We start from the raw sequence: 144,179 nt of genomic DNA on the forward strand, positions 1-144,179 counted from the left end.
GTTTAAGAGTGTGGCCTGCATGTGACTATCGCCAACACTATAAATTGAAACTGTGTGGGTCCAAATAAATTAACTAATATTTAAACTTCATATACTCTTTTCTACTTTAAAATGCCATATCTAAACTATTATCCAAAGCCAAAAAACGAGGGAGTCTAATGAACTGAGAGGAGTTATTTACATTTAACTATATACATATATAATTCCATATGTGAAAAAGCTATTTCTGAAAATGTATAGCCATCTTTATCATTGTTTTCATTCTGTGGCTACTCGTAACTAGTTGAGACATTCAAGAGGATTTCACTTTGGTAATTATATTTCTGAGGAAATATATTCATCAGGAAAAATGTTGTGTTGTTAAAAAATAATTATTCATAGAGTAGGTAGGAAGCCAATAAGTTGTCAGGTACTGAACAAATTTCCCCACTCAAACTTGACACTCTCCAACTCTCTGAACTTGGGGAAAGAAGAAAGGGATTATAAACTTAGAGTAGATACTAAGATCAAGCACACAGGAGTATGTATTATATAATCGAATCCTATATGCTGGACAGTCCTGTCTCCTCTTGGAAACCTCTCATGCAGAACAGTATATTCTATTGTGTCTCTCCTCCTACATCGTTGCAGTCTCAAATATTTGCCTCATTTACCAGCATGAAACTGGGATTCAGTCACGTAATTTATCTTGTCATCTTTTTTGTTTAGTCTTGGTTCTGCATTAGCTCTGGCTACCACTGGTTTACTTCACAGATGAACATGGTGTAATCATCAGCATAAGTGATTGCCTTACATAGCCAGGAGATGAAGAGATTTTATACTGATTATTGATTATTGGCAATGGTCATTTAGCCAGGCTAGCTCATTGGGCTATGGGTTTTCAATTGCCCTCTTTTAATGTGCATGTGCCAGTGTATGTATACATAGAAACACATACTAGAACTGACATAATCTATGATAAATATATCTTTGCAGTTTTCAACAAATATTTTTGGGAAGGGAGCATTGATAAAAAAGGATGACTTAATCATACTCATTATTTCCTGGTGCATGATTGTCCTTAGTCTCTGCAAGCCCCACATCTAGTTTGATTGATTTCCTTTTTTTCTATTTCCCTACTCACATCTTCCTCCTCTTCTATTGACAATGATTCTAAAATTTTGGTATATATCATTTTTAATGTATATTTGTTAAAATTGTTTGTGTGAATATATTTTAAATTTACATGAACAATATTGTACCGTAGAGCTTACTTTTTTTTTTTTTTTTTTGTGGTACGCGGGCCTCTCACTGTGTGGCCTCTCCCGTTGCAGAGCACAGGCTCCGGATGTGCAGGCTCAGCGGCCATGGCTCACAGGCCCAGCCGCTCCGCGGCATGTGGGATGCTCCTGGACCGGGGCACAAACCCGTGTCCCCTGCATCGGCAGGCAGACTCTCAACCACTGCGCCACCAGGGAAGACCCAGAGCTTACTTTTTAAAAGAAAATTTTTTCTGGTTACTGTGGTTTTAAGATCTATCCACATTGCTTTGTCAATCTCCAGTATACTTCTCCCAGCAACATTTTTGTTTAAGAATAGCTGCTCAAGTGGTTGTTAACGCTGTTGCACATAAAATCTCTTATGGGAATGTTTACTTGTTTTTTCGTTTTGTTTTGTTTTAAGATGTATATGCCAGATACCCAACTCTGGAAAAATTCTCATTTGGAGTTCTGGAGTACCAGCAACTTTTAAACCTTTGTAATATTTTGGTTCAGTCAAGATTGAGAACCAATTGTAGCCTACAATTATACAGAAGACCTTATATCTCAAAATATACCTTTTTTGATTAATTAATTAATTTTTTGGCTGCGTTTGGTCTTCTTTGTTGCACACGGGCTTTCTCTGGTTGCAGCGAGTGGGGGCTACTCTTCGTGCGCGGGCTTCTCTTGTTGCGGAGCATGGGCTCTAGGCGTGCGGGCTTCAGTAGTTGTGGCTCACGGGCTCTAGAGCACAGTCTCAGTAGTTGTGGCACGTGGGCTTAGTTGCTCTGCGGCATGTGGGATCTTCTCGGACCAGGGGTCGAACCCGTGTCCCTGCATTGGCAGGTGGATTCTTAACCAGCGCACTACTAGGGAAGTCCCTATACCTTTTATGTTACAATCCATCAACAATTCAATTTAACTTGCTTTCTTTAATATTATTAGTATCCAACCAGTGCTAATTATTTTCTAAACATTAGACTTACTCGTACTCTCTGCAGGATCTGACAATTAGTTACTGCTTCTTCTCAACTCAAAACTTTACACAGAGAGATCAGCTCCGTGCTTTGTGACCACCTAGAGGGGTGGGGTAGGGAGGGTGGGAGGGAGACGCAAGAGGGGGGAGATATGGGGATATATGTATAGGTATAGCTGATTCACTTTGTCATAAAGCAGAAACTAACACACCATTGTAAAGCAATTATACTCCAATAAAGATGTTAAAATAAAAACACAAAACTTTACCTTATTTGCTTCTTTCCTTCCCCTACCCCACAGTGACTAAGATATAGACTTGGATGCAAGGAAGTTTTTTTTAATGTTATCTCAGGAAGAAGAATGAGGGAATAGAGAGACTGATCAGTGAAAGGAAAAAAGCCATTAAAGGGTGCATCCTTGAACAATTTCTCATCATAAAAACTGGGACTCCATCCTGTTATTGACCCTCTATGAAACCATGTAGAATGTCCCACAAAAATGTTTTCAGATGATCAGAATATGAGGCAATTATCCAATATCTCCTGTAGCTTATTGGTTATGGGTTACCTCTGGAGGTATTAGGTAAGCTCCCCTCCCTACACACTGTCAGGCTGTGCCTGTGTCATTAGATAAGCAGTTACTTGACACTGGAGAAAATATAAAAGCCTCCAGGGAGTCCCTTGAGATGAGATACTGGGAGTTTGTAAAATGTTTTCCCCCACAGCTGTGCTAAAGCTAGATAAGCCAAGGAATGTGTTGTGAACCTCAAGAGTATGTGCTTCCAACAATTTTCTCCTCTTTCTATCCTGTTCTTCTTTGCTTTTTATTTTCTTCCTGCCTGAACATAAAAATATGCTGGTGTATGTATAGATCAAATAATGGGCAAGATCCAATTATTTGCCACTAATGAGCTCATGATTTAATAGGAAAGGCAGACTAGACCATTTCAGTCTAAACTGCTAATGGGGAGATATGCAAATGGGACAACTGAGAATGTTGCCCCTGTATCATCTTGGGAGAATCATAGCTCCTTGCAAGGACTTACCTCTGAGATGCATCTTCAGAAGTGCTTACAAGAAAATCTATGAGAAAAAACAAGTTTTTTCGTCATCGTGCATGCACTCTTTTCTTTTCATATGCCTGAAAAAAAAATTCCATTCTTGACCTTATTGCTTTACATGCTTCTTCATTGTCATTCTGTACAATTTACCTTTTTTTATTTGAGTGATTATTTGATTAATGTTTGGCTCCCATAATAGACTAGAGACCACTAGAAAAGAGATCATATCTGTTTTCACTAATCATCCTTGAATTTCAAGCCCTAACACGGTGCCTGACACACAGATGCATAAATGAAGAAACCGAAGATGAAAGAGCCAAGAGTTCTGGGCTTCAGTTTTCCCTTCACTGTAAACTTGCTGTATGGCCTTGGGGAGGTCACTTGATGTTATGGGTCCCAGTTTTGGTCACTAGACTTAGTCATCTAAAAGGGATCTTCTAATTCAGTCTTCTATGACTCTAAATAATGTGAAGGCATTTTTACATTTCAGTAAGCTAATGATAACCCTTTTTTACTGAGGCATTTGCCTTAGAAAAGTAGTGACCATCTTATCTTTACATGACAGTAATGTTTACTTCCTGTGGCCATAGCTCACCTCTACATAGTTTCAAACGCTTTCTCTCCTACCCTCCACTTACACTATACTTCTATATATATAATCTTACTCTAGAAAGAGAAGCATTTCTAATTTGAAGATCAAGCAGCATAAATATGAGCACACTTCCATTTAGAAAAATCTTCTCAGTTTTAGGGTCCCAAACATCCACCAAGTATATACCTAATCAGAGTATATGTAGAGCCAGTATATCTTTTGTTCTTTATAAAAGACCACATTAAAAGGAAAAGATAAAGCATGTGAGATTGCTATGTTAATATCAGATAATGCCAGAGTTGAGATGCACTGTCTGGTCAAGTCCCCATTATTTTGCAGAGCCATGGAGCCCCACATCCATGTCAACATCCTCTAGAGAAGTTAGAGAAAAAACAGACCTTCTGATAAATTCATTACAAAACATGGTAACCACAGACTATCAATGGGATGTTTTTAAAAGCTGAGTCCTCAGCAGTAGAAAGTGACAAGGTAATGGTCTAAAGAGTCTTCATGAATCCAGGCCTCTAGCTTCTCCACTATATATCCATTCACATAGTCAGAAGAGAGGCTGCACATCCATACTGAAAGTGTGTTAGCATATATAGAAGGGAGCAAACATCTGTACTGGGTGGGCATTCATAGCTACAGAAGAGAGAATACACTCTGACAAAAAAACATCTATTGAGCTAAACACTTCAAACTTTCTGAGTTGTCAGCAGAACACACTGTCTGGTACTGAAAATTATGTCAGCCTTTCCCCCCAGAAATCACTCCGTAAAAGTTTAACTCTGTACCATTTCAAATTCATCTAAGGAAAAGAAAGATAAAGTACCCCTTAAATCAAAGAGATTTATGTATTCCAATAAAACTGCAAGATTTTGTTTTGATAGCAATAATGCAAAAGCCAACAAATTAAATGCTCTTGAGGAATGATTATGGCTACAGGAGTTATTTTGTTTTTATCAGGCTTGAATAGTTGTGTAGCTTGTCTCTTAAAGTTGTACAGATTGCTGTGGTATTGATAAGTGGCTTATGAGGAATGGTGTTGAATTGGGAGGAAAGTATAATTTACTTTTAATTTGATTTCATTTAGTAAACTTGACTTTACATCTTGAGTTGTAGTTATTTATTATTTACCAGCCATGATACAAAGTAACCTGCCACCAGGGACATCAATTATGCCCCTTGTGAAGATCACTGTCATTGGAAGGAATAGCATACATTCCACCCGGGTGTCAGTGATGAGTTACTTTGAAAATTGCCTCTGACCTCTCAGGGAGTTTCTGCTTTTACACACTTCTGCTTCCACAGGGTCCTTCTCTGCACTTGGCATTCACTACAACACCACAGAGGCAGAATGGACTGATCAAGTGATCTGGAGGCCAGTCAAGATAAATTAGATGCTTAATTTATACACCAGGCATTGCAGACAGACTAATTACACAAAGACAGTTTGATAAAGTAATGTAGGACTCTGTACATGTTAGGCAGAGCCTGCTTCCATGAAATTATTGCTGATATATTTGCTCTGCGCTTTGAGATTTTGCATGCACAATTGTGCAGTGAGCACTATGAAACACATTCTATAAAGATATTAAAACTGTGTGCTATCTGCCAAACTTTTCTAATTTTATGCTGCCCACAAAGAGGATTTTCCTTTGCTTTGTGCCTTTTTTTTAGCACCCACTGAGATGGATGTGAAATAAACAAGAAATCCAAAGATATAGTAGCTGAGAGAGATGCTGAAAATAAGGGGAAAAAAAACAATGTTTATAGAATCAATCACTAAAAAATGGGGGGAATGGGCCTTTTGAAAAATATTGCTGGACCTGAAGCTGTGTCTTACCTCTTAAAAATTCAGGGACTATACTAGTGTTTAGAGAAACAGCACAAAATGAGAGCTAGAAACACAGTGATAGAGAAAGAAGCTTTATATGACTACTGATGTTAATACTGTGAAAACACAGGAATAAAGAAGGATGAATGTTGTATTCTAGAACTTTGTGTTTGTGTACAGCGGCTAATAGGGGCAGCCAATAGTTCATATTCTTGGAAAACGTTAAGCACTGTAATTGAAATGTAAGCTTAATTCAGTTGCCTACGGGGAGATGAGGAATTGAGGTCAGTTAAATACTGACTGAAAGGAAAGGACATTTTAAAATCAAAGGTGTGAGACATGAAATAACTGGGGGAGAGAAGAGCATCACATTATTAAAGGAGAAGTTTGAAGATCTAAATAGAGCCAGAACAGAAACAGTTTTCATAATTACAGGTGGTTACATAATGTTTTTGAAAGTTTCCTGATATGGGGCGTTACTGTCAGAATCACACTGGTGTTAGTGTTAACACGATACATGAAAGAAATCTCTTGAATTACCTCTAGAGAAGAATATTTAAAATGAACCAACAAAAAGTGTCCAAAAGGTCATTGTAGTCGATGTACTAGGAACAGAATTTCTCAATGAGATAAGCACTGCCTATAGCCAATAGCAAAGTAAACCTAAATAAATTTCCTCAGATTGTTCTATATGTTTTATTTCCAGTATTGTGGCTACTTCCAGGTGAATGGTATCTGGCATCTGCTATCTAAGTCATTGTATACATTTGCTCCTTTTCTTAGGTTTCAAGAGACACTTCCATGCCTACCTGAGCCTCTTATACTCTTATAGTTAGAACCTTGTTCTTTTTTAACTTTGAGTAGAAGACTACCTTGGGGCTTCATAGAAGTCTTGACATTAAAAGCTCTCAAAGCAGTTTTCTTTAGAATTTCAGAAGAAAGTTCAAATTAGCAATTTCCAGTTTCTCAGGGTGGAAGATGCATTAAGTTCCTGAACATTTAAATTAAGCTCTGAGAACTTCCTGTTCACCCCATGTTTTAGCCTTTCTAAAATGCTGGAGTATTTGGTGTCTCCTCCTTGCTATGTAGACTGATCAAGAAAATAATTACGGCCACAGGCAAGTGATTTTATGTCCCTGGACTCTGTGACACTTGGTGTACCTATGGAGTTTCCTTGGCAACATGCCTTAGTTACGTGTTCAACTCTCTCCTTCCTCTATTACTTGTCCTATATCAGCATGAACCTGCTTTAAAAACAACAGCAACAAAATCCTATATTTAAATTTCTTTCTGGGTCATAGACCACTGATTACAAGTACAAGCTGAGAGACATGTAGCTTCTTCAATAAAAATAAAAGGTCTGTAGTTTTCGGAGTCAGACTTTATTGGTTCAAACCCCAGTACTGTATTTTGAACAATATAATCTTAGGCATATTATTTTCAAAATGTCAGATTTTCATTTTGTTAAATTATTTCCTTATTTAGTAAAATGGCAATAATCATTCTTACATCATTGGACTATAAGGGGAATTAAATGGCATAATGTGTGTAAAATATTTAAGAATATGCTTGATGCATAATTAGAATTCAACAAGTTCACAGCTGCTCTATACTTCTCACTAAACCCAGTATTTTTCTCAGGAACATATATAGTTTATATTTAAAGTAAAATAGAGAGTGGATTCTCTACAATCTCAAATGCACAGTGTTCTTAGTTACACAAAACTCTTCCATTTCTGTTTACCAGTATGACATATGGGTACAGCATTTCTGAGATATTTTACCATGCAGTTGACACAGTCCTAAACTCAGTAATATCATCTTTTGTCTTTGTGTCCAAGACATTCTCTCTATCCATGTAAAACTCAGGTAGGACACCTAAACTTCCCTGTCCTTGCTTTTGTTATCTGTGAGGAAAAGGTGGTAGTAAAGTTTGTCCTCCAATACTACTATTCTATGACTTTCAGTTACCAGACTTATAAATGCCTTCGTTTTTTATTAACTTTAATGTCATGCTTTATCTACTAAAGTATCTTTATCCTGAATGTATTTCCAAGTTGAATTTCTAGCCTAATGACATAGAAATGACTAATTCCTCTAGCATAAGAAAGCAGTCAGTAGATAGATTAAATATTCTTCTGCCTGTATTCCAAACCCAGAATTACTTGTTGGAAGTAAGAATTGAATGGATGTGGATGGTTTGATTACAATCTTTAGTACATTTATTCATTCATTCAAAACTTATATGAGTGCCTATTATGTGCCAGATACTATGGTAACTGCTAATATATATGCATGTGTGTATATATATGTATATAATTATATGTGTAGATAGGTATACATACATTTGTTTATAGTTTATAAAGTGCTTTTGTTTGAGATTATATCATTTAACATTTACAATAATCCAGTGAGGAAGGGGGATGATCCCCCGTTTTAAGATAAAGAAGCTGATTATAGGAGAGGCCAAGTAATTTTCATAGCATTCTGTAATTAAGTAATGGACACAAATTAGATGTAATCTGTTAACATTTTATGTTGTTTCTAATTAAGCTACACTCACTTTAGGGTTTTTATTTGTTTGTCAAATAAATCACATAGTCAGAAAAAACCTAGTTTAGTACATGTCTTTTTCCAAAATTAAACCTTAAGATAATCTGCCATTTTCTGTGTCAGCCTTAGATACACTGTACTTCTGAATGATGAGCTAAATGCATAGAAAATCCATGCATTAAGCAGAGTTGAAGGTCCTGGGAAAGTCATTTGGTTTCTTTTTAGCTAATGTATAGTGATTTTAGGTTGTCTGACTAATGAAGCATAGAATGCAGTGTTTCTCTCTAAATGATGCTATTTCAGCACTCAGCCTGGAACTTTATCAGAAATGCAGATTTACACAAACAGAGCTGTCTATGCATCTGCTCAGTTGAATGGCCTCTGTGAATGTTTTTGCATTCTTTCTTTTGGCAAACCTGAGGAATTGAGTAGCAGAGAAAATGGTCAAGATTACATATTAATAAATGATGGGACTGGGGCTCAAATTCATTTCTTCCTGGTTTCTTAACCGTCACTCCTCTCCTATATAATGAGTCTCATTGATTATCATCTCAGTATAGAGAAGGGGGAACTTTCTTCATCTCTGAAGCCTCAGTGCCAAGTGCATGGTCAGTGCCTAATAAATAGGTATTGACTTGTCTGTATGGATGGACGTTTCTTTCTAGCACTATATACTGGTAACTGCTGCATTTCATGGGGCTGGAGGTTTTGAACTGGTTTGATGGTTGCCTTGTCATGCTACACTGGACTGACTTTAAAAGCCTGTTTATAGCAGCTTAATCCAGTGAGTGATCTTTCCATGCTAAAACCGTCTGACTGAACTCACAGCATCTGATGTAGCCTATTCCATTTTCTGGTGTGCATGCACCCACACGCACACACACACATTGCTAAAGCATGTTGTTTTTAATATTATGAGTTGAAATCTGTCCCTTAAAATGTCTCTTCTCTTTCCTAAATCTTGTGTTGGAAGAAACATATAGTTTAATCATTACAATATATATCTCTCCTATATTGTGATGATTTCAAGTTATAATTATTTAAATACAAGGCCATAGAGGTACTTCTTTTTCTAAAAATATCTTCCTTTCACCCCCATGAGCACAACTAACACCAAAACCAAGGACATCTACTGTACAATATCTCCCATGAAATTTAAATTTAAATGGAAAAAAAAGATAGGAAGAAAAGATGATTACCTAAAGGCATGATGAATATTGAAATAATGCATTCTTTGGTATGTTTGTATAATTGCTAATAAAAATTGGTGAATATGTAAAGGTCCAATTACCTAGGATTTTTCCCAGCTAAAAGAATATTACAATGGATTTTCTCTAGTTAAAAAATTTATTGCAATTAAATATTATTCAGTGTAAGATTTACCTATTAAGGGACTTCCCTGGTGGTCCAGTGGTTAAGACTCTACGCTCCCAATGCAGGAGGCCTGGGTTTGATCCCTGGTCAGGGAACTAGATTCTGCATGCTGCAACTAAGAGCCCACATGCCACAACTGAAAGATCCCGCACACGGCAACCAAGATCCCGCAGGCCACAACTAAGACCTGGCGCGGCCAAATAAATAAATAAAATATTAAAAAAAAAAGAAATTACCTATTAAAATCCAATTTAATAGGTAATTAAATTACCAAATTACCTATTAAAAAAAGAAATTACCTATTAAAATCCAAAAGATTTTTCTCCATAAATATATTCTATTATATATTATAATGTTCAAGTATTTATTTAATCTATTATATAGCTATATAAAACAGTTTATATTTATATTTTATATAGATATATAATAGACATATAAATATCTTTTATATAAATATAAATATTTATAAAATTCTCCCTTCCCCCCAAAAAATATTTATTACTAGAAAATAAATTCCGTGAATTCTGATATTTTTCCCTTTTGTTTGCTGTTACATCTTCAGTGCCTCAAACAATACCTGGCATATAGGTGATCAACATACATTTGTTGAAGCAATTATTGTGGGAACTAACCTTAAGGATTTCTAATGGCAATAATAGATTTATTCTAGACATTAGTTTGGCACTGGCAAGTCAAAGACAAATTTGACCTCTTCTGAGTTCTTAAGGACCTAACAGTGTGTTGATCTTTGTAAAATTGCACAGGGTAGACATAGCTTTCAATTATTCCTTTGTCCTAAATGTGAGATCCAAAGCTACGTGAGATTGAGAGATTTCCTCAAGTTCACACATCTAATCAGTAGCAGAGCAGAGCTGGAACCCAGGATTTCTACCAGAAATTTCTTCCAAAAATTATTCTACATACCAAGCATTAAACTGCACATGTTTTGAGCCAGGAACTTAAGTGAGTAAACCTGAAGTATCTCCTTAGTGGTCTCAGCCTCTGGCGTGATTCTCAGTAAAAGACCAAGCAGATTCTTGGGAGGGTCCCAAAGAAGTTGAGCCTACCATTTGATTTATGAATGTTAGAAGAGTTCTAGGGAAAGGACTTATCCCAGAGCCCACAGAATTCCTGAAGTTACGGGTGGGGGTCCTGAGGGAACCACTGAGCCAGGGTTGAAGTCTCTAATCTGGAAGTGCAAAAGAGGGTCATGTGGTTTTGATTGATCTCTAAAGATAAACAGAAATTACTGTTATGAGCATTGCACATTGAGTGTACTTGTGATACTTGGTAGTTACAACGGTATGGATATATGTCCCAAATAAAAAATATACTGATAAAATACCAAAGATTAGAACAACTGATACTTAACCATACTCTGTAAGTATGTATATGTACATATATATATATGCCTTATAAATGTACATGTCTTTAAATCATATATTTCTACATCTAGAAGCATATTTTATTTATTTACTTTTATTTTTAATTTTTTAAAAATTTCACCATCATTTATTTATTTATTTATTTTTATAAACTTCTGCTTGGGTCTTCATTGCTGCATGCAGGCTTTCTCTAGTTGTGGCGAGTGAGGGCTACTCTTGTTGCGGTGCGTGGGCTTCTCATTGCAGTGACGTCTCTTGTTATGGAGCACGGGCTCTAGGCACGTGGGCTTCAGTAGTTGTGGCATGCGGGCTCAGTAGTTGTGGCTCGTGGCCTCTAGAGCGCAGGCTCAGTAGTTGTGGTGCACCGGCTTAGTTGCTCCGTGGCATGTGGGATCTTCCCAGACCAGGGATCGAACCTGTGTCCCCAGCATTGGCAGGCAGATTCTTAACCACTGCGCCAGCAGGGAAGTCCTAGAAGCATATTTTAAAGATACAATCTCAAATAAGGACAGAAGTTTTGATAAAATGGTGTAATTTTATGTATTATTTTAAAATAATGAAAACAAGAAAATATACAATATAGAATGGCCTTAACGTTCTGTGATAAGTGTGTATGTGTGTGTGTGTGTGTGTGTGAATATTCATTTCATGACTGTCTAACAACTACCTAAAAGAGTTAGTCACTATAAATCATTTCTTGCTTACTGATAATTCTCAGTTGAAAATAATTTCATTGAATGAGATTTCGCTTTTTCAAGGCATTGTTTCTCAAATAGTAGGTTCCTAGAATCCAAAGGAAAAATTTTTAGTGATTTGGGAAATTGTTTTTTCCCCTGTGGAAGAGACTGCACATTACTCAAATTTGAGAAACACTGTTTATTATAAAGTGTAAAGTCAACTATATATGTGTGTGCTAACACAGAAAACAATCCTAAAAGGAAATAAACAAAAACTTTGACTGCTGTTGTCTTTTTTTTTCAGAATTTTCTTTATTTTAAAGACTATATGTTTCCTTTACCATCCAAAACAAACACACACACAAACAGTAAAGGTTATATTAAAGCCATGGTTAGCAGACGTTTGGTCCTGTCCAAAATATCCATGGAGACATTTGGTCCACACCAAATGATCCTTGATGGTTCATCCTGTCCATAATCACTTGGCATGGCCCAAATATGCTCATGGAGTTTTTGGATAGGACCAAATTTCAAGTACCTTTTGGTGTGGACCAAATTTTTTATTGATCAAATATCTTATTTGATCAATAAAATATTTTTTTTTGCCTTATAGATATTTTGGACAGGACCAAATGTCCTGCAAAGCAAAGCCATATCAAATTTATTGGGTCATCCCCTGAATGATGCAGGCCAGGTACATCTTATTTAGTTTTACTATTTTTTTACTTAGGGTCATTTTTAACTGAAAATTTCGTATATCAGCTCTTACAGCTATCTGATTATATTCCAATTTACTAGTTGGTATGGATCTGCTAAGAACATTTTAACACTTTTGAGATCTTTGAGCATATGCTCTGTAAAATTGTAATAATATTACCTCTCTGATTAATTCTATGTTATTTTCACACAGCATATTTCCTATAGTCTAAATGAAAGTATACTATGAAACATAAATTATTAACTTTATTACTATTAGGATTAGTAATAATTTTTATTATAGCTTGAGGAATGAGTGAGCCTGATTCTCTACTGGGAAAACAAGGATTAAAAAAAAAGAGTTTTTATAAATTACTTAATTTTTTAGGACATTCATTTGTGAGATTGGTACTATTTTTTCTGTTTTCAAATAGGAAAGTGAACACAGAGAGGTTACCAAGTTTGATCAAGGCTACACAGGTTGTATATAAATGACACTATCAAAATTTGAATTTGGACTTTCTGTCTTCAAATCCATCCTTTCAATCATTACTGTGTAATTCTGCTTCTCAAGTTCCTTCGAAAATGAGGCCAAGAGTCTTATATTGCACCGTGCAGATTCATCATCTCTAGTATGGGCTCTGCACTTCATATTTCTTTCTTCTTCCATAGCCTGCTCCCAACCAAACCAGCTTCCCCATGCTCCATCTGGAGACTCAAAACTCACTCGACATTTTTCTTTCCTCTCTTTCACTCAATTAAAAATATTATTCATGTATTTTCTGGGCCAGGTTTATCACCATGGCCCACATATATTAGATATTGAGAAACATACAATTAGGATACAGGTATTCTTCAGAGATATTTGTATTATCTGTTATTCTTCAAATTATCTATTTAAATAAACTCTGAAGATGTTTTTAATTATGACCTGAAACCTGTGAGAGCAGTTCCTCAGTTCTGAATGACTAATAGAAAAAAAGCACCCTATTTCTCTCTCTCTGTTTCTTTATTTCTATCTCTGCATGCCTGTATATCTATATTTTGCCATCAAACTCATAGAATTCAAAAGCAACACTGGCTTCCAGTGAATGTTCCCATAGCGATATTAGCAAAGTTTCATTGCTGCTGGCACAATGCTTATTTGAATGGGCCAGCAGGACCATTTCCTCCTGTGTTATGGGCTTCAGTGCACAGCAGAGAGCAACTAAGGCTGCACTGGTACACTTCTGAGTGCCTTTCTGCAGAGGTTACCTAAGGAAACAAGAAATTGGGAACCAGATGTGTGTCCCTTTTATATCTTCAAAGGAAAACCTTTCAATATCTGCTTACTGGAAGAAGTTTTTTTTTTTTTTTCTTTTGTTGCCAAGGACAAGAATCTGGCACAAATTTAAAAAGAAAATTAACTCTAAATGCCATCACCACATCAGAGCTTTCTAAAGTGGAAGCATTTATTGTCAATGCCAGTTCTGTGCCAGGGGGAGAATTACCAGAACACATGCACTAAATTTGCCCTGGAGAACCATAGAGGTTGTGGGTATGGGCTTGGCAGACAGGCAGACCTGGATTTGTATCTGAGTTTTGCTTCTCAAATTCCTTTGAAAATGAGACCAAGAGTCTTATATTGCATCGTGCAGATTCATCATCTCTAGTATGGGCTCTGCACTTCATATTTCTTTCTTCTTCCATAGCCTGCTCCCAACCAAACCAGCTTCCCCATGCTCCATCTGGAGACTGTGCTGTTTAGTGCTGTTTTAGATTAAGGTCTACTGGAAACAGACACTGAGACAGGAGTTGAGAAAAGGAGATTCTGGGAATGTACCAGTAGGGGAGGGAGTGGGCAAGAAAGACTGGGAAGCACAAGAACAAAGGATGCCTTATTCAACAGGTTAGAGTGTGTGCCACTAAGACTCAGTTCCATGGGGAAACCAAGAGACAGTAAGGAACATGCCTCAGTGTTCTTCCACCAGAAGAGCAAAGAAGCTAGATTTATGCTTTCGACTTTCATGTGTTATGGTCTGAGTCATATTCCTGAGACCATTAACTCCCTGGCACTTCTGGTCTAAGCAATGAACAGATGAGAAAAAACCCTCAGGTGGGGAGTTGCAGTAGGACCCTATCAGCATATACTGGAACCATAAGTGTCACATAGATATGGGTGGAGCTCCTACAGTACCTGCTCTACTAGGTTGGTGACTTACCTTCTCTCACTTTCATCTGTAAAAAGGGCACAATAGTCAGTATTTCACATTATTTTCAAAGGTTAGTTGGCATTGCATGAGTAAAACGCTTAACATAGTGTCTGAGGTCAAAGGGCACAAACAGAAAAAATATAGCTATGTTTCACTTTTAAAAGATAGTTGACAAAAGATATCTTTAAATCTATTTAAGGTACTCTAAAAAATATTTTAAGGCAGTCAGTTCCCTGAGCCACATGGTGAAAGTTCTTGCAAAATATTTGAAGTGCTTTTATCTAGAGAGAGAAGTGCTTTATTTGCAGGTGGGGTTAGGTATAGGGGTGAATTATTAGTCCACTTAGTAAGTAGTAAATGTGTACTAACTCCTGGGAGAGAAAAGGTCAAGTAGAAGGAGGGAGGAAGTGAGTTAATTACAAAGCATCTTGCTAAACAATTCTAAGAACTTAAAAAAAAGGTTAAAGGAATTATTATGGTGCCAGACGCCGAATGTGGCTATGTCTGTGTTGAGCAAGTAGGTCAATTTACTTAACCAAGAGAAGAAATAAAGGATACAAAAAAGAGGAGAGAGCCAGAAACAATGAAATCTTTAGTTGCCCTCTTGGGGTGTGTGTGTGTGTGTGTGTGTGTGTACACACACATTTATCTAGCAGAATTACTTGTGCATCGTACAGAAGCTCTCTGTAAATGCGTATGTGTGCAGCGCTTACATTTAAGTTATCGATATGTGAAAAAAGAACTCTTCCTTGGATTCCATGGCTGTGTACCTTTCCATGTACAGCAAAACAACAAAATACACAGTACAAAACAAACCCCAATGCAAAATAAAGTAAGAACCTTAGTTTATTTGATATAACTAGCTAATTAAGTGCTCTTCTAGGACTATTTCAGATTCAAAGTTTAAGGTAAGTCTCATCTGAGGTTTGAAATTTGATAGCATAGAGTTCCATGTGAAACATACAAAAGGAGGCAGAGACCTGAGTTTAAATTATGGCTGTGCCCTTTAATACACATTAGACAGTAACATAACCTCTGTAAGCCTCAGTTTCCAGGGTCACATGGTGAGAGTCATAAGTTTTACTGTGGATGAAAGATGCCTTTGCCATTCTACTTGAGCATAATCCAGCTCTTCCTGGTGCATATAGAATCATAACTCAGAGATAATTCATTTGATCATTACACCTATAGGATTTTTCATAGTCCAACACATGACATATGGGATAGTTTCCACACATGGGCTGTGCTGAACAAATCACTATGTGATGGGCTTCCCTGGTGGCGCAGTGGTTGAGAGTCCGCCTGCCGATGCAGGGGATGCGGGTTCTTGCCCCGGTCCGGGAAGATCCCACATGCCGCGGAGCGGCTGGGCCCGTGAGTCATGGCCGCTGAGCCTGCGCGTCCGGAGCCTGTGCTCCGCAACGGGAAAGGCCACAACAGAGAGAGGCCCACGTACGGCAAAAAAAAAAAAAAAAAATCACTATGTGATGTAAATTTATAGATTTATAAATTGTAGACTGCCAGCAGCATCATGTATATAGTCATTAATTCACAATATTTATCAATAAACTATCATATATAGGACTCTGTTCAGGAATCACAGAAAAAATATGGTTAGGATATAGCCATAGTCCAGAAGTTGATTGTTTTAATAAGAAATATGTGTATAAAATCAACTATATAATTATAACAGAAAGAGTGTTAAGAATTAATGGCTGTAATATCTACAGGTGACACTGTTGGTGGCAGGAGGGCATATGGAGGTAAAAACCAGAATCTGGAGCCAAAGTCTTTGGATTTGAACTCTAATTCTGCCACTTACTCTCAATATGACTTTGGGCAAGCCACTTAACTTCTATATGCTTTAGTTTCTTCATCTTTAAAAAGAGATTCTTGTGGGGAGTACATTTTTCTTTAACACAGGGCAAGCAGTTAGTACAGTGTATGGAATGTGGCAAAGGCTAATTAAGTATTAACCCTTATTATTATGTACTAAATTTTGGATGAAGGGATTTATGAACACCACTTAATCCTGTCAGTACTATGAATTAAGGCTATTGTCATCCTCACTTTATGGATGAGTATACTTGGTCTCAAGACATTACTTTAACTTGCCTAATATTACATAGATAATATACAGCCGAGACAAGTTTTCTTCTACATGATCCCAATTCAAGCTCCTAACCATATTGTATTTGAAAAAGTAAAGCAAGGAGTAAAGCCAGGATAATGTTTTTGCTGGAAATTCAAACTTGGACAAATAAAAGCTGTGGGGGTGAAACAAAAAGGAGTGTTAATAATCTTATAACTGTGTCTGGGCGGGGCTTGTAATCCATTTAGAAGGTCCTTTTATATTTTGTTGATTGATAATGTAATCAAAGTTACAGTTAAGTTTTATCCAATATTGAAGAGAGTTATAAAAAATAACCCCTCTTTTTAACATGAGTTATTGCCTTCCCCTATGTAAGACTGAAATACGTACTTAAAAGAACATAACACAAATATCCTTTTTTTTTCTTTTTTTGCCAACTCAAGAATCTGAATTAGCTTAGGCTTCTGAGATCAAGGGAGAACTCAGGAGATGGGATCTGACAAGCTGACATCTGAATTGTAAGCAATCTCCTGTGAAAGTTCAGAAAAGCAAATTGGCTAATTCCAGTTAGGTGAAGCCAGAAAGATGATGATGGAAGCTCAGCTTTACCTTGAGGCTGTGAAAAGATCTGTAAACTACCATTTTTCTATAATGAGTTCTTCATTGATAGTAGATTTAAAACCCCTTTGCCCAGTACCTTTTATTTTACTTCCTTCATAACTGATTAATCTCTAGGTGACCATCCACTCAGTTACCTGTTCCAGAAACAAGTCATTAAACATATCCAGCAGTAAGCAGTAGATATATTCAAACTGGCCCATCTTACAGGAAGTACATAATCAGTGATTAAAGATGGGGTAATGGGATCTCTTGAATCTTGAATGGGAATTTGCCTTAGTATAGCAATTAACATGTTTGAAAACTAAATTTAATAATCATAATAAGTTCAACTTCAATTACCATTACAAATGTTTGTATTTATTTTTGCAGAACAGTTGACATCTAATTAGCATGTTAAGAGCTGCTTGTGTTTAGATATTAATCAGATATCTTTTAAAAATCTTAGAGGTATTTATTTAGGTAAGCTAGGCATAAGCATAATTATAATTAACTTACAATACTACATGACTCACCTCTCATATAACTGCTGGAACCATAACCATAAAAACCACTTGCTTATTCATTTATTCATTCTCTCAATAACATGGTGTATCAGAAATCAATTATTTCTTAAAATATAGGAAAATTATTCCAGCCCCTCTGGAAGGATGTCTGCCCCTCTATATTACTTCAGAACCCCAAAAGAGAAAGGTTTGGGGGGATATGTCTTAGCAAACAAAACTGGCCTTGCCTATGAAGCTTCTTTCAACTTTTAATATCCCTATAATACTTGGATCATAGTTTATTAGTTTTTATTGTATTGTAATGTTTTTTTATAAGTGGACACTTTCAAGTAGACTGTGAACTTCCAAACAATTATATTGAACTCTTTATTCCAGTTTGTATCCCCATTTCATAACATGGTTTCTGGGAAATAATAGGCATCCATAAAGTTGATTAAAAAGAGTGAATTACCTACTGGTATGATCTGTTAAGAATGTGTACTTTAAATAGAGTTAACTCTTGGAAAATTCAGACTTTGGCATTAGACCTGGGATGAGAAACATGGCTCAGCTCAGCTCAGCTCTAGCAAACAGGGGCAAATTATATCTGACCTTCATCCATAGAACAGGAATTAGAATGGTAGTGAGTATAGAATGGTAGTATTACATGAGACAAATATAAAGTCTTTTAGCACAGTTTATGGCATGAAGTGAAGTGAGCACTTGGGAGGTGGAATTTTCCCTTTTTTTTTTAAGGTAGATAAACTTTGGAAATGAGATTGCATTTGAGAAAATCCACAGAAGTCACAAGAATTGCCTCGAAGGTATAGCACTTGGCCAAAATTTGCTAGAAGGAAATATTAAGGTGGAGCCATTCTTAGGTTCACTTAGAATCTTCCAGTTACATGGCTTTGGAGAGCAATTTTGCTGACTTTGCAGAAGCTTCTTGGCCCTGTTTGCATGTGGCTTAGAGAAGTTATTTGAATTTCAGTATCTCTGTCCTACTCTTGTGTCTCAGGGATATAGTTGTGTTTTCCCTGACTCAGAACCAGTGCTTGGAAGAAGGTAAAAATAATCTGGAAGGCAGTTTTTCTATCAAATGGAAGAAACTGGGGCTAAACTAGTGGGGCTAAACTAAGTCAGAAAACAAGCAAGTGCAATATTTCTCTTGTTGCCCTGGATGGGGGAAATGGCCTCTTTTCTGGCTAAGAAGAGTAACAGAACAATCTAATATTCATATGAGACTTTATTCATATGCAGCACATCAAGAGAGAGGTCAGTCTACCTGGTTACATTACCAACAGTGACTGGGACCTCATTATCTCATTTTCCAATGCTTTCTATCTTCAGTTTGGTTGTTTGTTTATTTGTCTGTTTGTTTTTGTTTCTGTGTTCAGCAGCAGTTTCTAAGATGTCCCCAATAATACCAACCTCCTGATATTCATGCCCTTGTGTAATCCTCTCCCCAAGTCTAGGCTGGATCTCATGACTTGCTCCTAAAGAAGAGAACAGAGCAAAAACACTGGGATATGACTTCTGAGATTAGGTTATAAAAAGAGTCTGGCTTCTGTCTTGCTCAGCCTCTGTTGCTTTCTTACTTGCTCATTCTAATGGGAGCCAGTTGCCATATTGTGAGCTGTTCTGTGGAGAAGCCCACATGGCAAGGAAATGGGAGATGCATCCAGCCAACAGCCAGAGAGAAACTGAAGCCCTCAGTCCAGCAACCCAAAAGGAACTAATATGTTCAACAAAAAAAATTTTAAACTAAACGAAAATGAAAATATAACAAGTCAAAATTTGTGAGATGCGCGAGAACAGTGCTTAGAGGAAAATTCAGAGCATTTACTTTTATTATAGGAAAAAAGAAAGATCTCTAATCAATAATACAGGTTTCCAAAATTAAAAAAAAAAAAAAACACAGGAAAAAAAAGTGAACCCAAAGCAAATAGAAGAAAAGAGTTAATAAATATAAAATCAAAAATCAATGAAATAAAAATGAATGAAAGCAAAAGCTGGTTCTTTAAAAAGATAATTTTATAAATATCTAGCCAGACTGATATGAGAGAATAAATTATAAATATTAGGCATGAAAGTATAAATATCTTTTTGAAATCCTGATCCTAAAAATTTTTGGATATATACCCAGGAGTGAGATTGCTAGATTATATGGTTGTTCTAGTTTTGATTTTTTAGGAACCTCCATAGTGGCTGCACCATTTTGCATTCCCATTAACAGTGTACAGGGTTTTCAGTTTTTCTACAGCCTCCCCAACCTTTGCTATTTTAGTTTTAAGTAATAGGCATCCTAACTGAGGATGAGGTCATACCTCATGGTTTTGATTTGCATTTCCCTCATGATTAGTGATTTTGAGCACCTTTTTATGTACTTGCTGGCCATTTGTATGTCTTCTTTGGAGAAATATCTATTTAACACCTTTGCCAGTTTTAAAAAATTGAGTTATTTGCATATGCATGCACGTGTGTGTGTGTGTGTGTGTGTGTGTGTGTGTATGTGTGTGTGTTTTCTTTTGAGTTGTGAAAGTCCCTTAAATATTTTGGAAATTAACCCATTGTCAGATATACGGTTTGCAAATATTTTTTTTTCCCATTCTGTATGTTGCTTTCTCACTCTGTTGTTCATTTTCTTTGCTGTTCAGAAGCTTTTTAGATTGATGTAGTCCCACTTGTTTGGTTTTGGTTTTGTTTCTTGTGATTTTGGTGTCATATTAATGAAATCACTATCAAGAACAATGCCATGAATCTTTATGTGTGTAGATTGTCTGCGGTATTCCTTTAAAATTCTACAATGCCGCTGGGATCCATAGTGATATCCTTTCTTTCATTCTTAATATTTTTACAGTTTTCCTGATGTATAATTGATATACAGGAAATTACATGTATATAATGTATACATTTTGATGCATTTGGATGTATGCATACATTCGTAATTCCGTCCCCACAACCAAGGTAATAAATATATCCAGTACTTGCAAAAGATTTCTTGTGTCCATTTGGGTTTTTGTTTTGTTTTGTTTTGTTTATTGTGGTAAGAACACTCAAAGTGAAATCCACCCTCTTAAGTTTTTAAGTGCACAGCACTGTATTAACTATTGGCACAATGTGGTACAGCAGACCTCTAGAACTGATTCACCTTGCATAACTGAAGTTTTATGTGCAATGAATGACAACTTCCCATTTCCTTCATCCTCCATTCCCTGGTAACCACCGTCCTATTTTCTGCTTATGTAAGTTTGACTACTTTAAATAACTCATGTAATTGAAATCAGGCAATACTTGTCCTTCTATGACTAACTTATTTCACTAATGTCTTTCAGATCCATCTATGTAGTTACAAATAGTAGGATTTCCTTTTTTAAGGCTGAGTAATATTCCCTTGTATGTATATACCACATTTTCTTTTTTAACATCTTTATTGGAGTATAATTGCTTTACAATGGTGTGTTAGTTTCTGCTTTATAACAAAGTGAATCAGTTATACATATACATATATCCCCATATCTCTGCCCTCTTGCATCTCCCTCCCTCCCACCCTCCCACCCTCCCTATCCCACCCCTCTAGGTGGTCACAAAGCACCGAGCTGATCTCCATGTGCTATGTGGCTGCTTCCCACTAGCTATCTATTTTACGTTTGGTAGTGTATGTATGTCCATGCCACTCTCTCACTTTATCCCAGCTTACCCTTCCCCCTCCCTATATCCTCAAGTCCATTCTCTAGTAGGTCTGCATCTTTATTCCTATCTTGCCCCTAGGTTCTTCATGACCGTTTTTTTTTTTGTTTGTTTTTTAGATGCCATATATATGTGTTAGCATACGGTATTTGTTTTTCTTTTTCTGACTTCACTCTGTATGACAGACTCTAGGTCCATCCACCTCACTACAAATGACTCAATTTTGTTTCTTTTTATGGCTGAGTAATATTTCATTGTATATTTGTGCCACATCTTCTTTATCCATTCATCTGTTGATGGACACTTAGGTTGCTTCCATGTCCTGGCTATTGTAAATAGAGCTGCAATGAACATTGTATACCACATTTTCTTTATCCATTCATCTGTCAATAGACATATAGGTTGTTTCCATATCTTGTCTATTGTGAATAATGCTGCAATAAACATGGTGTTGCAGATAGCTCTTCAAGATCCTGATTTAAATTCCCATCAAAAAAATCCCAATAGCACTTTTTACAGAAATATTAATAGAAAAAAATTCTAAAATTGATCACCCATGAGCTGTTCTTGCATGGTCCTGATCTTAAAAGCATTCATTAGACTTTAAGAACTGGCCGACAGGATAGATCACCAGCTAGTTTCCAGTCTGACCACTGGGTAATGCACACGGGGGACAGTTCCAAATGCATATGTAAATACTTTGAAAACAACTGACTTTTTTTTTTTTTTTTTTCGGTACGTGGGCCTCTCACTGTTGTGGCCTCTCCCGTTGCGGAGCACAGCCTCCGGACACGCAGGCTCAGCAGCCATGGCTCACGGACCCAGCCGCTCCACGGCATGTGGGATCTTCCTGGACCGGGGCACGAATCCGTGTCCCCGGCATCGGCAGGCGGAATCTCAACCACTGCGCCACCAGGGAAGCCCCAAAACTGACATTTTAAATACTAATTTAATTTTTAAAATAATTACAGAACTAGTCAAGTTATCATTCAATTTTAATGATTTTAATACAAATCCAGAATATGTACTAGTATGACACAACTTAAAAGTAGTATAAATATTCTCACAATATGAAAGTGCATCATATTGTCCAATAAATACCACAATAGGTTTTGCTTGCCTATTTCCTTATAGGAAATGTAGAAGTAAAAATGGGAAAAAAATGTGTCACTAAACCTTTGATGAATGTTTGTTATTTTGAGATTTATGATAGAGGATTCTTGACTCAGAAGAGGTCTGGCTCACCCACTGAACTGCAGTAACTGTCTGTATTGTGGCACCAAGCTCTAACTCAACAGTAATATTCACCAGATGCTTGGGGTATAAAAAAGAAAAGTAATCAAAATCAATATGAGCCTCTTTTTATAGAAAACTGTACTTCATAAACAGCACTCCATCTTACGAGTTCAGAACACAGAAGTTTCTTCATTCTAGAGTTTGTCAAAACTTCTCTTTCTCTCCTACATTTTTTTCTCCCCCTTCCACAAATTTAAAATTCAATTTGTTAAAGGTTTATGAAGATCAATACAATTATTTAAGGATAGTGGACCAAAAGTCATGCTGTAGAAGCCCAATGCATCAGGAGATAAGATATATTTTTATATCCTTTGATCATACAAGAACCATTGCAGTATAAAATGTATTCAAATAATACTTACTGAATGTGTTTAGCCTGTACCAGACCCTGACTTGTAGCCTTAATCTCTAAAATAAATAAATGTTTTTCATCCAAGATAAGGATTGAAATCAAAAGGTGTTTAACTTTATATGGCAAAGTCAGATAACTTGCTTTGCTTAACCTGGTTTGGTTTGGATATTCTGTCATTTGCAGTTATTGAGTTCTGAGTTGTACAGAAGTGTTCAAAGAGGAAGTAATGTCCGACATGGATGTTGTAGGAGGTATCTGGGTTGGGGACATTTCCTGCAGTGGAAACGCTATATGCAAAGAAAATGAAGTGTATATATGCACATACACACACACACACACACACACACACACACACACACAGTGTGTCAAAATAGTAGTAATGATCAATAGTAGTGAAAATGTAGGTAGAAAGAGAACTAATCGTGAAGGACCCTTTTTAGACTTCTCACTACGAGACACTAGGATTAATTTTATCATTTTAAGTGTGTGTGTGTGACATGAGATATGTTTACATTCCTATTTTAGAAAGTGGAAAGCATTGATTTGATGGGGAGGTGCAAGAGATACCTTGATCAGTTAGTAGCTATTATGACAATAGTCCAGAAAACGGAAATCATACGAAATGACTAAGGTCATCAGTAAAATTTAAAACTTCATGTTATTTAAATTAACTCTTCAGGTTTTCTGTAATATAATTTTATTTTTTGTTTTTATATTTTGTTTTATATTTTATTTATACATATTTTTAAATGCAAGATAAAACTTTAGATTATGGGTTATAGAAACTGAAGTTTTTCCTACTCTTATATTCACTTTGGGAGGTTTTTAAAAGCAGCTTTTTGTATAAAAATAGCAGAAAAGCTATACTGGAGCAAGTGACTTTAACCCACTAAGTTTCTGTTACTGTGTTTCTCCAGTAAGGATAATAATATCCATCCATCTGGACCCTGGGAATGATGTCAGGGTTGTTTAGTTGGGATTAGAAGTTATATTTTTCTGGAATTTGCTTATCAGAGCAGAAAATGGTAAAAAGAAAATCATTTAAATATGAGTCTTAAAGACTTTAATGACTGATCCATGGAAATCAAGATGGGGACAATGTCCAAAGGGCAGAAGTGAGAACAGTAAATGACACCAGTTGCTAGTGGTTCAGTTAAATGGAGCAGAAACAAGGGCAACAACAAAATAGTCATTGCCCTGGAAATTGTTCTTGTTTTTCTTTGTTCCTAGAATGGCAAGATTCAAGGCTTGCTCATGATTTTTACCAGCAGGGCCTTAGGGACATGTATATATTAGATTAGTTTAGATATTTGGGAATATATTCATTCTTCATCATGTCATCATGAAGAAAAATGGTTATGAATTTGATTCAGCAAGGGCAAGTTAATGTTGGCTATTGATATAATCATTGTTATTTTGATTAAATTAAGGCAAAAGAAACTGTTTTGTTTTGTTTTTTTCTTTTCTTTTCTTATATCCCCTCCCTCTTGCACCTCCCTCACATTCTCCCCTATCCTGCCCATGTAGGTCATCACAGAGCACCGAGATGAGCTCCCTGTGCTATACCGCAGGTTCCCAGTAGCTATCTATTTTACACATAGTAGTGTATTTATGCCAAACCTAACCTCCCAATTCATCCCACCCTCCCTTCCCCCCATGTGTCTGCACATCTGTTCTCTACATCTACATTTCTATTCCTGCCCTGGAAGTTGGTTCATCTGTACTATTTTTCTAGATTCCACATATATGCATTAATATATGATATTTGTTTTTCTCTTTCTGACTTACTTCACTCTGTATGACAGGTTCTAGGTCCATTCACCTCACCACAGATAACTCAAATTTTGTTTCTTTTTATGGCTGAGTAATATCCCATTGTATATATGTACCACATCTTCTTTATCCATTCATCTGTTCATGGACATTTAGGTTGTGTCCATGACCTAACTATTGTAAATAGTGCTGCAATAAACATTGGGGTACATGTATCTTTTTGAATTATGGTTTTCTCATGGTATAAGCCTAGTAGTAGGATTGCTGGGTCATATGGTTGTTCTATTTTTAGGTTTTTAAGGAACTTCCATACTGTTCTCCACAGTAGCTGTATCAATTTATATTCCCACCAACAGCGTAAAAGGGTTCCCTTTTCTCCACACCTTCTCCAGCATTTATTGTTTGTAGATTTTTTGATGATGGCCATTCTGACCGGTGTGAGGTGATACCTCATTGTAGTTTTGATTTGCATTTCTCTAATGATTAGTGATGTTGAGCATCTTTTCATGTGCCTCTTGGCCATCTGTATGTCTTCTTTGGCAAAATGTCTTTTTAGGTCTTGCACCCATTTTTTGATTGGGTTGTTTGTTTTTTTGATATTGAACTGCATGAGCTGCTTGTATATTTTGGAGATGAATCCTTTTTCAGTTGCTTTGACTGCAAATATTTTCTCCCCTTCTGAGGGTTGTCTTTTCATCTTGTTTATGGTTTCCTTTGCTGTGCAAAAGCTTTTAAGTTTCATTAGGTCCCATTTGTTTATTTTTGTTTTTATTTTCATTACTCTAAGAGGTGGTTCAAAAAAGATCTTGCTGTGATTTATGTCAAAGAGTGTTCTTCCTATGTTTTCCTCTAAGAGTTTTATAGTGTCCGGTCTTACATTTAGGTCTTTAATCCATTTTGAGTTTATTTTTGTGTATGGTATTAGGTACTGTTCTAGTTTCATTCTTTTATATGTAGCTGTCCAGTTTTCCCAGCACCACTTATTGAAGAGGCTGTATTTTCTCCATTGTATATTCTTGCCTCCTTTGTCACGGATTAGGTGACCATAGATTAGGTGCATGGGTTTATCTCTGGGGTTTCTATCCTGGGCTGTTTGCTTTTTTTTTTAATTTGTAGGTTCTGTATGTTATAGCTAATCTTTTTTTTCTGTCCTTTTTTTAAAATTACTTATCTATTTTATACATTATAGTGTATATAGGTCGATCCCAATCTCCCAATTCATCTCACCACACCCACCCCATGCTTTCCCCACTTGGTGTCCATACGTTTGTTCTCTACATCTGTGTCTCTATTTCTGCCTTACAAACAGGGTCATCTTTACCATTTTTCTAGATTCCACATATATGTGTTAATGTACAATATTTGTTTTTCACTTTGTGACTTATTTCACTCTGTATGACAGTCTGTTTTTTTCTTTTAATTTATTTTTTTGGCTGTGTCTAGTCTTAGTTGCGGCACGTGGGATCTTCATTGAGTCATGCGGGATCTTTTGTTGCAGAGCACTGGCTTCTCTGTAGTTGTGGTATGTGGGTTTTCTCTTCTCTAGTTTTGGCGCACAGGCTCCAGGGCACGTGGGCTCTGTAGTTGTGGCGCACTGGCTCCAGAGCACATGGGCTCTGTGATTTGCGGCACATGGTCTCTCTAGTTGAGACGCACAAGCTCAGTAGTTGTGGCACACAGGCTTAGTTGCCCTGCAGCATGTGGAATCTTAGTTCCCTGACCAGGGATTGAATCCGCATCCCCTGCATTGTAAGGCAGTTTCTTTACCAGTGGACCACCAGGGAAGTCCTGAAGAAACTGTTTTTGTAACTATGAAAGCCGTTAAACAACCAAAGTGTTATTAGAATAAACAAGTCAAATATATGCATTTAACTTTATTCATACCAGCCTCTGGGATGTTTACCAGAGATTTTGTGGGTATTCGACTGACCATTTGTATAAGAACTTTTTGTATCTTTTAAATCATGTATGGGTTCTTTGGCAAGACCTACAAGATTTTATTAGATTCATTAGCTTTTCTGAAGAGTGTGGCTGGGGAAAACTGGCTGCAACAGCTATATTGTGGATTTTGGTTCTCATTTTAGTGTGCTCTGAAATCTTTTTTAAGACCTCAGGTGTCAAACTTGCAGAAAGGAGGCCCACAATTAATATAAAAGTATGGTTTTGCTTTCTCTCTATCTGGTAGGGCCCAGAAATACAAGTGAAAAGAGACTTTAAAACTGTTGTGATGAATCTGCCCCATCCATTTAGCTTAGTAACTATAATTTGACAGATAACCTCTTCTACTTAAAAAGTGCTCTATAGTTTGACCTTTATAATTTTAATGCAGAGTTGTTATGATTTTGATTCCAAAGTTAATTAGTAGCAAAGAATATGTTTGAACACAGGTTTTCTGGCTTTAATTTGTTGCCTCCCCCACCCTCTTGCCAACTAATTTATTTCAATGGTGAAAATACTTAGTCACTGATCAGTAAAAACTAACCCTATGCAGTCATTTCTGGGCAAGCAGTTGCCATCTCTTTGTACTTCTGCTGCTCTGACCTCAGAAGCCAAAAAACCTGACACTCTCTCCAATGTTTTGGTAGCTAGACCATGGCCACATGACCTTACCTCTTTATAGCAAGTCAGTGTTTTTGTCCAGGACTTGGGACCATGAGTTAGGAGTACAAAGCATGGAGACAGTTCAGAAATCATTTTGAAGTGAGGGCAGCAGCCTCCATTTCTTGAGGTAAGAAGCAGGTACAGAAGCAGTGGTGGACTCTACAGTGCTGTAGACCAACCTCTTTTGGTTCTCTTGCTTCCCTATGAACAAGCTAATATCCTTCTATTTCCTCTGAGTTAGCTGGTTATCTTTTGTTGTCCACAAACAAAAACTTGATACAAATATTTAATTGATACAAATTGATTTAATTGATACAAATATTTAAGATGGGGCAAAATAGCAGTATATGCTGCCAAAACCTTCTACCCAGGAGGATACATATTTTTAGCGCTTTGGTGGCACAGATATGATTACGATACCATCCTTATCATTGACTTCCAGATTATTGTTTTGATCCAAAAGTTTTGAGTTTTACACACACATACTCTAGCTGAGATTAATATACCCATTATTAATTGATTTTAACACAGTATTGGCCAAACTTTTAATATACATGATGCAATAGGACATGACATAAAAGAAGCAGATGCCAAATGATCAGTGTTTATTTAAAAGCTTAAAGAAGAATATCTGTCTCTTTCATAAAAAAGTATTATGTGATAAAAATTTATTCTCAGTTACTCAGAATATCCAATAACATTATTATTTGATGGCAGACACTAGTGATTTGAATTATATCACTATTTTAAAGAAATGATTAACCTCATCAACAGAATTGTAAACATAAAACTTTTCTGTAGTTTTCTTCTTCCATAACAAAAATATGTGGAACTTTCTAGGCCAATGTTGTTAAAATCATTAACTAATGGGTATTTTAATCTCAGTCAGTGTATGTATAAGTGTACACAAAACTCAAAGCTTTTGGATCAAATAAAAACATTGTGTATTTGAACAAAAATCACTTAATGTAGATAATCCTTTAGGATCTAACTATAATCCGGTTTAGCATTTATTAGGACATTCTTTGTTATGCAAGCCGTAAATGGGCCATGGGAAAAAACTTACCATTGTATCTGGCAAGTGGGTGCTTCTGCCCAGGGTTGAAATCTTGACTGAGGGATATAAAGACCCAGAAAATTCAGAATCCAGGGTAAAGGTTAAAAGCACGTGTTATGACATGACATAAAACAGATTCTTGTCTGAGGCCCAGGTCCACCCCCTTGTGTATATTGCACACATGTGTATTATATTGCTGTTAACAGCTTGAGTAAGTTATCACCTAACCTCCCAGATCTCAGTTTCCTCAATATCAACGTGGAAATAAAATTGCTATTTCTAATTTATACGCTTTTTTGAGGATTAAATTAGGTATTGAATATAGAATGTTTAACCAAATGCTTAACACATAGTAGATGCTGTGCAGCTGTTGGCTGTTATCAGTATTGGTGTTATTCTTTTGTTTCATCTGTCACTAATCTTTATTTTTCTTCCTATTAATTTATTATTACAAGACAGTGACCACAATTTAAGAAGGTAAAATATAGTGAATATCTAAATAAAAAGATGGACCTTAATTGTATTTAAATAAAAGCGATTATACCTATTTGGAGCAATGAAAAGTGTCAAATTCAATGGTAATTATTCAGTGCTCCAGTGTACACAAGTGGGTTCACATGAGATAAGTTTCTGGAACTGTCAAGATTTAACACAATCAGGAATAATGAATATATTAATAATGAGTGTTTCTACCAGAGGACATTAATGCTGGCTGAAAACTATATGAATAGTAGTAACCGAGAATAAAAATTTTGGATCAGATATTATAGTGCTCTTGCAAATATTTTCTCTCAGGTAGCACAGCCACCAGGAATGAATTAAAATGCAGTATTTTTAAAGAGAAAGAACTGCTGACAAGCTAAATGGTATTAAGGAACATAGAATCAGGGAGAATTTCAATCTTCTCATTTAGTAAAATGAAATGAAAAAGGGAAAACCCAGAAAGAGGCTGGCCTCTTTAATAAATGTTGGGCTTCAACATTTATTATTAAAAATACCTCAAGTGATCAGGTGAAATTGGCTACTTCCTGAAATATTTCTGGAAGGACCTTAAATAAACAGAAAATTATGGTCCCACCTAGGGGGTAAAAGGCACTTTTGATAGGTAATTGACTCTGAAAGGCAAATATAATAAAGCTCTATTAGGCAAAGGGATGGCAGACTCATCACTATTTTTTTTTTTTTTTTTAATTTTTGGCTGCGTTGGGTCTTTGGCTGCCTTGGGGAACCCGTGTCCCCTGCATTGGTAGGTGGACTCTTAACCACTGCACCACCAGGGAAGCTGTGTTGCTGGGCCTGGGCTTTCTTTAGTTGTGGCAAGCGGGGGCTGCTCTTTGTTGCAGTGTGTGGGTTTCTCATTGCGGTGGCTTCTATTGTTGTGGAGCATGGGCTCTAGGTTCGCAGGTTTCAGTAGTTGCAGCACGCAGGCTCAGTAGTTGTGACATGTGGGCTCAGTAGTTGTGGCTCGCGGGCTCTAGAGTGCAGGCTCAGTAGTTGTGTCACACAGGCTTAGTTGCTCCACAGCATGTGGGATCTTCCCAGACCAGGGATCGAACCTGCGTCCCCTGCATTGGCAAGTAGATTCTTAAACTCTGCGCAACCAGCGAAGTCACTTTTTTTTTTATGACTGCTTTTCTTTTAGTCCATCCAAAACATTCTTCCATCCTCTTCCTTGTTCTTTCTCACTGAATAGAACTTTGTTGAAGCCCAAGCCTACTTGTTAATCAGCAGAACTAAATACAAGGAGAGGAACTCACTATGTCCTATAGAATGCATTACACTCTCCCTATTCTAGATACTAGGGGCAAGGCTGGGTCCTCTCTAGTCCTGGCCAGGTACAGGGATACCTACTGAAGCACCAGGATCTCCTACATCAATCTCCACCAAATCCAGGAAGTCTCCTAAAAGACAAGATCCACATCTCTTGGCTCAGGTTTTCCATCCACAGCAATATCAGCAAGCAGGACTCATGAGTCTGAAGACATCCACAAATACTTGGAATATTTTTACTGGCTGCAACAAGTCCTGCAGAGAAACAAGAGGCAAGGAGATTATCTAATGCCCATTTTCCACTTAAGATTTAACTTTCTTCCCCTGCTGACTCCTCGAAAACTTCAATATGGTACTCCTCTTTTGTGTTAGCAATAATGCCAAAACTAGCTCTTTTCTATTTCCCAATTTATCATGTTTCAGTCTGAAAAGATTTTGTTTGTTTGTATAGTACCTGTAAAATAGAATATATTCCATGCATAGCTATACAACAAAACTCTTAGAATCTACATTTCCCAGAAACCAAATAATTTATCCCTTGTATAATAAAGTAAATTTATGTATGGAACAGTGCCACCAATTATGCCCTGTTTATAAGTTTTCCACCTTCTTACTAAAAAAAAATCTTTCTCTGTATCCTTCTCTCTTGATCAGCATATCATTATCCTTCATCAAGTATAAGGGTTTTATAGACATCAGTTCTTTGAATTCTTACATCAAACCTATGTACATGATGTTACAAATCCTTACAGAATAGTTACACACACACAAACACACATGCACTCACCCCTAGGGACATAAGCAGAGAAAAGAGTGGGCTAAGAAGTGATTGATAGCTGTAAAGGTGAAAAGTTCTCTGTAAGTCTAAAAGTCTTTTTCTGATTTTTATAAGTGAGGAAATTGAGAATAAGGGAAGTTAAGTAAATAAGTCTTCCAAGATCTGGCTGTAACTAAAAGACAATGCTGGGATTTGAACTTATATTATTCTGATTCTAACATCAATACTCTTTCCACTGCATCCTCATCAATATTTACAGATGTGCATCTGCTTGAATGTTCTCCAAGGAAAGAATGTAACATTAAGTCAGTCAATAGAATCTCAGGAAATAATGTCTCCTTAATTATAATGGAGGAATTTATCTTTTTATATTTTAAGCTACTTGTAGGTAGTTTCTTAGCAGATGTTTTCCCCCTGTGCATTAAGAATCCAGGCTGATTTCAAATTCAGCGACCTGTAATCTAATGTATAACCGGGAAAAATGAATTGCTAGTGAATTTCAAATTAGTTCTTCAATACTAGTTAAATGAATCCCCTCATTTTTCAAGACAGACTAATAATCAGAATTACAGATGGTCTGTATTCTGTTATTAATGTGAGGGACCTAATCACACACTAAAAATATAGTAGATCAATGAATCTCCTTGGAAAATCAGAAAGAAGTTGAGCATGTCCATTGCTGTCAGCCTGACCTTCAATATATGACAAGATGCCAAATTACTTAAGATTTCCAGAAATGGAGAGAAGTAAGGAAAGCATTTCAAAAAACAAAACAAAACAAAAAAACCCTCATTCCATAATTCAGAACCTGGCTTGTATAATGCTTAAAGTCTAGGAGTTATTTTGCATACCTACAGTGGTGGTTGAGAACCATATATCTATTCAAAAATCTCCAACCATAATTGGAGAGGAGGGATCCAGTCTACTTGAGACACACAGTGAGTTCTGAGGAACAGAGTTCGGGAAGGAGTGAAAAGACTCCAAGAATAGATAGGCTTCATAAAAGAGGATAGACTTCAGACAAATATGTCTTCATGCTGTATCATTTATGTTCTCTGAATATTCCTCACATAGGTTTTTACATATACACTGTTTTTTAAAATTTTACCAAATTTTTCTGATGGCAAAGATAACTATGTTGTCTTTCTTCATATGGTCAGGTTCTGTCTTCTTCCAAAAGCCACTATCTAAGCCGTAAGGCAAATAAATTACTACTGGAGCATCTGGAGTTTTCCTAAGATACCTTATTCTGAGGAAGTCCTAAGAATTGATTTATTCTAATGAAGTATGAATCAAGTGTTAAAATGTACCTCAGTTATACCCCCTCTTTTTTTTATTTCTCCCATGGAGTTATACAAGCCTATAAAAGGGTTTATTATTATTATTGATACTATTGTTTGTGGAAATACTAGCCTATTAGACCAACAAATTATTTCAGATTTCTTATTTCCCTCCTCCTGTTTTTTTCTTTATTTTTACTCATGCATGATCCTGAGGTTAACTTTCACTTGTGATGAACCCTTTCTCTTATTTGACCAAGATTCACCAATATGAAAATAAGATTTGGATTTTATTTTCTTAAATTATTATATAGATACAGAAATAGGAAGGTATATAGATAGATAGATAGATCGATCCTTTGGACTCAGATCTTATCTCTGTTCCATGGCTGTAGGCATCTCAGTACCTCCATCTGTAAAATAAGAATAGACATCCTTATCTGATTGGGTTATCAGGAAGATTATACAAAATAATATGCATAAATCACTTAGGCAAGGGGCAAGCACATCACTTGCCCCTTGTTTGAGCAACCATTCATCCATTCTCCTTGATTAATTCTTGAAATCAATATTGTCATCGAGTCTGTATGGGAATACATTTTTAAAGTAAGTTAAAGTAAGTTAAATAGGTATTTAGAAATATGTTCTATCCCAGTAATTCATGATATTTCTTAACCGCATCTGATATCTTGAATCATACCTTGCCTTTGGTTTAACTTCCGCTGAGCTTCCAGAATTTTCAGATCTCAAATTACAGGTCCTATAATTCTCAGGTTCTGAGATCCTCCCAAATTTAGATTCACTTAAAGCCCCTGGTAGAAAGAATCCAGTATGTGCATGATCTTGTTAGAGACCATCATGTTTGTTTTCCAGGCTCTTAGGATTAAGATATCCTATTGATTAATACTAATAATAGAGTCACTGGAGAATCCTCATATTTTTAGGAAGTGAAAGATGCATTCATATACGCAGCAGTGTCATGTGATTTACACTCCAGAAGTCTAGGAGGCTGCTGGTATCAGCATCATTTTATAAATGAAGAAACCAAGACTATGAAAGACCACAAAGCTATTTAGTGACAAAGTCGAAGTCAAATCCAGGCTTTCAGACTCCAGATCCTTTGGAAAATCTTTTGATTCCATACAAGATTGACTTCCATAAACTTTTAGAACTGTCAAGACCCGTTAGAGATTCACAAGCTACACCTCCTTTTTTTTTGTTTGTTTGCTTGTTTTGGTTTTTGGCCAGTAAGAAAATTGAAGCCCAAAGAGCAAAAGTTCTTGTTTAGATTATATAACACTAATAAAACATTGAAGGTATTTCTTCCTGATCATTTTTACATTTTCCATAAGAAGTTGATCTCAAATCTTTCATGAGAAACATTTAGATAATTAGTCTGCACAAACTTCTGTTTTAATGACATAGTCTTTGAATTTCCCTGTCTGAAAGAGTATAACATTGGTTTATCTTTTTTTTTTGGTTTATCTTTTAAAAAGTCTTAGTTTCATAGGGAAAAGTAGGTCATGATGATAAAATATAGCATGTGAATACCCTCATTTAATTTGTCCTTCTGTAACTGCCTTCTTTCACTTAGCATAATTTCTTCAAGGTTTGCCTATGTTAGAACATATGACAAGATTTCATGATTTTTTAAGGCTGAATAAAATTCCACTGTATGTATATACCATGCTTTTTTGTTCATGAATCCATTGATGGACATTTGGATTGTTTCCATCTGTTGTGTGTAATAATGTAATAGTGCTGCCGTGAACATGAGAATTACAAATATCTCTCCGAGATCCTGATCTCAATTCTTTTGGGTACTGCATGATTCTATTTATATAAGGTATCTAAAGTAAGCAAATTCTTAGAAGGAGAAAGTAGAATGGTGGTTGCTGGGTTCTGGGGGGGAGGGAGAAATGGGGAATTGCTCTTCAAAGGGTATAGAGTTTCAGCCATGCAAGATGAAAATGTTCTAGAGATCGGCTTTACAACAACGTGCATATGGTTAACAATACTGTACTGTACACTTAAAAATTTGTTTAAAAAGGTAAAGAAAAATCTCCTGACCATCAGTCCACTTAAGTTGTTGTGAAAGCTATCTATAAGGCTAAAATTCTATTTTATTTAAGTAATATGTTTTAAAGAAGATATAAGAGATTGCTTATGTATCATGTAATTGATGCATTTTAAAAGGTTAAATCATATCTTTAATACTAGTCATGAGTAAACATTTATATCTACCTCAACCTCTGTGTATGTTTATAGCCAATTTTGACCTTCCCATCAGTCACTGTAGAGGTCACAGGCAATGGGCCATAAGTGTCCATCATCCAATGGGAACTGTCAATCCAATCATTTTGAAGTAAGCTTAGGAATACACTTAATAAGTGGAATAATCATTTTTCTGTCCTCTTCTTCAGCTTGTCTTTCTAGACATATGTTAAATAAGTTTTCAATCATTGCCAGAAGTCCTAAGGAAGTGAAATTCATTTGTTATGTTATCTTACGGGTTGTTGAAGGAGTTTTAATGTCATCTGCTGGAACAACAGCTGAATTCAGGGATGTTACATAACAGTCCCAGCATGATATGTATTGGGTAACAAAGTCAGATGTAGGCTGAGTATGATAAAAATAAGTGAACTCATGTTGTAACCTGACACTGAATTCAATCTTTGGTTTGGATGTAACAGAATCTATTTTATTTTCATTTGAGTAGTCATCATCCTTTACCTGCGTTTATGGTTTTGTGTTACTAGATATATGCCAGATTTACACTGAAGCTATTTATTATAAACACTATCTATGTACTGTAAATATTTAAAAGTGTACACACAGAAGTTATAAATGTAAGTCCAAACTGTTCTACGTAAGTAGCCAAGGAGTCAGGTGTCTAATACTAACTTTCTGTGTTAGTAAATTCTTGTTCCTAGGTTTTGATTTCTTGTTTGTAAATGGAAGAAACATGAGCAGACTGTTTTTAAGGCCTGTACTAGAGCTAAGCTGTTCCAATAAGACATTACATTTTATTGAGCCCCATGTGCTGAGCCCTGGACTGGATATTCCACACACATCTTAATACCACAATAGCCTTGTGAGAAAGGTAGCGTTACAGTGTCCTATATCAGAACAGTAATGGGGATTCTCCAAAAATCAACAACTGATACATAACAAAGTGAGAATGTACAGTCAGGCCTGCCTACAAAATCCAATTCTTTCTAAGTCAAATTTCTACTCACTACATGCACCGAGAGTTGGAAAATTCCATGATTTTGTTCCCATCCTATCCTCTTATGGAATAGAAAGTGTTTCAGATATTAAAACAGATATTAAGAGATTATAAAACATCTATTTTAATCTTGAACTCAAACTTAAAAATTGGAGAGCACAAGTGAAGAGGTTCTTGGGCAAGATCCTTCTGGAAATCTCTCCTAACATTCTTGTAGGCAGTGTGCACTTCTAGTTAATCCTGGCCATCAGCATGATGGCTATTTTCAGTTTCTGTAATTTTTAAAATCCCTTTCCAGCCAGAAATCCAGCTAGAAATGCTCCCAACTATCCATCTGAGTTAGAGCACTCAGCAGAGACCAAACATATTCTCTGGCCCTGTGTTACCTTTCCCTCCCTCACTTTTTCTGCTGCAGTGAAAAATGATTCATATAAAGGGAACTGGAATAGTAAAAACAGAAAGAAACCATGAGAAAGACTGCTTAACAGTTTTCCAGTCATGGCTGGGGATGAAGAAATTGAAAACAAGCCAAGAATGCTTACTTTTCAGCCGTGCCCTAGAAATCATTTTGGTTTCAGAACAAGAAAATCACTTCCATGACGGAGAGCTACAAGGAGACTGTGAGATCACATTTCTTTTCCTTGATCAGGAAGAGAACTGTTGTGAAAGGATCAGGTAGTCCCTGAAGAAGCCCCTGAAAGAAACTGATTATAAGAAACATGAAATACATTGTCTCTCTCCTCACCCACTCCCTTGCTGCCTCCATCATCAGCTCCAGGGTCAGTGCAAAAGGCATTTGAGTTCTATGGGAGATGTATTCAGTAACAAAAGAACAAGACTGAGCCTTGATAATTCAGGAAAATGAAACTTTGAGAAGGTTAAGCTTGCCATTTCTGGAAGCAGGCTTTCCTTCCAGAATATACATGAAAGTCCTGGGGACGTCTCTCTTTGTACTCCTAACAGAGAAAGCACTTTACTTTTGCCAAGTTGGATTCTCATTACTTTTTTCCATTCTCTCCCCTAATCTCAGGGTGAGAGTGGAAAAAAAAAAAAGAAAAGAAAAGAGAAGAAAACACAAAGTGTTCCTTATTTAGCATCATAGGGATTCCTTTTGTGTGTTTGAAACATTATTGTACTGAAAAAATGCCCACTCCAGCACTTAGAGTAAGAAAATGCTGTTGCCGCCTTTCCCACTTATGCCACAACCATCTCCCCCACCCCCAAGTTATCAGTGCAACTGTAAGTGTATACTGATTTGTTAAATTCAGTTCTTGCAATAGCTATTTCAAATATCACTGATTTTGCTTTAAAAACATTTCCCCACGAAGAGCAAACTCTCAGACTCACTGAGTTATTCATGGTTTAGAAATAAATTCTTTATGATAACATCTAAAAGTGTGTTGCCAAAAAAACCCTGGGGTACAAGATTAATGTGTGCAGGAGGAGTTAGAGTGAATTAGGAACATTTACCAAAATCACTTACTGTGAACCTGTACAGTTCCAAAGTCTTGCCAAGAGTCTATAAATATTATGTCCTTACTACTGAGAAAGAGCTATTGCTGGTGCTGCATTGGAGAATGATAGAGGGCCAAGTTGGATGTCTAGTTATTCTTCCCTAGCACAGTAAGGACTTCAGATTAGGTGAAATGGCTTATAGAAAAGAAGTTGACTGGAAGCACTTACACAAAGAATCCTGGGGAGGAGATATTTAATTACGTCATCTATGAGAAGTATAAGCATTAGGTGGTAATGATAGAAAACTTGGGAAGATCAACTAAAAGTCTTAGGCATCTGGCTAAACACACTTTGGTATATCCATGCAAGGGAATACTAATCAGCAATAAAAAGGAACAAACTACAGATAAATTCAACAGGTTGGATGGACTTCAGGAGCATCATACTGAGTGAAAAATTACAGTCTTAAAAGGTTACATGTTTCATGATTCCATTTATGTAATATTCTCAAAATAACAAAATTACAGAAATGGGGAGCAGGTCAATAATTATCAAGGATTAGGTAAGAAGGGGAGAGTGTGACTATAAAGGGGGAGCACAGGGAAGTTTCTTAGTGCTGACAAGACAGTTCTGTATTTCTATTCTGCAAATCATTCAGGTGATAAAATCTCATAGAACTATATACACAGACATACAAAAACAAAAAAAGAAAAATTAGGACATACAAAAACAAATGAAATCCAAGAAAGGTCAGTTAATTGCTCCAATATCAATTTCCTTTTTTGGATAATATGCAATAATTATATAAGGCGTTACCATTAGGAGAAGCTGAGTGATGGGCACAGGGAACCTTTATTTATTGTCTTTGTAATTTCTTATGATTCTATAGTTATTTCCAAATAAAAAGTTAAAGAATAATTCTTAGGCGGTATTTCTCAGAGCCTGTATGGATTGATTCATTCATTAATATAAAAAACATTTTTTCTTTTTTTTTCTTTGCTGACCACCTAATTTTATGTGAAAGTTCTGAATGTACAGAGAGAGGGCATGATAAAATCATAATCTAATCACAAGATACTAGTGGGACCAATGGATACACAAATGAAAATTTAAATTATACAGTATAATACAAGCTTGTACTGTGTAATGTACAAAAAAGATTTTTTGAGCACAGGGGAAGTTGTGAACATTCTCTACCTGAGGGATTAAGGAAAGTTTCATAGAAGTGTGATATTTTTGTTTGACATTTAAGACAGTAGTTTGTCAGGTGGGTGGGGGTTGTAGCATTCCTTTAAACTGGATCTGTGCATTTTATCTCAATGAAGAGACGCTCCACAGTTTACTTAGAAAAGTGATCATATAGCCTTTCAGAGACTCAGCCATTTGCTGTCAAGCTGCCATCCCTGGAGAAATTGCCCCTAATTCCAGAGCAGTTGGAACTATGGAAGTGAAAGTTGTTTCACTATACCACATTTTCTTCTTCCATAACAACCTTTTGACATAATTTTCCTGTTTTAACATCAGTATTAGTACAGTTCTCCAGAGAAACAGAATAAATAGGATATATATAGAGAGAGTTAGAGAGCCAATGGTGTAAATCCAGTCTGAGTCTGAAGGCTTGAGAACCAGGAATGATGGTGGTGTAAGTCCCAGTCGAAGTTTAGGAGAAAACCAATGTCCCATCTCAAACGCTCAGTCAGAAAGCAAACTCAACCTTCCTCCATCTTTTAGTTCTATTCAGGCCTTCAATGGATTGTATGATGCCCACCAACATTAGGGAGGGCCATCTCCTTTACTCAGTCCCCCAACTGAAATGCTAATCTCTTCTCGAAACATTCTTACAAACACACCCAGAAAAAAACGTTTAACTAGATGTCTGGGCATTTTGTGGCCCAGTCAAGTTGACATATAAAATTAACCATAATACCATCTGATCAGATAGGGTATATTTACCTCCTTCTCCTCAAAGAGATAAGCAGTTAGTGAATATTGAATAGTATCAGGTCTATGTGGACCTCGTCAACTTACTACTTCACCACAGGTTCTTCTTAAGAAGATCACAGATAACAAGGACATATAAGGGAAAGGATGATAAAAATGTCTTCCTTGACCTCTATGTATACCTGAAAATTGGGGAGATTGTATATGGACAGAACAATGTCACACTCAGAGACTGGAGGAAAGGACAATCATAACTTTCTCCCCTTTCTTTTCTCCCACCCATGATAAGGAACACCTGGAGAGAGAGAGTCCTATTCAAAATAGAACTAAAAGAAATTGAAAGGGCATTAAAAGAGCTGGAGTGTGATTTTTTTTTTTAACCAGCTTCATTCACTTTATTTTTCTCATATAAAACTATGTGGTGGCTACAGCTGGCACCTGCGTCCTCTGCATGGAAACTCTGGTGGGGGTCTTTACAAGATGGTCAGTGAATTCATGATACGGAGACTTGGTGAACACTGTCTCTTTCCAGAGATCAGGAGTGAGATAACTGTAGGTCTTGGAAATGGCATCAAAAGTGGCCTTGGTGAAATTGCCCAGGGTGGCAGTGCAGCCCCTGGCAGAGATGTAGCAGTTGTCAATTCCAGCCATTATCAGTAGCTTCTTGGGCACAGGGGCTAAGACAATGCCCGTGCCCCTGGGGGCAGGGATGAGGCACACCAGCACAGAGCCACAGCAGCCAGTCACCTTGCAAGGGATGGTATGGGGCTTGCCAATCTTGTTCCCCCAGTAGCCTTGCTGCACTGGGACGATGGAGAGCTTGGCTTGAATGATGGCCCCACGGATGGCAGTGGCTTACCTCCTTAGAGCACTTGACACCCAAACCACATTGTCCGTTGTAATCCCTAGTGGCAACAAATGCCTTGAACTTGGTCCGATGGCCAGCACAGGTCTGCTTTTGCACAGGCATAATCTTCAAAACCTCATCCTTGAGGGATGCCCCCAAGAAAAAGTCAATGATCTCAGACTCCTTGATGGGTAGAGAGAAGAGATAGATCTGCTCCAGGGACTTGATCTTCATGTCCTTGACCAGGCGGCCCAGCTTGGTGACAGGGAGCCTCTCCTCGTCCTCGGCCTTGCCTCTGTGAGCTCCGTGGCCTTGGCCCCGGCCCAGGACCCCTAGGCTGAAGCCTCTGAGGAAGCCACCTCGGCCTCCCATTCCAGGGCCCCCAGGGCCTCCAGGGTCTCCGGGCCCTCCCGCAGCACCAGCATCATCCACCTTTTGGTGTTTTTACGGATAAGAAATTGAATGTGATTCTTGAAAGATTTGGTGCTGCCTGGAGATTTGACTGTAGGTAGGCCAATTCTTACCCCACTCTCCCACACACATACATAAAACAGACATAACATGAGCAATGTATAATAGCACTTAAGAAAATTATAGGACAAGAGAAAAGGAGGAAATTAGAAGTGAGTGGGGAGAAACTGAGATATTTTGCATGCGTATTTTGTGCCAGGCTCTGTGTTTGGCTCTATCTCAAATCCTACCTGCACTATTGTATCAAATGGAACAGGACCCATTTCAAACACACCCTGCTGGTTTCCAACTGTGTTAGCATCTTAGATGAAGAAACATATCTTCTCCTTTCAGTGTTGCCCACCTCACCATGTTTTCACACAGCAGAGTAACCTTTCTCAAAAGCAACCTGAAGATAACACTGCACCCCCTACTTGAAACCACTCAATAACCTTCAAAGCCCTTGATAAAGTTTAAGATATTAGGCTAAGTTTACAAGGCTCTTTGCGATTTGGTACTGCTTATTCTCAGATTTTATCGCTTTTTTCTCCTATCTCTCAGAGTTTATTTTCTCTTTGTTCTCAGATTTTATCTCCTTCTTCCTATCATTCCAAGTAAACATAGACACTCCACATTCATGAAAGTATATCTTCTCTCAGATCTTCTCATGTACCATGTGCCATTCACACATGAAGATCCATCAGTCTGTAAAAGCTTCCCCAAATAGTCCACTGTCTACTCCTATGCCCACCGTCTCTGAATGCAGAGTTTATATTCATCCTTCAGGTCTCACATCCAAATACAAGTCCAAAGCCCTTCTTAGTGCTCTCTAGTTCCTTGTACGTATTTGTCCTAAACTTATCTCTGAGTTTCTGCACATGTAGAGAAATTGTTTTTGCCTATTTTATTCCTAGCACCTGGCATAGTAACTGACCTATGATAGCCTCCCCCAAATTGTATTTCAAATCAAAGATTATCAGTGGCTCAAGAAGGTACATTTATTCTGAAGTCATACCAAAACATAAAGTGCCCTAAGTATTGAGTGATTCTGAGTGACAACACTGGGGAAGTGACTGTCACTGTGCACATACACAAACACACACATATATGATAATAAGCGATTTCAGTGATTAAGCGCTTGGGAGTCACCAACAACTTCCTGAGGTCACATGTCCACAAGTAGAAGTGTTTTTGCACTTGTAAGTTGGAAATGCACCCATTCATTCATTCAGTCATTGATTCATTTATCCACATCTACTTTGTGATCATATTAAGCTTGCCCCAAGGACCAAAAATCAAAGATATATTTCATGATTTCAAAGTGCTCAAAGCTCAGTGGAAAAAGAAAAGTATTATGAAGTCAAAAAGGTACAAAATAGTAGATGAATCATCAGTCTTCCACCCTCAAGAAGCTATGTCCTCAGTGGTGATGTACAGCATGTAACTTTTATCTGTGTCCAGAAATAAAAAGCTGATATCAGCATTGCAGAAGATGTGTTCTGCTCAGTTATAGTAGGTATATTTGAAAATGCTTTCGTTTTACTTTTGTGTCCCTGGAACTATGGGTTCTCCGTTTTCTGCAGTCATTCAAGATCTCACCCCAGGTTATTCCGTGAGGAAAGGGATGGGGTAATGAATGTGTCAGAACATACAAGTGCAGTTCTGGAAGTGCTGATAGCTGACTCTGTGACCTTAGGCAAGTTGCTTCTCTTCTCTTGGTCTTGGCTATTTTCTTTATATAAATCTAGACATAGATCAGGATGATTAAATGTGAGGTTGTAAATAAATGTAAGCTTTATTGCCTAAAGAAAGTGTTCAATAAAATTGGAAGACTTATTTTCCACTTGGAATAAAATTTAAAACATCTATGGACCTTTGTTGATATTTGTAATTTTTAAAAAAATCTTGGGACAAAATCCTCTTTCTTTGCTCTTTTCTGATATGAATTTTTTGCCATCAGTGCCTTCAGAATCCTTTGTCCCTTGTCCACAGAATTGCATGCATTTCCCAGTAATTCTCCATTTCTACTCCATGGCCACTTGTTGTCCAGATATTTCTCTCTGATGTTCCTATAATGGGAAATATAACACAATAATCAACACATTTGTCCTCAGTACAGAGAACTTTTGAATGCTGCTTTATTTCAAGCATAAACTTTAAAAAGTTTGGGAGACTCTGGAACACAGTGGAAAAAATCTAGAGTGGACTAAGAGAAGACAAGCAAGCAATATATTATGTGAACACATCTAATTCAAAATTCTCAGGCTCTTTTTTCCAGAAAGAACATTGGCATGATTTTTTAAAAAAGAAAGAAAAAGAGCTATTTCTGGCTTTATTATTCACAGACTCTGTAAAGTTGGTTGTTTCTTTGGGCCTTAGTTTCCACAACAACAACAAAAAATGAATATTGGAATAAAAGAAAGCCTGTTTTTGTAAGCTTGAATTTTTATGCCAAAATTACTTGCATATATATGAAATATAAATCTAAAAATATATATACTTATGCATGCTTATATGTATATTATTATGTATAAAACAAAACAGACAAGTTTGACTAAACCAGGGTTCTGGTGCCAAAGCCAAAATCACTGGGCACCTTTTTCCAATGTTGAGCCCATCCAAAAATACCTATATGAGTATGTGTGCACACATGCACTCTTTTGCACACACATACACATATACACGAAATCAGGTTGTAGAGTCAAATTTTATATAAATATTTGAATTGATTATGATAAAAAGACTTACAAAGGTGTAAAAGCAATCACTTAAAATTATAGTTTCCATAAATGTCATTAATCTTACTAGATGTTGACAAACTGCTTTAAAATGCATTGATTCATATGTCTACTACGAAGTGTAAGTGTGAATCTTAGCCAGTGATTAGAATTATAGCGTTTTTATTAATTTATTCCAGTCTTACAGACATATATCCATATGTCACTATTTTCATTGACTTAACTACTAGAAAGGTAGATAAACTCTTCATATACCTGTTGAACTCTTCTGTTTTTTTCTTTTGTGAATTGTCTTCAATACTCTTGTTGCATTTTTCTATTTAGTGTATAGTATAGATATAGTGAATCTTAGGTACTGCAAATACTTCTTTCCCAATCTATTGTTTTGTCTGTTTCCTTTTTTATGGCATGTAAATCAGTAAGATTTATAATTTCTATCTTGTCAAATAGGGTTTGATTTCTAGTTTTTCAGATGTAATGGTTATACATGAAGTTCTTAAAAGGGCCTACAGTGCTCTATGTGACCTGATTCAATTCTCTCTCTCAACCCCCCTCCCCCACCCCACTCAGTTTCTTGTAGCCACATACCTACCTTGCTTTTCCTTAAAGACCCAAGGCACACTCCCACATTAGAACCTTTATATCAACTCTTGCCTTTGCTCAGGGTTCTCTGGTCCAAGGAATCTGCCTGAATAATTAGTTCACCTTCCTCAAGTCTTCGCTCAAGTGCCACATTTTCAGTCCTATCTTTTGGCATTAATTAGTATTGTTATCTGACCTACTCTCTACCCACCCACTCTGGCTTCAGCATTCACAGCCTCTCTTTCACTGCTTTATGCTCTTTATTCCTTTTTTTCTATAGCATTTGTTATTTCCTGACAAAATCAATCATATAATTGTTTATTTTGCTTGTTATTTATTAAACATGGAGCTCTGTGTTTTGTTCATTTATGTGCCTCAAACATGGAGCATAAACAAGGTGCAGTAAATATGTAGGAATGAAGGATGCATTATCTTTCTAGTTTTACATGTGAGATTTTTTTACATCATTTTGTTATTATCATTATTTTTACATTTAGGTTTGGTCTCTATCCTAAATGGGCTTTATTTTTTCTGCATAGTATAGCAGAGTGGTCCACTTTTATTAACTTCTAGATGGATAGTGGTTGTTCCAGCTTTATTTTATAAATAGCACACTTCGCTTTCCTCTAAATTAAAATAACATCTCTATTATACCTTAAATTATGGTACATATTTAAAGCCAAGTCTGGATCTTCTTTTCTTTTTCCATGACCTTTTTTTCCCCATCCAGTGTTATACTGATTTGATTAAGGTAGCTTGAGAGTATGATCTCTCCATTTAAAACTGTACCCCCTTTGCATGGGCAATTTCCCCCTACCTTGCTTAATTTTCCACTTCTAACATACTTTTCAAGTTATAGCCTACCATACAATTTTACTTATTGTGTTAATGGATTATATTTCATTTATCCTCTCTAGAATATGTGTTTAATGAGGTCAAGGGTTTTGTTTCTTTTGTTCTTATTTATCCCTATGTGTCAAGAAGGACAAATATATGGGCATTCATGCCCAATAATACCTTTAAAAATGAAAAAGTCGATTTTGATTTCTAGAAGTGCATTGTTACAACAGAAAAAGACTATTGTTAAATGTATTTCTTCATCACCTTACCAAATATATAATTAATTCTAGTATAATATTTTAAGATTCTCTAGGTAAGCAGTCACCTCACCATCAAAACAAGAGATTATTTTAATATCTTCCAAGTGTTTTATCTTTTTAAAAAAATTTTCCTTCTTATTTGTTGGAACCTCAATATATTGTTGAATAATACTGGGTATAGTGAATATTCCTGCACAATGTCTGCGTCAGTGTGTGTTACCTGGTTAACACTCCATAAATCTCTGTTGAATGAAATTTGCTGAAGGAAACCATTTATTATATAATGCTAAATTAAAAGTAAAGCATAAAATGCCGTGTGGAAGAAACCAGTCAAGAAAGAGTACAACCTGTCTAATTCAAATTTTATGAAGTTCAAGAACAGGCAAAATTAATATATTGGTGATAGACATCAGAAGAGTGGTTTCTCTGGAGAGGGTGTTGACTGGGATGAGCAGGGGTTCTGGGATGTTGTGCTGCAAATGTGCCTAGAATAGTTCCTGACATACAGTAGTATGTTCATTATATATTTGTTGAATGAGTGAATATACTTGAAGTGCACTAAAATTCTCACAATGGGCTTAAGTATCACTTGGAAGCAGATTTCGAGTGTCTTCTACCTCTGATGGAATTGTGTTTGCATCTGCCAAGATAGGGTGTGAATGAGCAATGGGGCATTCTCTGAAAGAAAAGTCCTCTTTCTTAGCTCAAATGGCAAGTCGTGTAGCACAGCAGAAAAAAATGGATGATATTTAATGTCTGGAAGATTCACTTGGAATCCTGATTTCACCACATTCTCTTTTTGTGAAGTTTGCCTGGCTGCCCATATATTCAGAGACCAATTTTCTTCATCTGCAAAACAGAAATGTTTCTGAAATTGAGTGAGATGATAGTACTCAGCCTCTACTAAGCATTCACTACATGCCACCCTCTATGCTAAGAACATTGCATATGTTACCACATTTCTTGTGTGTGAAATATGTGAATTACTTAGCATAGAACTCAATAAATATACATTTCTCCTCTATGGTGTTGAATTTTTAAGACCCCTCCAGTTAGCTTTCTATATGTTTTATATTACCTAATTTCTTTTCTTTACATTTTGTAAATTATTCTAGACGGTACTTTGCTGCCCTTTCCCTAAAGACTTTAAATTCCGTTGCCTTCTTGAGTTGCATAAATTCATTGGATTGCCAAATTTTAGTGTGGTGATGGCATGTAATCTTTTCCAAAATAAATATGGTATTATCACTGGTCAAGGGTCATCTGAAAGCTTTAGGATACTTTGGGTGAAGTAGAATTGTTTTCTTTCCATTTTTTGACAACCCTCTGCCTTTCAGTCATAGATTTTTGTTTTGTTCTCTGAAACAGCATAGTTCTCTGACAAGCTTGAGATAGGTGAATATCAAAATCCCCATGAATATATCACACATAAAACAAGTAAGGTGACAATAGCACTATTTTATAAATGTAAACTTTGGAAGGAGTGGCATATTCGATTTAAGATTTCTTGAATCAGCAAAGGGAGTGGAATTTGGAATAGATTCTCATGGAGAATAGGAACGGTTGAGTAAAGAAGGGTAGATGGATTTCTGGGCTTCCAGGGACTTATGCCAACCTAGGAGCTGCCTTGGTTAGGAGTGTGGAGAAGCAATGTTTGCAGAAGAGATTCCATAAAAGAGGGAGAGAAATATTGACGGAGGCTTCTTCCTGAAATGTGGGTTTAAGAAGGCCACTGGTTGAATGGGCGGGTGCAAGGACTTAACTTGAATCATATTAACAGTGTCAGAACAAGAAGGAGTTGATGCCCCTTTAGTTTCACCTGAATTTATCCATAGCGATATTTGTGGAGTGTCCACTATATGCCAAGCTCTATGCTAGGTCTTTCCAGGAGTTATTGCATTTACTATTCAGAGCAGCCTCTGAGTTAGGGATTACAAACCCAGATGAAGAAATTGAGGCTAAGGGAGGTGAAGTGGAAGAAATGAGAAAAAACATGTATAAAAACTTTTTCCTCATCTGGAACACAAATGAGAATGAGGCATGCATTTTTAAAAAGTACTAAGATTTCTCTCTCCACCACCCCACCCCACCAGCTTTTTTTAATGTCCCCGAAAGGCTGGTATTAGGAATCCTCCCACAGCTCATCTCTCTTGAGAGCTTTCCTAACACTGCTTCTGATTAAACTAACTGATTAGACCCAATGGCATAAGGCACAGCTTCTGTCCTTTGAGAAAGAACAAATAAGAATGAAGTGTTAGATTGCAAAGTAATTATGTATTCTGTTCAAGTGTCAACCATCTGTTGCAGTTGTTTAAAAAGCAGACATAAGTCAACTGTTGAGGTGAGATGTTTACCATTGCAAACACACAGTAAGTTTATGACACTAATAGAGATCCGTTGTTCTACCATGTGCCTGGAAGCTGCAGTGGGATTCTGCTGATGTCTTGGGAAGCCCACCTTCCGGTGAGGGTACAGGTCATAGCTCCAGGTAGCTGATGATTAAGTACTAGTCTTAAGTATTTCAGAATTGGAAAGCCTTCTTAAAGGATCAACATTCTGTTTACAGATGGAAAAACTGAGATAAGTGAGGGCAGGGAACTGCTTATTTTATACTTAAAATTTCAGTGCTTACAGTTTTCTGTGGAAATTTTATGTTTGCACATAGGGTTCTCCCTCAGGTGTATTAAGTCCCTAAAGGAAGGGACACAGTTGTCCCTATGTTAGCTGCATAGACTAGTACCCAAACATCACAGTGTCTAGGATATGTTGTAAAAGATAGTTGTAAGATGGGTGGAGGTTTTTCTAACAAGGCCACAAAGCACAGAGAATTTGCACACCCCCTTAGCTCCAGAGTCTTGCCTTTCTTTGCCTTATCAATTTCTTCATTGAATAAGCTGAACGTTCTGCCAAACTGTGGCTTCTGATAATTCTCTTCAATGAAAACAACTGGAATTAGACTGCAAGTTAGTCTCAGTTTACATTACAGGAGTCAATTTAAACCCAACTATAAAGAATACTGCCCAAACAAGGAAAACCACTTTTCTTTTGACATAGCTCACTCTGTTTCTGAGTGAATGAATAAATCCTTTTGATAGAAGTGAGTTTTGACCTTTTGTATTATTGGGTAAATCTAGTCTCGAGGACAGTCAGTGGAGAACGTTATAGACATCATGGACAGGGCTGTCCCCAGCCCAGTTTCATTGGCATCTGCAATTAGGCTGTGGAAGTGGAAGTCATTCTTTGACATTGCTGACTTGGGATCATCTACCAGGGATGGGGACTTTACAATCAGCCTATCACATTGCACAGAGTTAGTTCTCTTTCATTGATTTTAAGTGTGCCTTTTTGTAATTCTGTAATTTGTTTCTAGCTTTGCCATCACTAGTAACACATCCCTGGACAACTTCCTTCTCTCTCTGTTGATCTTCCAATGTTGATAAGAGATTTAATCTTCTCTTTGTGATTCAGAATTGCAAAATCCCTTCACTTATTCCTCACCAGACTTACTATCCAGATCATGGGACCTATTCCTGTGGACACATTCCAGTTGTCAGTGACTCTATTAAAACGAAATGTTCAGATTCAGCCAATGGAATTTGTGAGGAATATTTAATTGTGCTAATAGCACCCCTTATCTAAGTTCCTAACTAATTGCATATTCAGGGAGCCAGGTAATGACAAGTAATGATTTCAGATTAATTACTGTACCAGGCAACTGTAAACAATTTTAACTCAGGATTTCAGTTGGATACTGACTTTTGCAGCCTTCTCCATGACTTTTGAAAGATCAGTGTGAAATAGAGAGTGAAATGGACCCACATTTCAATCTAAGGTCTGGCTGATGAAGCCCAGTAAAAGTTTTATTCCCATCGGCCTCTGAAATTAGATTGATGATATATTTTTTTTCCTACCAAGAGCAGAGGCCACCCGAGTTCATGGAGGGGCAACTCTAAGGTATTTTGGTAATACTGCCCCTTTTGGGGGACTGGGGTGCAAGATTCCTCAGAGGGACTTAAAAAACTAAAATAGGTACCTTCTTACAGCCAAGAGGGGGGAAAAAATGAAAACAAGTTATTGCAAGAAAAGTCATTGATTTTCTTCACATTATGCTTAATTTTAACATCAGAGCTGCTGTGTAAAAAATATAGTCACAAATACCTTAACCTCCCGACTATTTTTATTCTGTGTCCTTACTGTTCCTATGATATGAGCACCACATCCACCCCAGGATATTTCCGCATACAAATACTCCTCAAATGACCACCTGACCCTCTGACCCAGGAGGATGCTGCCATAAGTCAGTATTCCTTTAATATTTAGAAGAATAAAACTGTCAACATGTCTTACTTGTTATGCATTTATTTGTTCATTGCCTCACTTCCCCTCAAAGATTTAAGTGTACTACAACAAAAAGGCATACAATAATAAAAACAAAACAAAATGAGAGTGAGAAAGTAGGACTGGGGGAAATATTAAGAGTAGAAATTCAAAACCATGGTGAAAAATGAAACCAAGTGCTCTGGTCATAAGGGTTTATATGATAGCCACTTTCTCACATCCTTTACCTCCTCTTAGGCACTGTTTTGGTTTTTTTTGGAAGCCAATTGTTTTTTGTCATAGAAAAGAATAATACCATTATTTTCTCTTGGACATTTTCATCCAGATGTTTATTGTAGTTTATTTTCAGTGTTTTAGTTTTATTTTGGGCTTGCTTTACTAAAGTTAAGGTGTAGTGCTACAGCTGATGTTAAGAAGAATAGTTTGTACTCTAGGAAAAATACATGAAATGACAAATACAAGATACAGAAAATTACTGGGGATGGTAGAATGCATGTAGCTCAAATTTTTCCAGTTCTGTCAGCAGGAGTTTTTGTTGCCAGAAATATATTGCACCGCAAAAGAGAGGACTTGAAATATCATTATCACATAGTCCAGACCCCTCCAAATGGATCCCACTCAGTCCAGATGAGTATGACACTCTAATTGCCCTATCTAGGGTGATGTGTCTCTCACATACAGGATTAATTCTGTTGCAAACAAGAAATTCAAGGAGCTCCAAGTGAGGAGGTAAGGAGTATCTGCACTGAGGAATAGATTCAGAGGGGATCCAGGAGGGTATTGAGATGATTGACATGAAAGGAAGCAGAAACATCAAGTTTTAAACCAGTGCTTTCAAGAGGTTGGCAGTAAACAAAGCAAAGAGTTGAAGCAGAAGCTAATAGGATTCAGGGTTAAAAGAAAATATTTGTTTTTGTGGGTTTTGCTGTTTTAAAATAGAAGAAGCAAATAAGTTATAAATTCAGATAAAGAAAAAATGAAGAAAGAGTGGATGAATATATAATAGGAAAATAGGACAACTGACACACAAGATGATGAAGCAAATGGGAAGTTAACTGCTGGTTAGATGGATTCACTTTGGATCTGGGTCACATCTCTTTTTCTGGGAAAGATGGAATGTTGTTGAGGATAGAAAATTCTCCCTCTCTCCTATTCCCAGGCTTACATGATTACTGAACCAACTGTGTCATGAAATAATCTGCAACGTTAGTTAAATGGTGAAATTCCATGATTCTAAGTATCAACCTGTTTGGAGGAGGGCCTGAATCATGGCAGGAAACATCCATTTCTGTAATGGGAATTTTTTATAGATAGGCAAAATGCTTGAAGCCACAAACATTTAGTTAGAGGGAGTTCAGGATAGATCTCTACTATAAAGAAGAATTGGCACCTTAGTCATAGAGACTTAAATAGAATCCCAGTCCTGGGGTATGGGCCAGACATGTCAGAGATGAGGCTCCACACCATAAACATGTTCCCCATTTAGCTGTTTAACTGTTGGAGGGAGACTGCCAAAGACATTTTCCTGATGGGTGCCTAACCCCAGGGCAAGGCACAGAGCTGACCAGAAGAAATTGGAATTAGGAATAAAATGTAACACCAAGACTTCAAGTCAAACTTGTAACAAAAGACATCTTGGATCATACTCTATGAACTCCAAACATCCCATAACTGAACAAGGAATTCATTATTTTAAACAGAAGGAGTGTTTACCCTTTAATATATAATATTCATGAGCCAGATGATTTTGGATTTTATCTTTGAAATATAAAGCTACTTATTGGTTTGAAATATTTTAGCTTGTATTTTTTTAAACAGAAGCACTATATTAAAATAGTTCATACTTTGGGTATTCAACAGAGAAAACTTAGAATTCTATCTCTGCTATTGGCTGATTCTTTGACCATGGGCAAATTTCAGAAGATTTCTGAGTGTCACTTTTATCATTTGTAAAACAGGGATACTAGTGATAGCAATTTCACAAGGATGTTTTTGAGTTTAAATGATATAAAGTGAATGAAAAGGGCTTAGGCATATATCTGCAGAAAATAGAGTAGATTTTTGATCAGGTGCAGTGGGGTGAATCCCATGATTCCAGAATTCTCTTGGGAAGATGACTAAGGTATTGATTGGAAGAGAGAAAAAAGAGAAAGAACTGCCAAAAAAATCCTAGCTTCTTTAAGGAGAGCTCAAGGGGAAAACACTTATATATAGTCAGAATCATCTTTTAAAATAACAAAATTCTAATGACTGATTTTTAAAAAAATCACCCAGAGCTGAAATTTCTCACTGTTAGAACTTGACTGGGTTGACATCTTAATACTTCAGACAATTAAGTAGTAGAGACCTCGAAACCAAACCATTGCTCAGTTATCCCAGGGGGAGGTGACAGGTGCAAGGCCAAGAAGGTCAGGGGTCAGTATCACAGCTATTAAGTGGCTGAATTGACCTGACTGGCATTGTATCAGGGAGCCTCATGGCAAAGGTCATGGCAAATGATGAGCTGCAGGAACTGGGGTTCACGGTAAAGAATGTGGTGCTTAAAAAGTATGGCAGGGCTTCCCTGGTGGCGCAGTGGTTGGGAGTCTGCCTGCCGATGCAGGGGACACGGGTTCGTGCCCCAGTCTGGGAAGATCCCACATGCCGCGGAGCGGCTGGGTCCGTGAGCCATGGCTGCTGAGCCTGTGCGTCCGGAGCCTGTGCTCCGCGACGGGAGAGGCTGTTAACAGTGAGAGGCCCGCGTACCGCTAAAAAAAAAAAAGAATGGCAAAAGCAAAGTGGTTACTGGGCATTGTTCTAAGGCAGATACCCATTTATTGCCCAGAGAACAAGAAAAAGCCAGATCCCAGTTACCCAAACTGAACAGGGTCTGGTAACATAGAGGAAGATGCTCTCACCCTTCAGCTTGAAAGCAAAGAAGGCAGTTAACAGAACCCAGGGAGAGCAATCCTGAGAGAGCTGTGTTACAGGGGCTGTGGCCTTCAGTAGACAGGCACTATCAACCTTTGGCAACCCAACAGGAAGGGAGCCCTCTCTTGGTGTTTTACAGAGTTCCTGATGGTAGCCATCAGTGGCCAAATCCAAGTGATACCAGAGGACAGGGAAGGTAACTGATGAGGTCCAGACATATCAACCTCCCTGGCACAGAGCAAGTAAAGGATGGGGTGTAGATCAGGAGGGATAAACAGAAGATGCCTGTCACACATGCCGAAGATGACAAGCAAGAAGAGGTGAAGGCCTGTTTTAAATGCAGGCAATATGACTCTGGAGTCCTACTCTCAACCATTATGCCATGCAACCTCTACATAAGAGTAGGTCGGGGTCAGAGAATTACCCTCTAAGTCAGGCTAAGCAGCTGAGAATGTATTGTACAAGTGATATGGACCCTAAAAGAGTTTTAAGTAGTGCAGTTATGCAATCTTGTTATTGGTTGTTTGATTTCTGTTTTGGATTGAGAAAAACACTCTAATTGGGGTGAAGAATGGAGAACAGTAGGACTGGGCAATATTTTTGAGGAGGAAGGTGTTTAAAGCTTTTGTGCTAACCCGGCTGAGATAAGAACTCAGGCTTCAGGAATGGAGATGGCAAAAGAGTCTAATTTATTAAAATCTGTGGGATTTATTTGTTAAAATCTATAAGTGACTAAGTTGTAGGCAGAAGAAGGAGTATAAGAAGCTTCCCAGATTTCTGTCACAGATGGCAGGTAAATGAACAGGGATTCTTATTATTATTTGTTTGTTGTTGGTTACTTGATTGATTTATATATATATATGTTATAAGCAATATGAGCTGTTTAGTAGGTTGTTATATATAAAAGTTTATAATTTAAAAGATAAATGGAACTGAAGATACAGATTGAGGGTTACACAGAATAGATGCTAGTAAAAATAACCTGGGATATATGTATAAAATGAAAAGCAAAATCTAATTTCAAGTGAAATACCATGAGAGGAAGTAGAACCTTAGAAAAAAAACAGAGAAAGAATAATAATAATGATAATAGCAACAGTGGCAATAAAATATCATTAACAATAGGTAACATATAACACATATTTAGTACAGACTATCCTAAACTTTTTCTAAATATTAAATCATTTAAATTTTACAAAAAAATACTTATGGGGTAGGCACTAATATTAAAATCATTTAATAGGTGAAAAACAACAATGATTTAAGATCAGGGGGTATAAGGAAATTGTTTAAGATTACACAGTTAGTAACTGCTAAATTGAAATTCAAGCCCAGATCTCTTTACTGAATCTCTGAAGCCTTCTGTTTATTGTCAGAAATGAAGAAGAAGAAAAATTAAAAAAAACATATCATGGAAACCACAATTGGTAAAATTTTCAACCAGAAGGACGTTTCAGGAAGGCTTAAGAGTATCAGTGCTTCTGGCAACTGCCTTTTCTTTTAGACATCAGGGTGATGCATCTTCCCCTGTGTTACCAGCCACATAGCACTGCACCATCCATGGCTGCTTCCCTAGATCTGTGGTTCTCAAACTTCAGCATGAATTGGCATCACCTATAGGGCTTGTTAGACTAGAGATTATGTGGCCTCACCCCTAGAGTTTTGGATTCAGTATCTCTGGAATAGAACCTGAGAATTTGTGTTTCTGACAGATTCTCAACTGATGCAGATAATGCCAGTCTAGGGACAATACTTTGAGATCCATTGGTTTAAACCATGTCTACAGCTTTGTAAATAGTCCCAATATTAAACGCTCCAGAATTACCCAGTTTGACTGTTCTATGAGAGCACTGAGTTAACATACCACTTAAACTCTGAAACTCAGCTTTCTAATCTGTAAAATAAGAAAAGTAAGAAAATTGTTTCAGTCCAACAATTTGTTGGAAGGATTAAATAAGAGAATAGGTGTACAGTAGTTGCCATGTACTAAGGGCTCAATAGGTACCAGCAATTGTTATCAAGTTGCGAAGTCTCATTCTCTCCTGCTTTCCATGCATACCCTGTATTTCAGCCAAACCAAAGTAATTAAAATTTCTCAACAACAATCGTTCTCACATTTCTATGGACACGTACCAATGTAGGTGCTTTGGTCTGCAGTACTCTTTGGCAGCTTTTTTTCTCTTATATTGATAATTAAATGCTCAAGATTCCAGTGCATTCTTGAAACAAATGCTTTCACTTTCTCTTCCTGATGCCATCATACTTTTAACTCTATAGTAGACCTTCTCACACTACAATGTTTGCCTCCCTGTCTCCCTGACTAGACTATTGTAGAAACAGTGTCTCATGCATCTCAGTAACCACAGGTTCTTGTCTACTACCTGGCACTGAATAAATACTCAGTAAATTTGAGTTAAATGAATGAGTGAATTATTTCTAAGCTTTGTTTCCTAAGAAGTGACCATGTTACTCAGTTTTGTCTAGGACACTCAGAAAAAGAGAAACCCAAAATGTCGGAAACCATTAGAATTATAGTGGAACTGTACATCTCTACTGTCACGGTTTCTCACTATCTAAGACATAGCACAAGGAAGCAGGTGGTTTGGAAAGGCATAAAATAAACATGAGTAACACAAAACCTGCCATTCAATAATGCTAATCACACCACAGATTTTGGACAGTGACATCTCCACTTGCTAATAAAACTATTCTGAAACATATGTTCTGGGAAAAGTGAAAATAGATAAAGGAAAGGTAGCAGAATTTCAGCCCTGCCACTTGCTTCAAAGTACTTACTTTTCTATGAAATCATTGAGTGTACATGAAAACTTTTCATTTCAGAAGGCTCTCTGCATATCTGCAACCCTTCTATCACTTACTTTAAAAAACAACCCATGCTTTCTCTGAAACCCTATCATTTAATTTGCAAATTATTTCATATTCTAAAGCTGAGATTACTTGCATGGGTCCAGGGTTATTTTGTATAGCAGTGACAGTTTTTCAAAAGAAATATTTTTAAGTCAATATATATGCAAACATTGCTTTATGGCTTTTCTAAAGGATCATTTTGACTTGTAAAAGTTTTATAGTTTTGCGTGTTTAGAACTTAAGTCTTCAAACAGATACATCAAATGAATCAGTGAAATTTTTGATCCTATGCAGAAAGTCCTATAATATAATGTATTTGAAATAAAAGCACCATGACCTATTTTTGTACCAGAGAACAAGGTACCAGGTCAGATTCACTAATCCATTGAAAAGTATCACTATGTAATTTTACCCTTAATAAATTTCCACCTTTGTCAAGTCTCTACTTTTGACCCCAGTCAAAACACTGGATTTTGAATATCATTTCATTTTAATGGTTTATAAAAGTAAAAGATAGCAGTATGTCTAAAATTAATTGATATATTGGAATTTTAACTCATAAATATTTAAATCTCAGAAAAACATATTTGATAATAATCCAAACACAATAATTTCTTAGTATCCTTATCAAACTCTTCTGAATTCATCCCATAAATAATTAGTACTACAAAAGTCTCTAGGTAAGATGCCGGAACTGACTCATTCATCAAACATTTATTTGGTTTGTAATCCAGGCATTCTGCTTGACCCTGCTAATACAACGAAGAATGTCAGACTAATCTCTTTGGCTCACCAAAAGTCATTGTTGAGTGAAGGAGACAGGCCCTTAGAGAAATGATTATGGCCCAAGAGATAGGGGCTGCGTAAAGATATGAAGTGAACATCATAGAGAACGACACAGAGGATGAAGAGATGAATTAGAAGAGCATCATAGTGACCACTCAATTAATGTGGGATGCACCACTGGGAGAGTACTCAGTGCATCTGATAACAGGAACCTACACACAAAGGAAATCATGCTAAACAGCATGCAAAACAGAGAGAGATGAATATCTGTCTACTTGAGACAATACCAGATTTTAAACTCCAAGAGAGAGTTTAAACTAGTTGTGTCTAGTTTATGTGTCATTGTTAGCCTGGTGCCTAGAGCACAGTGTCTAGAATATTATTTATTGTGCATGACACTAAATGAAAGAGTAAATGAATTAGTGAACTACAGCTCTTGTCTTATGACAGTAAAGATGGTAGTGAGTGTTGGCACTGAAGATTTCATTGGGTCAAGAGTCTGTGGGAATATGTGTCCTAAGGAATTAGGTTTAATCTTGCAGTCTGTAGGGAATCATTAAGGCTAAATATTTAAATCAAACTAAACTAACTTTCTTTCTTTCTTTCTTTCAAGAGATATTTATTGAGCATCTACTATGTTCAGTGTTAATACAGTAAAGTACAAGTGCACTATGATTCCTGTCCTCATGAAGCTTTTATTATAATGGGCATACTGATAATAAACAAGCATAAAACAAAATAAATGTTCCAACTAAAGCTTGTAATCAGCACTATGAAGCAAAGGTCAGGAGATTACACTTAGCAGCTGAATCCTGCTAGTGTCCTGTTTTATTTACTATCTGGTTTTACACAGAAAAAAATTTACCAACCCCTTCTATAAACGAAACAAGCAGAGATTCAACAGAATGGAGAGTAGACCATCTCAGAGTGAATTCCAAGGATGACATTTTAAAGTAGGTGAAATTTAGAAGAGGTATAAAGGATGGGAAGAAGTAACCCACAAAGAGATGAGGGGAAAGGGGTATCCCAAAACGGGCAATAGTTGGAGTGAAAGCCAAAGGCTAGAAAAATCTAGGATGTTTGAAGACTGCAGAGATGACAGTGTAATTGGAGGGAATGATCAAGGGGTGAGAAGGAGTTGTTATGAGATGATGTTGGAGATAAAAACAGATAGATTTATCAATCTATCCACCCATCTATCTATCGAGATAAACCTCTGGTGGATGAAAAAACCTTTGTTTAAAGACAGCCCACCTAAGCCTTAGCCTATCAGTAAATACCTTTCAGATTTTGACTATGAATGTTGTTAACAGAAAACCAGTATAGTGATGAAAAAGATAGGCTCTTCTCCAACCATTGCAATAAAGCTGGCATGAAGAAGGTTATTTGTGAGGCAAAGCCAATTAAATCTGCATTTATGCTGATTTTGCAGCAATTCCAGAGTGCTTTTTTTTTTCTTTCGAATGGCAGAGCTGGCAAAATGCTAAGAAATTCAATGTACCATGCACCACATGAAGCCCAGAGAGTATTTCTAGAAAATGATGATGTTTTTCTAAACTAGTCGAAAAGGGGAGGGTTATTTTAGCCTTAATGCACTCCACTATATCAAGTTGTTTGCTTGAATTATTTATGTGTATTGCAATTTTTAAACTGGGAGCATCAGAGACATTTATGCCAGTGAGAAGTTAAGGACCTTGTAGGTTGTTCAAGGAGAATATTAACTAGGGCAAGCAGCAGTGGCTGGAGAAATATGCCCAAGTCACAGGGGCTTTGCTGTCAGACACACCTGGGTATAAAGATGTATTTGGCTACTTTTTAACTGCGTAATGAGGCAATTACAACCCCCACCTTGAGCTTCAGCTTCCAAATCTCTAACCTGGAGATCTACATTCTGATTTAGTACATAAGATTTAGTAATATGCCTAAAGAATGGAATATATAGTAAGTGTGTAATGAATCATAGCTATTGTTATGGTTATTATTCTTTTACTCCAGAAAATCCCAATGAGCATAAGAATTCACTAACTGAGCACTGGAGTTACTACTGTGCACAAAGTATGCTGGCTCTTCTAGTGGTAAAGACACAAATTGCATGCACTTAAAATCCATAGCGAATAGACCAGTATTTCATGAATATCCTTGAATGCTTGTTAAAATATTGTTTCCCAGGCACCCACCCAAAACCCAGTGGATCAGAATCTCCAAGAGAATGGCTAAAAACTATATGTGTCTAACAGACAACCAAACGATGATACCAATCATGTGGAAAGTTAAAGTGATCAGCCATACAGACAAACACAACACAAAATAGGATGGATCCTTGTCTTGAGAGAGGTATACATAAAATGCGTTAGGAAAGTCAAGATAGGAGAAAGTTTCCTAAATAAAATTTTCACTTTGTGACTTTGAGAACATGTTTGTGAAAAAGAACAGTTGTTACATACAATTAAAAATAAAATGAATGAGGTTAAATGATTAAAAATAAATCTGAACCAAGATATGAGTATTGAATCTGGGTAAGAAAGTATTTATGTTCAGGCAAGCTTCTAGGATTTGCAGTTGGAAAACTAAGTTTCTCCATCAGCTGAAATATCATGAAATGTGAGTCATGTGTATTCTGTAAGAAAATAGAGTTTGCTTTGTTCAAATCCAAATAGTGAAATATTGTGAGCAACTAAGGAACTGCCTATAGTAAGTATGCACAGCAGGCTGCCCCGCTTTCCATGAAGGAGCACACCATAAGAAGGTGGGTGTCAGCAAGTCATCGTCCCCAGAATGGAGTGTACTGAGGTCAACATAGCCACTGAGAAGAACGCCCAGCCCAGATCTTTTAAAAAACCATTTGAAATACCCCAATTTCAGATTTAAAGACAAATACACAGGGAATTCCCTGGCGGTCAGTGGTTAGAACTCCACGATTTCACTGCTGAAGGCCCGGGTTCAATCCCTGGTCAGGGAACTAGAATCCCATGAGCCACTTGACGGGCCAAAAAAAAAAAAAAAAAGGAAAGAAACAGACAAATACACAGAAGAGAGGTAGATCTGGAAACTTATTCTATGGAGAAAAATCAGGAAAAATAGGAGTGGGACTAGTGGTTGTAGCAAACCCAGTAGTAGAATGTACAACATTGATGCAATGATAGTGTTGCATTTACTGTATTCCAATACTAAAACGTCGTGTGCAACCTCACCACCAATCATCTGCCCTCTTACGGGTGGGTCCTAATGCTGCCCCTGTTTTACAAAGGAACAAAATCAGCTTTGAAGCAATTAAGCACCTTTCATTAGGTCACAGGCTTATGAGTGGTTAAGCCAAGATTTGAACCCATGCTACCTGACCTCTGAGACTGGATTCTTTTTATCCCAATTTTAAATTGTGTCCCTTGAAGTAAGAATGTTATGAAGAATCGGACTTCATTTTTTTTTTTTTTTTTGCGGTACGCGGGCCTCTCACTGTTGTGGCCTCTCCCGTTGCGGAGCACAGGCTCCGGACGCGCAGGCTCAGCGGCCATGGCTCACGGGCCCAGCCGCTCCGCGGCACGTGGGATCTTCCCGGACCGGGGCACGAACTCGTGTCCCCCGCCTCGGCAGGCGGACTCTCAACCGTTGCGCCACCAGGGAAGCCCCGGACTTCATTTTTTGATGTTTGACTGCTGACAGTTTTTAGACTCTTCCCTCCCTTTTGCCCTTATGCTGTGCTCCTAGACAAATTGATAAAAAAGGCTGGGTGCTTCCCCTTTGGTGTGCAAAATTCAAACCATGCAAGCACCTGCCCTCTGGGAACTCTCATTAGCATCACCCCCTAACAACAGTAAAAGCCAAAACCAGTCTCCTTTTCTTGCCATCTTAGGTCATTTTTGACCTGTTTGAGAGTCCTGCCCTACTTTCCCCAGAGATCTCAATTGTGTAAGTAATAAAACTTTCCATACCCTATTGGGGTGTGTGTTTGTGTGTGCGATATGCCCTCAATCTTGATCTACAAACTAAATTTTGAGTTGGGGGGGCGGGGGCGTCCACTGCCTCTGCAGGAGGCCAGAACAAATATATGTCATTTAACACGTTTTCGGCTCTTGTTTTTCCTCCTGTGCATTATTTTTACATCCCAACCAGTCATTCATCCCCTCTCCCTATTGTACTCAGGAAAATTCTTTCAATAACAGCAAACATTGAACACAACAGGTCGTCTTCTTGGAAATCATCTCTAACTAAACACAGTCCCATTTCCCCCTGAGATCTGTGGCCACTTTGATATTCTTCTCATCATTATTATTTTTTCCCCAGACAGCCACAGTTGGTTAATTTTGAGAAGAAAGGTGAAATCTTTTTACCACTCTAGACTTACAGACTTACCACTCTAGACTTTTTACCACTATAGACTTACAGACTTTGTTTTAGGCTAGGCAGGGAGCTGGAGACATTCCTCAACCACATCTGGGTATATAAGATGTCCAAAATACAGTGGTTGTTGGAAATACTAAGGAAAAAGGAGGGAAGGCTGTATCACAAAAGCCAGTAAAAGAGGCAGGAAAAATTAATAACATCAGGAATATACCTGAGGTAAAATGGTGACCTCAGGGGGCTTTAGTTTATAAAGTTGAGTCCTGTGCCTCTCCAGTAAATATTTTCTCATGGTCTGATAAAAAAAAAAAAAAAAAGGCAATCAATGAAGTGACAACAAAACTTATTTTCCCTAACAATAACTGAGTAGTGCCCATTAGAGGGACCCCTGTAGGTACCCTCAAATTCTTGAGAAAATATCATGACATTAATCTCAAAGTATGACACAGCTGGCAGAATATCCCTTGAAGATATTTTGCTTTCAGCTGAAAAAGTTCTTCTAACAAAGTGGATGTTAGAAGAAGCTCCCAGGCACCCCTGGTTATGTCTATAGCTCATTATCTCCTCATTACAGGAAAGCTGAAGGGGATGAGGAAAATGCATTCGGAAAGACACATTCATGTTTCATTGATTGCCAACAGAGCTCAAGCCTCTGAATTCTCACAATTTGGGATATTTTGTTAGGAAAAATAAGCACAATAGGCCCTTGTTTACATGCCCTCTTCCTTCTGGTGCATTGATTCCAGCACAGCACAAAATTGAGCATCTTTCCCAATTAGATTCCCATGAGCGACCTCCACACATGAGCTAAAGTGAGGCTTTCAGTAAGCATATAACTTTTTGTCTCAGAGGATTTGAAACATATCCCACTAATTGAATCCCCTCTTTTGATGAATGAGGACACTGAGGCCCAGAGAAGTAAATTGGCTTGTCCACGGTCACACAGCCAGTGAGTGACAGAGCTTAGGTTGGAACTCAGGGTTCCTGGTGTCTCTTCACAACTTTTTAATTATTCTAACAAGTCTGTATATAGTCCCCATTTCTGGAGAAAAAAGTGGTAATTTTAAACCTTCCTGTATTGTTAACAAAACACATAGCCCAGAGCCCTTCTAGGTATACTTAATAATTATGCTTGTGGAGAGCTCAGATTATATTAAGTTGACAAACTGGGGAGGCAGTTGTTCTGAGGCTGGTGAGATCATAAATCAGTTAAGGAATTTAGGATATTTCATTGTGACATAAAGACACAACTTAGTGGAAGCATGTGAATCCTCTAGAGGAGGAAAGAATTGATTAAATCATAAGGACAGAGGCATGCAGAAACAATGAGAAAATGGTTATGAGCGTGAACTTTAAAGTCAGATAGAATGACTGGTGTAAACTTGAGCAAAATAATTCATTTTTTGAGTTTCAGTGTGCATGCTTAGAAAATGGAAATAATAATCACTACCTTATAGGGTTGTGAAAATTCTATCAGACCATATAAATAGTGACCTTTTATTGTAGAGTTATTATATATCAGGCAATGTTCTAAGCATTTCACATGTGTTAATTTATATTTGTTCTCACACAACCCTATGAAGCAAGTGCTATTATCTCGATTTGACCAATGGAAAAACAGGCATAAAAATAGACATTCTAACAAAGTATCAAAGTTGTTGACTAGGGCAGATGGGCTTCAGAACCTATGATGTTTACTACTATGCTAAATAGATGTGGCATATTTTAAGGGCTTTTTAACTGAGCATAGTAAGTGCTCAAAAAAGGTAGCTTCTGTAAGCATTATTCTTCTTCCTATAAAATTGATGATGATAATGATAGTAAAGAGGAAGAAGACATGGAAGGAGGAGGAGGTGGAGGAGGAGGAGGAGACAAAACAACAACAAAGGAGTAGGTAATAATAGTTAAGGGTATTGCCCAAGGTTACATAAATGGTGTTTCAGCAGGGAAAGGCTAGATTTTGTTGAGTAACAACAATCCTCAAAGTTCCAATAGATTAATACTAAAAAGAGTGTTTATTGCTTGTGTTATATGCCCACTATGAGTCAGCAGAGAAATGTGGTGAAAGTCTACTTACCATAGTCACTCAAGGACCCAGGATAATGGAAGCACAATCTCAACACATCCTTGTGTGATCAGCACAAGAGGGAAGGTATGTAGCAAGTCAAGCATTACCCAGTATTGATACATATCACTTCTACTCACATTGAAGTGTCCAAGATAAGCCACAAATCACACCTAATTTCAAAGTGTGTTGGGAAATGCCATCATAACTTGTGCTCATATGAAGAAGAAACTAAACATTATAAACAGCCTTAGTGACTTCTACAATGAGTAAGCAGGAGAGTCAGAATCAAAACTGGGAAGTCTGGGTGGATATTAGTTTTTAAGGACCAACCTTCTAACCATCTGTATTAGTTATTTATGGCTACATCACAAATTACCAGAAACATTGTAGATGAAAGCAACACACATATAGTATCTCACATTTCTTAAGTCAGAAGTCCAGGTGATCTCAGCTGAGTTCTCTGATGCATGTCTCACAAGGCTACAGTCAAGAGGTCTGCCAAGCTGGGCTATTAGGCTTGGGGAAAGAATCTAGTTTGTTGTGACTCTAGGTAGAAAGTTAATGTTTCCTTGCTGCATCTTAAGTCAGGGCCTCTCACTGCTACTAGAAACCACCCCCATCTCTTTTCATCTCGAACCAAGAACAGTGTGTCACATCCATCTCAAATTTCAAATTTATCTGGTTTCTCCTGCTATCATCCACATAAAACTCTCTGCTTTTAAGGATCTATAAGGCCCAGGCAGGTAATCTCCCTAACTGAAAACCATTGTGCCATATACTATAACACAATCATAGAATGATAGCTCATGAGATTCCCAAGTTCGGGGGTCAAATTGAAACATATCTGGCAAGCCATATTAGGAAATCTGCCTGCCACATCAGCACTGACCAATGGATTGCCTTCCAAAGCAAGAATTATCTTCATTACAAAAACTACATCCCAGACTTAGAAGATCATCTTTCAATTACATTGCAGAGAGGATATTTTGGCTGCTGGAGCCTACATTAAATACGTTTCTGTTGACTTTTTTTTTCATATAGCAGAAATAAATGGAAGCCAACAGTATTAGTTTTCTACTGCTGCTGTAAGAAATTACCACTAGCATAGTGGCTTAATCCAGATTTACTTTCTTACAGTTCCGGATGTAAGAAACCTGACACAGGTCTCACTGGGTTAATGATTCTTTCTATAGGCTTTAGGAGAATCTGTTATTTAACTTTTACAGATTGTAAAAGCTGCCTACAGTTCTTGGCTCATGGCCCCCTTCCTCCATTCCAAAGCCCACAATGGCTGGTGAAGTCCTAACATTTCATTTCTCTGCTCCTTCATTTTTAATTGAAACTTCCTTTAACCAAATGTTCTTCAGGTTTCTAAAAGGTTCTTTCTTTTTAATGACTCACATAATTAGATATTACCAGCCCAGATAAAGCAGGATAATCTCCCCATCTCAAGATCCATACCCTTAATCACATCTACAAAATTCCATTTGCAGTGTAAGGTAACATAGTCATAGATTTCAGGGACTGCAGCATAGAAAACTTTGGGAGTAATTTCTCTGCCCACCATACTGACTTAACCAAAAAAAGTGGAAATCTATTCTGAGGATTCATGCATTTCTCAGGTAAACTAAGGATTTCCAGAAGGGCTTGGAATTATAAACCAGAAGGACAGTTGCAATCTCTCCCCATATGTTTCCTCTGCTCCTCCTGAAAACCTGCTTCACTTTTCTTTCACAGCAGAACCACCTTTTCTTTTCATCCAGTCCACATAACAGAATGACCTTTCAGCGTCTCCTAATTTTATGATACAGATCTAGCCACCATCAGAGGTTGTCTTGACTATTTCTCAGATCATATTTCCAAAAGAACTAATAGGAAGGGTCCAACCCTTGGTCTAACAAGTCACACAAAGTTGTGTAGGATGTCCTTTAACCAGTAAATGGATAAACAAAACACGGTACTCTATATAATGGAATATTATTTAATAGGGAAAAGGCATAAAATACTGATTCACGCTGCAATCTTGGAAATATTATGCTAAGTGAAAGAAGACATACACACACAGAAATTCCCACATGTTCAATTACTCCATTTATATCAAATGCCTAGGTTAAGCAATTACCTACAAACAGAAAGTAGATTAGTGGTTGCCTAGTGAGGGAGGATTGAGGGTAAATGTGGAGTGATTAATAATGGGGATGGGAGTCTCTTTTTGAGGTGATAAAATGTCTTAAAAGTGACTGTGGTGATGGTGTGTGTGATGGTTGGTGATGATTGCACAACTCTGTGATTATACTAAAAACCATTGAATTGTATACGTTAATTTTTTAAACATTTTTATTAGAGTATAATTGCTTTACAATGGTGTGTTAGTTTCTGCTTTATAACAAAATGAATCAGCTATACATATACATATATCCCAATATCCCCTCCCTTTTGCGTCTCCCTCCTACCCTCCCTATCCCACCCCTCTAGGCGGTCACAAAGCACTGAGCTGATCTCCCAGTGCTATGCAGCTGCTTCTGACTAGCTATTTGTTTTACATTTGGTAGAGTATATATGTCCATGCCATTCTCTCACTTCGTCCCAGCCTAACCTACCCGCCCCCTGTGTCCACAAGTCCATTCTCTACATCCGGTCTTTATTCCTCTCCTGGCCCTAGGTTCTTCAGAAACTTTTTTTTTTTTTTTTTTTTCCTGGTTCCATGTATATGTGTTGGCATACGGTATTTGTTTTTCTCTTTCTGACTTCCTTCACTCTGTATGAGAGACTCTGGGTCCATCCACCTCACTACAAATAACTCAATTTTGTTTCTTTTTATGGCTGAGTTATATCCCATTGCATATATGGGCCACATCTTCTTTATCCATTCATCTGTCGATGGAAACTTAGGTTGCTTCCATGTCCTTGTTATTGTAAATAGTGCTGCATTGAACATTGTGATACATGACTCTTTGAATTATGGTTTTTTCAGGGCATATGCCCATTAGTGGGGCTGCTGGGTCATATGGTAGTTCTATTTTTAGTTTTCTAAGGAGCCTCCATACCATTCTCCATAGTAGCTGTATCAATTACATTCCCACCAACAGTGCAAGAGGGTCCCTTTTCCCCACACCCTCTCCAGCATTTCTTGTTTGTAGATTTTTTGATGATGGCCATTCTGACTGGTGTGAGGTGATACCTCATTGTACTTTTGATTTGCATTTCTCTAATGATTAGTGATGTTGAGCATCCTTTCATGTGTTTCTGGGAAATCTGTATGTCTTCTTTGGAGAAATGGCTATTTAGGTCTTCTGCCCATTTTTGGATTGGGTTGTTTGGTTTTTCTTGATATAGAGCTGCATGAGCTGCTTGTATATTTTCGAGATTAATCATTTGTCAGTTGCTTCCTTTGCAAATATTTTCTCCCATTCTGTGGGTTGTCTTTTCATCAAGTTTATAGTTTCCTTTGCTGTGGAAAAGCTTTTAAGTTTCATTAGGTTACGTTTGTTTATTTTTGTTTTTATTTCCATTTCTCTAGGAGGTGAGTCAAAAAGGATCTTGCTGTGATTTATGTCATAGTGTTCTGCCTGTTTTCCTCTAAGAGTTTTATAGTGTCTGGCCTTATATTTAGGTCTTTAATCCATTTTGAGTTTATTTTTCTGTGTGGTGTTAGAGAGTGTTCTAATTTCATTCTTTTACATGTAGCTGTCCAGTTTTCCCACCTCCACTTACTGAAGAGGCTGTCTTTTCTCCATTGTATATTCTTGCCTTATTTATCAAAAATAAGGTGACCAGATGTGCGTGGGTTTAGCTCTGGGCTTTCTATGTTCCATTGATCTATATTTCTGTTTTTGTGCCAGTACCATACTGTCTTGAATACTGTAGCTTTGAAGTATAGTTTGAAGACTGAGAGCCTGATTCCTCCAGCTCCGTTTTTCTTTCTTAAGATTGCTTTGGCTAGTCAGGGTCTTTTGAGTTTCCATAAAATTGTGAAATTTTTTGTTCTAGTTCTGTGAAAAATGCCATTGGTAGTTTGATAGGGATTGCACTGAATCTGTAGATTGCTCTGGGTAGTATAGTCATTTTCACAATGTTGATTCTTCCAATCCAAGAACGTGATATATCTCTCCATCTGTTTGTATCATCTTTAATTTCTTTCATCAGTGTCTTATACTTTTCTGAGTACAGGTCTTTTGTCTCCTTCGGTAGGTTTATTCCTAGGTATTTTATTCCTTTTGTTGCAGTAGTAAATGGGAGTATTTCCTTAATTTCTCTTTCAGATTTTTCATCATTAGTATGTAGGAATGCAATATTTCTGTGAATTAATTTTGTATCCTGCTACTTTAGCAAATTCATTGATTAGCTCTAGTACTTTTCTGGTAGCATCTTCAGGATTCTCTATGTATAGTGTCCTGTCATCTGCAAACAGTGACAGTTTTACTTATTCTTTTCCAATTTGGATTCCTTTATCTCTTTTTCTTCTCTGAATGCTGTGGCTAAAACTTCCAAACCTATGTTGAATAACAGTGGTGGGAGTAGGCAATCTTGTCTTCTTCCTGATCTTAGTGGAGATGGTTTCAGTTTTTTCACCTTTGAGAACGGTGTTGGCAGTGGGTTTGTCATATATGGCCTTTATTGTGTTGAAGTAAGTTCCCTCCAAGCCAACTTTCGGGATGGTTTTTATCAGAAATGGTGCTGAATTTTGTCAAAAGCTTTTTCTGCATCTGTTGAGATGATCATATGGTTTTTATCCTTCAATTTGTTAATATGGTGTATCACATTGATTGATTTGCATATATTGAAGAATCCTTGTATTCTTGGGGTAAATCCTACTTGATCATGGTGTATGATCCTTTTAATGTGCTGTTGGATTCTGTTTGCTAGTATTTTGTTGAGGATTTTTGCATGTATGTTCATCAGTGATATTGGCCTGTAGTTTTCTTTTTTTGTGACATCTTTGCCTGGTTTTGGTATCAGGGTGATGATGGCCTCATAGAATGAGTTTGGGAGTTTTCCTCCCTCTGCTATATTTTGGAAGAGTTTGAGAAGGACAGGTGTTAGCTCTTCTCTAAATGTTTGATAGAATTCGCCTGTGAAGCCATCTGGTCCTGGGCTTCTGTTTGTTCTAAGATTTTTAATCACAGTTTCAATTTCAGTGTTGTGATTGGTCTAGAAAAATATTTTCTATTTCTTCCTCATTCAGTCTTGGAAGGTTGTGCTTTTCTAAGAATTTGTCCATTTCTTCCAGGTTGTCCATTTTATTGGCATATAGCTGCTTGTAGTAATCTCTCATGATCCTTTGTAATTTTGCTGTGTCAGTTGTTAGTTCTCCTTTTTCATTTCTAATTCTATTGATTTGAGACTTCTCTCTTTTTTTCTTGATGAGTCTGGCTAATGGCTTATAAATTTTGTTTATCTTCTCAAAGAACGAGCTTTTAGTTTTATTGATCTTTGCATTGTTTCCCTCACTTATTTTTCTGATCTTTATTGTGTTGAAGTAAGTTCCCTCCAAGCCAACTTTCAGGATGGTTTTTATCAGAAATTTTATCTGATCTTTATGATTCCTTTCCTTCTGCTATTTTTTTTTCTTCCTTCTTTCTCTAATTGCATTAGGTGTAAAGTTAGGTTTTTAATTTGAGATGTTTCTTGTTTCTTGAGGTAGGATTTTATTGCTATAAACTTCCGTCTTAGAACTGCTTTTGGTACATCCCATAGGTTTTGGGTCATTGTGTTTTCATTGTCATTTGTTTCTAGGCATTTTTTGATGTCCTCTTTGATTTCTTCAGTGATCTCTTAGTTATTTAGTAGTGTATTGTTTAGTCTCCATGTGTTTGTAGTTTTTACAGATTTTTTTCCTGTAATTGATATCTAGTCTCATAGCATTGTGGTCAGAAAAGATAATTGATACAATTTCAATTTTCTTAAATTTACCAAGGCTTGATTTGTGACCCAAGATATGATCTATACTAGAGAATGTTCTGTGAGCACTTGAGAAGAAACTGTATTCTGTTGTTTTTGGATGGAATGTCCTATAAGTATCATTTAAGTCCATTGTTTAATGTGTCATTTAAAGCTTGTGTTTCCGTATTTATTTTCATTTTGGATGATCTGTCCATTGGTGAAAGTGGGGTGTTAAAGTCCCCTACTATGATTGTGTTACTGTTGTTTTCCCCTTTTATGGCTGTTAGCATTTGCCTTATGTACTGAGGTGCTCCTATGTTATGTTGGGTGCATAAATATTTACAATTGTTATATCTTCTTCTTGGATTGATCCCTTGATCATTATGTAGTGTCATTTTTTGTATCTTGTAATAGTCTTTATTTTAAAGTCTGTTTTGTCTGATGTGAGAATTGCTACTCCATCTTTTTTTTTTTTGATTTCCACTTGCATGGAATATCTTTTTCCATCCCCTCACTTTCAGTCTGTATGTATCCCTAGGTCTGAAGTGAGTCTCTTGTAGACAGCATATTTATGGATACTTGTTTTTGTATCCATTCAGCCAGTCTATATCTTTTGGTTGGAGCATTTATTCCATTTACAGTTAAGGTAATTTTCGATATGTATGTTCCTATTACCTTTTCCTTAATTGTTTGGGGTTTGTTTTTGGAAGTCTTTTCCTTCTCTTGTGTTTCCTGCCTAGAGAAGTTCCTTTAGCATTTGTTGTAAAGCTAGTTTGGTGGTGCTGAATTCTCTTAGCTTTTGCTTGTCTGTAAAGGTTTTAATTTCTTATTCAGATCTGAATGAGATCCTTGCTGGGTAGAGTAATCTTGGTTGTAGGTTTTTCCCTTTTATCACTTTAAATATGCCCTGCCACTCCCTTTTGGCTTGCAGAGTTTCTGTTGAAAGATCAGCTGTTAACCTTATTCAGATTTCCTTGTATGTTATTTGTTGCTTTTCCCTTGCTTTTTTTTTTAAGATGTTGGAAGTAGGAGTTTATTAATTAATTTTATTATTTATTTTTGCTGTGTTGGGTCTTCGTTTCTCTGCGAGGGCTTTCTCTAGTTGTGGCAAGCAGGGGCCACCCTTCATCGCAGTGCGCGGGCCTCTCACTATCGCGGCCTCTCTTGTTGCAGAGCACGGGCTCCAGATGCGCAGGCTCAGTAGTTGTGGCTCACGGGCCTAGTTGCTCCGCGGCATGTGGGATCCTCCCAGACCGGGGCTCGAACCCACGTCCCCTGCATTAGCAGGCAGATTCTCAACCACTGCGCCACCAGGGAAGCCCCCTTGCTGCTTTTAATATTTTTTCTTTGCATTTAATTTTTTGATAGTTTGATTAATATGTGTTTTGGCATGTTTCTCCTTGGATTTATCATGTATGGGACTCTCTGCACTTCCTGGACTTGACTATTTCCTTTCCCATATTAGGGAAGTTTTCAGCTGTAATCTCTTCAAATATTTTCTCAGTTCCTTTCTTTTTCTCTTCTTCTTCTGGGACCCCTATATTTCGAATGTTGGTGCGTTTAATGTTGTCCCAGAGGTTTCTGAGACTGTCCTCAATTCATTTCATTCTTTTTTCTTTATTTTGCTCTGTGGTAGTTATTTCTACTGTTTTATCTTCCAGGTCACTTATCCGTTCTGCCTCAGTTATTCTGCTATTGATTCCTTCCAGAGAATTTTTAGTTTCATTTATTGTGTTGTTCATCATTGTTTTTTTGCTCTTTAGTTCTTCTTGGTCCTTGTTAAACGTTTCTTGTATTTTCTCCATTCTATTTCGAAGATTTTGGATCATCTTTACTATCATTATTCTGAATTATTTTTCAGGTAGACTGCCTATTTCCTCTTCATTTGTTTGGTCTGGTGGGTTTTTACCTTGCTCCTTCATCTTCTGTGTGTTTCTCTGTCTTCTCATTTTGCTTAACTTCCTGTTTTGGGGGTCTCCTTTTCGCAGGCTGCAGGTTAGTAGTTCCCATTGTTTTTCATGTCTACCCCCAGTGGGTAAGTTTGGTTCAGTGCATTGTGTAGGCTTCCTGGTGGAGGGGACTGGTGCCTGTGCTCTGGTGGATGAGGCTGGATCGTGTCTTTCTGGTGGGCAGGACCGCATCTGGTGGTGTGCTTTGGGGTGTTTGTGAACTTACTATGATTTTAGGCAGCCTCTCTGCTAATGGGTGGGGTTGTGTTCCTGTCTTGCTAGTTGTTTCGCATGGGGTGCCCAGCACTGGAGCTTGCTGGTGGTGGAGTGGAGTTGGGTCTTAGCATTGAGACAGAGGTCTCAGGGAGAGCTCTCACTGTTTGATATTACATGGGGCTGGGAGGTCTCTGGTGGTCCAGTGTCTTGAACTTGGCTCTCCCACATGAGAGGCTCTGGCCTGACACCCGGCTGGAGCACCAAGAGCCTGTGAGCCACACGGCTCAGAAAAAAAGGGAGAAAATGAAAGAAAGAAAGAAAGAGAGAGAGAGAGGGAGGGAGGGAGGGAGGGAGAGAGGGAGGAAGGAAGAAAGAAAGAAAGAAAAGAAAGGGAGAGAAAGAGTGGGAGGGAAGGAGGGAGGGAGGAAGGAAGGAAGGAAGGAAGGAAGAGGGAGGGAAGGAGGAAGGGAAATTAAGTTATTAAAATTTTTAAAATATTATTAAAAATTTTTTAAATTAAAGAGTAATTTAAAAAACAAAGAAAGAAAGAAACCTAAGCAAAAAACAATTCCACCAATGATAACAAGCGCTAAAAACTATAGTAACCCCCCCCAAAACGGACAGACAGAAACCTAGAACAAATGGTAAAAGCAAAGCTATACAGCCAAAATTACACAAAGAAGCATACACATACACACTCACTAAAAGAGAAAAAGGAGAAAAAATGTATATTAGAAAAGGAAGAGAGCAACTAAATCAATAAACAAATATACCAATGATAATAGGCTCTAAATACTAAACTAAGATAAACATAAAACCAGAAACAAATTAGATGCAGAAAGCAAACCCCAAGTCTACAGTTGCTCCCAAAGTCCACCTCCTCAATTTTGGGATGATTCGTTGTCCATTCAGGTATTCCACAGATGCAGGGTACATCAAGTTGATTGTGGAGATTTAATCTGCCGATCAGAGGCTGCTGGGAGAGATTTCCCTTTCTCTTCTTTGTTTGCACAGCTCCTGGGGTTCAGCTTTGGATTTGGCCCCACCTCTGCGTGTAGGTCGCCTGAGTGCGACTGTTCCTGCCCAGACAGGATGGGGTTAAAGTAGCAGCTGATTAGGGGGCTGTGGCTCACTCAGGCCTGGGGGAGGGAGAGGTACGGAGTGTGAGGCGAGCCTGTGGCAGCAGAGCACAGCGTGACGTTGCACCAGCCTGAGGTGCTCCGTGTGTTCTCCCAGGGAAGAGTTGTCTCTGGATCATGGGACCCTGGCAGTGGTGGGCTGCACAGGCTCCCGGGAGGGGAGGTGTGGAGAGTGTCCTGTGCTTGCACACAGGCTTCTTGGTGGCTGCAGCTGCAGCCTTAGCATCTCATGCCCGTCTCTGATGTACACGCAGATAGCCGCAGCTCATGCCCGTCTCTGGAGCTCATTTAGGCGGTGCTCTGAATCCCCTCTCCTCGCGCACCCCGAAACAATGGTCTCTTGCTTCTTAGGCAGGTCCAGAATTTTTCTGGACTCCCTCCCAGCTAGCTGTGGCACACTAGCCCCCTTCAGGCTGTGTTCACACAGCCACCCCCAGTCCTCTCCCTGGGATCCGACCGAAGCCCAAGCCTCAGCTCCCCGCCCCCACCTACCCCAGTGGGTGAGTAGTCAAGCCTCTCGGGCTGGTGAGTGCTGGTCGGCACCAATCCTCTCTGCGGGAATCTCTGTGCTTTGCCCTCTGTACCCTGGTTGCTGCTCTCTCCTCCATGGCTCTGAAGCTTCCCCCCCGCCCGCCTCCCATCTCCACCAGTGAAGGGGCTTCCTAATGTGTGGAAACTTTTCCTCATTCACAGTTCCCTCCAAGAGAGGCAGGTTCTTTCCTGTCCCTATTCTTTTGTCTCTGGTTTTTCTTTTTTCTTTTGCCCTACCCAGGTACGTGGGGAGTTTCTTGACGTTTGGGAAGTCTGAGGTCTTCTGCCAGCGTTCAGTAGGTGTTCAGTAGGTGTTCTGTAGGAGTTGTTCCACACATAGATGTATTTTTGATGTATTCGTGGGGAGGAAGGTGATCTCCATGTCTTACTCCTCCGCCGTCTTGAAGGTCCCCCCGAATTATAGTGTGTGAATTCTGTAGTACGTGCTTTATATCTCGTAAAGCTGTTACATTCTTTAAAAAGATATATATGACAACTTTTCATGTAGTCAGTACTCACTTATCAGAAAATTATAGAGATGAAAAAAATAGGTATTTAATACCAGTGCTAAGACATACATAAAGTTTATTAAGTTTACATGTTACATGTACTTTCTAGACCTTATTTTATTTTATTTTATCTCATTCTACACCCAAAGTCAGTTGGCTGGTTTTTCTACCAAAGGAGTATTAGAAACATTTAATTAGAAGATGGATAAAAGACACTCTGACATTAATGAGAAAGCAGTGAAAGTTGTCCAACTAACAGTAAGGATATAATAAAAAAAATAATTCTACCAATTAGCAATGTAATTAGGGGTCATTTATTTATAGACCAAGCAACTGGCCACTCTACAATTGATATCCATAAAATAGGTTGCAGTATTTAAGGGTTTTTTTTTTTAACTTAAATTTACAATTCTATGTGTACTAAGGCAGGGAGGGCATAAATTTTTCAAAGTAATTTACTGCCAAAATGATTGGTTTCAAACAACCTTAAACCTTAATTTTGGATGTTTCAGCTACCTATTGTATACTTTTATATAATAATTAATTCCCCAGTTATTCCAAATGAAGTATAACATTGTTTAATGCTTCCTTATGGCTAATAAAGGTAGACCAAGTAGGAATGTAGGAAAGTAGTATCTATACCATGCATATGACTCCAATGGAGATGCCTTAAACTCTTCATATGTGTGTGTGTGTGTGTGTGTCTCTGTGTTTTTGTGTGTGTGTGATGTGCAACCTTGGTAGTTACAGAAATGTGCTATGAGGGACCAGACTCTTGACCCTAATGATTTTGTAATCCAAATCCAATGTCAACACAGGACATCTAGCTCCTCCAACTGTGATTTTATCACATTTGTATACAGGCGACATTCACAATTTATGATGCTCTTCATTACATTTCTTGATTGTCCAGTTCAACTTTTCTCTAAGCGATCTTTTCCAGTTAGTAACTAGATTGTTCAGAGTATTCCATATACAAAGTGTATTGCTTGTTTCTGAATGTGTCCCATTTATATTTCAGGCAGTAAGAACAAGTTAAAGTCATTTAAGGAAAGGGAAAATAAATAAGGTTCTGGAAATGTCAGTGCTGGGAGACTGACTACGTGATCACATTCTGGCTTAGCGTTTCCAGGTGTTTGTGAACAGAAGGGTCCAGGATTTCTGGGAAAGAAGTTGAGAAATATACTTTGAACTGCTCAGTATTTCAAGTTAAGTTGTATTATTTTCATTTTAGACTGTTATTTGTACAGTCTATTCCTTCTACCTCTCTTTGTTTGTATTATTTCACATGTGGTTTATGACTGAGGTGCACTGATCTGTGAGCATTACTGACCTAGCAACCAGGGAACCTCAAAAATTGTACTAGATAGAGGGTGGGGGGAAGAACTCGGGGACGTGGGTGTGGAAAAAAACCTGTGATGTCCCCAGACGGTCAGCTCTGGGAGAGGAGCTGTGACAGGGGAAGAAGTCCCCTTTGTGTTTTATGTACTTAGAAAAGAAATATGAGAAAGTGCAAACATGAAAAAAAAAATTGTACTAGACATGGACTTGTCAGCATGGTTGTAAATCCATATGAATATTGCCTACCTTAGAGTCAACGTGCAAACTTCTCAGCAATACTAAATATTTCTCTTCTTTTACAATTGTGTGAGTTGTGAACATGTTTTCCCTTCTTTTAACTGTCTTGTATCTCACAATGTAATTATTTGAAGATAATTGCTTTCCTATAATCTCGAATAAAAAGCTCATTTTAGAAAATTAAAACCACTCATAAAAATACATAGAAGGGAGTAAAAATTCATACCTATTATCCCTCCCCCCAAATCAAATTATTACTGTTGTCATTGGGTGAACATCATCCCTCAAAAACAACAACATTTTAGGGTGGAAATATTTGTCAGCTGCATCTAAAAACACTAAAATTTTTAGAAAGTGTTGCTGAGGTTGTTTGAAAGAAGGAATGAGTGCTTTCTTTTCCTATAGGGAAGTTGGATTTTCCTTGAAATAAATATGTAGTGCTTGGACTCAGAATCTGTGCCAAAGTGTACTAAGGCACTGGGAAAATTGAGTGTCTTTAAGAATTTCCCAAATAGTTTACTAAATGTTTTAAGGTTAGCCGAAACTGAGTATATGTATATATGTATGTATATATACATTTATATTTTGAAGTGGTATTTAAAAATTATACTTATGTCACCAAGGAAAATAGAGCCTCCTCCAACCTTTTACAAGGAGAAATAAGTATGTTGAAGAAGCTGATAAATTACTTCCAGGAAATTACATTTCTTAACAAATAGTGAATTTTAAAAAAAGTCCATCTCACATTTTTCTAATAGCTGCTTATATTTCTTCTTTATCTCTGTCACGGGCAAAACTTAAGATGACCCCCAGTTATGCTGCCCTTTTGGTATTCACACCAGAAGGGATTGTATAACCCCTTCCCCTTGAGTGTGAGCAGGGCTTGTGACTTGTTCCAAACCCATAGAATATGGCAAAGGTGATAGAATGTCACTCCCTTGATTATGTCACATTATATGGCAAAGGTTATGAGATATCACCCCTGATTAGATTACATTACATATGACTCAATCTTTTACGTAGACCTACACTAGTTTCTCCCACTCTCTTGATGGTACTGAAGAAGTAAACTGCCATATCGTGAGCTGTCTCTAGAAAACATGTAGCAGGGAACTACAGGAGGCCTTTGAGATCTCTTTGATAACCCCATGTAGGATGGTTTCTCATGAACATTTTGTTGATTGTTAAGCAGTTTAAATGATTTATCCAATCACTCTTAGTATGTAGCAGAGTAAGAAGCTTTGATAATTAATTTTATGTTCCATCTTGACTGAGCCATGGGTTGCCCAGCTATTTGGTCAAGCATCATTCTGGGTGTGTCTTTGAGGGTGTTTCTGATGAGGGTAACATTTAAACCCATAGACTGAGTAAAATGAATTGTGCTCCCCAATGTGGATGGGCCTTATCCAGTCTGTGGAGCACCTGAATAGAATGAAAGGCTGACTCTCCCATGTGAATAATAGGGAACTCCTCCTGCCTGACTTCGTTTGAGCTGGAACAATGATTATTTCATCCCCAGGATGTTTGTCATCTCAGATAGCTTAAGAAAACCATTCCAATTCTATTGACCATATCTATCTGAAATACAAATAATAAAGAAATAATTCATATTTCATACTGACATCAAGACAATTATGTGAAAGCCAACATAAGCAGACAATTATGTGAAAGCCAACATAAGCTTAAGAGAAATTTTTAGTTGTTTTACCATAGACAACTTACTCTGCTTCTCTTGCTTAATTTGTTTATCTGAAAATGGAGATGATGATGGTCATGGTCTCTCATGGAATTTGCTGTAACAATTGAAGTAACATATGCAACTGTATCTGTAATATGGTAAGAGCCAGTTGCATTAGCTGTAAATAGATATGTGAATTCTTTGTAAGGTAAATATTATTTTAATTTTCAAATCTTGAGTTTCATATGTAGAAAATATAGAAAATCAATGGCAGATTGCCTCAATGAAGAACAGCACTTTTTGTAATAATATAACAAAATAGAATTTCAATTTATTTTCAATAAATAAATGCCAAATTACCTCAATCAGACCAAAGTGAAATGTCTTGTGCTTAATAAAATAATTGGTTTTTGCTTGTATATTAAATTACTGTTTGCCCACAAACTGCAGTTTCAAAGCTTATGCTGCCCTGCAGGTGAATGGAGTGCTATGTGGGCTTACAGATAAACCATATGCCCTCTTTCATAAGCCTCCTTGTCCGGTCTGTGGCTCATTACTTTCCAGAACATCATGGAGAACACAGGCTTACAATACAGAAAGCAGGTCCGTCAGAAAGCACTGAGGCAAGAATGCAGGGTTTCCTTGTAGTTTTGGTGATGCCTTATCTCCTTGTGTAGTAGCATGTAGCATGAAGCTGGAAGAAATATCTGTCTGACCTTAGGGGAGTTCTTGACCTCATAATCTGCAGATTCTCATGTTGGGATCTAGAGACTGATAGATCTGGCAGACTCTGTGCTTTCATAAAAAATGCACTAACAAACAAGAATCCCCATAGAGTTTTTAATTAACTCATTAACTATCTTAAACACCTGGGCTGAGCCCCTGCAGAGAGCTGGTGTGTTGTCGGTACTGAGTCATACCTCACATGGTTAGAGAATGTGTCAGTCCCTTACCTAAGTATCCAAGGTCCTTCAAATCTGGCTCCCAAATAAGAGGCATCATGATAAAATGAAAACGAATCTATAAGTCAAGATATCCAGATCTTAATTCTTCTGCCACTTAACTTTTTGAGCCTCTGTTGCTTAAGCTTTTCTGGGCCTTGGTATGCTCACTGTGAAGTTGAATCTATTGCAATCCCTATTAAAACAAATAGGAAAACTGAAGGTCAAAGAATTTAGGTGTTTTGTATAAGGTCACACAACCACTATGCAGTAGAATCAGGTATGTTAGCACCAGAGCTCATGTCCTTAAACCCTGCTATCAAAACTGACTTTTTGGATGATTTAGGGGATTCCTTGCTAGAGAGTTCCCCATATCCAACCTGACAGGTGAGCTGGGCCAATAGACTGTGATTACCAATTAGCAAGGGAACCATTTTAAGATCTAAGTTTTTACATAGTCTGCAGTCCATTAAAGTCTGCTTTATCTGTGTATCCCTTGTCAGTTCTCAACTGCTAAGGTTGTGTTAATTTAAGCTGTTTATTTGGCTTAGGCATTTACTCTGTCAGGAATGATACAGAAAGAAAAGAACATGAGATGAAGCCATTGTGCCTGCCCTCAAAGAAGTCATGGTCCAGCTGTGCACTTTTGGGAGGGAAACAAATGCATGACTCTAGGATAATTGCAGAGTGTGGAGAGAGGCACAGCTCTGCTGAAACACATTGGAACAGTACCTAACTCATCCTCACTCAACATTGTTTGAGGAGGTAAAATTTTGAGCTGAGTCTCATAGGGCTTCTCCTTATGAAAAGAAGAGCACAGCCTGGGCAGAGGCCTAGACAGGAAAGAAAACAAGATTTGTCTGCAGGGTTGCAATAGCATGGCATGACTTGAGTGAGTCAGAGAGGCTGGCTGAGATCATACCATGGGCATTTTTGTGACAGAGTCAAGAGCTTAGCTTTTATCCTGAAGGTTACATAAAATCTCTTCAGGTTTTAAGCAGGAGAGTGATGTAGTGTAGTTTTCACTTTAGGTGGGGAGAGAGGTACTTTTGAGTACTACATTTAAAAGTCACATGGGATGCCAGAGAGAAATAATTAGATTTTTGAGGGAATACCACATTATATTACATAAAGGAGCAGATGAAAGAATGGAGAAAGATTTTAGGCTGGAGGGGGTAATACCAATGCAGGACATTTGGTGCCATGTGGAAGAGGGAGAGAATAATTTATTTGTGATTTCTGGGCACTAACAGAGCTATCAGTTATTAGAAACATATTTCCATTCAACATTAAAAAAATATATATATATATATGCCTCTAGATGTTTGGAGTTGTCCCATGATGGGAAGGTTTGCCAGTTGTTTCTAGTTGAGATTATAAGAGCAAATGCCTGGTAGGTACTTGGGTAGGTATATTTAAGTCTTCTGCAAAGGCTCTGTGCCCTCGTGGGTAGCTTTGGTCGCCATATGCAGCCACTGCATAAGTGTGCTGCAAAGTGTGCTGATGAAACAAACCAGTGAAAGGTCAGTAGTGGGACAAACGTCCTTAAGGGCTGAGATGCAAGTTCAGATAATGAGAATTCTTTGTACTCAATGCAGACACATTCTTTCAATTAGAAGCAAATAATGAAGCAAAGGTCCTTGAAAATCTGTGGCCTTCACCTTGTAACCAAAAAGTACCATGATTCAAAGAGTTCTTGATTGGATACTCTTGGCAAGGGACCTTACATCATTTTTTCTACCAGCTATCATGATTCTCAGGGCACAGAGAATCTTTACAGTTGCATTACTAAACATCTTTCTATTATTTTTCTTTCCAGAAACCTGGAGGCAAAAATATAGTTCCTGAAATGCCACATTTTAATTAAAAGGATCTTTTGTTCCAGTTTTAAGCTGGAACAAAAATAATAATTGTGTTCATGTTTGGGTCTATAGTAATATTTATGTGATATGTATAATTATATATAATATATCTTTAATACATTATCTTATGATGTATAATATTCTAAAGAAAGCAACCTATGAGTAAAAGGATATTTATGGTGATGATTTGGAAAATAAGAGAAGGGATGGTGTTCAAACAGTTAGTTTAGTATCCATTTCAGTGACATACAAGGGACAGTTTGGTGTCCAGATGAACTGAGATATAGGACCATTTTGCTTGACATTTCACTTGACAATTTGCTTTTGCAACCATGGAACCAATATAAAATTACATGTTGTTGATTGAAATTTTTAGAGCACTGTACTTGGGATCTATTAGGTTGAACCATACGAAGTTGCCAATATTTAAACATTTCAACCTGAAAAATGGCAAATTCTGTGGTTCAGCCTAAGAGAAGCCTCAGTTTGAATCTTTGCTGTACCACAAAGAGGCTTGAGTATTAAATCAGTTATTCAACCTCTTAGAACCTAAATTTTTCTCACCTGGTCAAATGTGGACAATAGCAGCAGCCTATTCCAGGTGATGTGTGGATTAAATGAGACACTGGGTGGGGACACACTTTGAAAAAGGTGAAGTGGTTTGAATTGCCTTAGCATCCTCAAAAATAACAAGACTGTTATGTTTCTAAACTTTTGCTCTCTGATGGTTAAGTGATTTCTTGGTTAGAATACACAGAGGTTTACATGTTTTTATTTCTTTCTGGATGTGATATGACTTTTCTTTCATTTAATGTTTATTCTCAAAACTATTTTCCTACTTCCCTGGATTTACTGTACAGATTTCTTCTGAATAGGTAGAATATTTATACATTTCATTAACGGTATGTACTCAGGCTTTCTGCTTTGTTCATCCAGTAAAACACTCAGTAGAAAATGTGTGTGAGGACTGTTCCCTTTACCATTGGGGAACTGAAATTAATTCCCTTACAATTTCTAAGAGCTTCAAGCATTTGTTTTATTTAGGAGTCAAACAGCTGTGCTGGCAAAGCTTTTATTATTGCTAATGTGCTTTGGTCCTTTATATCTGGGTGATACATTTCACCAACATTGTTCTGACAGGACTTTCAGCAGTTTTAGTCTGGACTGTGGTACCAGCCTCCTAAGGATCTTTCAACCTTCAGTTTCTCTCCGCTTGAAATCTGTTGTCCAGCTTACCCGCAGAGTTTAACTTCTAATCAAAAATCAAATCACGATATCCTCTATTTAAGAAAAATCTTGCATGACTCCCCAGTGCTCAAAGGATTAAATTCTCACCTTATGGTTCATTATACAAGGCCTTCTTAAAATACATGTTGGTGACAGATTATCTCCTGCTTCTCCCCTTCCTTCTGAATTCAGCTTAACTGAAGTCTATCATTATTTGAATACTCCATTACAAGATTCTCTTCTCTCTATTTACAACCTAGTTCCCTACATGGAAGGACTTCTCTGTCTTCTTTGACTAGCAAAATCATCCTTATAAGACAGCTCAAACACGGTCTCTCTCTCTGAAATTCTATTCTCCTCCCTGAGGCTATTAATCATTTATTCCTCTCTATTTCCCATAGAATTGTGCTCATACTTTCCACTGTGATTATGCTTTTACTTACCTTTCTCTCTTTCTCCAGTCTGTGACCTCTTATAAAGCAAGGACTCTTACTAACTCATCTTTGCTTCCCCAGAGTCTAGATACTCATTGAACTTTTTTTTTCTTATTTTAAGTATAAAAGAAGGGTAAGTTTCTCCTGCTTTTATGGATACATTTAGTCTTTCCTAAATGATCCACAATTGCAGTTCCTGATTACTCAGTGAATGTTCAAAATGTCTGAAAGTCCCAGAGAAGAAAATTATTGAAGACTTTTCAAGAGCAAAGGGAATTTCAGATATAAGATTTCAGGGCAGGGTATGACGGGGCACGTATGAGGCCCATTTCTCCAAATCTGTACATGAATAGAGAGAGCAGCGAGATTACCTGTTTTGGTATCTGGGAACAGCAGCTGGCATTTGAGGTGATCACTGGCTTAATGAGATGTTTGGTGTTATTCAATTAATAATAGCCCCAGAATATTCAGATTACAGAGAGTAATTGTCTAACTGTATTATCTCCCAGAAAGAATGTATCAGCAATAGTTGGTTCATTCCATAGGATTTGGTTTTATGAAGGACAATGTCAAGCTACCATCGGCCCATAAATGAGATACCAGAGAGATGAGGGGTAGACATGACATCGTTAATGTAATAGTTAAAGAAATTGAAATAATTAGATGAGAGCAAAGAATAAGAGAGTTACCATATATTCACATTCGGCCCCACGTAAGTGATGAGTTGACACATGAAAGAGGGAGGGATGCATGCCCCATTGTTTCAGAAAGAGGGCCATTCATTACAGGGAGAGTATACTGTTACTGTATAAAAGGGAGACAGGCTTCATTAGCAAATGAGCAAGTGAAACTGCAAGATAAAATCGTTCTCTGGTATGAACAATCATGTGTGGGATTTTTAGTGGTAGGGTTAGACTAAACCTATGTTTGGTAAACATTCTTATGTGTAAGAATCACCTCTGATCTTGGTTAAATGCAAATTCTTATTCAGGAGATCTGGAGCGGATCCTAAGAATCTTCACTTATAGCATATTCTCAGGTAATGTTGGTATTGCTGGTCAGTGGTTCATGCTTTGAATAATAATGAACAGGGTAATATGGACAAGTAACAACATTTCATACCTGTTAGGAGCATAGATTTCAGAATCAGAAAACCAAGATATTGAGTTTCAATCTAATATGCCTTTGCGAAACTTGCTTATCCTGTCTGCACCTTACTTTCCTCATCTGTAAAGTGGGAATGCTATTGTTCGTTTCATACTGTCTTGGTCCAGATTAAATGAGAAGATGTATGTGGGACACCTAATGCATTGCAGCAGCTAGCAAGCGTCTATAAAATGTTAGTGATTGTATTTTAGCTTTGACAATATTGTGTATTCCATTTCTAGGATTGTATTATTCTTATTTATTTCTGAACATATCAGAAGAGTAAAAAGACAAAAGCTGCAATGTGAAAATCAATGAAGGTACATCCTAATGTTCTGATAATATAACTCTTTAATAAAACTCCATCTAGCTTCAGCCCAGTGCAAAATTATCCTTCTAATGAATAACTATTAATCCTTCAAGATTCAACTGAGATACCACCTACTGTACACCTTCCCAATCACAATGAGGGGATTATCACTCAACTTTTTGGTCCCTCTGCTATATCTACTGCAGAAATCTCTTAAAGCATCCATCATAAAGTTATGAAAACAACTGCTTAACTACAAACACATCTCCTCCTCTGAACTCGGAATTCCTTGAATTCAGGGACTAAGCTGTTCACAGATTATATCCCCAACATCTATATCTAGCATGTATCATGGTCCTTTCAAGTAACTGATAATTTAAAATATAGATGAATAGTCAAATTGAGAAAAGTCAGTCCTTGGTGCTCACATTTTCCTTTCAAAATCTCCCTGCCCTGTTCTGGAATTCTCTATCTCATTGGAGTGGAGTTTTGTCCCTAGATGTGCTATAATAAGGGTCTCCATTAAGATGTTTTCAACAAAAATATTTAATATTTGTCTTCTTTTTGAGAACTTTATATTTTAACCAAGGTTTATAGGAGAGATACAGAAACATGTGAAGATATTTCTGTGCAAGAACAAACCAAGGACTAACAAGTGGGATAGATATTTGGGGGAAGTTCTGGTCAATTCAAATGCTCTCCAAATGATGAATATTCAAATTAGTTTGTTCACAAGGTTACCTCTGCACCAGTTCAAGATTAAAAATTAGGAAAAAAACCCCAAAAAACTCTGTGCTTTTGCTGTTTGCTGGGAAGACACTCCATTTTTTTGGCACCAACTACTGACATACTTCATCCACTCAACCAAGAGAGCCTTATGCAGAGTATAAGTGAATATCCTATAAGGAAACACAAATGGCTGGGAAGTTAGATCCTCCAGGCTATAAAGAATTTTTGAGGTCATTTTGCCAATCTTTATGTCTCTAGAGGACAACAGCTTTCCTGAAATACAAGGCAGTCCCATATCTGTATCATCCCTGTGGACTGAGACATTTTGGTTTACAATTCTCTCTGTGCAAATACTTTCAAGCAGTACAAAAGAAAATAAGGCGAGGCATGGTACCAAACCTGTGTCCTGTGCCAATGGCAGCTATTAAAATCACAAACAGAATAGAAAGATCAATCTCTGCAACTCCTTGTGAAATAAACTAAAAATAAACTGTCAGGCACTGTGCTAACCTCTTTAAGTGCATTATCATTTTGGTTTGTTCTTACAAAACATGTAAGAAGTAGATGCTATTACCCATTTTAGATAATAGGAAAGCTCTCTTAGAGAGGTTCGGTAATATAGTCAATGTCAGATCTTTGTGCCTGCAAAGTACCGACTGCACAGCAATACTCTATGCTACCCTGCCCACAGAAGCACTGTGATACTCATCTCCAAAATGGCGGCATCCTTTGTGTAAAATCCTTGAGATTCCAGAAAGATACATAGATATAAACTTTCCAGGTAGAATATTTATCTCTTGGAATCTTAAATATTAACAGCAATATAGTGTTGTTTCCTTTCTTTTTTTTCTTTTTCTTCACTTCTTAAGCAAATGCCTTAGATGTAGAATCAACAGATTTCCCTGCATGTCTCTCTAAAGCTGCTCATGGAGTTTTACTCTCAGCACTGGCCACGAAGTTCTTTAAATAGCCCTGCCTGTGTTTTGTGGCTTTCATTACCCTTCTCTTCTTAGGTTCTGTAGGCTAAAGTTATGGGACATAACATGAATGGACATAAGGTTAACCCTAGAATGAGGCAGTCAGGGTCAGGAGAGTCTAGCATTAGGGCCTGCAATGACCATCTTTTATGTGGCCTTGTTTAATACTGCTCTTTAGCTTTTCCCTTGTCCTTGAGTTAAGGGACTTCTAAATTGTGGGTGGTTTTTTTGTTTGTTTGGTTTGGGTTTTTTGTTTTTATTTTTTAATTTTTATATTCAGTACAGCTGAGCCCACTGAGAGGGCCTGGCAGGCCCAATGCCCAAGTTTGTAACTGAAATTGGATGGCCTGACTTCATTTTCAACTGGTACATGTTTTTTACTATTTCTCCTTTAAGAAAAATCAACAAGTGGTTTATGATTCCTTTCAAAGAGATTGAATGAGTGAAAATCAGGTTTAGCCATATTATTATGGCAACTAAATACCCTGGGTTTTCTGGGGCAGATCCAATTTCAAATATCCTATCTTGTCCCCCAGTTGTATATTAGATCAGTATTTCCTGATTTTTGATTAAAGAGATACACTTTGCTCAGCTAGCGTAATAGAGAAAGAAGCCTTTTTGAACATCAAATTTTGGCCAGGCATTTAAAATTGGAGATGTGTGTGTACGTGCATGTACATGTATATATATATTCATGTGTGAATACATATATATGTGTGTATATGTGTACATATTTACCTATCTTTATATAGGTATCTATAGATATAGCTATAGACATAGATACTTGTGTGTGTATATATCTAGATACAGAAACAAATATTCTCCTTATCATATTCACATTATACAAGTGAGAAAATTGAAGCTTACAAATTTCTCAAGGTCTACTGCTTTTGAGTAGCTAAAATGAGATTCCAATTTTGTAGTCTGGCTTTAAAGCCTATAGTCATTATTTCCAACCTTCCTAAATCCTCCAATTTATTTATTTATTTAATTTAATTTAATTTTTTTTGCGGTACGGGGGCCTCTCACTGCTGTGGCCTCTCCCATTGTGGAGTACAGGCTCCGGACGTGGAGACTCAGCGACCATGGCTCACGGGCCCAGCCGCTTCACGGCACGTGGGATCTTCCTAGACCGGGGCACGAACCCGTGTCCCCTGCATCGGCAGGCGGACTCTCAACCACTGTGCCACCAGGGAAACCCTCCAATTTATTTTTGAAATACAAATTTTCTTTCTTCACCTAGCTTATTCCTTCTGAGAACATGCCCCAGGCTCCTGGTCATCTGACTACAGATGCCCTGTGAAGGGGTAACTTGCCTCGCCCACAACCCTCTATCTATTCTGCCCAGCCTCCTGCCCTTCCTCTTTTCCTAACTCCTCAAAGTCTTGCTCCTGCGTGATGTGAAATCAAACATCAAACACCTTAGCTGGTGCCTGCCTGAAGAGCTATGATTGATTGTCACGCACTAATTACTTGGAAGGTTTGAGAGTGGGTGCAAGAATAGAGGTGATCACAGAACAGTTAAAAAGAGATTTGTTTCTCTTTTTGCTGCTCCCCTGTCATTTGCAAATGTCTGTTGGTTTCTTTTCAGCCTGTTTGTGCTTAAGAATCCTGCTGAGATGACACTTGGTGGTTTGAAAAGCCAAGGTTGTGCCTGCATTTCTGCAGGTAATCTAGCAGTGGATACGTGGGAGGATCATCTGCAAGGCTCACCATAACCTTTTTAAAAATCTGTAACAATCTGTAACAATATTACCTTAACAATAAGGTAATATTTTTTCAATCAGAACATAATTGATGAAATAGTATTTGTTTTTCATTAATATGTGCTTCGACTATCCAGTTATATTTACCTTACAGCTTCTTTTAAACACATCCAGGGAAACCATCCTGGAGATATTTAATAGCCAAAAAGGTAAACATAGAGTTTAAATAATTTATTTAGCAGATACACCCATCAGGTGTCATCATTGGCACCTTTATATATGTCACGGAGGAAAGAGTTGAAATTAAATTTTTCTAAGGAAAATAACCTACATAGGTTCACAAGATTCAAAATTGTAAGAGTGACCCCTAGTGACCATGTAACTGCTTAAATCTTTACTAAAACAGTGTACTGTTAAATGTGAGCATCTGAACAAAAAGAGGGCATAGTTTCTTTATCATAAAAAAAAAATTACTCATTTTGAATTCAGTTATATTTCAAATTTATAGTTTGAAAATAATATGATTTTTTGGCAAATTTTTGATTTATTCTGGGTAAAATATATATCACTTGTCTATTCATCCTTCAGTTCAAATCCATGAACATGCATTGTGAACATACTCCGTGCAGACTCTTGAGGAAAGTACTAAGGATGTAGAGATAAAGGTCTCCTCGTTGTTTCTATGGTGCTCACAGACTCACCAGGAAAGAGACAAGCAAACTGGATCATTGCAGGGCAGTGGGGTGCTGTGAGCATTAGTATAAGGTCAAGGCCTCTAAAAACAGAACTGTTGTGCAATGGCTGGGTGGCCATTCCTGGGGATGGTAGGTCGGAGTAAGATTTCACCAATGAGAAGCGAGAGGGAGCAGCTCTACCTGTGCAGAGACACATGAAAGTAACAGGAGTCTGTATAAGAACCACAAGTATTTCAGCAGGGCTGGAGCATATAGAGCTATAAAGAGATGCAAAATGGGCTTGAGACACAGGCACAAGATAGCTCAGGGAAGGCCTTGTACATCATTCTTGGTCATTCTGCTGAAGGCAGTGGGAATAGACTTAAGCAAGGAAGTAATGTCAATAGATTTGCATTTAGGAAGAATTATCTGGCTTCAGAGCAGAGCATAGTTGAGGCTATCAAGACTAGTTACACAAAGACCAAATAGGTGGCTTCTAGCATCTCCACTATGGGAAATGTTATGGTTCTTCTACCTGGACAGGCACTTTATTCTTCATTCAAATTTGTATTACTAGGGCTTCCCTGGTGGCGCAGTGGTTGAGAGTCCGCCTGCCGATGCAGGGGATGCGGGTTCGTGCCCCGGTCCGGGAGGATCCCACATGCCGCGGAGCGGCTGGGCCCGTGAGCCATGGCCGCTGAGCCTGCGCGCCCGGAGCCTGTGCTCCACAACGGGAGAGGCCATAGCAGTGAGAGGCCTGCGTACCGCAAAAAAAAAAAAAAAAAAAAAAAAAAAAAAAAATTTGTATTACTAGTCAACATAGAATGTTTTTAAAATGCACAGTAAATTAATATTAGCATTAATTTTAATCTGGTATAAATGTACAAATCATATCTGTGTGTACATATATGTATATATTTATATATACATATATATCTATAAATTATAAGCATACACTAGCACACACATATACTCATGATATTTAATAATGAAAAGGTATATATTTTGGTTATATAGTCATATAAACATTCATTCAGATATATTAACTATATGAACCACAATACGACATTTAATTTTAGAATCAAATCTTTTAAATCTTCATTACATGGAAATTTTAACTGAATTAGAATGTAGCTGAAGAAACTGTTGTATCCCTAGGTTGTCCAGATACAGGTCAGAAATCCAAATCTGGAACTATAGGCCTTGAGTTGATGATTGAATGTTCACCTTTCTAATACATGAAAATACCTAGCTCACCCTCCTCCTTCCTGTCTTAGTCTTCTTGGGCTTGCATAACAAAATACCTCAGACTGAGTGGCTTAAACAGCAGAAATTTATTTTCTCACCTTTCTAGAGGCTGAAAGATCAAGGTGTTGGCAGGTTTGATTTCTCCTGAGGCCTCTTCTTTTGGTTTGCATGTGGCTACCTTTTTACGGTGTCCTTACATGGCCTGTTTTCTGTGCATGTGCACCCCTGGTGTCTCTTCCTCTTCTTATAAGGACACCAGTCCTATCTGATTAGAGCCCCACCCTCTGCCCTCATTTAATCTCCAAATATAGTTACATTAGGAGTTAGGGCTTTAACATATGAATTTTTGGGAAACACAATTCAGTCCATAACACTGCCATGTTTTCCTGATCAGGAAATGCAATAGCAAGAAAATGCATCTTCCAAACTCATATTTTATGGAAAGGTCTTGAGCACAATCAGAAAAACTGCTTTTGGTAACTGAGAAAGCAATTGTGTCAGATATTATAGCGAGGCTGTGGTGTGCTGCCCATATGCCCGCTTCAGAATTAAGACACTCATTTCTCCAGCTGCTGGGAGTGCTACCTGCTGACAGTTCAAAGCTGAGTTCCTCTCCAGAATTTCCCAAAGCCAAATGCAATTGCCTTTCCCAAAGTCTTATTCCTTGCTTGGTAGTAGTCCCGATCCAATATTGAGGATTAGATTAGTCAAAATAGGCTTCTAAGGCCTAGTCCTAATATAGATGGGACAACTCTGAAGGGACATTCGAGGTCCAGATCTCCCCATGATGATGACTTAATCCCTCAGTGAGACTGCATTGCAGACCATCTTCTACCTCATGTCCAATTCTGCTTTGGACCCTTCTATTCTAAAGCATAGAAGAGACAGCACTCTGTTGCTTCTGAGAACATTGAATACAAATTTGTCTCACTGTTCTCAGGGAATCCAAGTAAATTTATTTCAAACGTAGAATGTCAAATGGAACTGAAATAACCCATCCCATTTTAATGCTACCAAGCCTTCGAAATTGAGTAAATCGTTCATATCCATATTATGTTTTTAATTCCTATTGAGTATTCTCAGTTATTAGCTTGGTATTACATTCCACTGTGCTAATAAGTACCACAAGGACAGGAATTTATTAAACTGGTTCTCTAATGCATCCGTAACAGCAAACAATATACCTGGCATATTGGGCATACTAAAACACTGTAGTGAAATAATGGTTTATTGCATCTTCTCTAGAAAGCAAATAAAAATCTTGATATAGCTTTGAGCAATTATTACATATCTGTCAAAGCCTGGGTCAAAAGCTATTCCTGCATGATGTTTTTATTGATTTATCCTAGGTAAAAGAATCAATTTTCACCAAACATTCTCTGTTGCTCCTTTGCAATAGCTATTACTTCAGACCTTCTATTGTAATTATTTGGCTCCTACCATCTATTGTAGTTCTTTGGCTCCCTTTGCTATATATTATTTTTTACTGGACAGCAAAGTGAGAAGTTGAAAGAGGGGAATTTTGTCCATTCCTCATTATAAGTAAAGAATGTGTGGAGAAGGTAGGCCAGATGTGGATGGAACCTTTTAAAACATGAATATTTGGATGGATCCTGGGGTTTGGAGCTCTCTTTATGTTGATCAGAGAACAGCTTTTATTGTGGTATCCCCTACTGTGCCTAAGAACAGGTTCCCTTCATGGTACAGTTAACTTCTAATAGCTTTAGACTTTTATTCCTTCTTCCTGGCTTATATTTCAAATAGTGAAATTTCAAGCCTCAGAACAGAAGGGTAGAGGTGGGCATGAGCAGCCCACCTCTAATAATGCAGCCATATCCCTCATATTAATCTGTTCTCAGAGCTAGTAAACCCTACTTACCTTTATTCTGACAGTCCTGTAGATCAAGGACAGTGTGTAATTTTACAGCAGCCACTTTTGACTGCCTGATCTCATGCTCTTCAATCTAACAGGCCCATCAATGCATAAAGTAGCAGGAAGGAGACCAATACAAACTTTACATCAGGAAGTGCCAAATCCTCTCAATGTCCCCTGCATTGACTGACTCATGCTTTCATCCAATTCTGGTCTGTATGCAATTCTTGAGATCTGATATTTCTTCCTCATTCTTAGAACTGGGCTTGCCATGGAGTGTTGGTGGAATGCTCAGCTTTCTGTAGGAAATAGTTAGAACTCACTCTCTGACTTTCTTTGCTGTTTGATATTTGAGACAATGAGCTGTATTCAACAGATATGGAAAATGGCCATTTTATCACTTAGCTTCTGTCTTCATTCGGGTTCCCAGAAACAGGTACTGAGATGGAGATCTGCATGCAGGACTGTTATTGATGAGAATTCCCTTCCATATTATCTTAAACTATGGGGAAATGGTTTTTATTCTCCTGCATAGAAAAGACATTTGATGCAGTCTGCCCCCTGGGAAGAGGATGTGAGCTTGACAAGACAACTGTCTTCATCTGAGGCAAATCTCCAAGATGCTTGACAGCTGAGGACTATCAGCTGACAGCAGTGCCAGTAGCTGAGGAATAAGTCCTTCTGTCTTAAAAGGAAATCTGGACAGCGTTCCACATGGTCTACTATATTCGGAAAGGGCCAAGATCCTGTCTGTACAAGAAATTGTCTTAATACCTTATTATTTGGAAACACATCATAAGAAAGTGTTCAGTCTAGTGACCTTCCTGTAAGAATAAGATAGTATTATCAAAGTGTGATGCTGGAAGCACCACCACTATGGAGAACACATTGACCACTTATTTTAAATGTTTCCTGTCAGAAGTACTGAATAAGAATCTCTGGGGATGGGATTAAGTATCTTCTATTAATTAGCACCTTCTCCAAACCAGATGAAACAGGCTCACCTAAATTCTACAGAAAAGGCTGATATGTAAGGGGGAGTCCTCTCCAGGTCCTAAATTAAAGCCATCTTTACTCATATCTTTGTGTGTGTGTGTGTGTGTGTGTGTTGAATGAATGTTACTAATTCATTGTGATGATGTAGCACACATAGTAATTAAAGAGCATGTGGTATTTTAAAGCTTATTTTAATGAAAAATTTGATATTTTGAAGATTCAGGGTATTTTGTTGTTGTTAAAATAGACTTTGACTGGGTATTGAAAAATCTTTGAAACTGGAATAAATCCTTTGGAGTATAAGGCATTTACCAATTTAAGCATTCATAAGCAATCTCAGATATCTAAAGTCATTTGAAAGGCTATAGACAAATGGGAATTTGATTGAATGGTAGACAACAGTCAATAGCCAGCTAGTGACACCCAGCTAGTGATAACCTAGGATTTACCTCACAAGATGGTTTTGTGCGTGGGGACTGTGAGAGGTAAATATAAACGTCCTCCAAGATAGGGCATGATTTTTTTTAATCATCACAATGAATTATCTTTATTAATTCTGTCAGCCCCCATGCCTTTACATACCAACTCAATGCTGATGACTCCAAATTTATATCTCCATCCCTAACATCTTTGCTAAACTCCAGATTTATTAATTCAAATATATATTTGAAATCTCCCTTTAGATATCATATTGTTGTCACCTGATCATTGACAGGGCCAAAAGCAAACCTTTAATCCTCTATCCCCGTCTCTCAAACTTGTTTCTTTGCTAGTCTTCCCGATTTCAGTAAATAATAGTAATTTCTAGTGTGAAATTGCTCACACTAGAAAATTGGAAATCAACTTTGATTCATTACTACTTCAAACCTTCCTTACACCTAATCAAGTGTAATAGCCTCCAACTTGTCTCCCTTTCACTCTTCTCTCCACCCCACTCCCATATTAAAAGATGGCCAGTGCCGTCTTTTAATAATATAAATCAGAGTGTTATGACCCTTCTTAAAAACCATCAACGGCTTTGCATCATTTTATACGTTTTATGACATACCAATGCCTCATAGCCTACAAGTCTCTACTTGGTGGCGCCCCTGTCCATCTTCCCAAATCTTTTGTCATTCTTTTCCTTGGTCAGTTTTTAAGGCACACTGGCATTCTTATTGATTCTGGAAGACAGAAAACCTAATTCCTGTCTTGGGACCTTTTTTCTTGCTTTCTTCTCTTCCTGCAATGTTCTGGCTCCAGATCTTTCCAGAAGGGAGTCTTGATAGTATTCAGATAGCTGCCCAAATGTTACTTTTCAGACAGGCTTTCCCTGACAAACCAATCTACATTAACCTAATCACCCACCCTCTCCATTTTTCTCTAACACATCACCTTGTTTTTTATTCATTATATTTAACACTATACTATTAATTTATTAAGAGTATTCTGCTCCCAAGGTAATGCAAACTCCACAGAGCAAGTGTCTTGCTTAACTTATTGGCCGCCATGGTTTTAGCTTCAGGAGTAATGCTTTGCATATTGTAAATGCTCAACAAATATATTTCTTTTCAACAAATATTTTTGAATTAATGAATTAGTGGTGCTCATGATAAGAACAATTAATAACATGTATTAGTTACTTAATATGTACTACTTATGAGCAGTTTAAATGCATTATTTATCCCATTCTTGCATGACCTTAAGAGACACTACTATGATAAGTAGAAAATTACGAGTTGTAAGAAATTATATTATGCTGTATAATTTAGTAACTTTGTGTGTGACTTTATTTATAATATAATTACAAATATAAGGGGTAACTAATTTTTTATAAATGTTTACATCATTTTATGGTGAAAAAGAATATGCTAGAGTAGTGTTTGTTAATTGGAATATTTGTATAGAATCCAAGCATATTCCTTGAATATGTCAAGAGTCTACTTACTTGAAACAAATTGATCAGTACTGGAATTAGAAAATTTTTCAGTCACACTCAGATCTTTTGCTAACGGGACTTATTCAAGACATTTTAACCAGAATTGATTTTCCTCTATTAATATAGAGTATTGTGAAAATGTCCTCAAATTTTTGTGGAAAATAATTCATGGAAAAAATAATCATTGGCTATAGAACCTCATAGAGCAATACTCTCAGGAACAAATTAAAATACATTATGGTGGTTTGTTGATAGTAAATATATCATTCAGTACTTAGTTACCAAGTTTAATATGTTTTTTAGAACTTGGCGCTATTAAAACTTATCAAAAGTACCCCATTAAACAATAAAGTTTTAAGGAAATAGAGTTGCTATTATTTAAATTATCAAAATAAGTCTGCTTAAGTTTTGTCTTCAGAGGTTTAGTAAAGGAGCCATCATGCCACATTTTGGGATATGTATTCCTCCCTCATAACTATTTACTCAAAAGATTCATATGAGTTTCTATCTTGGCTATGTAAAAAAAATAAAAATTAGTACCTCTGAGTTGGACTAAGACACTGAGAGTTTCAAGATGAGGATTTCTGGTAAACTCCCTGAGTGTTAGCTAACTATACTTAGTGTTGTACTCTGCTTCCAAATATGTTGAATGTGAAGTGTAGATCATTGATTTGAGCAAATGGGCTGAGAATTTAAGAATGTTGTGTAATAACTAGACTTGAAACTATAAAAGCCTTTTATTAATTTTTTTTTTTGGAGGAGAGGCAGTAAATTTGACTTAATCTCCGTAGAATCTGGGATTCGATTCATGGAAGGAGGTAATTAACCAGCTTTGATCTGGATGCCTCTTTATCTATTTTCTTCATGATATTTACAATTGTTAAAATGCATATTAATAACAGGAGAAACTGGGCCCTTACTAAATTCCACATCCTTTTAACCATTCTCTTTGGCAGATATCATGATCCACAATTTTTAAAAGAGAAAATAGAGACTCAGATAATTAAATGAATGCTCAGAGCGGATACAAAACTGAGGTTCAAATTCAGGTCTTCATACTTTAATACCAGTGTCCATTAGAAAACACTTTACCCCAGTCTATGGTACTCCTTACTCCTTGGCCTGTTCTTTACCCCACTTCTTCTATTTCTTTATATATAAATTCAGTGCAATGGCACTTAGTAATCATCCTTGTGTCAGAGCCTATATGAGTACCAAAGACATAAGAATACAGAGTTCGATGTGATTCATAAATTTGTGTTAAGAATTAAATGCAAAAATGTTTTTGTAAAATGCTAAGGTCATTGACTAGGTTATAATAATGCTCAATAAGTCATTTAATTTCTTTCTATATTATTATCATCACCATCATCATCAATATTCAGATACTATTCGTGCATCAAGGAATTTAAATATAGTGGGAATAACAATTATAAAAACAAAATCATCATAGCAAAGAATTTTGATAGATAGAAGAGGTGGTATAAGTTTAGGAAATGATTCTTAGAGTATTTTGCTTAAGAAACATCTTAAACTTTGAGTATGATTTAGCTGACCAGAGAACAAAGAAGTGTCAACATTAAAACTTCCTTGAACAGAAACACCAAAGAAATTCTTAGGATCCCAAATCAGGTTGCCCCTGAAGATGTGAACTTGAGGCTGAGTAGATGGTAGAAGATTTCTCTCCAGGAGATTATGATCCTCCCTCTTCAATGCAGGTCATCAAAGCTCCTGTGGTTGGTAAAGCTCCCAGTAGAATAAATCCATTCAGAAGTATCAGATTTCCCTGTAAAAGAGAACAAAAAGAGGAAACTCTGGTGATCCACATGGATTCCTCTCTTCCAAAATACCCCTTAGGTCTAAAATATTCTGCCCCTTATTGAACGGGGAGGCTTGTTCTATGGCTTTATAGAAGCAACAACTCCATTAATACGTGTTCTGGACACTGCCTTTGTGAAACTGTCTGGCATTAAATTGTCTGATCTCAGTCCTTCCTGTCCCTGCCCAACCATGGTGACTTGAGATGATTTTCTTTTTCTAGTCACAGATTAGTTCAGCTAGGATGAATCTGATTTTCACTTAAGTCTGTGCAGATTTCCACCTGTGAGCCACTGCTGGGTCTGCTGGGTCCCTGCCAAGGATGCTTCCTCACCTGGAATCTTGTTTAGAGTTTCAGGCAGAAAGTTGGCAGCTCAGGTGTTTGTAGTCATAGTAACTCCAGAGGAAAATGAAGGGTGTACACGCATGAATGTCTGGCCCCGTGAATGTGAGGCTGTCTTCCTGTATTCATCCTTCTATCCATTCATTCACTGATTCATCCCCAAAACATTCATCAAGAATCCCCTATATGTCCTACATTGTGTTTGATGCTGGAAATGTCAAGCTGAAAATTATTTAGGTGCTGCCTTTGAAGAGGTCATTCATCATTTGATCACTGAGGAAATGTTATTGAGACTTTTATACACCAACCCTTCACTAGACAGGTCCTTGAAATGCAGAGAAAAGATAAATAGGAATTCGTGCCTGTCCATACAGTATGTATTGTCTAGAAAATCCAGAAAAAATGAGCACCCACTATGCAGTGCTCAGTGACATATAGATTATTTCTAATGTACTGATATAAATAGACATAAAAACAAACAACTTCAGTACAGAGAGAGAAATGCCATATAACTATGTAACAGTTGTCATGGAACTATTTTGACCTACCAGGCAAAATATTCAGCGGTGTCTGGAGACATTTTTGGTTGTCACAGGTGGCGAGTGCTACTAGCATCTAATGGGTAGATGACAGGGATGCTGCTAAACGTCCTACAATCCACAGGGCAGCCCCCTACAACAAAGAATTATCCAACCAAAATGTCAATAGTGCCCAGGCTGAGAAGCTCTGTGTATAAACACACACACAATTATGAGTGCAAAAGAAAGTTGGATTCACTGTCTTGGGAGCTAGAAAAGTCTGTCCAAAGAAGAAAGCATTTCAGTTTGGAGATTGTGGATTTCGTCACAAATTAGTGTGAGTGCTCATGACCCTGAAACATTGTAGACTAAACACTGAATAACAGAAAATTCTTTTTTGTGTGTTTATTTTCGCCCAAAACTACTGGGGAATATTTTCCCATGTAATTTTATTAGATATTCCCTCCAACCCTGTGAAGTATATAGAACAGATACAATTTTCCTGTGGAACTTAAAACTCACAGAGATTGTGTTTTGTTTATTTCTATCCCACTTTCCGCAAGTCACAACCCTTAGTGAATGGCATTCCTCATCAAGTCCAATAGTGGCTTGAAACATAACAGTCTACTCCAGCAGTGAAGAGAGAGAGGAATTCTCATAAATTCTTCACAAAGTAAAATGATAATATGCTATTGGACAGAAAGTTGCATTTTGGGGGATTAAATATTAGGCGCCTTGTGCATTTTTCTGTCTCACTAGAGTCCGTCCACCTTCCAGGCATACCCTGGTAAAATAATATGTCAAACCCCATCATTTTGATAGAGAGGGCAATTAGTGATGCCTATTCAGACCTTTGATAAGGGTGCTGATTCTACAGAGCACCCCCAAAAAAAGTGGCCAAGAAAAACACAGATTTGTGCAGAGATAGCATTTGTCAAGAAAATGAATACAGAGAGAATGTGGTTGAGCTTTATTAGGCATTTCCCAAATAGGCTTCCCACCTGCAGTCAACACCAGCATTTATCAGGTAGTTAACTCTTCAGATACTCTGCACCAACTAGAGGTTTGGCTGAGGCTCAGAATAACTTGACCACTTGATCATTTGTAGCTCTTTCCTTTCTAAATGTATCACTAGTTTCTGCTTATCCTATCTTCTAAATATTTCTCCAATCTGTTCTTTAATCTCTACTGTCAGTGCACACCTAGATTTAGCCATTGATTATCACCTTTTTAGTGTTTTATATACCCAGGTAACATAGTAAACTATTATCTACCTAATATATTTATCTAAATTCACAAACTTAAGTGCATTTATTTAAAAAGAAACCATATATGTTCCAATCATGAATGGTAAAAAAATAGTTCAGAACAGAAAGTGAAGATAACCTTAAAGTAATTACAATTTTTAAAAAATGAATTTTTTAACTCTAGCTGGAAACCATTGCCTAGAGGTCAGCTCTGACTGCTGAGATGGGGGATTAGCAAGTTTTAAAGAGGTGTGAACAGCCATCACCAAACTGAGACCTTCTACTTTGTGTAATCAGGAGGACTGAAATAGCACTGGAAAAGGAAACTCATTGTATAAATAGTGGTGTTTTTAACCTTTTCTGCACCCTGTAATATACCCCGTGCCTCCCCAGTGGTATGGATACTTCATTTTGGGAAATGCTGGTTCAGGGCTTGTCATCTTAGCCTGGAAATTTAGCAAGGCATTTAAGTTAGTCTTTCTGTCCAGGCTCTTCCAAAATACCTGCCACACTAGGGACCCACATGACCTTTCTTTTCCACAAAAGATAGAGATTTTTTTTTTCTTATTTACCTTTATAACCTCAGTATCCTGTTCAGTGGTCTCATTGCTTGGTGTGTGTCTCCAGTAAAATTTGTTCAACAGAACTGGACTTTTTCTCTGAATTTCTGAAAGGTGTGATTCAAGTTAGTACTAAAAAACAAGCATAGTGGGGAGAAGATTGAAATGCATAAATGTTTTTTCTTTTTCTTTAGCCAATAATAATAACTAAATTTATAATATAAAACTTGTTCATAATATTTATAAGATAAAAGTGTCAGGAAATGTGCTAAATAGTTGCAAATACTAACACATGAAACATACCAGGAAACTGGAGTACACTGCGGTTAAGTATCTTGCCCCAAATTTCATACCTGGAAGAGCCAGAATGTTGCTGGATTTGACCATGGGTAGGCTTCTGAGTCACTGCTTCTAGCCATCTTCTGAGTAGCTTAAAGTTGAATCTATTCTGTTAGAATTGTTGCTTTGGGTAGGCACATATTTACCAGATTTTCATCCTTCTCATACTTTAGATAGAATGAGTGACACTGATGCAGAGCACCGATTCTGTATGAAACACACACAAACACAAATACTCAGGTTTCTGTCAAGGTGGTTAGCAGTGGAGCTGCTATTACCATTACTAGTCATGTATATACAAAATATTAACATAAATAGTAATAACTAAATAATTTTAAAATAAATATTTACATATTTAATACAGAGGAGGACAAGAAGGAAAGGGTAACTTTGCTAAATTGTGTATGAATAGTTTCTGGCTTTTTATATTATGAGGCCAAATTTTCTTCCCATGTTGGACGTTAGTTCAGTAAAATACCATTGGGTTCTGAAACACGCTTCGTGTGGATTCTATAAAATGGTCTTTGGTGGCTTGTGCTAAAAATGAAAAGAAAAAAAGGATTACATGTTTTCAGACCCATCTTGAAAAGAGTTTATGATATCAACAGTTCCTCTTTCCCATTTTCAGGGCAGAAGGAAATCTAGATTCCCCTTGCAAGACACAGTTTGTCACAAATGCTAGACTAAACATTCAGAAATAAAGGTGAGCTCCAGGGAGAGCATTGAGTTTCCAAAGGCTAATTTGTACATCCTGGCTTGAGCTCTGCTTTCTGACAAACAACAAAAGACACCATTCTCCAAAAAGAAGAGCTTATTTATTTGGGTTGTGTGCTGTATGCTTGTTTGATGTTTCTTTGACTCTTGATCTTTGTTGGAGTGAAAGAGAAGGAGAGAGAGAGAGGTAAAAAAGTGCCTTATTAAATTGGTAAAGTTCTGACTCTAATTTTGGGAGAGAAAACGCCTTATCCCAGCTAGAGATGCAGGCCACCTTTGCCTTCCTCTGGCTCTCACAGTTCTCTGCTGTGGACTCTGCTCCAGCTCTCCCTGTAGGCTCAGGCCCCATGGTCCCTGAGACAATGCTGGTAAAGGAGGATGCTTTTAAATGCTTTCAACACACTCCCACCCCCTCTATCAATCTATGGAGCATTAAGATTAAGTCGCTACCTCATATGTAGGATTTGGGGACCATCTGGGGACCCAGTGTTGCTTATCAAATGCTGGATCATCAGAATTGACATTTGGGTACGAGAGTTGTCCTAAGTTCCTACACTCTCTTCCTATTCCATGGTCTTAGCCTAGATATGAGCACTCTTCTAAATTCTCCTTTCTTTCTTTACTTCTCTCTCTCTCTCTCTCTCAATCTGTTGCTTTCTTTCTTTCACTAGTGTATTTATGAAACAAATTTCAACAGCTATTCTACCATTATCCATGGGGATCATGGAGAACTTTTGGATATATAATTGAGTCATAGTTTCCTAATAAAGATGCCATAATTTATAGAGAAGCCATATGGAAATTCCTTTTTTCTATAACTATTGGGATTTCTCCAGAACCTCTCCAGGAATACAATTGGAAGAGCCATAATCCTAAATCTTTTCTATTCTCTTCTCTGCTTACCTCTACATATGTATCACGCTCTCATTTATACAAATTGCTTTTCTTTGTTTCTTCAAGTGCATAGCATCTTTCTATGTTGAATTGCCTCTATTAGGCAAGTAAAATCAAGCTCACTGACAGGCTATCAGTCATAGTTCCAAACTTCCCTAAAAGACAGTCTGACTGGTCCAACTTGCTTGAGGTGGAATGCCAATGTTTAAGTAATTTGTTGAAGAAGAACTTCTCTCTCTCTGTACTATAATCACTTGTTCCATCTGGTAGAGAAGTCCTCTCCTCTACTTCTGCAGTTCTTTCCTAAAGCTCCATATCATCATCATCACCCAGATTATCTGATAGAATCATTTTACGCCTCTCTCGAGCACTTGCTTTCTCTCCCCCAGTGCTAATCGACTACTTTGGAGCTGACATATACTAGGTTCTCAATAAAGTGTAGTGATGGTAATGATGATGATACTAACATCACCAAAAATATATAATACTTCCAGATCAAGTTGTGATTAATTAATTGAGCAAGTGTCACAAATGCATGTCCCCCACAAAGTTTATAGATAGATAGATAGATAATGTCTTAGAATAGTACATGACATATAAGTGCTCAATGTGTTAAGTAATATTATCATTTATTTTCCCATACAAAGTAATTGAGATGTGAAAAGAAACCTCCAAGTACACGCCTGTGTGTGTGTGTGTGTGTGTGTGTGTGTGTGTGTGTGTGTGTGTGTATTGTCCCCACATCCTTACCTTATTTGTTTTTGGCCTAGGCCATTTCCCACCATTCCAACTGGCCATTCAGGAACACGGCTGGGTGTTTATAAGTTGGTGTTCTGGGTACGTGCAGAGTGTGATATAAATTTTTCTAAAATTACTTAATACCATTAATAGGTGCTGCTGGAGAGGATAGTGACAAAGGGAGGTCTTTAAGGAAAATATATTTGGTTGCAAGAAAAAGTGAAAAAAAACCTACTAAGTGCTTAAATTTGCCTTCTTACTTTTGCTCAAACATACTGTCTATTTCTGTTCCTGTTGCTTTACTTGGCTATTCTCTCTCCTGGAGTGTCTGTGCCTATCAAAATCTGTCATAATATATAAGGCTTATATTATATACTATTGCCTGTATGCATATTTCCCCAGTCCTCCCCTACTTGGCCCTGATTATGTCTTCTTTCTGTATATACAACACTAGATTCCCAGCACTATGAGAGCTGCTAGACAATTTTCCCTTGACCTGATGTCCAGAATTTGAGTATCTGCCTTTGTATATTAGAAAGTCTGCATGCAGCACTGTACTGGACATGAGGAATAAGGTGGTGAAGAAACAAGATATTCAGGCCTTTTCAGAGCTTACAAGGTGGGGGTGAACATGGATCATAAGCAAAATAATTACAAATCATTCATTCATCTTTTAAGAATACACCAAGTACTATGAAATTGAAGCTCAGAAGTGGTTGTCATAATATACACAAGAGTGTTCTAATTTAGCTTGGTGAGTCAGAGAAGTGTACTGATGGAAATGCTATTGAAGGCAAGGCCTCAGGGATGAGTACAAGTAACCAGTTAAAGAAAGAGGAGACAACCAATTTGACCAGAGGGAAAAAAATGTGCTAATATGCTAAGGTTTCTTCATTCATATACTTACTCAACAAACATTGATTGAGTTCCCACTTGATGCTGAGCACTGTTGGATACTAGAAGCTCAAAAGTGAGCAAGTTGGGAAATTCCTAGATATTTTGGAGCTTAAATTCTTAGTGGAGAAGACAGAGAGTAAACAAGTAACAAAACGAGGAAATGATGCCATGTCTGGCACTGACTTAACGTAATGAAGGGAGTTTTCATTAGGGCTATGTGAGAGGTAGTGTCAGCAGAGGAAGAGGAAGAAAAAAACAATATGAGACAGGTAGATCTGGCAAAGCATCTCAGGGGAGATGAGTTTGAGCTCAGACGTGAGTGAGAATGCAGCATGAATGTGAACCTGGAAGAGGTTCAGGATGGTCAGCGCAGAGAACATCAGAGGCAGAGAGGTACGAGGTTAGTCTGGAGATGTAGGTGAGAGCAGATTCTGCAGGCTACTAGTGAATTCTGAACATTATTCTAAGAGAAAAAAAACAGCCATTAAAAACCATTAAACAGGGGCATCACATGATCACATTTGCCTTCCGGAAAGTAAATAAAGAAATTTTCTTGTGAATCAGGAGTGGATGTTAAAATCTCTCCTGCACTGCTAATGGGAGGGAAAATACTAGACACTGATTGTCCCCACTACTCATGCATGTAACCGGGTGACTTATTAACCTACCCCTAGGTATATTACCCAACAGAAAGCCTGCATATATCCACCAAAAGATGCATGCATGTATCCACCAAAAGATCCGTGCAAGAAATTTACAGCAACATTGTATGTACTATCACCAATCTAAAATCAAACCAAATGCTCATCAAGAGTAGATTGGATAATTAATTATGATATAATCATATAATGGAATATTTCGCAGCAATGAGTGAACAAATTACCGCTACATACAACATTGAGGAATCTGATAAACGAAACATTGAACAAAAGGAGCCAGACATAAAAGAACACTTGCTATATGATTCCATTTATATAAATTTTGAATCCAGATCTACAGTGTTTGAATTCAGGATACTGGTTGTCTTTGGGGAGGAGAATGGAAATCATTTTGGGGAGGTGGTTTCTGGGTACAACTGATATTCCATTTCTTGATCTGGGCAGAGTGTTACGTATGGTAATGATTCATTGAGTTGTACAGTTGCTCTTTGTGCATTTTCACTGTGTATTTTATAATTCAATTTAAGTATTTAATAAAACAAGCAAACAAAAAAAGATGGTAAGAATGATGGCAGTGGTCCAGGTACGGACTGGTTATAGCCAAGACCAGAAAGTATAAGAATAAATAGGTAGATTCAAATGACATTATGTAAAAGTGAAAGAGCTTAGTGATTAATCAGTGAGGCATTAGGCGGAGTCAATTTTTAAAATTCAAACTTACACTTATGCTTTTTTTTTCTTTTTTTTCACAAGCTTCTGAAATGTGTGTCTATAACTTGTTCCTATTATCCTTGTTATACCTGGCACTACATTTGGCATGGGATAAATGTTCAATAAATGTAGAATTAATAAGCACCACACTTTCTGATAAGAGTGGAGGATCTTACTTGGTATTGGAAGATAAAGAGAAGGAGGAAAGCAGGGCATTTAGCTATAACACTCTCGGTTGTTATTTCAACAAAAGAGAAAATGGATCTAGAATTACTTGGAGCAGCCATATTGATGACCTTCTTGGGTCTCATGGACACAGCAGTGAGCCCTGACACAGAATGGGAGATGATCTATTGACAATCGGCACTGATCTTAAGCCTTTTAAAGTTTTCTGTGGAAAGTCAAGATGAAGTAAAAATAGCATCATCTTATCTAAGTCTGACTGATGAGAACAGTTGCATAAAGGTTTCTCATTAAGCACATCAGATATTACCCCTTATATGACTTTGGCTTAGTTTACTAGTCTGATTAAATTCCATTCACCAACAGAGGAAGTGATAGGTATTTGTAGGTTGGAAGCTGTACCTTCCTAGACAACATGGGTATTTCTGGAGAGAGAGGGATAGGAAGGCCAGGGCTTAACCACTGACCTGTAAATGGTCACCAAGAACAAACAGAGATTGGGTTACAATGTGGAAGTCAGATAGGTTCAGCAGCACTGCCTGCATCTGAGCTGTCCCACGTGCTTTTATAAAGCTACCTCTTTCCCTCCTCTGGATTTATAAAGCTTCCAACAGCCAATTCTCAAAACATTTTTTTATTCTTTCATGGCAAATGGAAGTTTTTCTACAGTGTATTAGATGCTTAATCACTTTCTTAAAATGTATTTAGTAAAATCAACTGTTTCTTTTAAAACAAAAAAATCTGAAGTTTGTAATTACAAACAACAATTCTCCAGTATGGAGCAGTAAGGCCATGGGATTTTGAGAGAGGCCAACCAGGTGTTACATCTCTGCCCTTTCCCTTGTCACAGGCCTGTGACACCACCGAAGGTACTTAGCTTAAAGGACCTTGTTATCCTAAAATGTGAAATGGTTGAGCATAGTACATACTTAATAGCTTTATCAGTACCCCAATATTAAAATAATGCATATTTTAACCCCTAAAATGATTCCTGGCATTATGTATATACTAGTTTCCTTTATCCCTATTCTGGTATTGGATTATGATTCACGTATATGGGCAGTTGTGTTTTATCCTACATCAAAAAGCCCTAACTAGTTTTACTTTGGGAATATTATAATTAATTTTAAAGTTTTGCTTCCATTTATCATTTTCTCATCGTCAACTATCAGTATTATTACCGTTATCAGTGGCTGTTGGTATTTCCCCTGTTCTTCCTTAATCTGCTGTGAAATCAGGTATCTACATTTATGGGAACTGTGTGTAAACTAAGAGCAGAGTCGGGTTTGTACCTGAAGTGCCCTCATGAGTGCCTGCCTGGACTCTTAAAGCTGGTCCTTTTTGCCATTTTTCTCAGCTATTTAGAGTTCAACTTTACATCCTTGAGGATTCTTATCAGATAAGTGAGGTCTTATTGATAAATTTTGGAAATTCCTCATTGTCACATTTACCTGCATGAGGGAGGAAAGGCCCTTGTCAATGTGTGTAAGAGTAAATCACAAATATCCTGGAAATAAGAATATGATGTATTTGGTGGGGGTTGGGTACTCTGCTGTGCTCATTTGAGGGAGACACCAAGGTTAAGAAAAGTGCACATACCTACTCTGATAAAAGGGCAAATGGCTGAATCCAGTTTTACCAGTCAGAGAAAATGAGCCCACAACACGTAGTTCAATAGAGGAATTTGATTAAGCCCCTAGATACTAAAATGTTGGAAAAGCTAAAAGGGCCAAAAGGGAGGTAGTAGCAACAACTAGAAGTTGCTACCATCCCTGAAGTAAAGGGACAAATGCCGTGTTCTAGTGCCTAGGATACGGTTCCACCTAATAGGAGCTTGATCTCAGGGTAAGGGCTTCCTGTCTGAGAAGACATGCAATAATGGAAAATATATCCCACCATCAGTGATGCCTCCCAAAGTATAGAGAGGAGAGAAGTAGGCTGGCCTCTTCCCTATTCGATCCTCCAGTTTTCTACCAGGGCATCCGATTGCCTAAACAGAACCAGATGTTGGTTTGGTGAATGTAATTTGCAGGTATCAGAGCAAAGCAAGTAGAGAGAAAGGAGCAGATCAGAGAGGAAACAGGCAAATGGTCAGCACACTGGTGAGAGATAATTAGTTGCGATCAAGGGATAACACTGGGGCTCATTCTTGTGGGAACTATGTTTAAATGAGCCTGTGTGTCAGGGAAATGAGATGGCAGAGTGGAAATGAGGGTTGTCTCAATGATTCCTCACAGATGGAGGAATCCATCTGCCTTAAATTTCCATCTTATATACAAATTATTCTTCATCCTCTTGATGTGGTCAGAGCTTAATCCAGGAAGACAGAAATTATGTTTATGATCTTCCTTCTATGAAATGATTGATATTAATGCCTCTGTGTCTGCAGATGCACAGAGAGATAAGTATCTGTTGGTCAATAGATTCTTTTCTTCAGATTCCTAATCTCCAAAGCAGGGACAAAGCCACAAATCTGGCAGAACACCCAAGAAAAGCAATTAGTTCATTTAAGACACATTTAAATATGTTGAATAAACAATTTTGTGTTTTCTATGGGGCCTATTACACTTGAGCTTGAGAAGTACTTATTAATAATTTTTTTGGTTAATATCCACTTGAAGCACTCTAAATTAGCATTTCAAAATCGGGCTGAGTCCAAAGGCCAGAGGGTTGGCAGAAAGATGATGAAGGAAGCTGAATCTCGACATTCCTTTAGAAAGCTGAGGTTTATAGAGGGTTGGTTTTGGCTTCTCCACTGGAAACTTATGTTTGGACAGCCATCTAATACTAAACCAGTTCTGATTTTGCCTGGGATTTGGATATGAGACGCTAAATTAGCATGATGTTGTTGGAAAGAAACTGACCTGGGCTAGGAGTCAGAAGATGTGTTCTTGCTGCCCACTTACCTTTATAGCTCTGTGACCTTGAGTATGTCACTTAACATTGCTGGGGTTTGGAATGTAAGATAGTGGGTGTGGGGCGGGGGTGGCGGGCAGGGAGGAGGCAGATTTATTGAGAACAAAGAACAGAAGTATTCTTCTACTACAGTGGATGTTAACCCTTCGTGCTGAGCCCCATGTCCTCAAAGGCACATGCAAGGGACACAGAGATATGCATTAAAATGTGGCATTTGCTCCAACTAGTTATCACATCAGCTTGATCATATCAACCATGTTCCCTAACCTTATCTTGACTTTTTTCTTCTTCAAAAACAACATTAGACTGGTAAACAAATCTTACAATATAGTGATTATCCTTATGATAGGAGTCAGACAAATATAGGCACAAATCCAAGTCCACAGCTATGTGAACTTAGGAAGTACAAAACATTCTTTTTTTTTTTTTTTTTTTTTTTAAGGCCGCACTGTGCAGCACATGGGATCTTAGTTCCCCGACTAGGGATTGAACCCATGCCCTCTGCATTGGGAGCGTGGAGTCGTAACCACTGGACTACCAGGGAAGTCCCACAAAACATTCTTAAGCCTCTGTTTCCACATCTGTAAAATAGAAAATATAATAGCTCCTACCTCAGTGCTGCATGCACTGAATGAGGGGGAAAATGCACTAGAGCTCTTGGTACAGCACCTAACACAAAGACTCAATCAATTGTGGATGTTATTACAATTGTGAATTATTAATATTTTAGTCAATGTAGTTATTCCTTTCCAGTTCATGGTCTCTAGCCATATAGCCATCTCCTGGTGAAACACTTTCACCTGGATTGTGTTTCTGGCTACTTGATGATTCCTAGGTTTTATACAGGAAATACTGTAAGTCCTTGGGAGCCTCTCTTGAGTCCAGTCCCCACTCAGGTCCTAACTACTTCCATCTCTTTTCTAGATATGCAAGCTGGGTTCCTCAGAAGCAAACGTTCAAGGGAGTGTAATTTAATCTGGAAGAATTTTCAGGAAAACATAGTAGGAAAGTTGGGAGTGGGGGCAAAAGGAGACCACACAGGGTGTGGTATCAAGCAGAGTCCCAGGGAAGGAAATGTTGGCTCAGTCCCACAGGGGAGCATGGATTACATATTGATGTGCAGGTAATCTGGCTCCCTAGAAAAATTAGAATTGTCCCAAACAAACCTCAAGAAAACTGGCTGTCTTCAGGATTATTGGTAGAAGGCTGCCCCCAGTCATTTGAAGTTCTCCCTCTACTGAGAGGAGGTGACTGCAGACAGCCTGAGGGAAAGCTTCTTACCTAGAAGTATAGGCCTAGCAGTTTTCAATGAAAGCACACTTGGAATGGGTACACAAAAGTAAATCTTAAACATTCTCACCACATGCAAAAGAAGTTAACTATGTGAGGTGATGGATGTGTTAAATATCTTGATATCGATAATCATTCCACAGTGTGTACGTATCTTAAATCATCACCTTGCACACTTTAAATATATAGAATTACATTTTTCAGCTATTCCTCAATAAAGTTTATGAAGAAGGAGAGGATAAAGGAATCCATGGGAATATTAGCAGCATCGTTCATAGCAATAATGCTAATAATAAAGAGTTTCCCTGAACATAGTACTTTGCCTTCCATGCTTTCACCCTCATCTCATTTAGCTCTGAGAGGATTATTACTCTGCATTGACAGATGGTGAAGATAAGTCTCATTTAACACATGCGCATATGTACACACATGTAGACACAAATATCTTTAAATGTATGTTTAACAATCCATAATATTTGGTCTTTCCATGAAAGCAGGTCATTATTGGGATTTATACAAATTTGTTTGTGCTATAGTGCTTAAAAAAAACTTTGATAAGATTTATTTTTATTTTAAATATTTAAATCCCTGCTGAGTTTGGACAGCTCAGTTGTCAGAAGGTTACAAGGATGGGTTGCATAGAAAAATCCCAAAGCAGTGAAAAGAGAGTTCTTGTCTCTCCTCTGGGGGAAAGAGACACACTTTCCTAGCATTACAGTGCATGATAGTTGCTGTAACGATGATTATTAGAACCTCTTCTCAGTAATATCGCAGCCACTGTCGATTTGCAATTACACATGTAAACAGCTGAGTAGAGGATACCTGGATTTCTGCCATATGTTATTCTCTCTCCAGCTCCTGCTGATCAGTTGAATCTCTCATAGCAAGGTATGGATCAAAATTGGATGTGGATATAATGGGCCTTAGAGGTTCCCCATTTATCAGTTCCTAGAATGAGGAAAGAGTTGAGAACACCTAAAGTCTTGATTGTCCAGTCATTCTGACATGGAAATAAAGTGAACTGCAGTAACCAAGACCGCATAAAGCCCCTTTAGCCATCAACTCATCACATTCTCTTACGGGAAAAGAGAACCAGACAGTGGGCTCTTGCTCCCTGACTCCTGGGACCCCAGCCTGCCTTTCTTCTCATCTGAGTTAAGACATTTTGGTTGCTTGGATACAGCTGAGCTTGTGAAAAAATGTCACTGAGCTGCTGTCATGATGGCCATTTTATTACCATGATTTATAAATGGATTACCTGTGAAAATAGCTCTGGTTTTAATTATGCCCCCTGCAGGAAAAGGCCTGTTTGCATTGGTTTATTTCAATGACAGGTCCAGCTACTCTGATATCTTACAACGGTTGGCAGATGCTTTACTGCAAATGATATCCCTCTTCCAGAAAGAATTAGTTAACTTCTAATAGCATTAACCTCAGAATGTGTATTCTGCTTACCCCCTCAATCTTATTTCAGATTCCTTCTTTAGAGGAATCAAAACTTTCCATCCCATTTTCCTCTAATTCTGTTTCAAGAAGGAAGCAATTAACAACAAATTGCTTCCACAGTGTTCCACATATGGGAATCAGTCTTTGATGTTTTTCATAACAAATGGATTTCAAATGGAGAATGGGGGAAGATGCACAATTTTTTTCTCTTTTGGGCTTCAACAAAAGAAGTGTGCCTGGAATCTATCATATTACTACTATCAGTTTATTCAGTCTGTATCACATGCTGATATCATTACCTGTGTTGATCCTAGTTCTGGAAACAATCTTTCAAGATGGGATCATCACTTATAGTCACCAAAGGATTAGCTTGGTTAAGTGACATGGTTAAGTAACGGGAGTGAGATTTTAATCAGGTTTCTAAGATCCAATCCTTCACTTATTTTCATCATTCTAACTTTTGCTAAAGTTTGTTCCACAGAGCACTAGGCCTGTACAATATCTAAACCTCTGCCTGCTTCTACCTGCTCTTAAAAAAGTTTTTTAAAAAATAAAAGAAAATAAATTTCAAAGAAACGGTCTTGAGGAGTCACTGTGTACACTAATATTCAGAAAGTTCTGGGAGGCCCTACTTTCTATAGATCTTTTTGTTTCACTGATCTTTTCCCAAAACTTAGTCAACCATGAAATATGTATTTGACTGACACTTGCTGACAGAACCCAGTGGATAAGGTTTTGAGAAAAGCTTCACTAGATTATGTTTCAGTGCCTACATTTGTGGATTTTTTTCTTATTTTACATTTACTTACATTTTCAGGAGCTCTATAAGATAATGTTACAATATCAGTAAAATACATAAACTCTAGCATTTCTTTCTTTCTTCCTCTTGAATACTGTTTCCTCTCCTTCTTCTCCAGCTTCTTAGCCTGCTGCTCCCCCTTCTTCTTATGTCTCATGACCACATCATCATCTTTTTCTTTCTTCATCACAGTCATGACCTGTAGTTGAGCACCAGTGCCATGTGGGTACCAAACTTGTCCTCATGTCATCCTATTTAATGAAGATCAGAGAGGTTAAACATTTTTCCCAAGATCGCAGAGCTAGAAAGTGGCTGAGCAGAGCGTCAAACCCCGGAATTACTTTTGAATCTTGGCCACAGAAGCACAAGAAAGTGGGCCTCAGCATTATTTAATTCTATTCCATCCTTTGTTCTTGGAAAATTGAGTCATTGAGGGTTTAAGAGACAAAACTCAAGGGTCAGAGCAAAACAGCAGGAGAACAAGGAATAGAACCCAGTGTTTCTGATCATCAAGCCAAAGCTGTTTCTAGAAGCAACTTAGTGACACTTCTGGCAGCATATCAAGTAGATTTTCTACCACCTCCTTCTCATTTTAGGAGTTCAAATATGTGAATCAGGTCATCTAGCATGTGATATGCTCAGCACACTAATGTACTTTGTAACTAAATGGAAACTCCACTTTTAATTAACTAACAGTGATTAGCGTATCAGTTACTCTAACTCATCACAGACAAATTGGACCCAAAACCTGACCATATGAGCATGAAATAACCACTATTAAATTTCTATTTAGATAGAGATTCGACTAAACTGCTAGTTCTACTATCAAAAGGCAAAATTGTCTTTTACTAAGATTTAGCTTGGAATCAGTATTTAAAACTGCCTTTAGCTTTTTGCTTAGTATATTCTTCTCATCTCTGTGGAATTGTCTCATCACCTGAATGATAATTAGATAAAACCAAAATGAACCTTATGTTCAACTGTAAGATTTTGTCAGACATAAAGAAAAATTTAATACATGTCAAAAATTGAGCATTTGCAAATTTAAGATTTCCTTTAGGAACAAAACAGAGACTATAATTATGCTCCTTTTTAGGAAACACACATACACACAAAATCTGACCTAAACTGAGATGCGTTTATTTTCCTTTATTAATACTCCAGTATTTTAGAGGAGATTAATTAAGTGTGCTTCTTAAAAATAGTAGTGCTCTCTAGGATCACAAGATTATTTGTGGATTATTAATTGTGTCTGCTGCTGAAGTGCAGAACAAGGGAAAGAAAATGCCTGGGCCACTCAGTTGATGATGAGTCAAAAAAATGAATTCAGCTTTGAAACTATAGCTTGATGACAACCAATAGGAGACTTACTTTGTTTACTATGTAGCAGGATGCAGTTAAGGAAGGAGAATACATGAATTTTAGTCCAGAGATCTGAGTTTAAAACCTATTTATCCACTGACTGTTTATCTTTTGGTAAGGTTATTAATTTCTGTGAGCCCTTAAATATCTTCATCTGGAATATACAGAGAAGTGACAGTTCCTCCTGTACAATTTTGCCCTTTAAATTAAAGATAGTAAAAGTGAAGTTTTTAAGACAAGGTTCACAGAATAGGAATTCAACAAAGGGTTTGGTGTTTCATTATCTTGTGATTGACATTTGCATGAAAATGGTATTAAAAGGGAATTATACTCCAATAAAGATGTTAAAAAAAAAAAAGGCTAGGTTTTGTGTCCAGTGGATTAGCAAATGGACATAGATAGGCCTATGGTTATGTGTCCTTCTTAGAGTTTAGACAGCCAATTGATACCTAAAGAAATCCTGATATATTTATTAGTGGGTTGTAATTGCGTTGGTGCTAATCAGATTGGAAACATTGCATTATATTTTAAGCTATTATAATTACTAGTGAATAAATCTATGATTGATGAAACCATGCCTGTTACAGATAACATTCATGGAATAAATCAAGCTAAAAAAGAATGGCCCTCAACAGGTTATCATCTTCAAAAGCAAGCAAAAACAGAACAGTATATGAAAGTATCATGAGACAGTTTGGCTGTGTGATCTTTGCCAAAATACCCACATTCTGATTTCCAGATTGCTCACATGTCAAATGGCACTAATACAAATAATAATATATGCACTGCATATATGCACACACAAACATAAGCACACAACCAGTCTTTGGAGAATACTAATTGCTATTACAGAGTTATTAGATACTAAGTTGAAAGTTACATCTATTTATGTTCTCAAAATAATAGCATTTGAGTAGAATATCAGGTTAATATTCCTCACCTTCTGTTTGTCAAGATGACAAAAATCATATACCCAAGATACAAAGTCCTTAAAATTTGCAAACAAAAAGAAGAAAGGAAAAAATAAACTGAAAGTCATTACTATTGTTACTATCATGAAATCTGTTTGGTTCAACACAGTATAGAATAGTAGGTCCATTTACAGATAGCCTGAGTGTTGGCTCAGAAGTTTACTGCCCTGTTGAGTCTCAGACCTGCCTATGGTATTATTGATTCTTGGTATTAAAGTTTACACACACACACAGACACACACAGACACACACACACGCACACTTTATTCAATTCTCATAAAGAATTATAAGTTTGTACTTTAAAATAATTTGATTCACTAGGATTTCAAATATAAATTAAAATTTGAATACTTCTAGAAATAACTTTAATGTTTCCAAAGATCATGGTTCTGATACATTAGAGTCATTCTCATGTTACATTTTATTTCTTTCTTTCCCTATATAAATTATTTTATAGCTTCAATAGTTAAGATTTTTCAGCATTTTGTCTTGTTTTCTACTTTTCTATATCTATTCTGTCTCTTAAATTAGTAGAAAATTAACCCTTTAGAAAAAAGGAGGTGGGAGGTGACCACTTGTTGAGAACCCATAATACGCCAGGAATGAAGCAAGACACATGACACTGAGGAGTTCGCTTCATCCTCACAACCATCCTGTGAGATGGGTATAATTTTCCTCATTTGACAAGTGAGTAAGCTGAGGCCCGGAAAGCAATAAGCAGTGGCAGAGCTGAGCTTCAAACATGAGTTTTAGTGGTTATAAACCCCAGTGTTTCCACACTTGTTCTTCTGGATGTCAGAGATCATGATTCCTTTTCTATTTAACTTGTCAGTCGTATGAAATGTCTAGCTCAGTTTTCTCATACAGGGCCTCAGTAAATGATGGTTAATGGTGACAAAACAGGACTGGATCAATGAAATCACCATTAAAGTCTGCCTTGGTTTTATTGGTTAAGTTAATGAGAAACCACAGTGAAAAAAAATCAATTTATCGGCTCTTCTCTGAATGAGAAACTCACATGAATGAGACAGTCATGCAGAGGAGATATTTTTTTACTGGTATGATGTAGTAGTGATCTCCCTAAAGGACCTTCTCTCTTATTTCTTGCATCAAAAACACTGTGCTATCCCAATATCATCATCAACATAAGTTGATGCTGATTTTTTCCTCATTGTTACAGTCACTATATTGAAGGTCGCCAGAAATGCCTTCTGGTCCAGAGAATCCAGTGAACCTAAGTAAACTTGGAGCGCTTCTTGAAAATTATCTCTCATATGTTAATGGTCCACAGGTTCCTGTCATTGGAAAATTGACTTTCCTGTTATAGTGGCTGAGTTAGTATTTATTGTCAAAACAATCAACCCATTTGATGTCCCTGCTTGTGATTTATTTTGAAAGATAAGACATTATTTTAGAAAGTGCTGCAAATGTCACACAAGCTGATACTTTAATCTCTTTCTCGCTCTCTCTCACACACACACGCACACATAATGCAGGTTTCTTTGAAACCTCTTGAAATGTCCTAGGTTCAACCATGTTAAAAATCTTTTAAGCAGTAAAATTTTTTCAACCTTATTAAAATTGCAATATGAATGCATGGGAAATGTATCTTTGCACGTAGAATTTTCTTCTATTTTTGGAATAAGCCTGAATTCTCACAAAGTCAATATAATTATACAGAAGGCATATATGAATGTATGCAGCTATGATTATCTACAAACTTTGGAGATTTCTAAACAACGTGTGCACAGATCTTTATGTGGCAACACAGAGAGGGGAATGATCTCTTACAATGAAATAGAAAGACGAGGACAAATTAATCATCGAAGAGAACAAAGAGTAAATACAACAGCTCAGTTCCCCTCTAAGGACTCAAGCAGTTTTGCCATATATGCTCTGAAAAGTTCAGTATCGACTAAATCTAACTGGGCCCACTGCCTTAGTTAAGCACTGTGAACTTCCCAGTGACCTCAGCATTTAAGCCCTAAAGTTACCTTAATCTCTTATCTCTTTTTGCAGTTTTGAGTAGTCTACTGGTTTTATTTTATGGAAGAAAGTGTACTGTAGTGGCTAGAAGCTCTGCTGAGCTCAGACTCTGAAGTCAGACCAAAGTTCATTAAATATACTCAAGCTAGTTGCCAATAATTTAAAACACTGGCTTGCAACAATGTCTCCTTCTCAGTAAAATTTGGTCAAAATATTTCCCTTGCCAAATAACTATAACTATAGGTGAAATTCCAAACTCACCTTACCTTGGGATCTTAGGTTTTTGTTTTGTTTTATGGTAGAGGTGAATGACGATACTTGCCTCACAATTACTGGGAAATTAAATAAGGACATCAGTGTTAAGCTCTCAACATACAACCTTGTGTTGGGCAAGTTCTCTTTAATGAGAAGTGGTACCAGTAGTAGAAGTAGTAATAGAGTACTAGTAGTAATATCAATATTAACTTACATGTGCACAATCCTGTTCTTTCCATTTATGAATAACCCGGGTTCTGCTGGTAGTTCCAAGAGAAGGAAGGGAATGAGTATCGATGGTCCCGGAACCACCTTTATAAAGTAGCACAGTGTTTCAACTACAAGTGAGCATTGAATCCAGAAAGGCTTTGTGTTTGAGAGAAGGCCTAAGTGCCCAAATCTTTTTCAATGCCAATATGCCCCCATAATAGACACTTCTGCTAGATTGGACCCAGGTTTATTGTAATAATCTGTAGATAGCTTTCTGTGATTCTCAATTGACATTTTGAAAATGTTCCCAGAAACCAGTTTGAATTGTTCTTTTAAGAAACCAAGTGAATGACACAGTCTTATTTCTTCAAATCAGTCTATGTAAGAATGAGGCAAAAAGAGGAAAAGAGATATTTATCGAGTGTAAAAAAGAGAGACATGAAATGAAAGCTTTAGAGGATACCAGTCAACAAATTAGATGGTATCCATAGTAGGGCAACTGAAAAGGAAAGGATTGAAAAATTCCTACCCACTGGCAGAATATTTAAAGGCCTGTGGATGGTTAATTCAGTGATGAAAAACCAGACTGGAAAAAAAAAGAACTGGCTACAACTATGTGTAAATTCAGTTATAGTTGATATTAAACTAGCAGGCAGATTAAGGAGTAACAGAAGTTAATTGGTCCTAATACAAGAAAGAATGCTTTAATAGATAGACTTATCCAAAGATTTAATGTGCTACCTCAGAAGGCAGAAAGCTTCCATCAATAGTTATTATAGAATTTAAGTATTCATTGTTCACGGGTAATCTTACTTACATATGGCAGAGCAAAGGGAGAAGCAAACTTTCAATCCAAGATGACCTTGAATGCGGGCCTGATGGTTTTGGATCTTATGAGCACTAGTCAAATTGACCTGGCAATCATAGTAAATCCTTGTGCTATAATTTTCCAATGAGATCAACTGGAACTGTGTTTTCAAGTTCCAGTTATCATCTTAGATTTGTAGATTTTGAAGCTAGAAGGAACCTTAGAACTGATGTAGGCCAGATTCCATAGACAGGAATTTGAAAAGGAGCCTGAGACTATGTCCTGGCTCTGCAGAGAGTGTCAGATCCTGCAAGAGAGAGTGCCTTGCTCCATTAATAATGTCTGCTATGGACTGAGGATGAGATGAGCAGGATGAGTGAAATATTTGTGTGCCTGTAGCATCCTTGTCCAGTCTGTGCCGCTTCCTCACTTTATAACTGAGGCTCAGAAAATGCCAGAGAGTTCCCCACTGACAATGACTAAGTCACGGATGAGGACATCAGGTTTTATTAGAGATGTATAATGAGTAAATTGACTCAGTGCAACATTGCTGCCTGCCTTTGGGTAGTTCTTAGTTTGTATACCCCATAAAAACAGAACTTGATACAAGAACACTAATTATATGTTTGAATGATGCTGTAACAATATCACTTGTCTGGCACTTATGTGTCCGGCATAGTTTCCTATATTTAACTCATTTGATCTCATAATAATATCATGAGGTACATTTTATTTTAATAACTCCCATTTTACAAATGGGGAAACTAGACCCAGCAAGGTTAAGTATCTTGCCTAAAGCTCCATGATAAGCAGCAGAGCTAGGATTTGAACCCAGGCAGCCCAGGCAGTCCAGACCCAGAGTCTAAGCTTGTAACTACTCTGTTGCTTTGCCTTTATGGGGTGCTTGTTTAGTTCACAAATAGTTAGTGACAGAGTCCCTTTAAAATACCTTAAACAAAGATAAAATTCAGTGTAAGAAAAATAAATATTGTGATAGCTATCTCCTCCAGAATCTAATTCTCTCCCCAGTTCCGGTGGCATTATCCTTACTTGCTGTCAGTTGGTTGGGTGGGGTGAGCAGAAGAAGAGATGCCACTTCTAGAGCATTTAAGTACCCATGTAAGACCTCCAGAGCCTTCTTTATCTTACATGGAGACTAGCTGTCTATTAGACTGCACCCCTGAATGATTATGTTGAACAGAACTTTCTAATGATCTGTGATGAATATGAACCATGAGCAAGAAATAAACCTTTGTTATTTTAAGTAAAAAAAAAAAAAAATACCCGAAGGATGTCCCTGGATGTACCACGGGGATTCTTCTGGAGTTTCCAGTGTTGTACTCCCCTTATAACACCTTAACTATCAGAAAAAGAGATTTCTACAGTCCACCTGGAAGAGGCTGCTTATCATTGTCAAAATAGTTTTAAAGATTAAAAAGATATCCAGTTCCCAGCTTCTTCAAGCCAAATAAAGACTACTTTCATGAGGAAGCAAGGCAAATGAGGACAAAACCAATTCTAAACTTCTTTTAGACTCAATGAAGAAAGACATTGGCAGAATAGTATGGACCCTCTCTCTCCGTGTTCACTAATTTCCTTAAGAAAAACTCATCTTTTTGACCTGCCATACTGGGAAAATTATTTTTTTAATCCTTAAAAGAAATTAGAAAAATAAGCAGTTTACAATAGAAAATTTTCTTTATAAAAGACACATGCCTTAACCACAGCATTCCTCCACATTGTAGGCAACATGCTAATTACAAAGAACCTCAGGTTTTGCTAAGTATAGGCTTTTAATGAAAGAAACATAGTCATAAGCCCAACTGCAGCTGTTGAGGGAAAAAAGAAAATAAAAGATTGAAATAATAGGATGGGCTGGATGGGCTGGAAAAGAATGAGAGAAATAAATCTGCTTGGAATAATATTTGTGGACCTGTGCCAGCAAAGTCAAAGGGAGGAGGGTTCGCAATCCAGCATTTCCCCCTGGTTTGAGGACAGTGTATGCATGCTTTCAGGAGGACATGTAATTCCCAACTTTACCAGCACCAGATGGCAAGTCAAACTCAGGCAATTTAAGCCTGGAAAAAAGAAATGTTTCCCATTCAGAGAGCAATGGCATCAGGGTAGGAGAAGCTAAGAACACTGTATTATAACAAAACTTATGAAGGGTCTCTAAAAACTGTGTCCTGAAAAACAAAAAAATGTTTCCAGAGAGGAATGCCTTATAGGATCTGGAAAACACAGTAGCAACAGAAATACCATCAGTTGGAAGGGGGATGAGACAATATACATGGGAGATAAAGGAAGGATTAAAACAATACTACAAGATGGGTTTATAGGCGATGACCATATGGGTTTAGACATATAACCAAAGAGAATCCTTTCTTTGTCTCCCATGGTTGCAACTATTTTAGAGTCCACAACACACTCTGATATTCTCTCTCCCCCTTTTCTCACCTCATCTAGTTTTGTTTCTTTAGAATACTCACCCTTATCAGAAACATCTTGTTCAAGTGTGTAACTGTTTGACAGCTGTCTTTCTCCCTCACTAGAAATTAAGATTAGGGAGAGCTCGAACCTGGTCTAATCTATCTTATTAAGTACACATTCCCAGCACAGAGAATAATGCCTGGCATGTAGTCTGTTTGGGATGAAATTTTGAGTAAATGAATGTTCCTCACAAAAATGGTCTCCAATGGGAATTTCATCAGGTTCAGGGTTCTACATTATAGGAAGAGCAGGGTTATGAGGCCAGAGGTTGGTAGCTTTGAAAGAACTGAAATCAGTGAGTTGGATAGGGTCTCATGGACAAGGCAGAATCCCAGGAACCAGTCATGCAGAAGACACAGATTGGACTCACAGGCTAATCTGCTGCTTCACCCTCTTCTTCCAATCAGTTACTTATTTAACATTTATTGAGCAACTACTACATGCTACATATTAGACACTTTTCAGACAATGATAAACAATGTCCAGTCACTCTACTCAAGGAATTTGTGCTCTAGAGAGAAAGACAAGTGAATGGCAGGCAACTAGAGCACAGAGGGAGAATTTGGAGGATGTTGGTTAAGGACAGATGCTGGGGCACACGCTCTTGGGTTGGAAGGAGCCCATTTTTCTCCTAATACAGAAAATCTCTCAGCACTTAAGTTTCGATTGTCACAGCCAGAAGTAAAATGAACAGTTCTTTACCATATCCATCTTGCCATAGAGTAGTGACTTAGGCCCAATGAAATTCAGTAAGTTGCTTAACACACAGCTGATTTTTGACACATTTTAATACACTGGGCAATCCATCCAGTGTCCTTTTGTTGATAACCTAAGATGAGATAAATTCTACCCAGGTCTCATTATTAGGAAAGTTGTTCCTTTGACACATTCAGAACCCAATCATCTCCTTCAGCAAAACTCGATCATCATAACCTCTATCACCAAAACCCTGAACTTAAATATTGCTTTCAGGAGTTCTGGGTATGGGAAGGCTTCTGATGTTTATTCTTTGGTTTGCTGCAGTCTGTATCTCTGTTTCCTCCCCCAGGAAATAGGCAAGAACTCCTCCTACTTAGCCTGTTGTTTCGGTGGGTCAGGACCAGAAGCCTGTCTTCAGTAGGTTGAATTGATTACTGGTAGTTCCTTAAAAGGAGGGGAAAAACTCTCTCCACTGCTCAGCCAGTTTTTTTCTAAATTACATCCTAAACTGGGTTTGCAGGGACATTTTTGAGAAATGAGAGTACAGAGCAGGAATAAGACAGCTTACTTTTATCACGTGCTGTGGGGTTTAGAAATGTTTGAGGCAAAGACAATTTCAACAGTAATAAATAGTATGTATGTGTGTATGTATGTATGTATACATATATATATATATATACAGGATATATGTATTTATATATGATCAAATCATTATATATATGATTAAATGGTGTTTACATTATATATATGATTAAGTGGTTTAAATGATATATAATGATCAAATAATGTATAAAAGAAATATATATACATTTATTATTATGTCTATATATATATATATGATTCAGTTGTTTATTCACTGACTAATAATCATTTTATTTGTTCGTGCATTCACTCATTCATAAATAGTAAGAGTAGTTGTAGTAATAATAGTAACAGCTGATAAAGGGTAAACCCAGGCCCTTATCCTTATAAGGTTACTTAAAGACCCTATTATGTGTCAGTCTTCTCCCAGGCAGCTTATGTTGAAGAAATGTCTGGCTTGGCTCGGCTTTGCTCAAGTGTGAGTCCCTGAAGATGAAATTCATTCCCATGCATTTCTTTAAAGAGTTTAAGAAGAAAGGCTTCCAGGGTTTTCTTGAAAAATACGGCTATTTAAATAATTTAGGAGATTATCAGTAATGGGACCACACAGCACTGTATGTGTGGACTACAACATAGGACAAAGTTCCTCTCATTGAACTTGATTTTGTGACTCGGAAGGAAGGAAAGACCTTTGTTTGGTTATTTACTTCCTGACACCAAGCATCCCAACTTCTATGAAATATATGCTGGTTCATTTTTCAGCATTTTGAATAATAAACTTCAGTGCCTATAAATTGTTCTGTCATTCACTTACGAGAATATATCTTTGAATTCCTGGAAGTGGGGATTGCTGAGTCTTTTAATAGAGCACTTTGGAGATGTTTTGGAAAGTGGAAATGATCACTTCCATAACCAACTTAGCAGTGTAATGTCATTAGTTTTCTCCGTTAAATGCTGCTGTGTGTCTGTGGGTTGAACCATTAAATTATGTCTCCATAAAGCTGAATGAATTTATTACAGTGGCACAGTGTGTTGAAGCCAGAGATAAGGATTTTACTCTACCACTTGCTAGGTGTATGGCCATGGAAACTCTGAGTCTCACTCTTTATATATAATATATGTAATGTAAGTTAAAATATATAAAAATAGATGTAATATAAAAATAATAATTGCCTCTCACAACTGCCATGTTGTCAGATTTAGCCAAAAACAAACAAAAAGGACACAGTTAAATTTGAATTTCAGATAAATGTTGGAAAAAATTTTAGTGTATGTCTCATGCTATATTCAGGATATACTTACACTATAAAAATGTATTGTTTATCTGACATTGAAATTTAACTGATTGTCCTGTATTTTAACTGGTAACCCTAATCATGAGAATAATCTGAGAGAACTTTCGAAGTAACTCATGTCAGTTTTCTTTCATTCTCCCTGGGTGTTTGTAATACTAGCAAAAGAGTGTCATATTTATGGGTACAGTCTCTGTAGGGAAACATCCTGGGTTCATGTCTTCTTCACTCTGTCTCTTTTCAGCCATGTGAATTTAGGCAGTTTATTCAACCTCTCAGTGTTTCAATTTCTTTATTTTTAGACGGGAATAATAGTACTGACTTTGTATGATGGTTATGTAAATTAAATATAAATAAGTATACATTAAAATGCTTAGAATCTTCTTTTTTACATCAGCTATTATTAGTATATCTAATATCCTCTCCAGGGTTTGGATCAGAGTATCCACATAGTAAATATGTTGAATGGAGACAGAAAGAGAGGGAGAGAAGAGAGGGTGGGAGGGACACAGGGAGAGAAAGAGAGAGAAGAAAGCAGGAGAGTGGAAAAGAGAGAAAAGATTCACCTAGAGCTAAAGAAGAACAGATACTCAATTATGAAGAGTATGCACACAAGCAGGTAAGTTTGATTCTAAAAAAGATTGGTGCATTTTTGTTTTGTTTTTCAAAGGAAACTAGCATCAAAGTTGATTTAAAAAAAGAAAAAGGAAAGAAAAAAAATGGCTCCCAGGACCTTACCCAAATAAATACATTTGGAAAAGAATCCATCTCTTGGCTTATATGAAAATAATGAAAAGATGTGCAGTGATGACACATTTCAGGAATAAATTTGAAGAGAATTTTTTCATACAGTTTCACAAAGGGACCTTAGGGAAGGAGAGCCTATTCAGCAATTAAATCGCTTGTTGCCATCACACATTGGCAGATCTATGGAGATGTCACTTCAGGGAATTTGATGACTGCTCTCCCCTGGGAGTGCTTCACTTTGGGGAATCTGAAGCTTTACTTAAAGAGGTCATTTGCTCCATAGATTCGAAGAGCTTTTACAGCAGAGACAGATTTTCTTGTTATTGTAAGACATGTGGCATACCTTTCATTTATTTTCATATCAAGCCAAGTTGGATCTATTCACTGGATGTAGGTATATTTTAAATGTTTCAGAATAAGGATTTCAGATATTTTTAAAAATGAAAAGAAGGGAATGGAAACTGATGGTATTTTTATGTTCTCTGAATTCAGCCATCAGCCCTGCATATTATTCCCATTGTCCAGTGGACAGAAGGGGGGACCTCCCTGGTCAGTAAGTGCCCCTCTTTGAGAAGTGCTGCAGGGTCTCTTGCTGGAGAGTGTGAGACTGGAGATCAGAGTGGCAAATTTACCTGTGCAGTCATGTGAGGATGGGGCATTGACGTGAATAACAAAAAGATAAGAGGGATTAGTGAACCAGGAAAGGGAAGAAAGGGACAGTAGCCAGAGCCAATGACTGGGAGAAGGTCAGCTTTTCCTTCTTGAGGTTGAGAATGTGGTAGGGAAACATCTTCAACAGGGTCTTTACAGGTAACCAAGATGCACATGAGCAGGCAGCCTAGGTGTGTTTTCAGAGACATATTTTGTTGGCACTTCTCTTTTCTCTTACATTTTACTGAAGAGGGAAATACTGGATAGGAGTGATACTGCAGAGGGATCAGAACATAAGACCTTGGAATCCCACAGACCCCAGGTGCATGCACGCTCTGGAATTTACCACCTTGGAAAATGTACTCAGCCCCTCTCTACTTTCATTTCCTCTTTTGTAAAAAAAAAAATAAAATAAAATGGCAGCTACCTTTAAAGGTTATCGTGAAAGTAAATATATAATATTTTCTAAGTGCTTACCACAGAGTCTGGCACATAATAAACCCTTAAATAATATTAGTTGCTATCACCACCACCACCATTTAAGATTCTGCCATGTTATATAGCACCCCTCTCTCCTGTACCTATATAAGTGGTGTTATATACAAAAATAAACAAACACACACAACAGATCATAAGGCTACACAATCAAGAAGTTACAACTTATGTGAAACATTGCAAAAAGTTCACCAAAACAATGAAATGCACATTTATGGGATTTTCATTAGTAGTACAGATTTTAATTTAAAATGGTAGTGTAAATGGAAAGTCAAATAAATGTTTACAGAGGCCAGTGAGAGGAATAGGTGAGAAAACAACAACAACAACTCAGTAACTAGAGAATTGTTTACATGGAAATATTTTTAATCCACCATAATCAGAAGGTCCTGTGTTTTCCATTTCTCTAAATGGATATATTGGGATACATACACTTGAACTCACCCAGTCAGATTGTGCTCACTTTGTAAAACAGCCGTTTAGGTTAAAGAAGTCTGGGTCCATGGAATAATGCAAAGAATGTGAGTCTGTGAGAAGATCAAAAATTTGAAAGAGAACCTTGCAGGCCAGCTATTATAAGCCAACTTTATATCAACAAGACTTGGTAAATCAAAGCCCATCAGTACCCCCATGTCTAGTACACCTCCTCTGTGCACCTCCATGCCCCTCATGTGACTTCTCAGTCAGTCTTCTATCAAATGATGAGCTGTGTTGCTTTGTAGTTGGCTGGTTACATGTGGATTTCTCCCCTGTACTTTTAGCTTCAAAAAGACTAATGTAATGAACAAATAAGGTTAATTACAGTACTTGGTAAACCCTGAAAAAATATTCATGAAATGAGGATAACCTCTCATCAACATTATGAACTGTGTTGACCACACAAGCAACAAAGACATAAAATCTTAATAAGTGTTTCTTAGACAAAGGGATGGTGATAGATTCCTTTTAAATATGTCAGAAGATGCTGTGATTGTAGGTCTCCATCTTTTGATCAAGAAGTTAAACAGGAATGACATGATCTGAAAAAGATTTCTGCCATTGGAAGGAGGGGGGATAGATATAACACAAAATTTCTTTGAATTAGTTTTTTTTTTTTTTTTGATGAGTATATAGCATGTTAATTTTGTTTTAAAATTTTGGGGGGTCACATTCTTGGTTTTGCTGAATAAAGAAAGTCAGGAAAAGAGGGGCTGCATGTTGAAGAATTCACTAAGGCTTAATGAACAAGAGCTCTTTGGGGATGCCTTAAGAGTTTTAGGGTACCCTTGTACCATTAGCTTTTTCAGTCCTTCAGGAAACAGTAACCAGAGAACTCTTCCATAATTTAAATCCATATTTGTTTCCTCCAAAGAGGGCTCAGATTAAAGCATCATGAAATAATCTTACAAAGATATCACAGAAATGTATTTTTCACTATGTGTTACAAAACCTTTTTGTTTTTAAATCTTAGAAGTCTGAGAGAAATTTTGAAAAATGAAAAAGTAGAATAAGATATTTGAAGACATTAAAATCTTACCAGTTAAATTCCCCATTACATTTAATAACACAAGCTTTAAAAGAGTCACTTTATATATGAGGCCAATCTACTTCCTTACCACTGTACTTTTTTAATACTTTCTCTAAACTTTTATTATTGTTTATTAGTATATTTTATTGAGGTATATTTATTGACTTATTATATAAGTTTCAGTGATTCACAATTTTTAAAGTTATACTCCGTTTATAGTTATTATAAAATATTGGCTCTATTCCCTTTGCTGTACAATATATACTTGTAGCTTATTCATTTTATATACAGTAGTTAGTGCTTCTTATTCCCCTACCCCTATTTTGTCTCTCCTTACCAATGTACTTTTTTAACCTCTTTATTGGAGTATAATTGCTTTATAGTTGTGTGTTATTTTCTGCTTTATAACAAAGTGAATCAGCTGTACATATACATACATCCCCACATCTCCTCCTTCCCGCGTCTCCCTGTTGACCTTCTGAAAGGCTATCAGTCAGTATAGGACTATGAAAGCTCATAGAAGAGATGCAGATAGTGATCAAATATAATAAAAATGAAAATATAAGAAAATGATGAAGGAGAAAAAGAACCAGAAACACAAGTGTGATCAGTTACCGCCTGGGACTCGTATCAGATAAACATCTGCATGAAGTCTCCTTGCCTCCTGCCTTGGACTAACCCGTTTGTACGTGGTCCCGTCCCCCTGATGGTCCCATCGCCATGGTGCCCCAGGCCTTCTCTGTCCACTTTGCCTCAGTGACAGTGGGCCACCTGCACACTCACAGTCCTGACTGGGAGCAGAAAATGTGCCAACCAGATTCTTGTCTTTCCCTCCCTGGTGGGACCCTGGAACGCTTCACGATAGGCTTTCCCAAATTCTGTGTTTGTTTTCATAATATTGCAGGGATGAGTAAATCTCTTGTTCTGAGTCCCCAGACTGCTCCTGGAAATCTCAGAATAACTAAGTGATTCGTAGGATAACTGAGTATTAGGAGTGGAAGGATCTTAGGGTGATCCAGGGGGCGACACATTTCTTTGCTTTAAAGATGAAGCTCTGGGAATCCAGCCAAGCTCTGAGACTTGCCAGACCAAATGCCCAGCATGACGCCGAGGCCTCATACTTGGGTGTCCCGACCCTGCACAGCCCTGCACTACTCTGACCCCAAAATGCTGCTCTTCTCTTTGGAGTGGACACCAACTCTTTTTGTTCTCCCAAATGCAAGTCTTTTGCAGAAGACCCAAGAGCTGGTGAACATGAATTAGTTATTATTACATTGAGTCATTAGAGTTTTAACTGGTGTGTAACCTAGTATACAACTTGTCAAAATCCATTGGAATAATATTGACTCAGTTAGTGATTAGGATTGAAGTTGAGTACGAATTATATACATTTGAGTGTTTTGATTCTCCTAAAATTATAAATCTGAAAATGTATAATAGATTCTCAGCCTAGATTTGTATAGATTGTTAATTGATGATTAAATTTAAAAGCATAAGTTTGCTTATCAAACCAGTCTACAACTTCTTATAATACCTTTAGGGCACAAGAGGGATCTTAATTTCTATTAACTTGTAGAGAACAAAAAATAACAACTACATCCTAACATATTCCTTAAGCAATGGAAACAATAAACTTACTTTGCTTTTCTTTCTGTCAAGGACAAAATATGAAAAGGCAATACATTTATATCAAGGAACTGATGAGATTTATAACTTCAGCTACTTTTAGACTGCCTTCATTATAACTATTCTCCATTATCCTATATTAGATTATATTAAAAAGTCAAGCTAAAGTCTCATTATTTTGGAGACAGACAGGAGATGAAACATACCAATAGTGAAAAATATGATGCTCTGAGAATATTCTATTCAGAATGAACTGTGTTTCTTTTCTTACCGTAAACATAAACAATATGTATTTAGTAATCTGTATTTAGTATGAAAATAGCTATTTCCTTAAATTACAGTATATATTTGCTCTGTTTTCTTTTTCTTTTTACTCTATTTGACTTTCCAATTTCCTGACATAAAAACTATCAATAGGAGATCTCAAATTATTATTATTAAAAAATATTCAAGAACCCATTTGGAAATATACCTAAATTCTTAAATTCATTTTATTCTTATATTCACTTAGATATTTATAATTTTATCATTCTAACTTATTAATCTTTCAAAACTATATAGGAACTTATTAAAATCTCTAAGAAATTAGTTTCTATCAATTTATCTTATTATTAAAAGTTTTCTAATTTTAAAATTTGCTTGGGTCCTATTATTAAGTCCATAAAGTTTTTTTTTTTTAACATCTTTATTGGAGTATAATTGCTTTACAATGGTGCGTTAGTTCCCGCTGTATAACAAAGTGAATCAGCTATATGTATACATATATTCCCATATCTCCTCCCTCTTGTGTCTCCCTCCCACTCTCCCTATCCCACCCCACTAGATGGTCACAAAGCACCGAGCTGATCTCCCTGTGCTATGCGGCTGCTCCCCACTAGCTATTTTACATTTGGTGGTGTATATATGTCCATGCTACTCTCTCACTTCTTCCCAGCTTACCCTTCCCCCTCCCCATATCCTCAAGTCCATTCTCTACGTCTGCGTCTTTATTTCTGTCCTGCCCCTAGGTTCTTCAGAACCTTTTTTTTTTTTTTTTAGATTCCATATATATGTATTAGCATATGGTATTTGTTTTTCTCTTTCTGACTTACTTCACTCTGTACGACAGACTCTAGGTCCATCCATCTCACTACAAATAACTCAATTTCATTTCTTTTTATGGCTGAGTAATATTCCATTGTATATAGTACATAACTTTGTACAAATGTTATATTATCGTTGGGTTTCTGTAAGTTTTACAAAACAATGTTCTTTGTTTAATCACTTATCCTTTGACAATGTTTTATAAAAATACTTTTGCACGGGCTTCCCTGGTGGCGCAGTAGTTGAGAGTCTGCCTGCCGATTCAGGGGACGTGGGTTCGTGCCCCGGTCCGGGAAGATCCCACATGCCGCGGAGCGGCTGGGCCTGTGAGCCATGGCCACTGAGCCTGCGCGGCAACGGGAGAGGCCACAACAGTGAGGCCCGCATACCACAAAAAAAAAAAAAAAAAAAAACTTTTGCAGAATTTTTCTCTTATTAAAGTTGCCCCCCAAAAATTTTCTGTAACTTTTTAATGTCCTGTATGTTTTAATTGTATCTCTTACAAGCAACTTTGAGTTAAATAAATTTACCAAATTTAAAATTCTTGGAATTTAAGAGATTTTAAGCAATTTACATTTATTTAAACAAATATTGTAATTGATATACCACTAAAATTTTATTTTTTGTTGCTTTATGTTATATTTTATCTTTGACTATCTTACATTCTTTCATTAATTTTGTATGTTTTGTTATATGCTCTTTTTGGTTGCTGTTTACCTCTATAAATTTGAAGATAGTTTACACATTTTGATTTTATTATCAAATGGTAATTATTGTTCTTATCAATGGTAATTATCTTTGCATTTTTCTAAAATAATAGTCAAAATTAATTTATTTAATTTTCAAAACTCATTTTTATCATAGATTTGGCTTCCTTCTATGCAAATTGAGTAATTTAATTAGATGGGGGGCAATACAGCTTAGTCTTAACCAAGTGGGCTTTGGAATCAGAGATCTGTTTTTATTGAACATTTGCTAACTACACATTGATAAATTACTTATTCTTTCCCCATATTTTTCACTTGAATGATGTTGATAAACGCACCTACCTTACAGGGTTATTGAAAGGATGAAATGGCATGATACACCTTAAATACTCAATACACAGAATAGCATACTCAAAGCTCTTAATAATAATTATTTTTGTAATATTAAACTCATCATCATACTTATCAGTGTGTTTTTTTCTTTTATCCCCTTAAATCTAGTTTAGCTTTCAAAAATATTATCAGGGATTTAACATTAGTTTCATGCTTTTGTTTTATTTGTAACCTTTAAAACCTTCTTTTTTAAAAAAATCTTTTCTTCCACATTTTTGGAGAGCCACTTTCCCCTACATCCACACAAATAAAAATCATGTAATGTTAATTTTTGAGAGCAGGCGTATACTTAAATTTCTCTTAAATCAAGCTTATTTTTCTTCTGCTCCCAAATATCAGGTACTTCTGGCCTTTTACCATTTTATTTCTGTGTCAGTTAAATATTCAGCGTTCTCCTAAGATATATAAGGGGTATTTTAAATGTTATCTCTTTGCTTTTTGTACTAAATCTGGCATTGTAAGAAAGTGACCATACACAAAATATTATGTGTTTTTTTTCTTCTCATAATTTACTTAAAACTGATATTTTAAAGCAAAAAGCATAACAGTGTTAAAGTTTATAATGATATGAAACCATTGCATAGAGGAAAAGAGAGTGTTGAAAAGGTAAATGAAATTATACTGTTGTAAGAGTATTACATTTGTAGAGTGCAAAGCAGGAAAGGGGAAGTGTCAAGGTGAAGTACAAAGCGCTAGGAGATATAATAGTCTCTAATGAGTTAAAGATGCATTATTGTTAGACCTAGCTAAGAAGCCAATAGAGGAAATAAAACAGAACACTAGAGCATTTATTGATTGACTGATCAACACAAGTTATTAAAGGAACAACAGAAGAACAAAATCAGAAGAAACAGATTAAAAACCTTTGGTTGGCTTATGCCCAGACATATCAATTATTTCATTAAGAGCAAGTGGACTAAATTCCTTTTAAAAAAGACAGAGATTGTCAGACTGAAAAAAAAAAAAAAAGGCAAAATCTAACTATTTGCTAAGAGATGCATTTTATGTTTAAAGACCCAGATCGATTTCAAGAAAAATGATAGAAAAATATACCATGCAAACAGTAAACATTAAAAAAAAAAACCTGGCACCGGCATGACTATATTAATAAAAGAAAAAGTGGTCTTCACAACAAAGAATTTTAAGAGAGACAAAGAGGAAAATTACATAATGATGCAAGAATGAATTTACCAGGAACACATGACAATTCTAAATAGCTCTTTACCTGATAAAAGGTATTCAGAGTTCACTAAGCAAACTGTGAGAACTAAATGGAGAAATAGGTAAATTTTCAAAGATATTCAGATATATTAACACCCTTGTATTAGTACTTAATGAAACTAGCTGACCAAAAAAAAAAAGTCAATAAATATATAAAAGAGCTAAACAGTATCAACCTACTTACCTAACTGTCATGTAAAGAACATTCCAATCAAAATTTACAGAATACACCTGCTTTTCAAAGTCACATTTAATATTTTTCAAGATATTTGCCCATGATATGTCTCAATACATTCAAAAGTTTGAAATCTTATATGATCTGTGAAAATTTAAACTGCAAATCAATACATTAAAATACTTTCAAAATCTATAGTTTATTAGCAAATACAAATTTGCAAAATCTATAGGTATTTGCAAATAGATTTCTAAATGACTCATAAGTCAAACACAAAACAAAATTAAAATTTAAAGTATTTTGGACTACCTAAAAGCAAAAGATAAGCATATCAAAATCTGTGAGTTATAGCCTCACCAGAGGAACAATTATAGCTTTAAACAATAGGAAAATAGGATTTAGGTTTGGGGTATGTTAGATAACTAAAGAATTTCTGACAGCAAGAAGTTCTTCATGTTTTCACTAATTTGAATTTTAGTGGGAGGTCCAAACAAGAAAAACGTCTCCTAAAGTTCTTAAATAGTTCTGGGTGCTTTTAGTCCCTGGGGAGATAGTCCTAATCAGTCATCACGAGTGAAGTATAGTTCCAACTTATTAGGTTCCAAATACAGAAATGAAAAGTAATTCCAGTGACAAGTTACCCTTGTCATCCCCAAGTGGGTTACTCATGTAATCTCCATCTACTGATGAAGATATATCTTATATTCAATGCAATGGGTACTTCATATGTGCTTGATACTGTCCATCATTTTAAGAGGAATGAGCAAGCAAACATACAAAAGACAACAACACAACAAGAGCAACAACAACAAAAAATAGAGAGGTAATAAAATGTTTTCTCATTGCTTCCCAAATCAGGAGGCAGTGTTTGTGGTTCCATCCATCTATAGCCACACAAGAAAATGATGACACATTCAAAGAGAGTAAATTGAGAGAAGTTTAATCAAGGACCTTTGACGAAGGTGCCTGAAAAGTAAGGGAAACGAGCTGGTGAGGCACCCTGGGGCAAGCAGTATTGAGATAACTTTTAACACCTTCAGCTGACACACAGAGCCCTATTTTCCAAACGTATTCATGCTGATCAGACATCTTTTCTAAATGATCTCATGATACAGGCAAACATAAGCCAAAGGCGTAGGCGAAATGGAGAGAGATCTAGAAGATCAAGGGCTTCTTCTCAGGTCTTTCCTTCCTGTATTAGACAATTTTAGCTTTGCAAATTCTCTCACATGTCCCCCAATCCTCTCTGATTCTTATATCATAATCCTATTCTTTACAAATTATTTCCTGCACGTTTGTCATAATTCTGTCTCAAAGATGGCCTCATGTCAATAACAATGAAAATAATGATCACAGTGCCACTTATTAAGTTCTAACTATGTGCCAAACACTGTGTTAAATGCTATAAAAATATTATCACCTTTGTTATTTAAAAAAAAACTGTGAAGTAGTCAATCCGTTTAAGTACTAAAAGTAGTTAATCCGTTTTAAATACAGGCTCATCTCACTTTATTGTGCTTCACTGTATTGTGCCTTGCAGATATATATATATATTTTTTTTACAAATTGAAGATTTGTGACAACCCTGCATTGTCAGATGATGGTTAACATTTATTTTAGTAATAACATATTTTTAAATTAAGGTATGTACATTGTCTTTTTTAGACATAATGCTATTGCACATTAATAGACTATGGCATAGTGTAAACAACTTTTATATGCACTGGGAAATAAAAAAATCCATGTAACTTGCTTTATTGAGATACTCGCTTTATTGCAGTAGTCTGGAACTGAACCCACAATATCTCTCAAGTATGCATGTGTAAGGAAGGTGAAGCATATGTCAGACAGCTACCAAGTTGTTAGCTAGTCCTTGTATTTTGATCATTCTGACTCTGAAACCCATGTTCTTCATCTCTACGATATTTTAAATCCTATTGAAATGTTACCACCCAGTGGTAAATATTCCTAAATTGCAACTCTCTACATACCTCTCTTTGGATTTTAATTTTGTAATGGTTCTGTCCTGCAAATAGGACTAATTATAAACTTCAACAGAAAAATTGTATTTCCTATTACACTTTCCATAAGACCTTTTATGAAGGAGTCAAACTGGAAGAGAAGCACACTTTCACATATATACTCATATATTCCATAGTTTCCTGACTCCTTCCATTCAATTCAATATTTCTATCTTTTGGATCCTTCGTTCTGAGCCAGACCCTCCGTTAGGATATTTCAGGTACCTAAAAAGGAAATGCATTGCTCATGCTATCACATTCTCATGACTTCTACTCTCCACTGTCCTACAATCAGTCAATCTCTCACTCTTTATCATAGAACATTCTACATTCTTATGGTATTTCCCCTTTTTAAAGCAGTAGTTTCTACATTTAGACACTTTTTCTTCTATCCACTCTGCCATTGATTCAACAAAGTTTATATATTACTTGCCTGTTAATATTAAAGGAATTGTATATTTATTTGTGCGTATGTCATTTCCCCCACTGTGGTGTAGAGTTGCTACTTACTGAATCACTGTGTCTTCTTAGTTTCCAACTCTGGAGTCAAAGATTGACTTAGTTTTCCACGTTTATGTCATATGGTGCCTAGCAGGGTGTCTTGCACTTGCTGTTAATGAACATTTGTTAATTTCTGGACTAATCTCGAAATGCATTGTCTTGAAAGCTATCCTGTGGTTTTCCAATGACTCTCATACACAGAGTCACTCCTGCTAAACAGCTTCTTACTCTGCAACTCTCCTCCCCTGCATTTACCATTGTGTAGCAAAGCTTGGGTCAGACAGTATTTTGGCTTAGAGCTTGGTTTTCAGATGAGAAAATAAACTCTACTTTTAGATCCTTCACATTCTCTTGAGGTCTCCTGTAGTAGTTAATGTATTTCTTTCAGTTGAAAATATAAACACAAGAATAAATGACCCTATTAGCTTGTAATTGTCATCTCCTGGGTTTGCTTTCAGTGCCTAATGGGGAATTTTTTCCTCTAAGAGAGGTCTAAATTGGTCCTATTGCCCAATATTAACCACATGCTCTAGTAAATATCTGTGCCAATGATTAATAGAAGAGGTCGTCAGTAACTGTAAGGTGAGTGGCACATTCACAGACAAGTACCCCGCCCGTCTTGCCTGCAGTAACTTCCTATTTGAGGGATTTTTTCAAATTAAGCCTTTGAAGGAAAATAAGGTCTCTAAAGATAGCCAAGCACCAGAAAAAAATTGCAAGGGAAAATTGTATTCTGTTAGGTATAAAATATTTTTGAAGTGGGTGCATGTTATTTTTTCCTCTAATCTTCTTATTCCCTATTCTGTCTGAAAGGCATAAATTCAAAGGTGTCCTTGTCTCTCACCATTTGTGAATGTGCCCAATTATATGTACATAGGACACTTACTGTGACATTTACCTGGTATCCAGCTAATGTATACAAATAAATCTAAGTCAAATTTAATAGTGCTTTCAGAGTGCCAAGTCCTGTGTTGATATATAAGACAAGGTAAAGTGTAAAATACTTTGACAAGTCAACACAATTGTATGGGAGTTTAGAGGAAATACTGCTTGTATTGTGGAATAAATAGGGGTTTTTTGGTCAAGAAGGCATAGGTTTAAATCTAGGCTGTGTTACTGATTAGCTGATACCTTAGGCAATATAATTGCCTTTCTTTGCCTCAGTTTCCTGAACTATATAATGAGAGACAACGTTTGATATAATGAATTGTTCTGTGGACTAAATGAGATGGCATTTTTGGAGAACCTAGCAGAACACTTGGCCTGTAATAGGTGAGCAATAAACATTAGCTGAGATCCCTTTCTTTCATTTGACATCTTCAGAAGACTTCCTGTAAGGGAGATGTACATTTGGATTGGATTTTTAAAGCATGAATAGGATATTAAAGTATAGACAATGGTGTTAGCAAAGTTTGCAGAATATGTATGTTTGATATAAAGATTTTTCATTACCACCCTCATTTATTAAACATGATATGTTGCTATGTGGATGATCAGATAAGGTTACAGGTACACAAGAATACTGTAGTATAATACTTTAAAATTTGACTTTTCCTTTCATCTTTCTCTCTCCCTCTCTCTTAAGTGACACGAGAGAAGGGAAATAAGGAAGATAGAGACATATCTGACCATAGTTGTCTCTAAACCTTTGTATAGGAGGTGAATCATCACTCTAATTATCTTGGTGAGTAAGCATTATGAATCATTTGCATTTGTGAGAGCTCAATAACCATTTACATCCCTTTATTAAAGACATCATTTTCCTCTTTTTTCACATGCCTATGACCCAGCACCTAGCTTTGTACCTTACCTCTTTTTTTTTTTTTTTTTTTTTGCGGTGCACAGGCCTCTCACTGTTGTGGCCTCTCCTGTTGCGGAGCACAGGCTCCAGACGCGCAGGCTCAGCGGCCATGGCTCACGGGCCCAGCCGCTTCGTGGCATGTGGGATCTTCCCAGACCGGGGCACGAACCCGTGTCCCCTGCATCGGCAGGCGGACTCTCAACCACTGCGCCACCAGGGAAGCCCCTGTACCTTACCTCTTAACCGTCATTCTCTAAATGCTGAATAGGTGAATTTGGACTTGGATTTTAATTCTTTTAAGTTTGCTAAGTACAAGCCAGATATACTATTGTCATGAAAACTCTAAATGCTGTTAATATCTGATATACATGGTAAATAGGGTATTTGTATTCAGCCAGCGTTTGGTCTAACTTGTTTTCTATTCAAATGAAGCTTGTGTGGTAAAAGACCCTTCAGAACTGAACAGCATTGATTTCTTTTTTCCTTCTCAAAAGCAACAGCAAATATATAAACTCTCCTTCCTTGGTGAAATATTTATGTGCAAGAGATACTGCCTGTGTCTGTTTCTAAACACATATTCCCCAGCCCATTAGCTGTATATTTAAATATTTTACACTTTCTATTTTTCTACTAATTGACCTTCTGACGAAAGTAATTTGTGATCAGTAAAAGTCACCAAAATTAACGTGTCAATTTAATATGTTTAAAGAATCTAACCAAAGCAGTTATTTTCAGTGGAAAGCTATCAAATTCATTTTAGGAAGCTAGCAAAATGCTGGTACTAAAAGCTGACAAAGATAGGAAACACATATAAAGAAACTATAGTATAATCATGAAAACAAATATATTATTATAAAGAAAATACTTGAAAACCCTTTTCATTTGTAGATATGATTACATCTATATAATGATTTCATCCTCATCAAGTAAGTGGAGTTTGCCCCCCCACCTCCAAGAATACTTTATTTCTAAATATGTTCCTAAATATCCATCTAGTTATAAGTGTAGTAAGAAAAAAGGTCCATGGACATCTCAGTTGAGGAGTGTATTTCACATATAGTTTCCTTTTTTCTAAGTAAAAGGGTAAATCTCTTAGCTCCTACTTAATAATAAAACAATAGTGACATTTGGATCAAGAAGAATAAAAAATAAGTTTGTATCAGTATTACTTTTAACACTGCTTTGGAAATTCTGAATAATATAGTATGAAAAGGAACAAGTAAGCCAAAGAGTAATTTTAAAGACACACTATTAGAATTTATAAAAGTTTATATACTTTTTTCTGCATTCAATTTTGGTATTCTCACCACCACAAGAGAGAGTGAGGTCAACACGATGCTAGTTCACCATGGACTGGAATCTGAGGGAGCTAGTCGCTCACTTCACTCTATGTTCAGATTCCAAGTCGATGGAAAAAAAAGACACAAAGGCCAGGCACATATCAGCATATAACTACTGGCTTATACCTAAGACATGTGGAAGTTTCTTTTTGAATGAAACTTCCCTCACCAATCAGAGTCAAAGCAGCAGGACAGATCCTGGATTCCATCATAAATAACACCATCCTCACAGACTGACAGCTTAAAAGAGGAGAGAGCTCATCTTTGATCCCTTGGCAAGCAGGTCCTGAGAGAACCAAAAGACCATAACCACTTACGAGCTTTTACCACATAGTTTTTCCTTTATCCTTTTTTAAAAAATATATTTATTTGGTTGCACTGGGTCTTAGTTGTGGCAGGCAGGCTCCTTTGTTGTAGCTCGTGGGGTCCTTTGTTGAGGCATGCATATGGGATCTAGTTCCCTGACCAGGGATCGAACCCCAGCCCCCTGCTTTGGGAGCATGGAGTCTTAACCACTGCGCCACCAGGGAAAACCCTACCACGTAGTTTTTCATCATCTAGTAGAAAGGATAGCAAGAGAGAGAGTGGTAGATGTAACATGGAAAATGAAGTTGGGGCAATAAGGGTGTACCCCAAATCCCCCAGTTTTTCACAGAACTCCACTTTGTGCATGGTTACTGCATAAGGAATGTTGGCATTATTGGAAAATTCTCTCTACTGAGAAATAGTCAACTACGTCTTTACCCAAGAATGATGTTGAGAAGTACAGGCTCTTGAATCCACCAAACCCTATGCAATGGATTAAAATAGCCATAAATTATTTGACATGTCTGTCATTAAGAGGTGGAGGCTCTATATCCCCTGTACTTTTTTCTGAACTAGGCCTGTGACTCCCTTTTGACCAAGGGAATATAGCAGAAAAGAGGTTATAGGACTTCTGAGGCTACATAATAAATCTTGGAGTTTTCACTCCGGGAGAAGCCAGCCATCCTATAAGAAGTCTGACTGTTCTGAGATTGATATGCTGTGAGGAAGCCCAAACTAGCCATGTGAAAGGCCACTAGTCATGTGGAAAGGCCACTCGGGGACAGAGACAGAGACAGAGATAGAGGGGCCTGAGCATCCTTGGATGTGATAATCATCCTAGCCCAGACATCAGACATGTAAGTGAGGAAACAATGCTAGGTATGTCAGGCCCAGCAGAGATAATATGAGGAAGAAATGAAGAACTCAAATAACAGCCAAAAGGAAGTCCCTAAACATATGGCCCCATACATCTCTACTTTTCAAGCCATCCCAGTCAAGGCCTCAGTCATTATGGAAAAAGGATACGTTATTTTCATAACCAACAAAGTTGTGAGCATGATAAAATAGTAACATGACCCAGGTCAATCATTTAAAATATCTGATTATTTTCTTATCTGTAAATTGAGAACAAAATACTGGTATCTTTCTTATATCACTGTTATACACAGTAAATGAGAGAATGAATGTGGAGCTCTAAACATAATACCTGATAAAGAGCATGTGACAAATTTATTACATTTGGATAAGCTGTGCCTCTGAAAAACTGAAGGGTCATGAGAAGAAATAGCACCATAACATCAGTAGAATTCTTAAATGAAATTTATGCTGAAACCAGAAATTGTCTCACAGTGGAATTTCAAGGCAATTCCAGATTGAAGCATTCTGAAAACTGTGCTTCGTGGTACCATGGCAATGTTTCAGTTATATACTTAGCAGTTAGTGATACTATTATATTCCAGAATGATTATATGCCTCCCCAAAAGGGATAACATTGTCATTTCATGGGGGAACCATGTCCCTGGCTTATTCTGATGAAAGGAAAGAAAGAAGGAAGAAATGAAAGATGGGAGGGAGGAAGGGAGGAAAAGAGGGAGTCTACCAGTGAGAGAGTCATATTCAATCTGAAAATTCATTTGGTATGTGCATTTAGAGCTTTAACAGTGAAAGTCATTTGACTCAATATTTCTCAGCTAGAAATTTATCCACAAGAAATGCAGGAAATTCTCTGCCTACAAAGATATTTATTGGGCTTCCCTGGTGGCGCAGTGGTTAAGAATCCACCTGCCAGTGCAGGGGACGTGGGTTTGAGCCCTGGTCCAGGAAAATCCCACATGCCGCAGAGCAACTAAACTCATGTGCCACAACTGCTGAGCCTGCGCTCTAGAGCCCGCAAGCCACAACTACTGAGCCCCCACACCACAACTACTGAAGCCCACGTGCCTAGAGCCCATGCTCCACAACAAGAGAAGCCACCACAATAAGGAGCCCACGCACCTCAATGAAGAGCAACCCCTGCTCACCACAACTAGAGAAAGCCTGTGTGCAGCAAGGAAGACCCAATGCAGCCAAAAATAAATAAAATTAAAAAAAATTTATTATAGTTACTATATTAACATCAGAAATCACTTGAAATATTCTACATAAATAAGTTATGGTTAACCTATTCTATACAATATTATGATTTCATTACCCACTATATTTATTGTGTTGAAGACATAAAAACTAAAAATTTTTAAAACTTGGTATGCCAAATAATAAACATAAGTATGTGAAGTTTATACATAACTATGATTGGAAAGGAATCCCCAAAATAGTACCAGCGGTTTTCAAGGATTTGTAAAATTATTAGTAATTTGTTTCACCTTTTTCTTTCCTATATTTCTCAAATTTCTACCATGAACTGTATTTATTTTTTTGTAAAAACACAAAAACTAAACTCTCTCTGCTTTCACTTAAGTAATAGCAAATTGTAGAATCATAAAATAGCTTATCATATAGACAAAATGAAACAAAATCCCTGTTGAAATTTCCGTTTTTTCCTCTATAAATCTCATCTCTCATATTTGAGAACCTTTCTGACAGCTTCAATGAAGATGTTAAAAAAATGAAAAGATAAAAAATAGGAAAAAGTACTAGAGAACTCTTCTCACTTCTGTATCAAGGGTGTGTCTTGGGAGAAACCATCAGAGAATTTTAGTCTAGCTCTAATTAATCTTCATTTTCACCTCCAGATAAATAACTACATATTACTGTCAATCATATCATGGAATGAAAAAATAAGACCCCATTGAGCATATTCTTAAATACCCTGTTATTCATCGGAAAGGTATAATAACATTTGTAAGAAGTTGTTTATCCAATAAACTCTCATGTAGCCCATGCATTTAGACAAAATCAGAGCTTGGAAGTTATCCCTGTTGCTTGAATCAGATGCCTACAACATTCTAGGGAATGGATAGACTTTCCCACATTGATGTGTTTCCATGGTCCTTCCATACCAAGAATCCTTACTTCTATGAATATACCTTTCAGGAATGACGTGCAAATATTTGTAGAGAACTTGTTTGCTGGTCCAGGATTTTGATAGTCCCTGCAGGAACTAAATTTCAGTAGACATATGTTTGCTGCCAGATTTTAGCAACATAATTCTGTGCTTAGTTGTTTGCCTGTTTGTTTGCTTTTTTAATTAAGTTTACAAATCCTTGATAATACGAATGCAAAGGCGGGAGGTAATCCTTAAAGGACATGTCTTTTCTTTGTATGTGTTGCACTAAAGATAGTGAGCTTGGCTTTTTAATAGTATCTATTTTTAAATTAGTTATTGCTTTCCCAGGTCTTATGTTGCCCTGTCCTTTACAGGGCTGGACTTACCTTTTTTCCATCACTATTTAAAGGAGTCAGAGCAATCAGTGTACCATGCCTGTGTGAAATCATACTTATTCTAGCACAACTAGGTACTCAGGAGCACGGACAGAGTCTGATTTGGAAAGTGCCTCATAAAAATCTAATCAGAGACTTGCAAGGAATTCTCACAGATGAATAGTATTAAGACATTAATCAGTTCACACCCAAAATGTAGTTGAAAACTTCACTGTGGTAAGTCACCTGGGGAAAGTGTATTGAGGTACTTGTCACAAGTAGGAAAGCACTCATGCCAGCATCTCTTTATGAATAAAGACATTTTTCACAGTATTAGCAAGCAACAGTAAGAGAAGGTCTTATCACGGTATCCCTCTCCTATCTTTCAAAGGGATGTGACTGTTATACAGTCTTCTTACTCTCACATGCATGTCACCTCCAGAGACTTTCTTTTCCAATATCTCTAGAATCTAGGAGGTTACAATGTCTCTAGGATATGAAAGGGTCCAGAATTATAGGTTACTGTTGTTCATCCCAGTGGACCTGAAGCCAGAAAATCTGGTTCCAGTCCTTCTTCCTAAGTTACTATGTTTTGACTTTTGGCAACAAGCTACTTAGCCCTTCTGAGCCTCAGTTTCATCATCTGTAAAATGGGAATAACACCTCCAAGCACTCAGGATGGTTGTGGGTTTAAAATGAGATCACAGCTTAAAGCTACTTTGTGCAGTGGGATATATTAAATCATTTTGAGACAATCTAATTGGGTTTGCTATTAGTCTATCTGTTCACTGATATACTTTTGTTACAGGGAATTAGAACAGATTTTTTTTTAAAAATGAAGAGCCTCTCAAATGGGCATTAAACAGAGGTGGTTTGGTTTAGAGATCTACTTTGAATACGGTAAAATTCAGTGTTTGCAAACCAAAGTGAAACTTGTTTGCTACACTGCCTTTCCTTTTCAATTCCACACCCAAACCATCAACACTGGCTTATGAGCCCTAATTAGTGTCCGCGGAGAGCAGAGTGGTTCCATACTGCCATTGATTAAAATGAGATTCAATTATCAGATGAAGGTTTATTAAAGTGTGTGCTTCTAGCTAGCTGGTTTCTCACCACCCAGCAATGTGCCCTCAGGGAGAAACACTGCCCCTGGCAGCATGAAAGACCATCTTAACTTCTTATGTACATGGGGGCTGAGCGCAATTTCTGTCTGGCATGGGAAAAGTCCAGAAGGAAAACACTGAAAGGAAATTAGTTTTCAGGTGGAAGAATGAGATTTCAGTGTGACAGGGGTACAGTTTCTTGCCTTGAATGAAGGAACAAAGCACCAATTCCTTCCGAGTTGCAGGTGACCCCTACCTCTGATGGAGGATAAGAAAGTAATTGCTCTCCTCTGCCATGGAATGGACCCTTCATTTTGAAACCAGGCTGGTCTGCTGATTGGTTCTGCTAAGTAACTCTGAAGAGACCCATTTGTTTAGCACTATGTATAATTTTAAAGGAAAGGATGTGTCAGCAGCCGGGAGGAGAGTCAAATGAGGTCACTGGTGAAATAGCAGGAGAAATTTGCTGGAGCCTCTGCCTTTTTTTCTATTCCATCTTCACTGACCTTTGCACCAGAAAACTGATGCACCAACAAAATGGAACCTTCATTTTCTCATTCCCTGAATGACCAGGCCATCTCCCCAGTGCCTTCAGAAATGGATCTTCATTTCTCTATAGGTGGGGACACCACATTTAACCCTTAATGTTAAGGCAGTTTTCACCTGCAGAGCTTCCATCAGTATAAGCTGGTTATATCATAGAAGCCTTGGATGTCCAAAAATCCCATCTCTGATATACTGTTTCTTTCTGTGGATGGTGGAATAACTGCCACCCTTACAGAAGTTGGGGGATATAGGCAGATATTTTTGAAATTCTAAACATGGCAATCCAAGAAAGTGATTGAGCACTGCCTTTTTACCTATAGATTACCTTCAAACATAAATTAGTTTATGCTCTGAAAAGGTACTTGATGTTTCAATGTCAACTGAATCTGATTTCACTTAAAAAACAGCAATTTAGTAAATGTTACAGCTTTAACTTTGATACTAACATTTTTGTGTGAGAAAAAAAATCCTAAAAGAAGCTGCGAATAGTGAACTTCATCATTTCCTTCTCAGCAATTCCAGAATATTAAAATGTACCCCATCATGGTCACGATCACAATCACTTTATATTAGAATTCTCTTGTGTAAGCTTTCTTCCCATCAGTTTAGTGAGAATCTGTGGCCAAAGGCCCTCCCTATTCATATCAGTTTTCCCAGGGTTCCAGCAGAAGTTTGGTATATGGCAAGCACTTTAAAAATTTGAATTGAATAGGTGTATATTGAACAGTGCATGAGTTTTCAGAATATGAGCAAATGAATTAAACAGGAAACTGAAGTTACCACTCACCTATTTTTGTTCATATATAACAGCCTTATACTTTTTTGTACAAAACCCTTGTCTTCTTATTCCCTGCCTATTATTTATTGCTTCTGGTTATCAGCTTATGGGGCACTTCAATGTGGAGGTTTTGATGGGTCTCACTGACTCCAGCATTCCTGAGCCACTTAAAAGGGCTTAGAGGGGAAGACGGAAAGTCTTTCTTGGTTGTTTTATTTTTCTCAGGGAATATTAACCAGAAGCATATATAGAGATTCACAATTTCCTTTGTTATTTGTTTGCTTCTCTGTGGCATCTGATCTGTTTCAACATTGGCTGGATTGTGTGGCTTTCAAAAATAAATTGTCAAATGTTTGAGCATGGAAATACCCCCAAGATCAGGACTGTGTGAATTCTGTGTGTACTCTGTATGGAGTCCACTTGGTCTTTTTGGAAGGCAAAACAGAGACATAAAAAAAGAGATTGGTATATAAGATGTCATTGGCAAGAGTCAAATCCAGCATCTGTGACTTGGCAAGATTGACATAATCTTTCTGGACCCCCCTTTCTTCCTCTATAAAATGGAGATAATACCTTGTTTGGGAAGATTATGTAAAAATTTAATGTTACAATGTCAATAAATTCATTCATTTCTTCATTCATCAATGTCGGTGTTTAGAATGTTCTGGGCTTTTTTTTTTTCTTTGTAAGCAAAAACAAGGCCAGAAACTGCATCTGTGTGGCTTATGCTCTAGTTTCTCTAGAAAAAAAACCAAAATCATTCAAATACTTTATAGTTACAACCTAATACATGTTCTGGAGAAAAGAACTGGATTCCATGAGGACATTGACTTTTCCCATAAAACAGTCTCCAAGGAGTGTGACCTGGATGACATGGCATAGCAGACCCTTTTGCCTTAATCCAAGATGAGCTGTGAATAATGAAGAGAAACTTTCCAGATGAAGGAACAGTGAGGAAAATATTTCAGGCAAAGAGACCAGCAAGGCCTAAGGCCCCAGGGTGGCAGCATGTGGGGGAGGGGTTGGAAATGAATGAGAAATATGGCAAGAGAGAGCTGAGGGGGTGTGGACTGGTGAAAAATAAGATTGAAGAGCTAGGCAGAAGCCAGTCTTTTAAACCCTGTAGACCATACTAAATTTTTAGCCTTTATATCAAGACCTGTAACTCCCTTTCAAATGTACTGGCACTATATTTCCTAGTTTTAAATAGAAACAGAAATGCGTTTCTTGAATCATGTCTAATGTGATTGCTCAACCCAACTGGATGATCTACAGCCCAACCTTTCCGTTCTGAGCCCTGGTCTCTAGGATACTGTTAGTGTGGTCACCCAAGGTAGCATATTCTAGTTCTTTTAGAATCCCAGGATTGGAAAGGATGACCACCGACCACTACCAGGTGTCCTTATGCCTGATGGGAATGTGCTGAACATCAGAGGACTGTCCTATCATACAGATTTCTTGAACTCAGAGCTTCTTTCTCTGTCATTTAGCTCCTTCTCCACATTGCTCCATCTCGGATAGAGATGTTCTATGGGTCACAAGCAGGACACATGGAAAGGGTGAAAGAATAAAGAGGGATTAAGGGGGTTAAAAAAATAGAAAGAAAAAAAAACAAAACATTGAAACTGAGGCATTAGCATAATTGTTCTTCCAAATCCAGTTAGCCACCAAATCTAAAGGATTCTATCATTATTATATTTTCTTAAATGCTCCCTCCTGTCCATTCCCACTGTCGTTACCTTGGATCAGGCTCTCATTCTTTTCACTTATTTCTGTGATAGAACATTGACCCCTGTGTTACTCAGGCCAACTCATATTCTTTCTGTTGTCAGACCAGTCTTCTTTAAGTATAAAACTGGATCTGGTCACTCCTCTATCTAATACTCTTGAACAGCTCCCTTATAAAATGTGTGGCATTTAGTACATGGTCTTATGCTGGTAGATCTATACAATGGGATGCTCAGATGGTTTCTATTCTGTGGCGTGGACAAGACAGGCATTCCCAGTACACTGGACCTTTTCTTTCTTTGTACCAAACACTAGTGGGTTGTGGTATGGTGGCGGAGAATTGCTGCTCCAGCTCATGGGATCAAATGAATAAATCATATTTCATCTTAAGGAGGGTGACTGATACCAGAACTGTACTAGGAATTGTGCTAAACACTTTGCATGCCATACTTTATTCAGTCCTCATGACCAAGCTTTGAAAATGGTGTCATCATCCTTATTTTATACATACAGAAACTGAGATTCAGGGTATTATTTAAACTTCCCAGTCAGTAAGTGGCACAGTTTGAAGTTAGACACAGAGAGGGAATCACCAGAACACACATTCTCAACCACTGTTATATAATTCCATGTCCTAATTGTTTTCTTCTTTTCTTATAGACAAAAGTTAATGAGTAAAAATCACGCTGGGATTTTAAGCTATATAATCATATCTGTTTGTCCAAATTCACAGAAACTATTCCCAGTTTGTTTTTTTTTTTCCTAAATGCAAGGTTATTTGGCCTGAATTAAGGTAGCTATCACTAGATCCTTGAAAACTTTGTGTTATACTGAAATACCACTTAAAAATGCCTGTAATAACAGGATCTAAAATTCAGCCATGACCTAGCCAAGGATCAGGTTCTCAAAGCCTCTTGATTGGTTTGCATCATTCTGAAAGAATCTGGAGTTAATGCTCCTGCCCCATCCTCCCGCCCACCCTCCCAGACCAATCTCACCAGCCCTTTGAGATTTTGCTAAAAGCCCAACACACTGTCTTCCAGGAGCATTATCATATGGTCTTAGTAACAAGAACCGAATAAAAATGGACACATTACACAGCCCTGGTTCCTCCAACAGTGATTGGAAGTAGATCAAAAGAGCTAAGGCACTAACTCAACCAGCCATTCCATCATCAGCTTGTCTCAGGGTAGTAATAAACTTCTTGGTCTGCTAAATTTATGGAGTAGAAGTGCAAGCATGGCCTCCCAGCGGTACCCATGGCTTTGATCAGGTCAATAACAGTGGTCAGGAGGTCTGCATGCTGACCATTATAAGCACCAACGTGGACTCTCACCAATGTGCTGTCATTAGCAATTGCTTCCACATTAGTTTCTTAGCTGGAAAGATAAATCAGGCTGCCTAAGGAAGGGATTTTATATGAGAGTGCATGAGAATGTTTCCTATGTAGAAGTGTAAGATTACGGGTTTAACTCCAAAATATTCTCTACATTTATACACTCCACTAGCTTAGCCAGCAACTCGGGACCATGAAAGAGCTAGCATGGTACAGTCATGAGTCACCTTCTCATCTGACTGAAGGTATGACCTCTACCTTTGCAAGGGAAATTGTGCCCTGTGCTGCAATGGGAAAAAAACTTTCATATTATATGATTTATGCAATTAATAAGCTTAGATGTGCTAGTTGCACTCTGTGTTTTACAATGGATATAATATAATTGACTTTGTAGCAAATTTGAAAGGCAAGTTGTATTGGTCCTTGAAGGATCATGCTTGCTCTGCCACTGGACCTATGCAGGCACTATTTCATCTACCTTGGCCATTGTTGCTCTCTTCATGGTGTAGTTAACTCTTACTCTTCCTTCAAATGGCAATTCAGGAACATTTCCTCAGGGAAGCCTTCTCAGACCTTGCTGAGTAAATTTCCATCTCTCATTTCCACCCCATATGGGTGCTCACTTCAGTGTAAATAAATATATTTGGTGACTCTTGGATTCATGTCTGTGTCTGTCTCTAAGCTGGTACCTCCATAAGGGTCAGAAACCTTGTGCTTTGGCTCACTGTTATACCCTCAGTACTGAGCACAATCTTCAGCTGACAGGAGGAAAACAAGAGTTATTGTACCCAAGAATGTAATGAGAAAAAAATACTTTTAAAAACTAAGAAAGATATATATCTTTTTAAAATATGTGAAGAGAATTACTCATCTTAAATTCTAAAAGCTTTCGTTTATTCGTTCATTTCTTTCAACAAATGTTTTTCAGTCTTCCACTATTTTCCAGCTTTTCCTAAGACCTGGATCTACAATGGTAAATATAAATAATCTTTAAAAAAATCTCTTTCTCGTTTTCTTTTGTTCTCCGACAGAAATAACACTATGTATTTATTCAGTAAAAATAGAATGGTATAAATCCTTGCCCTCTATTTATATATCAGTGCTTGGTGGCAACCTTTATGTTTGTTGCCTCTAGGAGTATAGGAAATTAATGCTTGGAAAGGGATGTTTTACAATGCTCAAAACTCCAGAAACAATTTCCTTTGGAAGGAACTTCTGGCTTTATAATTGATTTTCAGGATATGTGACTTCTAGATTCATTTTTACAAAAACATAAAAACATAAAATGAAAAAGGTCCACCTTCTTTGTAGACTAAGAATAATGTGTTTTAAATGGCTTTATTTTTTTAATGTTAGGTAGAAATTTCCTCTTTCATGGGATCAGATCCTTTGGAAACCACTGCCAGACAGTGGTTGGTTATATTATAAGGAAAATAAACATGTGCTAGTGAAAAATGAGGTATTTAGGTATTCAATGTATATGTGTTTTTCTTGTATATGATGTGCTAGCATATCACAGAGAACTGTCTGGGTGTCAGTTGGGTGTCAGGAAAAACTTGGAATTCTCTCAGCAGCGTGTTGAGTAAAGGCCAAACATAATAAAGTGCATCTGGCTTGCTTTCCAGAGAGATCTAAGAAATTAATTTTTCTGCAAATTAGAACCAATTTGTATTGAACTCCTCTATATAAGCAAGTTAAGATTGACCATAGGTAGCTTTTACTCACATGATTTTTATTGCCCACTTGCTTGTTTAGGGGAAATAGAGAAACAGGGCAGCACATCTCTAATAAGAGTTCATTGAGTTTGCACACATTTAAACAAGAGCAAGATCTACCAGTTGGCAGTATAGTAAAGTAATCATACATTCCAGCTTGGAACATTCACTCATGAACAAAAATAGCTCTACATAAGACCGTAAACATGAAACAGTTGTGTGCAGTTCAACCATAAGCCACATCTGCTTAAAATTTTAGTAAGACACATAGAATGGCATTCATTTCACAGTTGTTCAACAGGTGGAACATTAATACTATAGCTTGAATGGCCTAGATCAGAGGATCTCACAGTGTGGCCCCTGAACCAGCAACATTAGCATCACATGAGAAATTGTTAGAAATGCAAATTCTAGACCCCATCCCAAACCTATTGAATCAGGTAAGGTCCAGAGATCTTGTCTTAAATGCCCCTCCTAATGAGTGTTCCTAACTGTCTTCCAATGAGTACCCTTGAGAATGGGTACTGTCCTAGATTCAGGTAAATGGAGTTCAGCCCTAGCTCAGTGTGTCACTTTAATTCTTTGCTTCCCCTCTTTCTTCACTTCTAAATAAAGACGTATTAAACCACCTCTAGATTTATTAGGGATGCATGTAATAGAAAAAGCACAGTCAGACAGAGTTGGCTTCAACGTCTGAATTTCCCCGTCGTTACCACATGGCTTTGGGTTAACAATAATGAAAACTGATTTTATTGAGCATTTAC

The 144,179-nt window shown here is 37.3% G+C and overlaps 1 pseudogene across 1 annotated transcript; it reads right to left on the bottom strand.

The window, feature by feature from the left end:
* Positions 1–39,366: 39,366 nt before the first annotated feature.
* Positions 39,367–107,816, bottom strand: LOC136140301 (small ribosomal subunit protein uS5 pseudogene; annotated as a pseudogene). Its single transcript, XR_010657597.1, has 2 exons — positions 107,631–107,816; positions 39,367–40,278 (listed from the first exon to the last, which is right to left on the bottom strand). The product of XR_010657597.1 is annotated as a small ribosomal subunit protein uS5 pseudogene (transcript).
* Positions 107,817–144,179: the final 36,363 nt, after the last annotated feature.

The sequence above is a fragment of the Phocoena phocoena genome, chromosome 20, assembly GCF_963924675.1.
Source record: "Phocoena phocoena chromosome 20, mPhoPho1.1, whole genome shotgun sequence".
Taxonomy (NCBI): domain Eukaryota; kingdom Metazoa; phylum Chordata; class Mammalia; order Artiodactyla; family Phocoenidae; genus Phocoena; species Phocoena phocoena.